The following is a 144179-nucleotide window of genomic DNA, read 5'->3' on the forward strand; positions in this document are numbered from 1 at the left end:
TCATCTCTGGCCCCAAGTTCGGGAAGATAACCCGTTCATAAACACCCAGCGGATTTACGGCCCATCCAGCCTGGCACAACCCTTGGTAGATTTTACTTTACATAAAACAAAAATACTACTCAGTAGGAGGTTACATCGACCTACAAGAATATAAAGGATTGTAAATGGAAGAGACCGGGCAAAAGCAAGTAGGGACATGATTTTGAGCGTTCCTATCGTTGGGAAGGTGGGGCATGGGACTGGTGGCCATCGAGAGGCAGTCAAGACTGATGTCTGTGTCAGAAAGAAGTCTGCAGGGGGTTGTACTGGGTGGCTGTCGGGTGTTCCTCCATCCAAGGGCACCCAGCATCAGGGCTGCGGTATCAGGGAGCTAGGCCACCCCACAGCCAGCATGCGCACCACCTAGCTGTCCTCCGCTTGTCAGGGCAGGGGTCACTGGGTGCGGGCCAGTCAGGGAGCATAGTTCCAATCACCCAATGTGCCCCCACCAATTATGGGATCCCAGGCATGAGCTCCAGTGGCTATACCTTAAATACACCATTGCCCCTTCACACTTTGGGGAATGCAAGCCTAGTTCATGGTCTGCTATTCGCCTTCTTTCTTTCTTCTTCCTTCTCTCCGCACTTTACTGTGTTCTCTTGTGGTTATCGGTCCACTTTACTGTGTTCTCTTGTGGTTATTGTCATTTGTGGCTGCAACAGACTTTGCCCCTAGTCACCCCTAGTTAACAATTTTTTTAAATACATTGAATATTTCTCACTGGAAGTCTTCAAGCAAAGGTTGGATACACACTTTTCTTGGATGCTTTAGGATGCTTAGGGCCGATCCTGCGTTGAGCAGGGGGTTGGACTAGATGGCCTGTATGGCCCCTTCCAACTCTATGATTCTATGATTCTATGATATTATTAACTCCCACCCATTTGAGAAACCCTTCCAGAGCCATTGAGAGACACCAGGATTGTCCCAGAGGGTCGGACCAGAACCAAGGGGTTGAAATTAATTCACAAGGATTTTCAGCTCAACATCTGGGAGAAGTTCCTGAGACTTAGCGCAGTTCCTCAGTGGAACAGGCTTCCTCGGGAGGTGGCGGGTTCTCCATCTTTGGAAGTTTTCAAGCAAAGGCTAGATAACCATCTGACAATTATTTGATTCTGTCAACTTCGGTAGATGGTGAGTAGGTGGGCAGGAAGGGATTGTGTCTGAGTCTGGCTCTTGTGGCCCTTTTTTTTTGCACGCCCAGGGAAATGCTGATTGTCCCTTTGGGGTTAGGAGGTGCATTTCCTCCAGACCAGACTGGCCAAGGATTCTGGCATTCTTGGGGGAGGGAGCAGATAGTTGTGAATTTCTTGCATTGCACAGGGGTTGGACTAGATGACTCTAGAGATCCCTTCCAACTGATTATTTATTGTATATTTAGATAGATATGACAGGGTACACCACCCTGAGCTGGTATACTGGAAGGGGCAGTATAAAAACAACAACAACAGATAAATAAATAAATAAATAAAGTCTGGCAAATTCAGCGGAGGATTTGTGTTTGCTTGGCTGAAGCTCACCTTTATGTCTAAAGTGGATTAATGGAGGTTAGCTTCAACTTAACCCCACAGAGTATTAGCCAAACATGGTATTAAATTCTCTGCTAAAGCAAATGTTTTTGTTTTTCGTCGGTCATGATGCATTCATAATAGACCTGGGAGCTAAACCGATTTTGTAAGGGATTAGGTGGCTGTTTTCCTAGCCAAAAAAAAAAAAAAATCGGCATGTTGAGAACATGCTCAAATGTTTTAAACCTAGGGCTGATTTAAATGTAAAATTTCAAGATGATGCTAGCTCATCCTGTGAAGTTCCTGAAGTTCCTGCAGAGGAAAGGACACGCAGTAATGGGTTTAAACTTCAAATACAACGATATAGGCTAGATATCAGGAAAAAAATTTTCACAGTCAGAGTAGTTCAGCAGTGGAATAGGCTGCCTAAGGAGGTGGTGAGCTCCCCCTCACTGGCAGTCTTCAAGCAAAGGTTGGATACACACTTTTCTTGGATGCTTTAGGATGCTTAGGGCTGATCCTGCATTGAGCAGGGGGTTGGACTAGATGGCCTGTATGGCCCCTTCCAACTCTATGATTCTGTTATTCTATGATTCTATGACTAGATGGGAAGAGCTTCCACTTGGCATGCACAAGGACCCAGGTTCAATTCCTGGCATCTTCAGTTATGTAGGCCAGGTAGCGGGTGATAGGAAAGACCTCTGCTAGGGACCCTGGGGAGCAGCTGCCAGTCTGAGTAGACAATCCTGATATTGAAGGTCCAATGGTCTGATTCAGTAGAAAGCAATTTGACATGTGCATGTGTGGTCTCATAATCTTAATTTCCCATGAAAGACATTTACATCCTGCTAATTCAGAATAACCCTCACCTGGGCTGAATCTGCACTTACTTTGTTTATTCCGCTGTGGATCATACTGAATTCAGATTTGAATTCGGGTCTTCCTCTATTTCCTCCCCCCCCCCCCACTGAAACAGAAAAGTGTTCTGCACGTGATTGGGGAAGCTCAGAAGGGTGTTGGAGCTAAGCACAGCAGGAGCCTCTTTCTTTTCTTGAATGGGAGAGGTGGGGGGGGGGAGGATTGGAGACAGCAGAGGAGGGGGAATAAATCCAAGAGGAAAATCTCTGCTGAGAGAAGTTAGGGCTTCTGGAACTTCTGCTGAGAGAAGTTAGGGCTTCCCATTTAAGGGAAGCCTTGCAACCTGGGAACAAGGAAGCCTTTGAACTGACGCCCTGGCCAATTAGGGCTTTTCTACAGCTTTTCAAGGCAGCAAGTTAGTTCAGGAAAAGCCGAGAGCTTCACCTTTACTCATGGCGATTTTTCAAATATCAAGGATTATATCCACTCCAGGATATCACAGGGGAAAAGTAGGGTCACTCCGGATCAATCCTGCTTGTTGCAGAGGGAAAATTTAAGTCGCCCAAAATCAAAATGGAAATTGCATTCAGTGTAGACGGCAGGGAATGAATCGTCCATGGATTGGAATGAAAACTCCGTGCAGATTCAGCCCTAGGGTCAGCCCTGGCTAGTATATGGATGGGAGGCCACCAAAGAAGTTCAGGGCCACTATGCAGAGGCAGACAATGGCAGACCACCTCGGAATGCTTCTTGCCTTGAAAACCTTTGAGGATTTTCATAACTCAGGTGCGACTTCACTCGGAACAAGAAATGACAGTTTCAGTGGATTGTGGCTGGGACGGGGATCTAATTGTCATCCAAGGAGCCTTTCTCCAGTTTAGGTGGCTCTTCCTCCAAAAGAACTTTGGTCAAGAGAATAACAGAAAAAGTGGTAGGATCATACCTTGGAAGTTTCGTTGCCCTAATGGCCAGAAGTAGACCAAACTATAAAGGGGACTCCAAGTTGCAGACTACCAAGAAATCCGCCCTGCTCATGTTACGTTATCCTTTTAGACATTCAAGCAAGCAATCGTGGACATGTTCTCATGCATTCGCTGGCAGGGGCTTGTGGGAATTGTAGTCCGTGGACATCTGGAGGGCCGCAGTTCGACTACCCCTGCCTTACAGAGATTTGGAAAAGCGAGACAACTCATTTTAAAAGCACCCGCCCCTCCATGTTGTTCCGTGACTTTTGTTCTTGAAGCTGATTCGATGTTCCCTTGACATCCTTGAGAGATTTGTCATTTGCTTATCAGGCACAAAAATATTTAGTTTATCCCCCCTTGCCGGAAGAGTATTAAGAGCAAGTAAAAAAATAATAAAAATAAAAAAGAGCTCTCCTTATCACAGAGTAGACAGGGTCCATAAAGGCTGTCGAGTCCTTATCCTTACCCCCCCCCCCCCTTCTCAAGGCAGTATTGTTCGGCGTTCTTTTAAAATACAAATGCAAACTATTTCTGGAAAACTGAAGCCTGCTCTTGGTATTATAATGTCGCTGGCAAAATCCCAAACCTTGGAATCTTTAAGGGAGATTTTTAGAGCCAACACTGTGGAGAGAGAAGGGAGAAAATGCTTGGAATGTACCAAGTCAGACTGCAACTGGGGAATCGTATTCTCGGATGCTCCAGTACAACCTCCCCCCCCTCAACTCCTTGCATAGTAAGCTAGCATACCAGTCATGTCAAATATCTCCCTGCGGATAGCTTTTTACATGCAGGGAAGTGTGTGAAATAATTTTTTTTTAAACCTCCCCAAATTTCTCATTTGTAGTGTGAAATGGTACATGCCCAGAATTCCACTTCAATTCATCCTTTCATTCTACATAAATTCTAGATCAACTCCAACCTCATAGTTTGCTTCCATTTCTGGTTGGGAGAGTGTTACCACATGGCTCTTTTCCATCCTACAAATATTACTCGAAAACCTGGAAGTCATGTTGGAGGAGAGGCCCCTGCGTCTCCTCCGCACCTCAGAGCTGACTCTCCCAGCGACTGAAGCAAAACTGATGTAAAGATGGATGCCCTAATGGCCAGAAGTAGACCAAACTATAAAGGGGACTCCGAGTTGCAGACTACCAAGAAATCCGCCCTGCTCATGTTACGTTATCCTTTTAGACATTCAAGCAAGCAATCGTGGACATGTTCTCCATGACAATCGTTCGGGGTCTCTTAGGCCTATTCAGGATATATCAAGTAGACCAGGGGTAGTCAAACTGCGGCCCTCCAGATGTCCATGGACTACAATTCCCATTCGCCCCTGCCAGCAAATGCTGGCAGGGGCTCATGGGAATTGTAGTCCATGGACATCTGGAGGGCCGTAGTTTGACTACCCCTGAAGTAGACCATCAAGCAGATATCTGATATCTCTTTTTGCTCCCTGGTTCTGCAAAAGGGATTTTCCAGGCTCTTCAAGTAGAGCTTCAGCATTAACGACGTTATCCTTGTCAGCAGCCTCTTGCTTGGTCAGGGACTTTTTGTCCCGCTTTTACCACATCCTGTTCTTGATATGTGCTTGTTGTTGTGTGTCATGGCCAGAAATAACTTGCTGCACTGATATTTGTTTGCTCTAAAAAGATATGATTATATAATGGCAAATCTTTTGTCCTTAGAACAATGGCGCTGACTTGGCTAGCTTGTTTATCAGCCTTTCCACCTGGGGGGGGGGGAATTAAAAGGAGTGAATACAGACAAAAAGTGGTCTCCTTAAAACAGAAGGTAATGTGGCAATGCCAGTGGGTTACTTCAGGTGCCAGCCAGGGCTTTCAGGTATGGTCTGGGGATTAGGTTGGATTATGTTTACGTTTCTTCATTTTACGGTCCCTCAACCAGTTGACCCAGTGCTGACTGTGCCTGTCAGTATTTGGGTGTAGCAAAAATTTGTACAATGCTGACTACCTTTCGGAAAGGCCAAGCTCTGAAACTACCTGCCCACCTACAGTGAATCCAAGATAGTGGGAACCAGCAGCAACAAATGGAGATCTACGGATGTGCAGGGGGGAAAATTTGACACAACTCCTCAGGAAGGAACTGCAGCCAAGATGCTGCTTGCCACCCACCCCATGCCATCCCAGCTCCCAACCTGGCCCATTTGGACATCTTAATGGTGTAGCTTCTGATATGCAAGTCTTGCCGTTTGGTGAGCTTTTTATCTTTCTTGGAAATGTAGCCCTTTAGGAAGAAGAAGAGTTGGTTCTTATACGCCGCTTTTCTCTACCTGAAGGAGTCTCAAAGCGGCTTACAGTCGCCTTCCCTTTCCTCTCCCCACAACATACCCCGTTTGAGGTGGGTGAGGCTGTGGGAGCCCTGATATTACTGAAGAAGAAGAAGAGTTGGTTCTTATATGCCACTTTTCTCTACCTGAAGGAGTCTCAAAGCGGCTTACAGTCGCTTTCCCCTTTCCTCTTCCCACAACAGACCCCTTTGAGGTGGGTGAGGCCGTGGGAGCCCTGATATTACTGAAGAAGAAGAAGGGTTGGTTCTTATATGCCACTTTTCTCTACCCAAAGGAGTCACAAACCAGCTTACAATCGCCTTCCCCTTTCTCTCCCCACAACAGGCACACCGCGAGGGAGTTGGGTCTGAGAGAGCTCTGACAGCTGTTATGAGAACAGCTCTAACAGGATTGTCACTAGTCCAAGTCACCCAGCTGGCTGCATGTTTATTTATTTATTTATTTATATTTATATACCGCGTGGAGGAAGAGTGAGGACTGCCATATTGGTTGAAGGAGAGTAGGGGCTGTTTCAATGGGGCTTTCTTTGTCTTTTCCTTGCCAGGGTAGTCGGGGACTACAGCTGACCACATTAGCTGATTTGCACAACGTGGCAATTTTGCCAGTGGCTGACTGCCAGTTCTACCTTCTGCTGGGCGGGCCTCTGTGCTATAAAAGGCTCTTCCTCATTAGAGGCAACAAGCCTTTAACCAGGGGTAGTCAACCTGTGGGCCTCCAGATGTCCATGGATTACAATTCCCATGAGCCCCTGCCAGCAAATGCTGTTCAGGGGCTCATGGGAATTGTAGTCCATGAACATCTGGAGGACCACAGGTTGACTACCCCTGCCTTTGACCACACTGAAGGGCGAGAGCTAAATGGCACTTGGATCAACTGAGGGGGACTCTTAAGTGCTCCAGACCTTGAAAGAGGGGCCTTGTTCTTCCTACAATGGATCAAAGTGGCGCGGCTTGCGATGAACCTGAGGCATGCAATGTCTGTGGTGTGTTGGTATTTTTACCTCAGCGTAACTTTAAACCCACAGGCACCACGTGCAAGTTAGTAGTGCTCCTGGAGGAGAAGGTACAGAAGCTAGAAGAACGCCTGTCCACACTTTACTCTATAAAGAAGGGTGAAGAACTCATGGAGCACTTTATGGGGGGCAATTGGGAGAGGTGGGAAAGGTCTCCCACCCATTAAGGGAGAACCCAAGACAAGGACCATGTAAAGCAGGGGTAGTCAACCTGAGGCCCTCCAGATGTCCATGGACTACAATTCCCATGAGCATTCGCTGGGAGGGGCTCATGGGAAATGTAGTCCATGGACATCTGGAGGGCCGCAGTTTGACTACCCCTGATGTAAACAGAGGCCCCTCATAACCTGAGTCTCTAAACTATCCTTGAGTTGGAGGTAGTGGAGAGGGGTCTCCGCAACAGATACAGGCAGCAACCCTGTTTTCATCATCAATCTTCTGTGCAGTTCACGCATGGGGATTTTAGCAAGCCAGGCACATGCCTTTTATTTGAACAAATTGTAATACTTCTTTCCCTACTTGCTATTTCTGTCTGGCATGAACATCCAATGCATAACAGCGAGCAAACGTCTCATCTGATGACCATGTTGCTGTCCTACAGATCTCCAACAGTGGCCCTCCATCCAGGAAAGCTGCAGATGACACCACTGCCCTTGTGAAGTATGCCTTGGTATCCAGTGGACAGTCCTTTCCGGCAGCTCTGTAGCACCTGCTGATAGTAGCCACGGTCTACCTGGAAATAGACTGGGAAGATGCTTGCCTTCCCTTAGAACAGGGGTAGTCAACCTGTGGTCCTCCAGATGTCCATGGACTACAATACCCATGAGCCCCTGCCAGCACAGGTTGACTACCCCTGCCTTAGAAGTCCCCGGAGAACACAAAAATAAGGAATTTTCCTTCCTAAATCCCGCAGTTCTCTGCAAATAAAACAGAAGGGTCCTTCTTCCATCTAATGAACGCAGGTGTCTTTCTGCATCAGAGCTTGCCCCTGGAAAGAATACCGGCAATATGATTTCTTGGGACATGTGAAATTTTGATGATACCTTGGGAATAAATGACAAGCTTGTTTGTGACACAACCCTCTCCGGAAAGATCTTTAGGAAGGGTGGATCTACACTCAGCGCTGCTAACTCACCGACTCTCCTGGCGGAAGAAACTAACCTTCATGGCTAGAACGTCCAAGGGACAAGTTGCCCATGGCTCAAATGGTTTCCTCATTAACTGAGCCAGTACCAAGGACAGCGACCACTGTGGCACAAAGGCTTTTCAGGTGGACACAGGTTACACAACCCCTTCAAGAATCTCTTAATGAGGTGACGGGTGAATAAAGACTTGTCATTCACCTCAACATGGAATGCTGATATAGCAGCCAAACGAACCCTTAACAAGGAAGAACTTAAACCTGCCTTCAAAGATTATTTGCAAGGAGACAGTGGTAGGATTCCGGCGCTTAGACAGACAGCATGCTGTGAACCTCTGCCACTTACATTCATATAACTTTGTCATACTAGGTCTTCATGTCACTAGAAAAATTCATATCCCTACCCCACACCTCCATGCTGTTAATGCTGAAAGGCTCCTGCCAATGTCAGGAGATCTGGCTCCAGGAGAAGGTTCTGCCATTGCCCTGGGGCATCTGCAGAAGGGTTGGAAGCCAAACCTGTCAAGGCCAGAATGGGGCTTTCAGGATCAACTCTGTCCCCTTCCTCCTGGCCTTCTCCAACACTCTGACCATCAGGGGTGCACTTTGTTTATTAAATAGTTGTAATGATTTTTTAAAAATATTGTTTTGCAGCTCAACTTCTGGGTTCCTGATCCTTGAATCTTGCACCAGGTAGACAACACACGTCTCGAGACACGAAGTCCAGTCAAAGCACTTAGGCTTCTACTCCTCAGTTTCTAGTACATGTCTTGTAGTCCTAATACCTCTGGGAGGAGAAGAGGTAGTCCTCACAACCACAGGGGACTGTAAAACATCTTCTGAGCTACAGGGGAGTTTGGGGAATAGCCCTTGTTCCTGTGGTCACTATCTACATGCAATCCAGAAAACAATTTCTGAGAATCAGAGGGGCAGAACATCTTCTTATTTTTTGACATTTCTGGGTAACATTCTTCCATCTGTTGTCTTGTCTTGGGTTCTCTACCGAACCCCACTCTATGCCAGCACCCTCCAAACCCAAGATCTCCAGTGCCAGGAGGGTCCCAGATAAGGACTGCCAGCTCCCCTCCCTTATCATGATGCTGGGATTGAAGCAAGTCCGAAAAACCAGGCAGAGACAGATGTTTCATGGTGGCTGTCTCGCCCTCGCATGCCCAGGTTTCGGTCAGACATGGCAGATCTGTCCCCTGCCCTGCAAAATATTCTCGCAGGGTGGAGGACTTGTTGATCAACCTGGTGTTGCACAAGATCAGTGTCAGCTCCTCCCTAGCCTCCCCCATTTCATGTCTTGGGATGGATTGGAGGCGGCGCAGTGAGGGTATCTAGGCACCTGGCCATGAAAACTCCATGATCAGGGCTTTAGTGGACCCTTGTAATCCCCTGTTCTGTCCCATCCCCGACCACCATACCTCCCTAGACCCATTATTGTGGATATCCCCTGCCCAGGTAGGGCCCCATTGCTTGAACTCCCCTCCCAATAGGCTCCCTGGAAAGGAACTGGACATTATATTCTAACTAGCTCCTCACCTAAGTTGTACTAAGATTTACCCACCCTCACTGTTTCCTTCCTAACTACAGCACAACTAAGAGCCAGTTTGGTGTAATGGTTAGGAGCGCAGACTTCTAATCTGGCATGCCGGGTTCGATTCTGCACTCCCCCCACATGCAGCCAGCTGGGTGACTTTGGGCTCGCCACGGCACTGATGAAACTGTTCTGATGGAGCACTGATATCAGGGCTCTCTCAGCCTCACCTCCCTCACAGGGTGTCTGTTGTGGGGAAAGGAAAGGGAAGGCGACTGTAAGCCGCTTAGAGACTCCTTCGGGAAGAGAAAAGCAGCATATAAGAACCAACTCTTCTTCTTAATAGTCTACGGCAGGGGTAGTCAAACTGTGGCCCTCCAGATATCCATGAACTACAATTCCCAGGAGCCCCTGCCAGCGAATGCTCCTGGGAATTGTAGTCCATGGACATCTGGAGGGCCGCAGTTTGACTACCCCTGGTCTACGGTGAGCCACTCCTTGGATCCCCCTTGCTCTCCGGGCAGCTCCCTGCAAAATCCAAAGACTGCACAAATAGTCTCAGGAAAACTGGGTGTGTGTCGCAGATCTAATTCAGGATTCTCCACTTGACTGCACTCACACAGGCTCCATAACCAGAATTGGGGTTTATTTTTGTTGTTTGGAGGCTAGGGGAATTAAAAACTAAGACTAGGAGAATTTATAGAAATGCATAGCATAGAGAATGTTTATGTTGTAACACCAGTACTCAGAAGCAACCTGATAAAATTAATTAGCAGTAGTTTCACAATGGACCAGTAGTCCATAATTAACAGTAGTTTCACATTTCAACACACTTAGAATTTTCTGACACAAACAGTGGCGAGGGGAAATGAATCTGCATGGCGTTACAAGGAGACTGGCCAATTTCACAGAGGAGACATCTATTCACAGCTACTAGTCCTTGGGCTGAATCCCATTTGCTTTCTCTGCACAATCCCCCTCATCATTGCAACTTCTGTTTTATGCGCTTCTCCCTTCCCTCTGTGCGGGACCCACAATCCTCCTCAGTGCGCTAAAGAAGTCTTTCTGAGAAGGGAAAAGTTAGCAGGTCCCATGATGTGGGATTCGAAGCAGCATGTCACCAAATGCTAGCTCAAAGAATGGAAGGAATACATTTGAATCCTGTATGTAGTTCTGGTCCCCATAACTCAAAAAAGGCATCACAGAGCTGGGAAAAGTACAGAAGTGGGCAACCAAGATGAGGAAACGCCAAAGAGCCTTAGGACTTAAGCCGCTTTGAGACTGCTTCGGGTAGAGAATAGCAGCATATAAGAACCAACTCTTCTTCTTCTTCAGTGATATCAGGGCTCTCTCAGCCTCACCCACCTCACAGGGTGTCTGTTGTGGGGAGAGGAAGGGAAGGCGACTGTAAGCCACTCTGAGCCTCCTTCGGGTAGAGAAAAGCGACGTATAAGAACCAACTCTTCTTCTTCTTCAGTAATCTCAGGGCTCTCTCAGCCTCACCTCCCTCACAGGGTGTCTGTTGTGGGGAGAGGAAAGGGAAGGTGACTGTAAGCCACTTTGAGACTCCTTCGGGTAGAGAAAAGCGGCATATAAGAACCAACTCTTCTTCTTCTTCAGTAATATCAGGGCTGTCTCAGCCTCACCTCCCTCATAGGGTGTCTGTTGTGGGGAGAGGAAAGGGAAGGTGACTGTAAGCCGCTTTGAGACTCCTTTGGGTAGAGAAAAGCGGCATATAAGAACCAACTCTTCTTCCTCTTCTATCAGAAGCTCCACTTGGCCCCACTCACTGTATAAAGAAACACAGGGTGGGTGACAGGAAAGGTGTCAGTGGGGACCATGTTGAAGACCCCTCACCTGAGTTGTTGTACAAGTGAAATTCCCCTGAATGTTTATCTTTCTGCTTGCATGTCGCCGGATCCGTGTTTTTACCTCAGATCTTGTCTTTCCAGAATCCAAAGCCTGAAGTTTGAGACTCGCAAGGTGCGTAAAAACAGAACGGTTTTGATATGATGTATTTGTATTTACATGGTACATTTTTAAAGCAAGAGCTATGACGGATCGTACATATTAGAAACAATAATAAAAAAGTTAAGAACTAAAAATGTACATCATACACTTGTATATATATTCTTTACACAGAGGTAAAAAGGCTTATAAAAATCAATACAACAGAGTTTTAAACTTTTTGTATACATAATGGAAGTTGACTTCAGGCACTTAAATCGGTTAACGGGAGCCACAGCTTGGGAACACATTTTTTATTCGACAACTTAAAAACAAAACACCCACCCAACCAAAGCAACTTTCGGTGAATGGATTGTTACCACAGATACAAAAATAAAATCTGAATAATTATCGTCGGGTAATTTCATGTCAGTATTGAAAAGACTGACCCGGGGGGGGGGGAACCCACGCTCTACGGCCGCAGTGTGGAAATCAATGAGAAATATTTACAAAAACCCCAAACCCTCCTAGTTCCTATCCTTGTGCCCATTTTAGTGCTCCCTTTGCGAGAATACCCCCCCCCCTCTCCCGCACATAAGAATAAAACCTGAAATACAACATGGATCAAAAGCGAAACTGAGGAGGGAAAAAAAAGGGAAGAGCCAGGTGTAGGGCAGGTACGCCAAGGCGTGGCACAGGAGCGAAATAGGGGCACTTGACAGAATCTGTCAGATCTGTCCTGTAGTGTTGTGCTTTGTTAGAGGGGTCCTAAGACCTTACAGCAGGGGTAGTCAAACTGCGGCCCTCCAGATGTCCACGGACTACAATTCCCAAGAGCCCCTGCCAGCGAATGCTGGCAGGGGCTCGTGGGAATTGTAGTCCGTGGACATCTGGAGGGCCGCAGTTTGACTACCCCTGCCTTACAGAGATTTGGAAAAGCGAGACAACTCATTTTAAAAGCACCCGCCCCTCCATGTTGTTCCGTGACTTTTGTTCTTGAAGCTGATTCGATGTTCCCTAGACATCCTTGAGAGATTTGTCATTTGCTTATCAGGCACAAAAATATTTAGTTTATCCCCCCTTGCCGGAAGAGTATTAAGAGCAAGTAAAAAAATAATAAAAATAAAAAAGAGCTCTCCTTATCACAGAGTAGACAGGGTCCATAAAGGCTGTCGAGTCTTTATCCTTATCCTTACCCCCCCCCCCTTCTCAAGGCAGTATTGTTCGGCGTTCTTTTAAAATACAAATGCAAACTATTTCTGGAAAACTGAATCCTGCTCTTGGTATTATAACGTCGCTGGCAAAATCCCAAACCTTGGAATCTTTAAGGGAGATTTTTAGAGCCAACACTGTGGAGAGAGAAGGGAGAAAATGCTTGGAATGTACCAAGTCAGACTGCAACTGGGGAATCGTATTCTCGGATGCTCCAGTACAACCTCCCCCCCCTCAACTCCTTGCATAGTAAGCTAGCATACCAGTCATGTCAAATATCTCCCTGCGGATAGCTTTTTACATGCAGGGAAGTGTGTGAAATAATTTTTTTTTTAAACCTCCCCAAATTTCTCATTTGTAGTGTGAAATGGTACATGCCCAGAATTCCACTTCAATGCATCCTTTCATTCTACGTAAATTGTAGATGAACGTAAATTGTAGAAGCAAACCTCATGGTTTGCTTCCGTTTCTGGGTGGGAGAGTGTTACCACATGGCTCTTTTCCATCCTACAAATATAACTCGAAAACCTGGAAGTCATGTTGGAGGAGAGGCCCCTGCGTCTCCTCCGCACCTCAGAGCTGACTCTCCCAGCAACTGAAGCAAAACTGATGTAAAGATGGATGCCAACCCTTGGCTGGTAACCCTCAGGAGCATGGAGACTTCTCGGAAGTTATTTCCTGTTCGAAGCAGGAAGTGGTTTTCCAGGCTGCTTTCCCCCTCCCACTTTCCTCCTGCTGTTCCACTGAATGAGGGTGGGAGACGGGACAACAGCTGGAGACCCCCCCCCCCACACCATTACCGGTTAATTGGTCACCCTAAAAGCTAGAAAAAACTGCAGGATCATTTCCTCTCACACGTTCTGGGGCGTCACAACAAGAGAAGGGCCTCTGTCAAGGCTCCCCTGCTGCAAAAGTCATGTTGGAAGAGACCTTTCCAAACATTTATTTATTTAGATTTTTATACCACCCATTCCATACGGCTCTGTTTGTTTCCTCACACTGGGTCGTCTCATTCCTTGTCAACACTATACCGGAGGCCTGCTCCTGAAGGTTCCCCAATTTTCAGGAATGGTTGACCAAGTGGTACTTGGGTAGGATGGAGAATCTTCCTTCTGGAAACAAAACACCATCCCAAACACTGTTCCCCATATGACCTTGGGAAGGGCCATACATTTTTCTCTTGTAGACTCAACCCCTACTGCTATGTGCACAACAGAGTTGACCTAATGGCTGGCCAGATCACCAAAGCGGTGTCATAGAGTGTCTGTCTTCTCACATGGTCAAGCTTCATGATCCTTTGAGAAGACCCACCATTGCATATGTTATCCACTGTGATTTTTTTTTAGAAAGGGGAGGGGACTGCAAGGCTCCTAGAAAGAGTGGCTGACCCGAGAAGGAGCAGACTGGTCACTATTTGGCAAAAAAAAAGAAAAAAGAAATCCTTTCCCTTTAAAACTCACATCTAATGTGCAATATGGAGGGTGAGGCGGGGGGGCAGCACATGGGGGGCACGGCATGCGCTCCCTGGCAATCAACTGCGGACAGGTGCTATGGCAGGAACAGCAGTGCCAGGTCACATGAGCTGATGCCGAATGTTCCGATTGTACTATGCTATATTATAGCTAAACGGCTCTGGCATTATTCCTTTGAATAAAAATTATCATTATCATTATTATTTTTTTTGCTATTCCACACCATATATTAGAAAAATATTATTTCCCCACAGCTAATTTACAAGCCTTGTACACAAAACATGGCTTTGAAGAAACACAACACCCCCCCAAAAGTATTTAGAAAGTAAAATAAAAAGCAATCCGGTTTGCACTTTTAAAAAAAAAACCCTAGTGTACGTATTTCGCCACACACACCAGAACCATATGGATAGAGGATCCTGCAAAGCATTTGTGCCCAATGGATAATTCGGTTACCTTGAAGGGAAATGACTTCTAGAGTTCTTGTCTGTCATCCAGGGCGGATTCCGAGCATCTGATTTCTTGGAGCTAGGGTGACTAGGCATCTCGGATTTACATGGGTCCAATCCCAAGCAGGTGACCATGGCCTGTTTTGGCCCTAGGCGGCCGGTAGTGCAATCCTATTTAGAATTACACCAGTCTTGGCTCACTGAAATTGATGAGCTAAGACCAGTGCGATTCTTCATAGCATTTCTGCTGTTGATGAATCCCTGAATCATAGAGTTGGATGGGACCCTCCAGGGTCATCTGGTCAGCCCCCAGCAGAATGCAGGAAAGTCAGAACTAAACATTTCAAAATTCAGAACCAAACATTTCCCCTGTCGTTCACACGGAGAGAGCAGCAGCAAGTCTGGCCCCATAACAACAAACATCTTCTGCTGCTACAGCAGTTTCCTTTGGCCCTGGATGAATTTTGACGCACTTGTATCTGTCCACTGCAACATTCCGTAGAAATGCAGGAAAGCTCATTTCTAGATGACTGGATCCAAATCCAGCAATGTCTTGTGACCAACAGTATTTTCAGACGATGCGCCTTCTGAGAGTCAAGGGCCTCCAAAGCTTACCCCCAGAAAACCTCGTTGGACTCTCAGGTGCTGCTAAACTCGAATTCAGCTCTTTGACTGCAGAGCAACACAGCTGCCCTCTGAAACCCACTTGTGGATGTGACTCCAGAGGGAATTTGGGTGCATTCATGGTGGAAGCACATCTGCTTTGCAGGCCCAAAGGCTTGGAGAACAGAAGGGGGAAACCGTATCCCAAGACCTTTGCAAAATAGGCACAGTATCGATTCCTTATCTAAACTAGCGGTCCCCAACCTTTCTCAGGTCAGGGACCGCCTCCGGAGTGAGGGAAGAGCCGACGGCCCGGGTGCTGCGAAAACGTGCACGCGCAATTGCCGCGCATGCATGTTTTCGCCACCAGGTGGCGCTAACGCGCGCGCGCGGCAACTGCGCATGCACGTTTTCGCCACTAGGGGTGGCTTTAGGATGCTTAGGGCTAATCCTGCGTTGAGCAGGGGGTTGGACTAGATGGCCCGTATGGCCCCTTCCAACTCTATGATTCTATGATTCTATGCGCGGCAACAGCGTGCATGCGCGTTTGCGTCACCGCCATGCCGGTGGCTGCGCCTGCCTCTTCCCTTCCTTCTTGCTGCCGGCGGGGGAAGGCAAGCGTGGCTGGCGGCGGCCCGGTACCGTGGTCTTTGCGGCCTGCCACCGGGCCACGGACCGGGGATGGATGACCCCTGATCTAAATCACCCCAAAATCTGCATCACCCACATTTGCTGAGTTCCTACCATGCTAAGGTGGTTTCCAAAGCTATTTTCATTGATCTCAACAATTCTGGTAAGTACTACGTTTGATCTTAACCAACAGGCCATGACGCAATTCTTCAGGGTAAGACAAACATTCCAGAGGATGCCCTCTCGGAACTCTGGATAAACAAGGCTATACCGTATATATAAAACAGTTATTTAAAATGCGTCTCAACAATGAATGGATAATTCTCATGCAGGTATACGTTCCCTGTATATAAAAATTAGATTTTTATTTTGTTATTCGCGTTTGCAAACAAGATTATCTACTTTAATGATTCTTTGCATACTTTTTTATTTTGGGGGGAGGGAAATCTAGATCTCTGGGGGCGTCTATGCACCCTGCAGTCCTCCGAAAGGTTTGGCTGGATCGTGGCCAATGGATGTACAGGAAGAACTGCAATCGTACAAGAGGATCGCCTGCCCCTTCAGGAGCATTCTGTCACGATCTGAGGTATCTCACGCTATGGGATACACCCCAAGTGTAGTGTGTGGGTGTTAATTTCCTAACCCGTAAAGCAGGGGCGGCCCTCCAGATGTCCATGGACTACAATTCCCATGAGCCCCTGCCAGCATTTGCTCCATGGAGGGCCGCAGTTTGACCACCCCTGCCGTAAAGTCACCCATTATTTCCATATTGACACACCTCAGGGTAAAGGGCATTTTTACTGTAGAGCAGGAGTAGTCAACCTGTGGTCCTCCAGATGTCCATGGCCTACAATTCCCATGAGCCCCTGCCAGAGGGGCTCATGGGAATTGTAGGCCATGGACATCTGGAGGACCACAGGTTGACTACCCCTGCTGTAGAGAATGTCAGCACTAAAGCTTTATTTAAGGCATGGGAGGGGGGGGGGAGAGAAGGAACGACACTTAACATTTCCCTTCCGTCTGAAAAATTGCTCTGAAATGAAGAGTTCCCACTCCCAAACATACTAAGGCTCATGTCACTTGAAATTCTGGGAAGCCACTGAAAAGTGACGGTCGAGAGAAACGACAACGGACCCTTCAAAGAAGGAAACCACCGCTGGTGCAAATTGTTTCGCTTAAGATTGTCAGCAATACTGTGTTCGAACAGGCTTCCTGCTCTCACCACGGCAAGCGCTTGGCTGCAAGTCGAACGAGCGCGGGAGAGGGCTTGATCTCTCCATTCGCGTGACACTTGCAACAAGCTCGCCATGGACAGAGACCAACCCTGAGACGCTTGGAAGGCCGTCACGTTCAACCGCTCGTGTTTCTGTAACCTTTCAGGGTGGGAGGAGGGGAGGAGAAGGTATAAAACACGTACAGGACAGTCCGCTCTGCGACAGATTAATCATACCTATGCTGCACATTAGTCCGTTAGACCTCGGTGAGCAAATCGATGCATAGCAGCCAAGTGGGAGAGGGGGGAGAAAGAGCGAGCCAAACTGGGCTTCTGGATTCCGTCGGGCTGCGTCCAGATGGGATGCTCCAGACCCAGGTGCTCCTCCGTTCAAAGGAAGGGAAACGAAGATGCAAAGTACTTCACAGGCTCGGAGCGCCGTCAGCCAGCTGCCTTGTGTTTCCCTCCACAGCACCTGCACAGGACCCCACAGTGGTAGCACGCCCGCAACGGTGGGTAACAGCACATACAGGGGGCGATCAAGGACAAGGCGATCAGGGCCAACCACCGGAGGCAAAACTTGTCATCATTGGTATCACAAGAACAAGGGTCCGTATAGTCTCCTTCGGGGTCGGACATACAGTGATATAGCATGCTGTCTGCGCACCACATACAGCTGACTCGGCGGATGCAGCTTCTCACTCGGTCCGGTGCGTCCTGGCACTGACCCCGCCGGTTCTCGTCATGATTGAACATGTCCCTGCAGTAGACGCACCGTGACCTCTCCCCGTCTTCCTTCCACCGCCCTTGTTTGCACCGGGTGGGCTGAGTCTTTATCACGGCACCCTTGAAATCGTCCCCCAGGTCAAAGTCCGAGTGGCCCACGTACGGGTAAGTGTAGTCGTGCTTGGGGGCCTCACTTTTGGCAAAGCGAACGTACGAGTCCCCATCATCCGGATCGATGTACTTCCCCCGCATAGGGGTGTGGCGGTAGTCCTCGTAACCCGTCACCCAGATCTTTTCCCGTGGGTTGATCCGCACGATCTCTTCATCATCGTCCGGGAAGCTGACTTGCCGATACGATCTTGGAAGTGACTGTCAAAGGAGAATTGTTTGTGTATTTATTCACCTGTTAAATTTATTTATTTATTTATTACATTTATATCCTGCCACTCCCAGTTTCTGGCTCATGGTGGGTAAAAAGGTAAAGGTAAAGGTATCCCCTGTGCAAGCACCGACTCATGTCTGATGCCCTCTAGCGCAGGGGTCTTCAACCCCCGGTCCGCGGCCCGGTACCAGGCCGCTAAGGCCATGGTACCAGGCTGCCGCAGCGAAGGGGAGGAAGAGGCAGGAGCGTCCGCTGGCACGCCAGCGACGCAAACGCGCACACGCGAAGCCACCGCGCATGCATGTTTGCACTCCCTGCTGGCGAAAATGCACACGTGCGGCTGTTCTGCGCATGCGCGTTAGCGCCACCTAGTGGCGAAAACCCGCATGTGCGGCAACTGCGCGTGCGCGTTTACGTGCAGCTGCTGTGGCCAGGCCACCGGCTCTCTCCCACCCTCGGAGGCGGTCCCCAACTACAAGAAGATTGGGGACTGTTACTCTAGCGTTTTCATGGCAGACTCAATACGGGGTGGTTTGCCATTCCCTTCTCCAGTCATTACCGTTGGGTACTCATTTTACCAACCTCGGAAGGCTGAGTCAACCTTGAGCCGGCTGCTGGGATCAAACTCCCAGCCTCATGGGCAGAGCTTTCAGACTGCATGTCTGCTGCCTTACCACTCTGCGCCACAAGAAGCTCTATGGTGGGTACCAATTGATAAAACACCATAACAATAACATCCCATTAAAATACCAATAAAACCTTCCTGAAAAAAAATTACTTAAGAACACATGGCGGTAAAAATCTCAGCCTCCCCATACCGGTACACCTGCTCCAGGGGTAGCTAGGGGCTATGTCAACGATGACACATTTTCCATTAATCAGCGCTAGGTTTTAATGTTGTTTAAAATGCAGCTAGTAGCCTTAGGCTAGCCTGATCTCATCAGATATCATAAGCTAAGTAGGGCTGGTGTTACTGAGATGAGAGACTGTGATGAAAGTCAAGTCTACAGTCACCATGCAGAGGCAGGCAGTGGAAAACCCCCTCTGAAGAAGTCTTGTTTTGAAAACCCTACAGGGCTGCCATTAGTCATCTGTGATGTGACAGCCCTTTCCACCACTATAGCGGCCTGAACACAGTCTTTAAAACAGGTTGCCAGATTTCTGACTTTAGGAGAGAGCAAGTTTTCGTATGGCTTTCCCACTGATCCAAAACTGGAGAAAACCACCAGAAAAACCACCCAGGAAAACAGCCAGGAAAACATAGGAAATGCTGCTTGGTTGCAAAAAACAGTGTTTCACCCCCCTACCCCTCCACCACACACATAATGGGAAAAAAAAACACTATATCATATTTTCTTCCTGAATAAGTGCAATTACCCGAGTAAGTAAAGACCACACACATCCTCCAATATACCAGTTAATACAATTCTATAGCCTGAATGAAGTGATTCCATTTGTGTCAAAGGACAGGCAAGTAAGTAATGTGCATTTGCTCCATTTCTCTCAGCCTTTCCATATTTTCTCCACAGCTTCAAAACTTCCAGAAAACTGACATCTGTATCCAAATATCACAAATATACATAAATCAGTGGTTCTCAACCTGGGGGTCGGGAGCCCTTTGGGGGTCGAACGACCCTTTCATAGTGGTCGTGGCAGGGTGAACAGCTTGGCCGGGAAGGGGGGGCGCCGCCACTGCTGACACTCCTCCTGCAGGCACCCGCCAATTTATATACAGTTTATAACCAATTCATATACAATCACGAACAATGGATCTTCACGCCATTGGTCAGTTTCGGTTTAAATTTCTGTGAAAGAACCTTTGCATCGTTTCACGGCTGGGGGTCACCACAACATGAAGAACTGTATCAAAGGGTCACGGCATTAGGAAGGTTGGGAACCACTGACATAATCGAAAGGATGGTTTATTCATTCAAATGGATTCCCCTGTTTTAAAAATACAATAAATATAATGAGGAGCCAAGATCGCTGTCCTACATGCAGCCGAACGTTCATGTAACACAGAAAAAGGGTCAAAACTACATGTGACAGCAAAGCCCTCTCGGGTACAACTGCTGGTGGCTGCAGCCATTTTAGAGGGGTTTAGAAACACTGAGAGGGCCTGATCCTAAACGGGCTGAGAGGCTGCTTTCCCCTTTTGTGCCTGCTCAAATGCCAAAATGACTGCAGCCATTTCAACACTTGAAAAGGACATGCTTTTGTGCATGGCAGGAACAGCCTCTCAGCTTTATAAAATCTCTTTTAAAATGGTGGTTTTGTCCTTGAGTCCAACCCATAAAAGCCATCATGTCTCATTTGGCCCTACAAGTGGATGAAAAGTGGGATCATACACACGATCCACATTCACGTGAATGGGTCACATGATCCTTTCACATGATCCTTTCCAGCTGTACCCAAGAATGTCACATGATCCTTTCCAGCTGTATCCAAGAAAACTGCAATGGAGCAAAGCCAGTGATGTGAGGTAGACTAGATGAAGATGCTTGTGATTGTAACAACTGGGGGTGGGATTATGGAAAACGGGCAGCAGGCACATGAGCACACGCAAAGCAGCCTTATACTGGGTCATCAGGGTCAGTATTGTCCATGCAGGCTAGCAGTTGGCCGGCCAAGGTCTCAAGTGGAGGTCTTTCACCTTGCCTCCTACTTGCCCCTTTCAATTGGAGATGCCGGGTCCTGAACCTTGGATCTTCTGCATGCTAAGCAGATGCTTCATTACACCCCCTGCCAAGTCTTCCCAAAGCTCCCTGAAGACCAGCCAGGCAATCTTACGGAAGATCACAACAGTGAAGAAATCTCAGAATTGGTTCCTACCATTTCCTATAGAACTGCATTTGTAGAGAGTCCTTTAAGGCAGTGGTCCCCAACCCCCGGTCCGTGGAGCAGTCGGTACCAGGCCGCGGCTCTTCCTCGTCCTCCTCCTCAGCTGCTGCCCTGGGGGCTGCCCTGCCACTCTGCTGCCGGCTCACCTTTGGTGCTCTCCAGCAGCCGTTATGGCTGGGGCTCCCCCTCAGCATGGCAGTGCACAGCTGCTGCTGGCAACACCCCCCCCCCCCAGTGGGTGACGGGAAATCAGGGGTGCCAGCGGGAAAGCAAGTGGAGCAGGGGCTCAGGCGGCGGCGGTGTCCTTCGGGCCTCAGTAAAACTGTCAAGCATTGACCGGTCCCCGGTGATAAAAAGGTTGGGGACCACTGCTTTAAGGGCCGTATAAACTGAAGGAAGTCCGAACTCCTTATTTGGAGCTTGTAAACGGAGAACAAAAGAGCCTCTTGTGGCGCAGAGTGGTAAGGCAGCGATATGCTGTCTGAAGCTGTCTGCCCATGAGGTTGGGAGTTCAATCCCAGCAGCCGGCTCAAGGTTGACTCAGCCTTCCATCCTTCCGAGGTCGGTAAAATGAGTACCCAGCTTGCTGGGGGGTAAACGGTAATGACTGGGGAAGGCACTGGCAAACCACCCCGTATTGAGTCTGCCATGAAAACGCTAGAGGGCGTCACCCCAAGGGTCAGACATGACTCGGTGCTTGCACAGGGGATACCTTTACCTTTAAACGGAGAACTGTTTTGGATCAACAGAGGAAAGGACTCACTTGTTCTAAATGATAGTGGTCAGAGCTAAGCTGGTCATGGAGATGTCCCAGGGTGCAAATTCGGTGATGCTCGCAGGACGGAAGAGATGCTAGTGTTCCCAAAGGCTCCCTCTTCTGAGAAGAATTAGAAGAGCTGTCTGTAGCGTTCTGTTGGTGACATGAATGGGGGGGGGGGAGGGAGAGAGAGAGAGAGAGAGAGAGAGAGAGAGAGAGAGAGAGAGAGAGAGAGAGAGAGAGAGAGAGAGAGAGAGAGAGAGAGGGGAATGGTGAGTAAAAGAGAGCTTGATTTTGGTGGACTCCAGACACAGTCACGCACACTGCCTGAGAAGCACCCAAGAGGGGTTGTGTGTAACCCACAGAACAACAACAAGATCAGAGTCCAATAGCAACTTTATGGCCAACAAGGATTTATTCAAGGCATGAGCTTTTGAGTGCAAGTTTGAGGAAGAGTGCTGGCACTCGAAAGCTCACGCCCTGAATAAATCTTTGTTGGTCTTAAAGGTGCTACTGGACCCTGATTTTATTGTGCTACTTCAGACCAACCCGGCTACCCATTCGAATCCACAGAACAACGCTACAACTCAGCCAATCCTGCAGCAGCTTTATGGCAAATGGCATTTGTAATTCTAGGTTTGTGAACAAAAGTGGGCTCAAATCTCAGCAACTAGTCATTGTCTAAAACAAGGAATAGTTGGGCATTTTTAGCCCCTCTACCATTTCTGTCTTAGCCTAATAACTGCCACCAAGTTAGGCCAGTCGTGAAGAAATACAGCCATTGCCTAGCTTTCGGTTTCCTGGTAGACTCACTGTTTTTTTTCAATTTCGGATTGAAGCCTGAAAAGTTTGCCTCATCCCCAAATGCGTTTGGCACAGAAGCCTTCCTATCCATTTGCCTTTCCCAGAACTGGAGGGAGAGTTCCTAGGTCACGCAACACGTGTGACCCACAGGAAATTGCATGAGGCGTGGGTCACACTTGGCTGCTCGGCTGAAAACTTGTCTCGGGGTCACCCGATCCATATACGACCCCTCCAAACAAAGGTCTGATACTGATGAAGGCGAATTTCTACCCCTGGCTGGTTTTGAAACTGGCAAAGAAGAAGCCCTGCTTCAATCGAGCACCTGCACACACATCTTAAAACATGGAAGCAGAAATACAGGGATGTGTATCCATACTGACATTATGAGAAGCCTGATCTGAACCAGTATTCATCCAGTGGTGTAGTTTAAGAGTAGGCAAATATTCCCCCTCCATCTCCCCCCCCCCAAAAAAAAAGCAGTTAGATATTGAATAGTAAGACATGATCCCAAGCAGCCCAATGGAGAAGCTATGCACTCCATCTTTCCACTCATCTACAGTGGCACAGAATTCAGCTTGAGTGGTTCAGATTATGATTCCTACTGACTGGGTATCAGAATTCCCAGGTTTTCTGCCGTGATTTTAATCTGTTTCAATGATTTGATCCTGTTGAGCTGTTGCTTTGACCTGTCTTGCCCGGATATAACACAGATGCTTTGGTTTGACACCCCAAGGTTGTTTCCTGCCACTATTTTTTATGCCTCCCTATCCTCCTTCCACATTCCTACCCCTCCCTTTTGTTATTATCCCATAATTCCCAGACCTGTTGTTCCAGATGGCCAAATGGCTATCTCTATGTTTTGACTCCTTTGAACTGTGCCTGGTTCGAATTACCAGGGGAAGGGGAGAGAACCCCTATATTGCTTGTTCCATGCTTTGTACCTCATTCCAGACTATGCCTTTGTTGTAGATGCTTTCATTTTTTAAAATAAACTTTCATTCTATGAGGTTACGTATTTATAAATTGAACTTTCTTACACGGGGAAAGGGATGCAAAACCAAGCAACTCTCTCTTTCACATATCAGACCAATGATTTTCCTTACATTGCAGTGGGCTCAACATGGTCCCTAAATATGCATTCAGAAGGTTTCTTAAGAGAAACTTATCTCTGACAAGGAAGGTTGTGGGTCACCATGTTACCCTCACTCTTCCATGTAAATCAACTGGATGCAGGTCCTACAGGCGGACATACCTTACAGACAACCAAGTTGCACTAGAATCAGTGGGTGTACAAATGGCAAGATTCCACCCTGCCTGTCATGCTGGGCAAACTTCTATCTCCCAGCAACTTGGTTCGATTAGTGAAAGGTCCCCAAAAGCATGGACTCTTCCCACGCCATCCTCTTCTGAGAAGTCATTCCTGACCCCGGGAAAACTTATTTTCAGGGCAGTGGGATCTTTTTAGACCTTGGAAGAGAAGCAGGGTTGACCCATGTTAATTCTCAGATGAAAGCCCACCAAGAAAGTCCACAGCTCCTACCCCAAAGCAGGGAATAGCAAAGCTCTTCTGAATGTCTCCTGTTTATAGAGTCACAATTGTGACTTGATGACATTTTCCATCTAACAGGTCAGGAAGCTGAAGTGTTAACACAGAAGGGGACAAAATCATCCCGCCTTCCCTTTTACGCTGGTAAAAACAAGAGAGAGCAATTTCATTCCTTTCCACTGACCCATATGACTATTGGTTCCATGTAGATCCCATAATCATGGAAAGCAGTTTTCCCAGGCTCAGAAGTGACTGGAAGTGGAAAGATTCATGGTCTTTGCACATGTGGATTGCTGGATCACAACCTGGGGTGACCCACTGTCTTGGTTCTTGTGGCTCTAACATAATGTAGTCTTTCCTGGGTGATTTCATAAATATCATGTATCAGCTTTATTGACTATGCTAGACACCAAATTGAGAGGAGGAGCAAACATCTCAGAAGACAGAGATAGAGTTCAACAAGATCTGAAAACATTGGACAAGCAGGCAAATGAGAACAAGATGCAACTCAATAAGGAGAAGTGCAGAGTTCCACATCTGGGTCACAAAAATGGGAAGCATGCTTACTAGATGGGAAATACACTTCTGGGTAGCAGCGTGCGTGAACGAGATCTTGGGGTACTTGTGGACTGTGAGCTAAATATGAGCAGACAGTGTGATGCAGTGGTAAAGAAGGCAAAATATTTTTCTGTAGGTTCTTTTTTTGAAGTGATGATGATGATGTGGGAGGGATGAATATGGGGGCGAGGACATCTTCTGGGACCTCCCCACGCTGTGTTCTCCTTGGGTGGGATCAACATCATTCATCTTGAAGAACGTTTTCCAGGACCCTCCACCCAAAGGCTGCTTGTGATGCGCTGTAGGCAGGTTGCTACTTGACATATTTCTTCCACAGTTTGACAAGACTGCATTGGTGGCAGCACTTCTCATTGAGTGAGCTGTAATTTATGTTGGAGCCTTCAGCTTCTGGCATTTATATGCCTCTACTATACAGCCTCTTGTGGCACAGAGTGTTAAGGCAGCCGTCTGAAAGCTTTGCCCATGAGGCTGGGAGTTCAATCCCAGCAGCCGGCTCAAGGTTGACTCAGCCTTCCATCCTTCCGAGGTCGATAAAATGAGTACCCAGCTTGCTGCTGGGGGGTAAACGGTCATGACTGGGGAAGGCACTGGCAAACCACCCCGTACTGAGTCTGCCATGAAAACGCTAGAGGGCATCACCCCAAGGGTCAGACATGACTCAATGCTTGCACAGGGGATACCTTTACCTTTACCTTTACTATACAGCCTTTCAGGCACTTACTAAATGCCGATGTCAACATCTTTGTCCCTTCGTTTGGCTGCGCAATTGCTATGAACACTGATTCCGTTTTCCTGAGAGACTCATGAATAACTTGATTCCTCTGTGGACATCCAGCGAGAGCCAGGATCGTTCTTTGTCATTCTTTGGGTTTTTGAAGAATGTCAGTAATACAGTCTCTAGTTCCCTATGAAATTGGATGAAACGTTGGATCTGACCACAGAACCACCTTCTCCTTGTGCACCACACATAGTTCTCCCCTTATTGACAATGCTGCTAGTTCTGATGCTCTTCGAGCCGAAGTGACTGCAGCTAAGAATAATACCTTCATCCTAAGCTACTTCAAAGTGACGTGAACAGTATTCAAATTCCAAGATGGGAACCTATGTTTAGTTGGAACTAAGGTGGACACTACTCCTTGTAAAAATCTTATTAGTGTCTCGTCAGTGGCTTTCCTTGAAATTATGGTAGTACCGATGACAGTGCTGCTACCTGTCTTCTTAACATAGTCTCAACTTCTGTCTCACCCAATCTTGCAGGAAGTCCAGTACTTCTTTGATTTTTGGTGATAGATAATCCACCATTTCCCTCCTGCACCAGTGTATGAACACCTTCCATTGTAAATTCTACTTGTCAATTTCTTTCTAGATGAGAGTATCATCTCTAAGACCTCCTCACTATACTCCTGCTCCTTTAAGCTTTGCTGCTTAACCTCCAGTCAGTCTTAGCCAATGTGGATCTTGATGCCACACGGGCCCTTGTGTGAGCAGATCTGGATACACCGGGAATGTCAGCGGCTGTTACGTGGATAATCTTACCAGGTTTGAGAACCATGGCCTTTGTGGCCAACACGGAGCAATGAGAATTACTTCCGCCTTCATCTGCATGTCCTTTTCAGCACCTTTGGAATTATTGGGAGTGGAAGGAAGGCATGTGTTAATACCTTTGGCCACTCCGCTAACAGTGCATCCACTGCTTCCACTTCTGGGTGGTAATACCTTTCTACTTATTTGTTTTCCTTGGATGCAAACAAATCTATTTCCGACATTCCCCATCTTTCTGTCACCCACAGGAAGACTTCTTTAACTGCCATTCTGCTTCTGAGAGTGTGGTGTGGCCTAACCAATCTGCCTTCTTGTTGTCTTTTCCTCTGATATGCTCTGCTCTTATCGAATGCAGATTCTTTTTGCCCGGCTTAGCGCCTGCATTGCTTTCTTGTGTAGTCTTGATGATCTGGAGCCATCTTGCTTGTTCAGATATGCCTTCATAGCTTTACTGTCTGTCCCAATTAGAACATGTTCCTTGGATAATCTGGATTTGAAGTTCACCAGGGCCAGATACACCACTTTCATTTCTAAAACATTTATCAGGAACTTTGTGTTCTCCAACGACGCTCCCCATCCTCAGAGATTTGCATCCAGGAAGCAACTGCCTCTTGTTCTGTTTTCCAAACAGTTTCCCTTGCATCAAATTGGACTCCATAGTCTACCATTGTATGCTAGTCTTCACCTGTGCTGGTACTAACATTTTTCTTACTCACTTATACAGAATCTGATACTGAAATGATTTTAAAAACTCTTGAAAACTTCTGGAATATAGTCTTTCCCTGATCACTGTGTCCAGTCTGGATATCATTAGCCCCATCATGCTGGCTAACTTCACAAGTTGTGAACTTCTGCTCTTTATTATTTTCTTGGCTGCCACTATTATTTTTGTACTCTTCTTGATTGTCATGATTAACTTAGACTGTGCAGTGTCTATGATTACTCCCAGGTGTTCTGCTCTGATTAGGCACCATTGAGCTCATGGGAAGGTTGATCACAAATCCAAATTCTTGAAATACTTCCATCGTTTTTAAACATGTGTTCTCTGGGTCTTTCTGGTGACTGTGCTCTGATCAGGAGATCATCTAACTATGGGTATACATGAATACCCATACTCCTTATAGTAGCCACTGGTGCTAATACAAATTTTGAGAATGTTCTTGGCACTGCAGCCAGGCCAAATGGAAGTGCTTTGTACTGGTAATGTGTGTTCTGTATGCAGAATCTTAAGGTATTTTATTTGTGTTGGGAGTATTGGCACATACAGGTAGACTTCTTTGAGGTCTAACAATGTGAGATAGTCCCTTGTCTGCAGTGCCTCCGTGCCTGAATACAGCATTTCCATTTGAAATGGAAATTTAGCTTTATAAAATGGTTTAAATATTTCAGATTCAACACTGCTCTCCAGTTGCCACTTGGTTTGGGAACTAGAAACAGAATTCAGTAAATGCCTTGTTCTATTTCTAGCTCTGGAACCTTCTCTATTGAATGAATTTGTATTAGATGTTCAATTGCCAACTTAGCTTTTCTCTTTTCTTTGGCCTTTGGTGACATTATAAATCTTCCTGGTGGGAGCTTGATTAATTCTATTGCATAACTTTGTTGCATTACTTCCTTGACCCACCGATCAACATGTGGTCCCTTCCATCTTTCTCTGAACAAGCTTAAATGGCATCCCACCAGTGCTGACTGCCAGTCATGTTTGTCTTTGTCCTATCTATCAGCTCTCTTGTTACTGGTGTTAAATTTTCGGCCTCTGTATATCCTCCTTGAAAGGATTGTCTCTGCTGTGACCTGGGCTGTCTTCTGCCATCTTAGCGAAACTGAGGTAATGTGTGCTATGTTCAAAAAGATGTGTTAATGCCATTTCTCTACCTGGCCTTTGAAGAGATCTGGCCATAACTTTTTTCTTATCTTTTGTCTCTACAAGAATTCTTTCTAGTGTTTCTCCAGACAATTTTTCTCTGAGGAATGGGTAAGCAGTTACTATTGACTTCGCTTTCATATCTGCTTGTCAGGGTCTAAGCCATAATGTCCCCCATGCTGCTGTAGCTGTTGCCATTGCCCTTGCATTTTCTTGCTTCCTCCCTTTTGCCTGCAGCTTTTGCTGCTTTTCTACATTCACCTATTCTTATAGCTTGATTTGAAAGCCATTTTGATCTTTTGTACGGCTTCTTGTGCTATATGTGTTTAACTGCTATTTCAACAACAGTTTATTGAATTTCCTGCTACTGTTCATCAGGCATCTTCTCTGTTGCCTACAGTAGTTGAAACTGATTTTTCACCACCACTGCATGAGTGGAATTCCTTAACCTTGATGTTCTCTTGATGTTGTGGAGTTTTGTTTTGATTTTATCCAGTAACAGTTCATGATCTGAACTGCAATCAGCATCTGGATATTTTGACTGCAAAGATTGAACCAGACCATCATTGTTTACATAATATATAGTCAATTTGGTTCCTGTGTAGTCCGTTTGGTGATGTCCAAGTATATTGGTGACATGCTGTTTGAACATGCTGTTGATGATGCAAAACTGTCATGACAAAATTGTTCCAGATGATCACCTGCATCATTCCTTTCTCCAAGTCCAAAGTTGCCAGTAATGTCTCTCTTTGCTTGCGTGCCAACTTTTGCATTAAAGTTACTCGTTATGTAAATGACATTCTTCTTTGTACTTGGTTGAAAGTGTCTTGAATGGCAGTATAGAAGTCTTCTACTTCCAGCTCTGTTGCATCACTTGTCGGAGTGTATACTTGTATAGCTGTGATATTTATTGGCTTGGCACAAATTCAAATTGTCATGATTTGATAATTGATCACTGCAAAACTTTCCACTGCTTGAGAAATTGTTTAGCTTGCAATGAAAGACATGTCGTTCCTTCTTATGGAGTTCTGTCCTGGAAGAGTAGACGGTAAAATCCTCTGATTGAAAGAAACCATAATCTGTCCAATGTAATCCACTGAAGGCAAGGAGGTCAAAGTTTCATTTCTTTTGACAATTTCCAATTTTCCTTGAGCCAGTCCTCTAACATTCCAAGTTGCTATTCGGTGCATCTTTGTAAAGCTCCTGTCAGAAACTATGGAAGGCCTAGAACAGCTGATTACAAAGGTCAATGAAGTAAGAAAGAAATGTAGCCTTTTCTTAAACACGAAAAAGACAAAAATAACAACTGCTGCAAAATACAGACGTCACTATAACAACTGATGGTGAAGAGATAGAATGAGAATGTGTTCAAGAATTCATTTTTCTTGGATCACAAATTGATGTGAATGGCAATTGCAGTGTGGAAATAGAACGTCAAATTGCTCTGGGTCAGGAATGATGAGCTTGAACCAAACATGGAAAATCAAGGACATAAGTCTGACTACCAAATGTAGCTTAGATCTGTCGTATTTCCAACAGCCACTTATGGTTGTGAAAGTTGGATGATGAAAAAATTGGACAACAGAAGAAATGGCTCACTTGAACTCTGGCGTTGGAAAAGGCTTCTGTGAGGTCCATGAACAGCAAAAGTCACAAACAATGAACTACTACAGCGCATAAAGTCTGATATAACATTGGTAGGCAAACTCATGAAACTCTGGTTCACTTACTTTGGCCATATCGTGTGATCCAATGCAATAGAGAAAGCAATTGTGCTAGGGTTGGTTAGTGGAAAAAGGAAGCCAAGTGGACAAAGGACATGGTGGTTGGATGTGATTGGGATGGACACTGTGGGTGGTCAGAACAATGCGTGGTTGAGGGAGGTGGTGCGGAATCAGGGATTGCAGTGGTGTCCAAGAGTCAGACTCAATGACTGACAGCAACAATTTCATTTCTATTTTCAATGAGCTTTTGTTAGCTTTAATCTTTTTCTTTTGTTTTTCAAAAATTCTTAATACAATTATATAAGAAAGAAAGGAATAGCTGGGCTACAGAGATGCCTCACTTAAAAAAAAAAAGAAAGAATATCAGGAATTTTGCTAGCTCCGTTATAATTTTTTTGCATTGCTAGTCTGGCTGTATAAACAAACAGCACTATTGATTTATTTTTTTGCATTTCTCTTCCAGTTTGGTGTAGTGGTTAGGAGTGCGGACTTCTAATCTGGCATGCCGGATTCGATTCTGCGCTCCCCCACATGCAACCAGCTGGGTGACCTTGGGTTCGCCACGGCACGGATAAAACTGTTCTGACCGAGCAGGAATATCAGGGCTCTCTCAGCCTCACCCACCCCACAGGGTGTCTGTTGTGGGGAGAGGAAAGGGAAGGCGACTGTAAGCTGCTTTGAGCCTCCTTCAGGTAGGGAAAAGCAGCTTATAAGAACAAACTCTTCTTCTTCTTCTTCCACCTTTCACCTTCGTGGGGACCTAAAGCAGCTTATGTTATTGACTGCTCCCCTGCTTTATCCTCACGACAATCTGGTGAGGTAGGCCACAGTCACCCAGTAAGCTTCCAAGGCAGGGTGAGATTTGGGTCTCCGAGATCCTAGTTCAACAGTTCAACCGCTACACCAAGCTAGGTCCACTGGCCGTGGATCCTAGAGCTTACCCTTCTGTCTAATAGCCAGAGCCTGCCCCTCCCAACAACGGAACAGAAAACATGGGAGAGGAATGCTCCAGCAGGCAAAGAGGAAAATCTATTTATCTGCTTACAGTTGACAAAATGGGGTTTTCATGGCAAGAGACATTGAGAGGAGGTTTGCCACAGCTTGCCTCTGCCTCGCTTGCAACCCTTGCCTTTCTTGGTGGTTTCCCCATCCAAATAGGACCCAAAGGCAACTTTGCTTCAGTGATCTGGGCTAACCAGATGAGGCTTGAACTTATGCCGGTCCCAAACCATTAGAGGGCTTCCACTTTCCCATAGATTCTCCCCAGGCCTGGAGGAGAGAAAACTAACTGCCTTTAGAATTGCCTGTTCTACTGCTCCTCACATCCATATATTATTATTATTATTATTATTATTATTATTATTATTATTATTATTATTATTATTATTATTATTATTAGGACTTATTGCCCGCCAACTAAAGAGCCTCTTGATGCAGGTGAAAGAGGAGAGTGCAAAAGTTGGCTTGAAACTCAACATCAAGAAAACATCATGGCATCCGGACCTCTCTATGCCTGGATAATAGATGGGGAAGAAATGGAGGCAGTGACAGATTTTACTTTCCTGGGCTCCAAGATCACTGCAGATGGGGACTGCAGCAAAGAAATTAAAAGATGCTTGCTCCTGGGGAGGAAAGCTATGGCAAATCGCAGAGACATCACCCTGCCAACTAAAGTGTGTCTAGTCAAGGCTATGGTATTCCCAGTTGCAATGTATGGCTGTGAAAGTTGGACCATAAGGAAGGTTGAGCATCAAAAAATTGAGGCTTTTGAACTCTGGTGCTGGAGAAGACTCTTGCAAATCCCTTGGACTGCAAGGCAAACAAACCGGTCAGTCCTAGAGATCAGCCCGGACTGCTCTTTAGAAGGCCAGATCCTGAAGATGAAACTCAAATACTTCGGCCACCTCATGAGAAGGAAGGACTCCCTGGAGAAGAGCCTAATGCTGGGAGCAATTGAGGGCAAAAGAAGAAGGGGACGACGGAGAATGAGGTGGCTGGATGGAGTCACTGAAGCAGTCAGTGCAAGCTTAAATGGACTCCGGGGAATGGTAGAGGACAGGAAGGTCTGGAGGATCATTGTCCATGGGGTTGCGATGGGCCAGACATGACTTCGCAACTAACAACAACAACAACATTGCCCGCCACTCCTGGCACACTGGCTCACAGTGGGTTACAAAAAAGGTTCCAATCCAAAAAAGCCCTCCCCCAAAAGCCCACTAAAACCTGATTAAAACACAATAACACAATGTAAGGAACATAGCAACATGGCGGTAGAAGTAACCCCATCCTATATTGGTGCACTCACCTAGGGGGGATGGTAATGTAAAAAGTGATCGCCACCAGGAGTGCCCAGAATTGGTAGTGGATGTCTTCCTTAGGGGTTATGGTTACGAAAGACTACATTTTCATGGAATCAAAGTAAAACTTGGGTAAATTACCAGCTTTATCCCCCTTTCTGCTTGGTCGGAGAGACGAAGAAACTGGAGATAGCTGAGCGTTATAACACTTTTTACACAAAGCTCGAAATATTTCTGCTGGGATAGTTTGGAAGTTTTAGCAGCATCAGCTGTCGAGTTCTATTTCAGTGGGATATGCCCGCTAAAATAAATGCCGAGGGGTCATAAATGTGAATAAGTGACCCCATCTGACTTCTTAAAATATCGTTTCTGTCTGCTGTCCATAACAACTTGCCTTTTCCACACTGAGCATTGGCTAAAAGATGCACAGCTGAAGCATGGTGGAATTTTTAAAAGCTGAAAATAGCAAAATGTGAATGCAGAGCAGGTGGATCTTGCGTGAAATGTTTTTGCAAAAAAAAGTGTGAATTCAAATGCTTCTATTTCAGACAAAAGCTTTGGGGGAAAACACATTCTTGAAAGTGGCCACATGCTTAAAAAACAAATATTTCTCTGCTCCTCCTATGAGACAGAACAGATCATGCATTCCTCTTTCTCCAAGGGTTGCTTCACTTGCTCCAAAACTATCCCCCCCCTAAACATTTTGGAATAAAGGAACAATATTTTTTTTAAATGCCATTGTTCTTTGATTATATTCATTTAAAAATAACCTCAATTGTAATTTGAAATATCAAAATAGTTGCGTGCTTTCCACGAGAGAATTTGGGTTTTTCAGCTATTTTCCTTTGTCTGCACTCTCTCGTTCTATAATATTCTCCAGAGCCTCTCACACGGACAGAATGCAACTCTCAGCCAGGCATTGATAAAAAAGCGAACCTACAGTCATGCAGAACATGAGTCCCCAACATGGTGCAGAGGATGCCCAGGGATACCTTCCTTCCTTCCTTCCTTCCTTCCTTCCTTCCTTCCTTCCTTCCTTCCTTCCTTCCTTCCTTCCTTCCTTCCTTCCTTCCTTCCTTCCTTCCTTCTTTCTTTCCGTCATTCATTCATTCATTCATTCATTCATTCATTCATTCATTCATTCACTCACTCACTCACTCACTCACTCACTCACTCACTCACTCACATTCATAGACTGCCCTCCCTTGTGGCTGAGGACAGTTTCCATACAAATGTAGGAATAATGCAGTGCAATTCATAACTTCAAGTAAATAACAATAACAGTAGTTTCCATAATTGAAAATAACAATGCTATAACATTTCCTGTGACAACATTAACTTGCTAACTGTGGTCCTATAGGTCAGTCGTTTTGGGATTCAGCTCATGGACAGGGGTTTTTCTGGGGGCCTACAAGATGTTGCTAGTTCGGTCCGCCTCAACCGGATGTCTGGAGGAAGAGTTCCATTTTGCAGGCTCTGTGGAAGTTCACGCAGGGCCCTAATCTCTTCAGGGAGCTCATTCCACCAGGTGTGGGCCAGGGCAGAGAAAGCTCTGGCCCTCGTTGAGGTCCTAATGGCTTCTTTGGGGTCGAGGAACACCAGTCAGTTGGAAGTGCTGGAACGCTGAGCTCTTTAAGGGGTATAGGCAAGGAGGCGATCCATTAGGTACACTGGGTCCTCTTTCTACTCAGAGAACATGGGGAGAGCTGGGGCAGCCTCTGCATGCCTTCAGGAGGTGGGGGGCTGCAGGAGGCCCAGCAACAACTCCCCTGCAGGCCCTCTGGGACCCAGGGTGCCCAGGAAATGCCTCTACATAAGTAGGTCATGTGAGGTTATCAATTTGCAATCTGAGAAGGGAGGAATGGTGTGTTTTTGTTGCTTTTAATCAGAATCACTACTGGGCACCAGTATCTCTTTGGAGGATTCTCTCAAGTCCTCAGGCAGGAATCTGGAGCAATTGGCACAACCTTATATGCGAGTACCAGCATTTTGTTTTTGTTTTAGAAATCTGAAGGGTTTTTAAGATGAGATTTTATCATATGTTGGGCTACTTGCCTGGGGTTGCCAGCTCCGGTGGGGAAATACCTGGACATTTTTTTTGGGGGGGTGAGCCTGGGGAGGGCGGGGCTTGGGAAGGGGCCTCACCAGGGTCTAATGCTCACCCTCCAACACAGGCATTTTCTCCAGGGGACTTGGCAGGAGTTCTCCAGGGAGCACCTGGAGGTTTGTACTGGCATCTGGATGGGCCCATCGCCCTCCCCTCCAAGGGTGGTAAACACTTGATCCCATCTGTCCCCAGACTTCAGCGATGCAGCATGTTTATCTTTGAACTGATGGTTTTAAATGTAAATGGTTTATATTGTATGCATTGAATTTCAACTGTTGTCAGCCCCCCAAGACCACTGCTAGAGCGGGGGGGGGGGGTGGAGAATCTAAAACATAACAAATCAATAAATAAGCCACTTTGCTGGCCCTTTTGAGAGCGAGAAGGCAGGGTATAAAATCTGAAATATAAAGTGAATATCATCATTTCTGTGCTATTCACTTGCCTTCAGTGTCTTCTGATCAGTTCTCCTGTCTCCAGCAAAGACAAAACGAGGACTGACTGGGAAGAAAACTCTCTCTCCCCAAGTTCAGCCACTCATTCCAGCCTTCTGTTACTTCCAAAGCATTGAGAATGGCCCTGGCGACTTCTGACAGCACAGCCCGAAAGAAAGCAAAAAGGATTAGGGAACAGCCCAACAGGAAGTTGTCAATCCGTTCCTTGTCGGGCTGCCAAGCGCTGTTCTTCTCCAGAAGGTTCTCATGCCAAGAACTGCTCTGGCTGGGATGTCACCTTCAGGAGCAAACCACAGCAAGAAACAAAATGTCACAGAGCTTTGTTGTATGTGGCTCTCTCCACAACCCTCTGGCCAAAGACTTTATCTGTAAAGTACTGTCAAATTGCAGCTGACTTACGGCAACCTCAGGCAAGTGAGAAGAAGAGATGGTTTCTCTTTCAACCACTGACCTTGCTTAGCTTCTGAGATCTGATGAGATCAGGTTATACCAGGCACAAACTGTGAATTTCCTACGTTCTGCAGGGTGTTGGACTAGATAAGCTGGTCTTGAAGGTTAATATCAAGACCTTGAACAGGATCTGGAATTCAACTGGGATCCAGTAAAGCTGTTGGAGAACCGGCCTTATATCGCTTTCCTAGGTGCTTTCATGAGAACCCAGGTAGCTGCATTCTGGGCCAGCTGTAGTTTCCAGAGCAGGGTCAAGGAAAGATCCACGCAGTGAGGTGACCACCAAATGGATTATTGTAGCTAGGTGCTCCAAGGATAGGTAGGGAGCTAGTAGCTTAGCTTGGCAAAGATGGAAGAACGCCTGCTGTCCTCCCTTTGTGACCTGAGACTCCATAGTGAAGGAGGCACCCAAGATCACTCCCAGATTCCTGGTTGACTGTGCAGTAGTGAGCTGCATTCTGTCCAGTCTGGGAAGGCATGCTTCCTGGTCTAGCCCGTTCTTCCCCAGCCACAGGACCTCCATCATTCTATTTCAGTAGCCCTCAACTGGTTTAGGTTAGGGAGGTCAGATCTTCTCTCAGTTTGCAGTAGGGAGGCAAGCCCTTCTTGATGGTACATCAAGACATTGACTGTAGGCCTAGTGGAACAAGGCCTGCAGAACTGGACAACATCCTGCAGCACCCTGATCTCTTTCAGCAGAGTATTCCACCAAGTCGGGGCCAAGATTGAAAAGGCCCTGGCCCAAGTCAAAGCCAACCTAACCTCCTTTGGGATGGGGATTCTGAGATTTTGGTCATATGATCTTAACAACCTCCAGGGGATGTAGCGGAAAAGGTCATCTCATAGATACAGCAGTCCCAAACCATTTAGGGCTTTGAATTCCAAGCAAGTGTCCTACACCGGTTCCCTGTGAAGACCTACACGGCTGCATTTTGAACCAGTTGGAGCTTCCGGAGCAGTCTCAAGGGAAGCCCTGCATAGAGTGAGTTGCAGAAATCCAATCTAGAGGTAGAAGTCCACTCTGGCGAGGTCTGGTGCAGAGAGGGAGGGCATAAACTGTTGACCCTGGCTCAGATGGAAAAATGCTAAGCAAGCGACCTTTGTAATCTGGGCCTCCACTGAAAGGGAGGCATCCAGAATCATGCCTATTCTTTTTGAGGCCACCAGTGTTTGTTAGGCCCCACCAAGAGCCAGGAGGTGGGCCAACTGTCTCTCTGCAACCAACCCAGCCAGAGGACCTCTGTCTTGGCTGGACTGAACTTCAGCCGACTCGGTTTGAGCCAGGCCATCACAACCTCCAGGCATCTGGCCAGATGGTCCTGGGGTATTGACGGATAGCTGTCCATAAGCAGGAATTGCTGGGTGTTGTCACATATTGCCCCGGAGGGACGGACCAGAACCAATGGGATGAAATTAATTCAAAGGAAATTCCGTCTCCACATCAGGAAGAAGTTCCTGACAGTGAGAGCGGTTTCTCAGTGGAACAGGCTTCCTCGGGAGGTGGTGGTTCTCCACCTTTGGAGATTTTTAAACAGAGGTTGGATAGCCATCTGATGGAGAGGCTGATTCCGTGAAGGCTCAAGGGGGTGGCAGGTTACAGTGGATGAGCGATAGGGATGTGAATGTCCTGCATAGTGCAGGGGGTTGGACTAGATAACCCAGGAAATCCTTTCAAACTCTATGCTTCTATGATCCTAAAGAAAGTACCTCTGATTTGCAGGTTTAGGTTTAGACTTTATTATGGTCATTGACCAGCATAAGCTTTGCTTTGTAGCATGACACGCACTGGACACTCTTCTATTGCGGCAAGCCAACACAGATTGAGGCACACACGGCAGGTACATCTGGAAATATGCTCAAAGAATGTGGCTGAAGGGGTTGTTGCACAACAACATTTTGCCTTCCTTCCTGAAATCAATAAATCTCTCCTGGCAAGTTAGCTGGGAAGCAGCTGGGAATGACAGCTTCGCTCCAGAGGAGAGGAAGTCACCTTTTAACCCCGTCTGCTGTTGTTTGTCTTATAGTTGTGACAAAAGAACAGATGAGAACAACCTGCCAACTGTCCACAGCGGACCTGGGCTACAGGAAACCAGCACTGGCTCCCAAGGTTTACGCATTTCAGATTCTGGGAAGCAACCATCTCAGACCACAGATTTTGCTCTTTCCCTCCAGGGCACAACCAGTTTCTTCTCATGCAGAAAGCGTGGCTCAGTGATAAATCAGAGAGCCAGTCTGGTGGAACAGTGGAGTGTCAGACAAGGATCAGGGACATCCAGGTTTGATAATCCCTCCCCCACCCCTCTGAGAAAGCTAGAATCCCTGGCTAGTCCGGCCTGGAAAAAAATCACCTTCTGATCCTGAAGTGGCGAGCAGCATTTCCCTGGATGTGCAAGAAAGGGCCACAAGAGCCAAGCACCGACACAACCCTTCCTGCCCACCCACTCACAATCTGCCCAAGTTCACAGAATCAGGAGAAACAAAGAACAAGCTGATGAACTTTTCTTTATCAGCAAGTATAGTAGAAGACCGAGTCAAAACATATACAGAGTCACTGACGAAGGATTCCCTGAAAGCGGGCATTGCACTGGATCTCATTTTGACTTGGACTTCAAACTGTACTTGCTGATAAAGAGAAGTTCTTTACCCAGTGGTCCCCAACCCCCTGGACGGAGACCGGGACCGTTCCGTAGATCAGTCAGTGCCGGACCGCGGCTCCTCCTCCCCGGCTGCTGCCTCGGGGGCTGCCCTGCCACTCTGCTGCTGGCTCACCTTTGGTGCTCTCCAGCGGCTGCCATGGCTGGGGCTCCCCCTCGGCATGGAACTGCGCAGCTGCTGCTGGCAGCACCCCCCAGCACGCAGCAGGAAGTCAGGGCGCCAGTGGGAAAGCAAGCAGAGCAGGGGCTCAGATGACGGCAACATCCCTTGGCAAAAGACTACCCCCCCCCCCCGGCCTCAGTAAATTGTCAAGCATTGACCAGTCCCCGGTGATAAAAAGGTTGGGGACCATTGCTTTACACCATCGTTGGCTATTTCTTCATTGCGCCTCCTCCTTTGGCTGACTGGTCATCGTTTCTCTCTCTAACTTCACAGAATCAATATTTCTACCTGATGGTTATCTAGTCTCTGCTTCCAAAGAAGGAGAACCCACCACCTCCCAAGGAAGCCTCTTCCATTCAGGAACCACTCTAACTGTTAGGGACTTCTTCCAGAAGTTTAGCAAAACATTATATTGAATCCATTTAATCCCATTGGTTCTGGTCCAGCCCTCTGGGACAACAGAAAATAACTCTGCTCCACCCTCTGTACTGTGAAACACAGACGGCGAACCGGTCTCAAACTAACTGTCAGTGAGATCGAAGGGGCAGGTGCAGGGGAAGAAGTAAAGATTCAGAGGCCAGACTGGTACCTGGGCTGTTCCCACTACTGACCAGCCCCCCTCCTCTACTACTATGCCGATCATCTGCAACTCAAAGGTAAGCACTGCCTTGTGGGGAGAATGGGGGTGGGCCTTCAAAAGCAATATAGGATTGGTGTGCATTGTTGCACCAATGCTACCTGATAACGAAGTCTAATTTTACAATCACGAGTCTTGTTGGTGTCTATGGGGGGGAGGGGCACACACAACAGGCTGCAGTAAACATGAGATGACTTGAAGCTGCCTTCTACTGAATCAAATCCTTGGGCCATCAAAGTCAGTATTGTCTAGTAAGGCTGGCACTTTCACATCACCTACTGCTAGATCCTTTTTAACTGGAGATACCTGTGAACCAGGTACCTCCTGCCTGCCAAGCAGGTGCTCTACCACTCAGCCACAGCCTTCCATCTGGATTCTGTCTGACCCTTTGCAACTTGATGGAAATAATCATATACCCCCAAAAGGTAGCCTGTCCAGAGAGTTTAATATTAGTCTACCAAAGGAAGATCCCTATTTCCATCCATCCATCCATCCATCCATCCATCCATCCATCCATCCATCCATCCATCCATCTTTTAACATATACTACCGCTCTCAAAGACTCGCAGCAGTTTACAATAAAAGAATAAAAACAGCCCAACCCTTAAAATCCCCCAACACGTTAAAAGAAGGCTATTCATTAGAGTTAACTCCCCATCTCCCCCCTCTTCCCAGCTGCAGTCAGGAGCTCTTTCATTAGGAGCGAGGCACCTGATCTCACTAGTTCTAGGGGATCTAGCTGGAGCTCTATTCACATTACCTAGGTTCAAACCAAGAGTCATATGAAAACCAGTCATGCAACTTGCCCAGTTCAGTGACTGCAACTGAGCTGTAAGGCCAGGATGCTAGAAGCCAAAACCATGTGAACAGGAAGACGCTTGTCCATCTCTGAAGCTGAGCATTCTTGCCCTACTAGTGGTGGTGATGAGAAATTCCCCATTGCTTGCTTGTACACACACATCCCCCAATTCCTCTCACGCTCCCAACTTGTAGCTTCTGACTTTAACATCCGTTCCAGCATGCCCAAACGATGCTTCCCACTGAGAACCAAACCGAACGGTACTTACTGTAAAGACATCATCATCACCAACTTCGGTCTCGTTGTGGATGGTGGAAGATGAAGTCGTGGATCCTAGGAAGAGACTCAATTACACAGGCTGTTTTTATATACAACCGCTGCAAGCTGCTGACCCAGCTGAAGACATTTGCTGTTTACATCCCCCTGCTTTTCAGCCTAGCAGCCCACCTTGCAATCGGCCCACATTTGAGAAGGAATCCTAACAGAGAGGCCAGCTGCAAGCTTGGATCTGACGTATACGTTCTTCTGGACCGTGGCCAAATATTTTTGTTTTTACAGAAGCCATTAATTTTATTGGGATATCCTTGGCAAGTTCTTAAACAGGTGTTTGAACATGGTTTAGAAAATGAAGTCATTCTAGGTAGGCTGGAAAGGCAACTAAAACCCATTTAAATGTATTTGAATTTCTTTCAACTGGACTAGGAGGGTGTTTTGGGGTCAATTTTTTAAAAAAAATAAAGCAATGTAAAACAAACTAGTTTTTAAAAAAGATATAACTGTTCTGTTTGGAAGTACAGAATCCCACCGACACCTGAAGCTGCCTTATTATGAGACCTTCAGTTCATCACAGTCAGAGCTGTCTCTTCAGACTGGCAGGGACTCTCTGGGGTCCCAGGACAAGGTTTTTCATGTTATACAGAGACACCAAGGACTGAAGCAGGGGCCTTCTGCATGCCAAGCAGGTGCTCTGCCACTGAGCCACAGTCCCCCCTTGAAGAATCCCAACCAATTTATCCCAACACAACGCAGCAGATGAAGTTGGAAGTCCCAACAGATATGAAAAGATCTTGGTTTGGAGCTCTTCATGGCATCAGGGGACATCTTCTCCCACCCGACAAAAATGGCACCAAATGGATGAGCACACGAAGCTGCCTGGTCCTTGAAGGTCAGAACTGTCGTCTACTCAGACTGGCAAATTTATCCCAACACAACACAGCAGATGAAGTTGGAAGTCCTAAGACAGGGGTAGTCAACCTGTAGTCCTCCAGATGTTCATGGACTACAATTCCCACGAGCCCCTGCCAGCAAACGCTGTTTACAATAAAAGAATAAAAACAGCATAACCCATAAGCATGACCCTTAGAGAGCCAGTTTGGTGTAGTGGTTAGGAGTGCGGACTTCTAATCTGGCATGCCGGGTTCGATTCTGCACTCCCCCACATGCAACCAGCTGGGTGACCTTGGGCTTGCCATGGCACTGATAAAACTGTTCTGACTGATATCAGGGCTCTCTCAGCCTCACCTCCCTCACAGGGTGTCTGTTGTGGGGAGAGGAAGGGGAAGGCGACTGTAAGCCACTTTGAGACTCCTTTGGGTAGGGAAAAGCGGCATATAAGAACCAACTCCTCTTCTTCTTCTTAAAATCCCCCAGCATGTTAAAAGATGGCTATTCATTAGGGTTAACTCCCCATCTCCTCCCTCTTTCCAGCTGCAGTCAGGAGCTCTTTCAAATGCTGGCAGGGGCTCGTGGGAATTGTAGTCCACGAACATCTGGAGGACCACAGGTTGACTACCCCTGTCCTAAGAGATGAAAAGTTCTTGGTATGGAGTGATGCAACTGCATTTGACAAGATAATTTACAAAGAACCATTACCAGTAGCTCTTCCTGGCACCAGGGGACATCTTTTTCCCACCCAGCCTGTACTTTTCAAGTGGAGATGCCAGGGATTGAACCTGGGACCTTCTGCATGCACAGCAGATGCTCTGCCACTGAGCCATAGCCCCACTACAATGCATGAAGTTATCTTAAGGTAAGTCAAACTACTGGGCCATCAAAGTCAGTGCTCAGACAGGCTCTCCGCCTACTGCCAGATCCTTTAACTTAGGGGTAGTCAACCTGTGGTCTTCCAGATGTTCATGGACTACAATTCCCATGGGAATTGTAGTCTATGAACACCTGGAGGACCACAGGTTGAAGACCCCTGCTTTAACTGAAGATACCAGTGGTTCAACCTGTATGCCAAGCAGAGGCTGCACCACTGAGTCATAACCTCTCTCCTTAACCATGACATTCAAACCCAAGGAGAGCTATAGTCACTTGCAAGCTTCTGACGTAGAAGTTCTCAGATTCTAAAGTGGACTGAAAGCCAAATTTCAATCACATTTCCTCTCCATATCCCCCCAACAAATGGCAATTGGATATTTTGATGTAAAGACCAGCAGACATGCGTCAAAATGCTTTCAGGCCTTCAAGTTGTGATCAAAGACTCCGATTGTGCTGCTGGAAAAAGGATGAAGACGCATGTTACGCTACCTTCGTTGAGATCTTCGATGGCTCTCCTAACACCCCTGTCAAACGCCCGCGCGTCAGCAGGGCTTAGGAATGTCAGTCCGAACTTGCGGTTGTCAACTCTCCAGTGATGGAACGTAGGGTTTGCTTTAGTGTAAATCAAGTCCTTTTTCACATAGCATTCCAGTACCACCTGGAGTTTTAAACACAAACAGAGATAAACCAGGATTTACCAGTTCAAGGGGGCTGGGTGTGTGGGTAAGGGGGAACTGGCCTGATACATGTAGAAAATCTCAACCTACATATAAAGCAACATTAACAGCACTAACCAGAACGTACGGTTTTGTTCATTCATGCGTAGAGATTCTCTTTGTATCTATTTGTTTCTCTCTTTATATCTATTTGTTTTTTCTCCCCGAAAACCCAGAGCTGTAGGCATCATTCTCCACTCCGTTTTGGCTTAATAACGAACCTTTGAGGTATATCAGCCCAAGAAACTAACTCAAGGTTATCCAATGTACTTTGCAACAAGTATCGGCAGTCCCATCTGGAAACTTTGAACCACAGCCCTGCCTCCTTAGCAGCCATTTTGGAGTCTGGCTCCACCTCCCATGGCAGCCATTTTGGAGTGGTGCTCTCCGTCATCCCCTCAAAATTCCTAAAGTGTCAGCAACCTCAAAAAGGTCAAGGACCACCGTATAGGCCAAACTGTGGCCTTTCAGATACCCAAAGCCTACCCAAAGTCCATGGACATCTGGAAAGCCCTAGTTTGTGCACAGTTGGTATGGACCAGGGGTAGTCAAACTGCGGCCCTCCAGATGTCCATGGACTACAATTCCCAGGAGCCCCTGCCAGCGAATGCAGTATGTAGTCCCAGGACTACAATCCTGGGAATTGTAGTCCATGGACATCTGGAGGGCCGCAGTTTGACTACCACTGGTATGGACCTTACACGTGACTTAGTATCTCATGATTAGAATTTGTTAGGACCGCCAAACGGCCAGACAAAATACTTCCACAGTTCACTCAATTGCCCATCCCTGGTTTACCTAGTTTTGGAGAGGTGGGCGTCGGCTGGCCGGTTTCTTTGAATTCTCGTGATCTAAAAGCCCACCCGCATCCCGCCCACTCCCTTTCCCGTTCCACTGGGTGCAAAGCCTCAGGATCTCTCGGTTCTATAAACAGTCGGGCCTCCCTCCACGAGACAAATGGCTCCCGCCTTCTCTCTCTGCCAGCCCCCTGCTCTGAGCAGAAGGCGGTATAAATTATTCACTGCCGCTGACAGAAAAAGCTTGAATTACTCAGTGCCGCCGTGACCGTCTTGGGAGATGCATCACACTTCCAAGCCGTGGTGCAGCGAACGAAAGGATTTCAGAGAAACAAGACGAAGCCTCAGAGGCACTTCCCGAAGCAAAGGAGATAGGCACTATTTTATTAATTTTTTAAAAAGGCTCAGCACATTCAATGCACCGCTGCTAGGTTTTGGAAGACGAAAGACCCTGTCTCTTTAAAATCGGGAGAAGGGTAGTTTTGCACAAAACGGCAAGCATGGTCTTGCAACCCCGGGGAGGGAAATGCCTGCCTGCTTGGTTCGTTTTCTCTCTTGAAAAGGAAAAAAAAAAACCAAAACAAAAGAGCAGAGACTGAACAAGATTAGATTACCAGCTTGTCTTTTTGCCTCTCCCCATGGATCAGGAATCCACTTCTTCCATTGCCCTCGGGGGACATAACCTTGCAGACACCCACACGACTGAGGCCACCTCCTTCCTGCGGAAGCCATCCCCCGCTGGAGTCATCTCGGGTCATAACCACAGCTTTCACTCGAACGATATAGCTGTCCCTGAAACACAACAAGGACAGGGAACGGTTAGCTCAAAGAGGGAACCAGGCAAATGTCAGCAGCCTTCTCAAGGCACGGGATGGAAACCTAGAGAAGATTGGCAAACTTCCATGGATAAAGACATTTTTAAATGGATTTCCCCCCACCCCCACCCCGCCCCTCCCCAAGTGCCAGAACTGAAACACAAAGTAGGGTCTGCCGCTATCCAAACCCATGCCCTGTGATATCAGAAAAACCCTTAACTCAGTGGTCCCCAACCTTTTTATCACCGGGGACCACTCAACGCTGGGGACCACTCACCGGGGACCACTCAATGCCTTTTACTGAGGTCCGGTGGGGGGGGGGGGTAGTTTACTCCTCTACTCTCAACCACTGCCCTAGCGCTCTCTGATCGCTATGGTAATGCTTAAACATCCCTTCAAAATAAGATACCGACATGCCACAACAATGAAGTGTGTTGTGAAGGGCTGGCGGGGATGAAGATGGGGGGGGGGGGGGAGAAGGCATCCTTCGGGGTCCACCTCCAATTAGTCGAAGGACCACATGTGGTCCGCGGCCCACAGGTTGGGGATCGCTACCTTAACTGACTTTGGTGATTCAAGTGCGTGTGAAGTAGCAAAACAAAAACTGAGTCCAATAGCGCCTTTAAGACCAGCAAAGATTTATTCAAGGCGTGAGCTTTCGAGTGCAGGCACTCTTCCTCAGACAAAATGGAACAAGGATCATAAGGGTAGAGATATAAGGCAAATGTAAATTAGTGGCAAATTAGTAAACTGTGTGTCATAATAGCCAAATTATGTTATCTTATGAGTTTTTGCTAAAACAGCTAATCTGTCCTTTTGACTTTGGTGAATTGTTCTTAATCTGCCTGGGGGAAACCTGAATGCTTCAACCTTTAAATTCCCCATAAAGCATTTCATAGAATAGAATCATACAATCATAGAGTTGGAAGGGGCCATACAGGCCATCTAGTCCAACCCCCTGCTCAACGCAGGATCAGCCCAAAGCATCCTAAAGCATCCAAGAAAAGTGTGTCTCCAACCTTTGCTTGAAGACTGCCAGTGAGGGGGAGCTCACCACCTCCTCAGGCAGCCTATTCCATTGCTGAACTACTCTGAATGTGAAAATTTTTTTCCTGATATCTAGCCTATATCGTTGTACTTGACGTTTAAACCCATTACTGCGTGTCCTCTCCTCTGCAGCCAACAGAAACAGCATCCTGCCCTCCTCCAAGTGACAACATTTCAAATACATTTAAGTCTCTTAGAGCAGAGGTCTCCAACCCCCGGTCTGCGGCCCGGTACCGGGCCGCCAGCGGCCGCGCCTGCCTTCCCCTCCCCCCGCAGCGAGAGGGGGGGAAGAGGCAGGCGCAGCCGCTGGCATGCCAGCGACGCAAACGTGCACGGGCGGAGCTGCCGTGCAGGCGTGTTTGCGCCCCCTGCTGGCGAAAACGCGCACGTGCGGCTGTTCTGCACATGCGCGTTAGCGCCACATAGTGGCGAAAACGCGCATGTGCGGCAACTGCGCGTGCACATTTACGTGCAGCTGCTGTGGCCGGGCCGCCGGCTCTCTCCCACCCTCAGAGGCAGTCCCCAACTTCAAGAAGGTTGGGGACTGCTGTCTTAGAGGTTTCTTTTTTAAAACTGGAAAATATTTGCAGTAGACATTGCATTTTCAGATAAAGAATAATAATAAATAATATATATTTTAAATTTACAGCCCGCCCTTCCAAACACTCAGGGCAGATAACATACAGTTTAAATTTGTAAAACTATCAACCTACACAGTCAACGCCTCTAAAATACCCAGACAGAGGAGGCCTCTAGAAGGAAGCACAATGACCTGCCACAGAAAGGTACTGGTCCCATCCAAGAGACTTCTCACCCCACTGAAACCCTTTTAACCAAGCTGATTTCCCATAAAAGGGCCACCTGATTTCTGTTTTTACTTAGCTGATAACACAGGGACATGGCTGTTCTGTGGAAAATATTATGCAAACTGGCCGAAGTTACTATTTTAGTTCAGTTGAAGATCCATGGTGCTAAAAGCGTGGAGAGGGGGGAAATTCTTAGCTCAAGAGTCTCCAGCTGCCGAGCAACCCGTCCCGTATTTAAAGGTTCTTATTCATTCCGTCCCAGAAGAGCCTCTTGTGGCGCAGAGTAGTAAGGCAGCAGACATGCAGTCTGAATCTCTGCCCATGAGGCTGGGAGTTCGATCCCAGCAGCCGGCTCAAGGTTGGCTCAGCCTTCCATCCTTCCGAGGTCGGTAAAATGAGTAACCAGCTTGCTGGGGGGTAAACGATAATGACTGGGGAAGGCACTGGCAAACCACCCCGTATTGAGTCTGCCATGAAATCACCCCAAGGGTCAGACATGACCCGGTGCTTGCACAGGGGATACCTACCATTTATTCCGCCTAGTACAAAGGCGGAAATGATTCTCATGGCCAAGGAGATACTGCAGAAGTCTACTTTGCAATCATTGCATTTGGCAAACAACAAGTGATCTCCACGCTACACAGATGAGTTCCCCTCGAAAAAAAATGGCTGCTTTGGAGAGTGGACCTTTATGGCGTTGTAGCTTGCTGAGGTCCTTCCCATCCCCAAAACCCAGCTTCCCTAGGCTCCGCCCTCTAAAAACCATCAGTTATTTCACAAACCAGAGCTAGCCACCCTAATCCCAATAGCCACCAAGTGGCATATCTGGAATGGAAACTCAAGTGGAAATTCTGGCTAAGCTCATTGTGTAATATCAACAGCCTAAAAGCAGCTCATAAAAGTCTAGGGCAGGGGTAGTCAAACTGCGGCCCTCCAGATGTCCATGGACTACAATTCCCAGAAGCCCCTGCCAGCGAATGCTGGCAGGGGCTTCTGGGAATTGTAGTCCATGGACATCTGGAGGGCCGCAGTTTGACTACCCCTGGTCTAGGGCCCCTAATCAGACTCACAAAAACTCCATGGGAATTCATGAGGGCCAGAGCTCTGGAACTATGAAACAGACTAGGAAACCAAGACAACCTTACTCCGCTTCGCTGTTTGACGTGCTAGAAATACCCCCAACTTCTTGACATTCCAGGTCACTGATCCAGGGCTTAATTTACGCTCAAGCTATCTATAGTTTAGGGGCTGAAATTATTAGAAGATTCCAAGTTATAAAAAAAAATAGTACAATTGCCGAACTACCATTTGGGGAGGAGGGTAATGATACCTGGACTTTTGTCATAGTTGAGAGCCTCAGCATGTTTCAATTTGGCCCCAAACTCTTCTTTAAAAAGTCCATTTCCAATTTAAAGGCCTATAAAGTGCTTCTTAAAAAGGTAAAGGTATCCCCTGTGCAAGCACCGAGTCATGTCTGACCTTTGGGGTGACGCCCTCTGGCGTTTTCATGGCAGACTCAATACGGGGTGGTTTGCCAGTGCCTTCCCCAGTCATGACCGTTTACCCCCCAGCAGCAAGTTGGGTACTCAGAATAGAATAAAGTGCTTCTTAGGTTCTCTTTTTAAATAACCACTAAGAAAATTTAAAGCATCATAGAATCATAGAGTTGGAAGAGGCCCCCCTGGGTCATCTAGGCCAGGGGTAGTCAACTTGTAGTCCTCCAGATGTCCATAGACTACAATTCCCATGAGCCCCTGCCAGAAAATGCTGGCAGGGGCTCATGGGAATTGTAGCCCATGGACAGCTGGAGGACCACAGCTTGACTACCCCTGATCTAGGCCAACCCCCTGTACTATGCAGGACACTCACAACCCTCTCGCTCATCCACTGTAACCTGCCACCCCCTTGAGCCTTCACAGAATCAGCCTCTCTGTCAGATGGCTATCCAGCCTCTGCTTAAAAATTTCCAAAGATGGGGAACCCACCACCTCCCAAGGAAGCCTGATCCACCGAGAAACCACTCTGTCAGGAACTTCTGAGACCACACATTTAAAGAATTCTGATAGATATGTGCATCCAACCTTTGCTTGAAGACTGCCAGTGAGGGGGAGCTCACCGCCTCCTTAGGCAGCCTATTCCACTGCTGAACTACTCTGACTGTGAAATTTTTTCCCCTGATATCTAGCCTATATCGTTGTACTTGTAGTTTAAACTCATTACTGCGTGTCCTCTCCTCTGCAGCCAACGGAAACAGCATCCTGCCCTCCTCCAAGTGACAATATTTCAAATACTTAAAGAGGGCTATCATGTCCCCTCTCAACCTCCTTTTCTCCAGGCTGAACATTCCCAAGTCCCTCAACCTATCTTCATAGGGCTTGGTCCCTTGGCCCCAGATCATCTTCGTCGCTCTCCTCTGTACCCTTTCAATTTTATCTACGTCCTTCTTGAAGTGAGGCCTATGTCTCTGATGGATGTTTTATAGCTATCTCATTCTCTCCCTGCATTCTTTCACGTCCCTCCCTTCCACCTTGCACCATCTCCTGTGTTTCCCGGCCCCTATGTCTTGGCGCCTGGATAACTGGAGCAAAGATTTCCAATTATATGGGATTCTCACGGGGGGGGGGGGGGGGGAGGGAGAGACCTGCGCCTCGAACCGCAGTTTCATCGATGCCTTGAATACGTGTACTTACTGGCTTAATAAATGAAACCTTTGCTTAAGTCAATGTTGGCCTGAAGGAGTGAGAAAAGGTTTGAGTGAGAGGACACCTTTAAAACCAGCAGTTTTATTCAAGGTATATGCTTGTGTGTTCATGCAAGAGAAAACAGCAAGAGTCAGGAGCACCTTGAAGACTAACAACATTTGTGATGGGGTATGAGCTATCGTGAGTCACCGCTCACTTCTTCAAATACAGCTAGACTGAGATTTCACCTGTCTTTATATCTTGGAGAGTGGAGTGATTTCAGATGCCAAATGACAACAGCAGGGGTAGCTGTGATATGTAGAGGGCTTGTAGGCAGGGAGAAATCGGCATTGGTGCTGAGACAGGAAACCTAGGTCTCGATTCAGTCCAAGAGGGTACACTGTCTTGAGCTTCATTATCAGTTGCTATTGAAGAGCTGGAACTCTTTACTACCTGAAAAAGTCACAGCTTACAATCACAGATTCTGGGCTCCTCTAACAACAGTGTATGTTCTCCCTGCTTCTGGGATATTCCCTTATCTTACAAATCCATGCCCATGTATCTCCAAATTTTGGAGACACACCAGTTAAGAACAGCATTTCTAGTAGCTCGCTTAAACATCTTTCCCTCAAATGTCACCCGAGGAAGATTTTTGAAGATCCCTCCTCAGGAGAGATACTGTTTACATCAGGGGTAGTCAAACTGTGGCCCTCCAGATGTCCATGGACTACAATTCCCAGGAGCCCCTGCCAGCATTCACTGAGAATCAGGGCTGAGTATTCACTGGCAGGGGGCTCCTGGGAATTGTAGTCCATGGACATCTGGAGGGCCGCAGTTTGACTACCCCTGGTTTACATGGATGTAGTGTCCCTGACACGTTGTACCATATACTTCTGGTGTGTCCTAAGTTTGAAGTATTTCGTCGCCCGTTAGCTCATTATCTGAAGAAATTGAAATTCAGCTGTGTTAATGAGAAACACTGGATTAAAATGATACTAAATGTGAGGGACACAGGAACTATTATGAAAGTAGCAAAGTTTCTACTGGCAATTTTAAATGAAAATCTTTTACGATAGATTTTACAATCTGAAACTGTTTGAAAATTTCATTTTATGCTTTGCAATTTTATGCCAATAAAGGTACTCTGAATCTGAATCAGTTGCAATTCTGCTACATGCAGACCAACATGGCTACCCATTTTGATCCGCCTGAAGATGTGTGCATGCGCATCAAAGTTTGTTGGTCTTAGTTCTATAAATAGTTTCGCATTGCCACCGCATCTAATGCCTCATTGCCAAAAATATTGCATTCTGTTTTACTGCTTCATTGCCAATATGATCCAGATCCTGCATGTGTGTAGAACATTAAAGTCTGATGATATTTTAGATATAGCAGAAAATCATGATAATGGAAAATAAGCATAGCTATGTGTAGACTTTTGGTTTACATTGCATCGTGCGACCCAGCTGTGAAGCTGACTGAATTTTGCATACTTCTATCCAAACTGGTGCATGAACCACAAAGCCATTGACGTACAGCGAGAAAAAATTCCCTTCCAGGTAACCCCCAAACAGCTTCACAGGGCTCGAGAAATATCCCAGTCCCCAAGCAATTGTCTGGCAAATGGATTCGGCTTTTAAGAACAGAGCACTCTTACAATTTACAATGGAATTTACAATGGAATAATCATACGACTCCGAAGCGCCCATTCAGCAAAAAAAGAACACTGCGAGTGTCAGGGGTCAAAGGTGGACGGCTGTTAAACAGGGGAACACAAAAGGAAAGGGCGGAATCCAATAAGGAAGCAAATTAAAGGCCGAGTCCTCATTCAGGATCTGTGCTAATTCCGTTCCATTCAGCTTTGCATTCGGGCTCTGCATTCATGTTAGGTAATGGTAAAAAAGGAGTGGGCAAGCTTGATGCAATTACTTTAAAAAGAGAACATTTTATTGGAGGACTGGTGGGCGGTTTCAGACTCCCGAAAGACTAAAATACTCCGAAGAACATAGCAAATTCTCATTGCGAACCTGCTGGAGACATCATTTAATGATACCCGAGCCTCTGATGCTTTCCCTGTGACAGCTCGCCCGTCGTAGTTTATCTTCTATCTGAAGGAATCTAATTTTTTTCCCCCCATTGTTGCTTTTCATGTGCAGCTGCCTTTGTGGCCGTTCGGTTCCAAAGAACAGATGCTCAACACTTTGTTGTCTGTAACGCTGCCCTTCACTCCACAACAACTCTCTGCCAAGCTGGAGATGTTGGATTTATTAGCACCCGGCTCTGCTATTTATGGGCCAACAACAGATTATGGTGACAGACTCCTGGATTTGTACGATTTTGTATTTTTCGGTGATCCCGAACAAGCTCTGTATGCTGCCCCAGTCTTAACCTTTTAGGCATGTGCTAATTTATTAGTCTGCCATGTTGTTTTATGTTCTCATGTTCTAATAGCAGTTCTAACCAAATACACTTTGAGTAAAAATCTCCAATGTAATTGGCACTTGTGTTGTGGTGGCGGCTATTGCCATGGCAATGTTTAAAAAGAATCTCCATAGCTGACCAAATCTCCGATGAGCAATAGTCCCACCTGGCTCCAGGGCGCCCACAGGCACCACATTGACCGTTTACGCACTGGAGGTTTCATGCCCGGCTGAAGGGTGGAGTTTTAGTTGTGGCAGATTGCCCCACCTCTCCCTGCACCCACATGGGGGAGCATTTGGCCTAGTGCGCCTCATCCACCCTTCAATTTGTGCTCCTGCATGGGAGCTGGGGCAGTGAAGTTCCCAGTGTGTAAATGGTCATTGGGGAGCCATGATGTTTTAGTGGGTGTCAGGCCTTTGTCGAACTCTCAATAAGTAGGCTCACTGTTGAAGGAAATCTCTTTATTGAAGAAGGTAGCTAACAGAGCACCTGGTGCTTCCTTGCTAGAACTAAAGGAAAAACGTACAAGCTTAACGGAAACACACACATCCCACAAGAAAGGTGTATGAATTAGAAGCGTTGATGATGGATGGAAACATCAAAGTAAGTATCTATGAAGTCAATAATGGAAGCCAAGTGGAACTTAGATACATGAAGAAAAACATTAAAACTTCCGAGGCCCAAAATCTTTCTGGGCCCCATCTTTCTTATTAACCAGGAACATCCTGGAGAAAAAACCCTCAGGTGCCCAAGACTCAGATATGCCCTCAATCTGAGCTAGCCTGTCTCCAAACTTCACAGGTGTGGAAACTATTCCAGGGCCCATTCCACACATGCTGGACAATGCACTTTCAAAGATTTTCCTGTTTTGGACAGAACAATCCAGCTGCAAAAGAATATTGAAAATGTGCGGAATGAGCCCTTAGTCACAGAAGAACGATTTTGGGGATGGGGTACCTCTTCAAAAGGGTGAAGTTGGTGTGTTGATCTAGACCAGTGGGAACTCTTACCTCTATGAGAACTCTGTTGTGAGGTCAACAGCTTAGAAGTAGGGTACTGGGGGCCCTGAAAGGTTAGCATAGTGGTAATCCTTCTCTTAAGGGTGCCAGGTCCAAAAGGCCTCTGCTAGAATTGGGACAACCCCAGTGACTTAGCTATCTGCATGTTTTTTCTTTATCAGGGACACCTTCTCATCAGCCCTGGTAGAGAAGAGTGTCAAATCCTCAAAAGGTTTGGTCTTGGTCTCTACTGTTGATCTTAACCAAGCAGGGCATATGAGTACAACAGAACTCACCATGGCGCACACTGCAGATTCCATAGTATACTGACCTGCATTAATCTGCTACTTCAAGAGTTTAATGGCCTCAGTATGGAAGTCATTAGCACAAGCTCCATGACGGCAAGAGCCACTCCAATGCAGGGCAAGAGTGGTGGACCCTCTTACGTGTGTTGATCCATCGCCTACTCCCCTCCTTTTTTAGAGCCTGCTATATTTTTTACCAAATGGGTTTTATTAGTAGTACTAGGGGCCAAGCCCATTGCATTCAGGAATACAACGGGCGCTAGATTGAGGGTGGTGGTGAAAGAACTCTGTGGATAGCCTCTTCCTCCCCCCAGGATCTGGAAAGGCTGCAGGCTGGAGGCCCCCGAGAAGGGAACTCACTGGCAGGGGCAGCTCTCATGCAGCAGGAATCTGCAGCCTCCAAGCCTCGGGGGGAGGTGGAAGGAGTTGGAGGATGGAAGGCGATTGGCTGGCTGCTGGACTGACGGGCAAGCCGGTTGGAGGAGGGGGCACTCAGGGGCGCCCTGAGTGGGTGTTAAGCGCTGAGTGGCACTTAAGCCATGAGACGCACTCCTCCTCCGAGGCATTACCTGAAATATATTATGTGGAATAGATAGGGGTATAAAGCACGAAATGGTTAATAAGCTCTACTGAACAGAAGTCACACAACCTGAGCCACCGATTTCTTATGGCAATGGTTCTTAAAACATTTTCAAGCAAGGCCCACTTTTAAACTAACTTTCCAGGAGCTCCATGACAAAAATGACCGCACCATCCCCCACATAACACATGAGTGTCTCGCATCAATTTACACGTGTCGATTTTTAAGGCTACATTTCTGAAGCCTATATAGTCATGGAAGCTTTCACAGAGTTCTTTCACCATGACAACCTCAAACGTGCCATCCCAAACCTTCCTTGCTGAGCTTATCCCATCCTTCTCTCCTCCTTGCCCTCATGACCCAATGAGGATCCGGAAAGCCCTACCCATTTGCTACAAACTTCCTCAGACAGGAGCACTGTTGTCTTAGTTACATAGATTTTATGCCATCATAAAAATCAAAACGACTTTGATGAGGAAAGTGGACCGTCAGCTCTTTACCCAGAGGTACCGTAGAGGAGATCAGCCCTGTCTGCTCCTTAGAAGGCCAGATCCTGAAGATGAAACTCAAATACTTTGGCCACCTCATGAGAAGGAAGGACTCCCTGGAGAAGAGCCTAAGGCTGGGAGCGATCGAGGACAAAAGAAGAAGGGGACGACAGAGAATGAGATGGCTGGATGGAGTCACTGAAGCAGTAGGTGCAATCTTAAATGGACTCCATGGAATGGTAGAGGACAGGAAGGCCTGGAGGATCATTGTCCATGGGGTTGGACACGACTTCGCACCTAACAACATCCTAGAAAGTTTCTGTTTGACAACACTGATCAACTGGTGCTGAGTTATAGCAAAACAAACCTGTTCAGAAAGACCACATCATTTACCAGAGATTAACTAGGCCAAAAAAGCACCCTTTCAATAACGTTCACCTTTCCCTCACACTTTCGACCACAAGCTGTTAGCCTGTTGCTTCGATAGAAATGAGATTCGAGGGACAGCCCTCAAATGGCTTGTCTCTTTTCTCCAGAACCGGACACAGAGGGTGGCAGTGGGGGAGAATATCTGGTGCCCTTACCAACTCTTTTGTGGAGTACCACAGTGTGCAATTCTCTCCCATATATTGTTTAACATCTTTATGCGCCCTCTGGCCCAGCTGGTCCAGAGTTATGGGCTGGGTTGTCACCAATATGTGGATAATACCCATCTCTATCTCCTGATGGATGGATGGCCGGCCTAACTCCCCTCTGGATACTTTCACTGTATGTTTGGAAGCAGTGACGGACTGGCTAAAGCAGAGTTGCCTGAAACTCAACCCTTCCAAGATGGAGGTCCTGTGGCAAGTAGAGAGCCCACAAGGACTTATTTATTTATTAAATTTATAGATCGCCCCTCTCTGCAGACAGACCTGTTTACAACTTGTGTGGGAAACATCCTGCTCTCCCTTCCCTGAAATCCCCTGCAGCATTTCCCCTTTTCCTGCTTTCCTTCTCTTCTTCTTAGCCACTAGCCAACGTCTCTTCCCCTGCCACATCTTCAGCTTTTCCTCTTTTGCGATCCCATTGGTCTGTGCCTGGGAAAACGATAGCCCAGTTGCATGGTGACATCTAAGTTGTGACAGGAAACTTGCAAGGATTTGCAGAGGGCATCTCACTGCTCCCTGTATCCCCCTGTGCGGAGGCCTAGAAATGGTGCTGTCAGGCGGCTATTGTTCTGGTCCAGGGAAGGTATTCAAACAATTGCCTTGGGTTGATTCAGGCTACTGCTTATGGCTCCAAGTGGGGCTATCGTTTGTTACTCTCTAAAGGGAAGGGAGCAAGAGTACAAGGGGTTACTTCTCTTTAGACTGGACCAGCATGACTCAGCAAGCTACGTTAGTATAAAAGGAAGTTCAGGGAATTTTCCCAGAGGTTGGCATGTGTGATTTGTTTTGGATAGTCTGAAAAGGACCTGGATCAATGTTGATTTGGACGTTTTTGGGACAAATCTGGTCCGAATCGCATTTCTCCTTTAAATTAAACTGCCTGAATCAGCCTTGACTGAATTGCCGAACCGCAATTCGGGTGCGATTTGGCCATGTAGAGATAAGGCAATTAAAAGGAAACAAAGTTTTCCTTTTCCATCTGTTCTCTGATGAGGTGGTACAGGCACTGAATTTGCAGAATAGCTGCTGGAAGCTCTCCTTAAAAGAACTGCTTCGCGTATACAAGTCTCCATGGCTGAGGAGCCATGGCCCGAGGCAAGCTGGTCCAGGGGACATGGTCCACTCTGGAGAAGCGTTTACCCATAAATCTCCTAGAAATGAGAGCAGTTTTTCTGGCCCTAACCAACCTCAAGAAGACCGTATTGCAGCGAGCAATACTAATCAGGACGGTCAACATTGCCACGTGAGCTTCTATACACCACCAAGGCAGGTCCTGATTGGCCAGAATGCATCTGGAAGCACTCAAGGTCGGAATCTCACCTGAGGTCTCTCTGCATGGATGGAGAACCGACAAGCAGATTCGTTGAACAGGTGAAAACTATCAGAAGGAGAATGGTCCATCAGAAAACCTGTGTTTCAGAAGATTGTCCGGAAGTTCAGGATCCCAGCAGCAGACCACCTTGCCTCCAGACATAACCATCAAGTCCCGAAGCTCTTCTCCAGGCTTTACCAACAGGAGGTGGCAGCAATGGACAATCTTCTGTCTCCAGAGCTACTATACACCTTTCCACCTGTGCCGGTTCTACCCAAGGTGCTAAGAAGAATAAAACATCTAAAGGCAGAACTAATTCTAGTGGTACCCCACTGGCTTCGAAGGCTGTGCTTTTCAACAGACATACGGATGGCAATGGGTGAGCCCCTGCATCTCCCACCTGTGCTGGACCTTTGTCACTTTTCTCTACCTGAAAAAGTCTCAAAGCGGCTTACATTCGCCTTCCCTTTCCTCTCCCCTGTGAGGGAGGTGAGGCTGAGAGAGCCCTGATGTTACTGAAGAAGAAGAAGAAGAAGAAGAAGAAGAAGAAGAAGAAGAAGAGTTGGTTCTTATATCCCACTTTTCTCTACCCGAAGGAGGATCAAAGCGGCTTGCAGTTGCCTTCCCTTCTTCTCCCCACAACAGACACCCTGTGAGGTGGGTGAGGTTGAGAGAGCCCTGATATCACTGCTCGGTCAGAACAGCTTTATCAGTGATGTGGTGAACCCAAGGTCACCCAGCTGGCTGCATGTGGGGGAGTGCAGAATCGAACCCAGCTCGCCAGATTGCAAATCCATGCTCCTAACCACTACAGAAAACTGATGATTGTGAGAATCCAGGAGATTGTAGAGATGACAGGCTTGCGATGTGGTGCTAGGTTTCTGTGCTCAACTGCTGTTATGTTTTATGGATGTGGTTGTTGTTTTATTAAGTGTACATATATATGTGTGTTCAGATCAAAGATTTTCTTCATTGCTTGCCAAACTAACACAGATTAAGCAAGATACTTCTGAATGCTATCCAAACCCTGCTATCCCTGCTTCCCCTTTTATTCTGCTGATAAGGAAATTGTGTTCTTTACTCGCCCGTTTCCATTCCAGGTAATAAAGCAGGATCACATGAGCACATGCTTCGAACAGTGTTAACATTTAGAAATATACTTAAAATATGCCTTCCATTCACGACACCTCACCTTGTAGGCAGAAACCTACAAACCTTTGGGAAGCTGGAGAGGAAGGGACCTGCCACACCTCATGAAAATTAAACTAAGTGACCATCTCCCCGCCACTTCCTCGACATTTTACAACCCGGCCTGCCCATTTTTGCTGCTATTGACACAAATCACATGATAGGCTCTGCATACCAACTGGTTAGCTGAAAATTGCCTCCCCTCCCACCCCCGCCCCGGTATATGATTCATTCCCCTTGACAAACATACTGCGTTGTACTAGATGAGTCATCTGTGGGCTAATTCTGCTTTTTATATGCCAGCCCGTGTCTGTGTTCCTTGTACTTCCGCACCCCAATCCTCGCCACGAAGGAACACAGAATTGCCCACAGAAGCCTCCTCTTCACATCTCATGCCTCAGGCTTTCCTTCAAAATCTCGGGCACCTGACACCCAATGGTCTAAAGCAGTGGTCCCCAACCTGCGGGGCCATGGCGCCGGGCCGCGGTTCCCTCTCCCCACCCCCCCTGCAGTAAAAAACCTCCCAGGCTGCAAGCTTGCGGCTCGGGAAGCTTCTTACTGTGGGAGGGGGGGAGAGGGAATCAGGGCCGCGGCCACGCATTGTGCATGCGCGGCCGAAATCACGCATGCGCTGCACTTCCGCGCATGCGCTGCACTTCCGCGCATGCGCTGCACTTCCGCGCATGCGGCTGCCGGTCCCCAGCCTAAAAAAGGTTGGGGACCACTGGTCTAAAGCAGCAACTCCCAACCTTTTCGGCATAGTGACCCATAAACCCAAATTCACTTGGGAGGGTGACATTATCTTATGTAGTTTGGCCCCCACGTCAAACGATGGGGAAGCTTCACGATCAGAGGCGTGAACGGTCTGAATTCCAGAGCCAGGAAGCAACAGGAGAGGAAGGCCTCAGCCCCTATGCCCTGTTGTTGGCTGTTTAAGCCTTCTTAGTATTCCTATACAAACAGCTCTTGACAGTGCAGGGAGAATGTGTAAATCTCCCCGCCTTGACAAGAGCCGCTGGCCGTTTGTATACCATTGCTAAGAAGGTTTAAAACAAGCTGATGGGGAGTGATCCATTGCAATAAGAAAACTGACTAGTAGGAGGACTTCCCGCTGAGAAAAGTTGTTTTCCATTGAAATCGGACATGACCGGGATGCCGTTCTGGTAGAAGTCCTGACAAAGAAAGAAGAAGCAACGAAAGCAAAGAAAGAATACACAAGAAGAGTCTGCTCAGATGTCCATGGGCTACAATTCCCATGAGCCCCTGCCAGCGTTTGCTGGCAGGGGCTCATGGGAATTGTAGCCCATGGACATCTGGAAGGCCGCAGTTTGACTACCCCTGGTTTATTGTTTGCCTTAGGATAGGTTTCTTATCCTGTTCCAGTATTCACTTTGAAACCGTCCCATTTTGCTCTTGTTAGGAACTTACCACCAGGCAAACTATGACCTTGGCACCTGTCTAGCCCAATTTTCCATTTTCTATACCTGACATCAAGTGATCTAAAGCAGTGGTCCCCAACCTTTTTATCACCGGGGACCACTCAACGCCTTTTACTGAGGCTCGGTGGGGGGGCTAGTTTGCTCCTCTACTCTCAACCACTGCCCTAGCGCTCTCTGATCGCTATGGTCATGTTTAAACATCCCTTCAAAATAAGATACAGACGTGCCACAACAATGAACATAAGGAACATTTTATTTTCATGGAAATTTTAACTCATGACTATGACAAATCAATGGGAACCCTGAGCTTGTTTCTCTGCAACGAGATAGTCCCTTCTGGGTGTGATGGGAGACAATGACACCCGAAGTGTGTTGTAAAGCGCCGGGGGGGATGAAGTAAAGGGCCGGGAGGGGGGGAGAAGGCGTCCTTCGCGGCCCACCTCCAATTAGTCTACGGACCACGTGTGGCCTGCAGCCCACAGGTTGGGGATTGCTAATCTAAAGCAGTGACCACAGTGGCCAACCAGATGTCTTGGAGAAATCAACAAACATCACACAAAACAGCGCAGCTGCCCCCTCTATGAACCCCAAGCCAGCGGTATTCCTTCCTCCATAACCTTTCATATTAATTAATCCTTAATTACTGTTTTCACAACCACCACCAGCAAATCCTGGGCCCCAAAAAGGAGAGCCTAAAAGTTCCTACAAAAAGTCGTCATGTAACTTAACAGCTGCCGGAAATTTTGCCACTCACAAAGTTAATTTGTTTGTCTCTGAGTAACCAAGATGATTTAGCTCCCGAAGAGACAAAATCCTGATTAATTAATGGAGAGATCAGTCGCCTCTTAAAGCTGAAAGTTTGGAGCTGTCTGCTCAGGGCACCAGCAAGGGACTCTACAAGGAGCTGGCGCTCCACTGCCTTTCGTAGTTCACTAGTTTGAGTCTGGTATCTGATGAAATAATGTCCAGAGACACCCACCGCCTAGTCTGAAATGCCCACTTGGGAACATGAACGAACTGGGCTGGAGAGAACAGTAGCAAAAGCAGCTGGTAAAAAGCAGCTGATGGAGAGGCTGATTCTGTGAAGGCTTAAGGGGTGGCAGGTTACAGGGGGTGAGCGATAGGGATGTGAGTGTCCTGCATAGTGCAAGGGGTTGGGCTAGATGACCCAGGAGGTCCCTTCCAATTCTATTATTCTATGAAAAGACAGTAAAAAAGTAAAGGTATCCCCTGTGCAAGCACCCTTGGGGTGATGCCCTCTGGTGTTTTCATGGCAGACTCAATATGGGGTGGTTTGCCAGTGCTTTCCCCAGTCATTACCGTTTACCCCCCAGCAAGCTGGGTACCCATTTTACTGACCTCAGAAGGATGGAAGGCTGGGTCAACCTTGAGCCGGCTGCTGGGATTGAACTCCCAGCCTCATGGGCAGAGCTTTCAGACAACATTTCTGCTGCCTTACCACTCTGCGCCACAAGACAGTAGATGCTGCTAAAACGTACCAGTGAGTCTGATTTTAAAAAGCATGGAACGCTTTGATGAAACTTCCCTTTATTCTTGATATTTATTTATTACCAGAAAGCTTCAGAAACAATCAAGTGAGCAAAAAAAAAATCATAACAGACAGCTGCGAAAAGCTCAGGCCGCAGCTTGAGAAAGAGCAGAGGATGTTAATAATTTTTTTTTTAAAGCATAAGACAAACGTACTATTTTTACATATCGCTTTGAAGTTTCTAACTGCTTCTTAATTCTGGAGGATTCACCAAGGAGAAGAGGAAGTGGCTTTGAAGTGGTTTCAAGAACGCAGATCAGCAAAAACAAGCAAAGCCTGGGAAAGACTTTGACTGCATCTCAAGGTACCGGAATGGAAAGGTGACTTGATGCTTATTTAAAAGCTCCTTTCCTAAGAAATAGAGCCTGCCAAAATATCCCTTTTTTATCATTTGGGGTAGAGTGGCAGGAAGTCAAAGCAAAGATGAGCTTTTGAGACTAACCGCTTCCCATCCCACTCCACGACAAGAAAAAGGGAACGTGGCAACATACGTCCCCCCCCAGGAAGGAAAATGCTGGGTGATCTCTGTACACAGTCCATGCAAAATCCACAAAGAAAGCCATACAATTTGATTAGAACGTTCCCGGCACCAAAGCAATTGCCTTGGGACAGTCGCACACTTTCAGACTAACCTTCCTTGCAGGGTTTTTGGGAGGGGAAAGGGACATTCCAAGCCACTTTGGATCTCCTTTGGGGAGAAAAACAAACCTGAAGGGAGGATTACTTTACCAATGTGGAATCCGGCAATAGATACAACCCTACTAATTCATAGAATCCTAGAGTTGGAAGGAGACATACAAGGCATCTAGTCCAACCTCCTGCTCAATGCAGGATCGGCCTAAAGCAGCCAGGATAAGTATCTGTCCAGCTGTTGCTTGAAGACGGCCAGTGAGAGGGAGCTCACCACCTCCTTAGGCAGCCCATTCCATGGCTGAACTGGACTCATAGAATCCTAGAGTGGGAGGGGGCCATCCAACCTATCTAGTCCCACCCCCTGTTCAATGCAGGATCAGCCTCAAGCAGCCAGGATAAGGATCTGTCCAGCCACTGCTTGTTTATGTATTCATTATAGTCTGATTTTATCCCTTGGACTCAAGTCAGATTACACAGCAAGAGTCAACACAACAATAACTTATTAATGGTTTAAGAAAACAGGGTCCAGTAGCACCTTTAAGACCAACAAAGATTTATTCAAGGCGTGAGCTTTCGAGTGCAAGCAGACTTAGTCTGAGGAAGAGTGCTCGCCCTCGAAAGCTCACGCCCTGAATAAATCTTTGTTGGTCTTAAAGGTGCTACTGGACTCCGATTTTATTGTGCTACTTCAGACCAACACAGCTACTCATTTGCATCTATCCTTAAGAAAACAGACTATCTTCAAAACATTTTATATTTCTACTTAAGTCATACCATTTCTTGCATTGTTTGACCTCTCATTTTTAATACTTATGCGTTGCTTCTGATTACTCCAGTCCCATTCCGGCAACATTGATTCTAGTTTTCCGCCTCATTTTACCAATTGTACTGATTTACATTATGCAATCCGCTCGGAGCCTTAGTTAGAATGGCAGACTATGAATACCGTTAATAAACAATTCCGGAGGGTGGCTGCGTTGGTTTGTAGAGCAACAACTACATGCTCATCCAGCAGCGCCTTACAGACTGGAAAGATCATCAGGAGGTTCAGAGCCCCTTTCTTCAGATATCTTCACCTTGACTCTCGAAAGCTCACACGATGAAAACCTTCTTGGGCTCTTTTGTTGAACCTTCCAATCGCAACCCTTGGTCTGGATTTATACATTAAATTGATAATTTTTTTAAAAGAATAGTATATATTATTGACTGCTGAGGAAGGCCCTATAGGCCATCTATTCCACAATGTTTCTGGTAAGGGCTTGGAGGTGGAGCTGGTCTCATGGGTTAAGTGCCACTCTGTGCTTAACACCCACTCAAGGTGGCTGTCCCACCCCCTAGTGCCCCCTCCACCAAGAAGAAGAAGAAGACGATGACGACGACAACAAGTTGGTTCTTATATGCTGCTTTTCCATACTCGAAGGAGGCTCAAAGCGGCTTACGGTCGCCTTCCCATTCCTCTCTGGCTTGCCTGTCTGTCCTGGCTTGCCTGTCTGTCCAGTGGCCAGCCAATTGCTTTTCATCCCCCACCCCTGACCACCCTCTCATCCTTCCACTTCCCTCTGAGGCTCAAATGTTGGCAGGGGCTCATGGGAATTGTGGTCCATGAACATCTGGAGGCCCACAGGTTGACTATCCCTGTCTTAATTCCAAGTCCTGGGGGAGGGAGAGGCCATCTGCAGAGTTCTTCCACCCTCACCCCCCAATCTAGCACCCCTTGTATTCCTGCATGCAGCGGGCTTTGCCCCTAGTTATATATATTCACCAATTGTATATGTGAAATAATCAATTTTGTATGTGAAATTACTAGACCTTGCGTAAAATTTGTTTTGATGTTATGCAGTCGGATACTCAGACAAATGTCACCATTATGTACACTATATAATAAATACATATTGTGATAACACTTTATTTGAGGTAGTTTGACCTTTGCAGTGTTATCTCTAAGGTATTACTGGACTAAAGTCTAGCTATAAATGAATCCATTACTTTAAAGCATTATAAAGCATTGTTCCACAATCAGCGTTTGTAGGCTGAAATTTACCTTTTTAGTTCCTAAAAAGGTAATGGTAAGTATCCCCTGTGCAAGCACCGGGTCATGTCTGACCCTTGGGGTGACGTCCTCTAGCGTTTTCATGGCAGACTCAATACGGGGTGGTTTGCCAGTGCCTTCCCCAGTCATTACCGTTTACCCCCCAGGAAGCTGGGTACTCATTTTACTGACCTCGGAAGGATGGAAGGCTGAGTCAACCTTGAGCCGGCTGCTGGGATTGAACTCCCAGCCTCATGGGCAGAGCTTTCGGACTGCATGTCTGCTGCCTTACCACTCTGCGCCACAAGAGGCTACTGAAGCCCAAACTAAGCCTACAGATCTCTCCAGTGGTCCCCCTTTTATAGCAGGTGTGTGACAATGTCAAGAGTCTATGTTTTGGGAATCCAAGCACTTTTAATTACACTGATTCCTCCCAAAACTAACTTGGTCTTGGACTAATTTATGCTCAGCAATTCTTGTGGGCACATCAGCTCAGAGCAGATGGTCATCATAAAGTCAAACTGGTCGCTTCACTTTCAGTCAATCGATCTTTCTTTCTTTTACGGCCATTTAGACCAAAATTTTAGACGCACTACTATACAATAGCAGTTAATAAAAAGGGAAGGTAATACATTAAAAAGGTTAAAAATGCATCAATAATAATAAAAAAACTTATCCACCATAAAAGTCAACATTTAAAAGCATTAAATACCGTCGACTATTTTACAAAGGCAAAATGAGCCAAGAAAGCAATAAAACTATTAAAACTGTTAAAACATAAAACAAAAAACAAGATTAAGAGGCGTACCATAAAAGCTACTAACCCAAAAATGCAATAAGCCGGTTATAACGGCTCACTTTCAGTCTAACCTTCTTCACAGAAGAAGTGTTGAAAATGAAATGGAGACAGGGAAAAATGCTGCAAGCTACTTTGGATTAAAAACATCTACAAAAACATCTACAAAAAGATTAAAAACATCTACAAAAAGCACCTTAAAAGGGGATGACTTTCCCTGTGTGGAATCTAGGAATCTTAGGGCTGATCCTGCGTTGAGCAGGGGGTTGGACTAGATGGCCTGTATGGCCCCTTCCAACTCTATGATCCTATGATTCTATGAAACCCCAACACTGGTCCAAGACCCAGTTGCTAAGATCCTTCTAAGACAGTGGTAGTCAACCTGTGGTCCTCCAGATGTCCATGGACTACAATTCCCATGAGCCCCTGCCAGCAAATGCTGGCAGGGGCTCATGGGAATTGTAGTCCATGGACATCTGGAGGACCACAGCTTGACTACCTACCCGTGTTCTAAGATGAACAAACACCCACCCCTGCTCACGCATAGTCCCCATGTGCGCAGAAGTCTGATGATGAACCAGGAATTTCCCAAAACTGGAGTTGGCAACGAACTCCAGCAGTGTGCACACACATTATCAACCGGCATCTCCTTCCTCGAGGCCTTCTTCAAACGGAACACCCATCTTCTCAATTACGGCTGCTTGTTCTTACAGCTGCTGGCTTGTGGATTCCCTGTGGCTTCTGCTAATAGTTCTCAGTGCCTTTTTTTCTCTCACCTGCTCACTCTGGCTTTCCCTCCCCCACCCCCCACACCTATGAGGAATTACATCGCCAGGCACCGACATGTCTCTGGAATTGATTTTCATCTGAACTGCTTCTCTTTCAAGCCTGTTGCCTGTCAGTCAACTCTCGAGGGACTGATTGACACCTACGAGCAACATCCAACCAAAAAGCTAATTCACTGGGGAACGCAGGACCAAGAAGGATACCGCGTTCCTTTTGCCCAAGGTGCAGTGGGTCCCTCCGCTCCCTCAACTGAGAAGAAAACAGGGTAACTCTAGGAATCACAGGTTAAACCATAGTTTCTGGTGATTCTTAGTGCTACCTGATGTCACTTCTGGGTTTTTAAGAAGATTCTTCTTCTTCTATTGGTTCTTATATGGCACTTTTCTCTACCCGAAAGAATCTCAAAGTGGCTTACAGTCTCCAACAGACACCTTGTGAGGTAGGTGAGGCTGAGAGAGCCTTGATATTACTGAAGAAGAAGAGTTGGTTCTTATATGCTGCTTTTCTCTATCCGAAGGAGTCCCAAAGGGGCTGACAACAGACACTCCATGAGGGAGGTGAGGCTGAGAAGTCCCTGAGATTACTGAAGAAGAAGAAGAAGAAGAAGAAGAAGAAGAAGAAGAAGAAGAAGAAGAAGAAGAAGAAGAAGAAGAAGAAGAAGAAGAAGAAGAAGAAGAAGAAGAAGAAGAAGAGTTGGAGGGCCACAGTTTGACCACCCCTGCTTTAGACGCTTCACTCTGGTGCCAAAGGGAGCTCTGAGGATTCAAATACACACAACACACAATTTACCAACTGCTGTATTTCCAAATCATTAACATCCATCAGTTTCCTGGCTCATGCCCCGGAGCACTACTGAAGGCATACAGCAGTCACTCAGAAATTCATTGCATGCCCCAACACCGTATAATTTAAAGTGACTATATATTCTGTGTAGCCAGAACTCTGGAAGCAGGAGATGTTCAAGCCCAGACAGTGTCTTCTGGCAAGCCCTCTCCTGTTCCAGCCCCGCTTGCATGGCAAGAACTCAACATGGGGATTGAATGCCCGCTCTCCCTGGCGCTTTGGAAAACCACATTCCTGTTGGGTTCTTCGTTTTGATAGGAAGGCTTGCCTGCTGCTCGTTGCGTCCGAAATACCTGACGTGAAGGTAGGCTGAAACATCCATTTAGAACTGCAGAAAATATTTTAACGTCTTTCAGAGTCTCTCCTACCACTTGGTCAGTGGCAATAACGTTGTGTTGGTCCAAGGAGATGCTCTGGTAAGACCTCACGTGGAGTACTGTATTCCGTTTTGGGCGCCCCAGTTGAAGAGGGACGTAGACAAACTGTAGCGTGTGCAGAGGAGGGCAACAAAGATGGTGAGGGGTTTGGAGACCAAGACTTATGAAGAAAGGTTTGGGGAGCTTGGTCTGTTTAGCCTGGAGAGGAAGTGACTAAGAGGTGATATGATAACCATCTTCAAGTACTTAAAAGGTTGTCATATAGATTAAGCAGAGTTGTTTTCTGTTGCCCCAGAGGATCGGACCCAAACCAATCGGTTGAAGTAAATTCAAAAGAATTTTCAGCTGAACATCCGGAAGAAATTCCTGACAGTTAGAGTGGTTCCTCAATGGAACAGGCTTCCTCAGGATGTGGTGGGTTCTCTTTCTTTGGAAGTTTTTAAGCAGAGGCTAGATAGTCACCTGACAGAAATGCTGATTTTATGAACTTATGCAGATTGTGAGTGGGTGGGCAGGAAGGGATGTGCCAGTGTTTGTCTCTTGTGGCCCTTCCTGGCATATCCTGGGAATTGTTAATCCCCACTGTGGGATGGTAGGTGAATTTCCTCCAGGCCAGGCTGGATTCTGGAGATTTTTTGTGGGGGGATCACTGGGGCATGAAATTGGGTTAACTGTGGGTGGGCAGGTAGTTGTGAGTTCCTGCATTGTGCAGGGGGTTAGACTAGATGACTCTGGAGGTCCCTCCCAATTCTATGATTCAATGCTTACCTCAGGAAAGCCCAAGGTTTGAGTATCAGGTAAAGACAACAAGAAGCAAGAACACAAAAGCTGGGGCAGGTCTCAACAGCTCCTGAAACAGCCCCTCTCTTGCATTTGCTCTTAGAAAACAACATGCCTGATATCGCACCACAGTTCACGTGTTGGCTGAAGTCCTGAAAAACTCTGATGTGAAAAGTTGTTCAGTTAAGAGGAACAACACTCATTTTGTATCAATGTAGATTTCAGGCCACTCTAATGGCAGAAATTGAAGATGAACTAAAGAGCCTGTTGATGCGGGTGAAGGAGGAGAGTGCAAAAGTTGGCTTGAAACTCAACATCAAGAAAACAAAGATCATGGCATCCGGCCCTCTCAATTCCTGGCAAATAGATGGGGAAGAAATTGAGATAGTGACAGATTTTATTTTCCTGGGCTCCAAGATCACTGCAGATGGGGACTGCAGCAAAGAAATTAAAAGACCCTTGCTCCTGGGGAGGAAAGCTATGGCAAATCTAGACAGCATCCTAAAAAGCAGAGACATTACCCTGCCAACAAAAGTGTGTTTAGTCAAGGCTATGGTCTTCCCAGTTGCAATGTATGGCTGCGAAAGTTGGACCATAAGGAAGGCTGAGCGTCAAAGAATTGAGGCTTTTGAACTCTGGTGCTGGAGAAGACTCTTGCGAGTCCCTTGGACTGCAAGGCGAACAAACCGGTCAGTTCTAGAGGAGATCAGCCCTGACTGCTCCTTAGAAGGCCAGATCCTGAAGATGAGACTCAAATACTTTGGCCACCTCATGAGAAGGAAGGACTCCCTGGAGAAGAGCCTAATGCTGGGAGCGATCGAGGGCAAAAGAAGAAGGGGACGACAGAGAATGAGGTGGCTGGATGGAGTCACTGAAGCATTAGGTGCAAACTTAAGTGGACTCCAGGGAATGGTAGAGGACAGGAAGGCCTGGAGGATCATTGTCCATGGTGTTGTGATGGGCTGGACACGACTTTGCACCTAACAACAACAACAAAGATTTCAGGCCTATGATCAGCAGAATAATGCCAATTTTTGCTTACAATGTAATGCCTGAAGTTTTTCCGAATGGACATCAGAACAAATAAGTCCAACTGTCAAAATAGGAAAGATTCCAGAGAAACTATTTATTTTATTTAACTCATAGGAACCCTGCGTTTCTCCCCAATGCGGACCCAAGGCAGCATTCACGGGTTCTCCTGTCTTACCCTCACAAACGAAGAGTAGGACTGGCCCAAGAGTACCCAGTGAATTTCCTTGTCACAAGTAAGGGATTCGAATCTGGGTCTCCCAGAATTGAGTCCCCAGCCTGGGTCTCCTAGAACTCTTAACCCCAGCCCCATACTAGCTTTGTTACACCAAAAAAGGAAGTATCCCAGAAGGAAACTATGAACTCCCATTGTTACTGCATTTCATTACAAAACTATGCAGAAATGTTATTCTGATTTATTAAAATCTTCATATTCTGCCTTGCTCAGAGGACTCAAGGTAGCCAAGAATAAAACACGTAAAAATATTGATAGTATACACAGCAAGCCAGCCTACAAATAACCATTCTAAAATACACAATTTCCTTTTCTACAAAATTTAACAAGGCTTTTCCAGCAGCCATCCAAATAAAAGTCTGAAGTTGACTTAGACTCTTGGTCCACCTAGATCAGTAATGTCTGTTCAGACTGGCTCTCCATCACCTTTCCTATCACCTACCATGTGGACCTTTTGACAGGAGGTGCCTGCAATTAAATCTAGGACACTGATTCTTGGTGCTTGGGGGCAGAGGCAATAGGGAATTCTGGCCCTGCTGGTGGATCTCCTGATGGCCCCTGGTTTTAGTCACTGTATGACACAAAGTATTGGCCTGGAGGGGCCACTGGTCTGATCCAACATGGTTTCTCTTGTGTCCTTAACCTGGGACCTCCTGCATGACAAACCTTCTGCACTCAGCCACAGGGTCTCTGAAATAGACAATTTGTAGACCCCGTTGTGAGAGTCCAGCCAGTCACTCCCAAAAAGCAGACTTTGTTGAAGAAAATCTCTTTATTGAAGGTACAACAATGTTAGCATTTCTAAACCTTTGCTAAGACTAAAGCAACTACCGACCATTGCCCCTTCTTAACCTCCAGTCCCCCAGCTCCCCTGCATGTCCATTTGGGCAAAAAACACTCCAGATGCTATCCCCCACAGCCAGGCCAGGAAGACACAACTGGCATCTCTGGCCCCAAAGTCAAAGAGAGAGAACACATTCCCACACATCAGCTTTACAACTGGAATCCGTGGTGCAAACTAGACTGCTCTAAACCAGCTACATTCCTACCTAAAGCAATCATTTATACAGAATGAATGGGAGATAAAAACATATGGCGAAAGCTTGGAGACACCCACCCTCTAACACCCACCCCTTAACACTAGGGAGAGTTTCTAATCTCTGTTGATATGAGATTCCACAAATTTATTCTCAGAACTGAAAGTGCCTGAGAAGAGGCTGAAGAGCAACAGGTCCTTCTGTGCTAGAGAACACCACAAAGGAAGTTACTAGAGGAATGAGCCACATTAGCAGATATAGTGCTCAATATATATGGGTCCCAGGCTACAAATAAGAACCAGCATTTTAAATTGGACCTAGAAGTAAGTAGCCAACCAAAGATGATTTGAGAGTGGGAGAAATATGTTCAAAGCAGCTAGCCCCTGACACAAGATAGGGAGCTGCTTTTTGCACGATGATGATGATGTTATCCATTCAGTCGTGTCTGACCCTCGGCGATTCTATAGGAAAGTCTTTGCCACATGCCCCTGTCTCTGACTGCTTCTTTTAGTTGGTTCATGGTATCCCTGTATTGGCTTTGATCGTGTCCAGCCAGTGGATCCTTTGGCGACCACGTTTCCTTTTGCCACTGACCATGCCGAGCATTAAGAAGAAGAGTTGGTTCTTATATGCTGCTTTTCTCCACACGAAGGACGCTCAAAGCAGCTTACAGTCGCCTTCCCTTTCCTCTCCCCACAACAGACACCCTGTGGGGTGGGTGAGGCTGAGAGAGCCCTGATATCACTGCTCGGTCAGAACAATTTTATCAGTGCCGTGGCGAGCCCAAGGTCACCCAGCTGGCTGCATGTGGGGGAGTGCAGAATCGAACCCAGCATGCCAGATTAGATGTCTGCACTCCTAACCACTACACCAAACTGGCTCCAGTGAGTTTGATCGCATGATGTGTCCAATGTAAGTGAGCTTTAGCCGTAATATCATCCCTTCTAATGACATGGTTGGTTTGCTCCTCTCTAAAACTATCTTGTTGGTAACTTTAGCTGTCCATGGTATTCGCAGCATTCGTCTCCAGCATCTATTCTCCTCCTCTCTTATTCTTCAGGGTCCAGCTCTTGCATCCATAGGGAAGACAACGGTGTTGACTAGCCGGCACTTTGTATAAAGGCTGATATCCTGACTCTTCCATATTCGGTTCATGCCTAACATGGCGTTCCAGCCCAGTGTTATTCGTCGTTTGATTTCACGGCTGCATCCACCACTTTGCACAATAGGGAGCAACCAAGTAGCTTTCAAGGGCAGCCCCACACGGAGCATGTAACAGTAGCGCAGCCTCGGCAGTTACAATAGAATGGATCAGCATCTTGCATTAGGTCTTGGAGCATCTGCAAGCTCCTTCCATGAGTTAGGCATATGGAAAATAACTTTGCCACAGTTGCTCTTTTCATAAAGCCCCACAGAGCATCTTCTATTCTTTCCAAAAAACATTTAACATTTCCTTTAGGTTCAATGTCTTTTGCAAGACATTTCTCCATTTGGCAGGCTTCCTTCATTTGTCAAAACACCAACTGGTGCCATCACCTGTAACCGGGAGCAGTTCCAGGGTTGCAAGGCATGCAGGTAGATAGTGATTTCATAACACCTGCTCCTCTAGGACTCTTCAAGTAGAGACATCTGGGATTGAACCTGCGACCTCTGGCATGCAAAGCTGCTACAGCATCCCCTACTTAGAACAGGTTTGATTAGCAAGGGACTTAACCTGAGCTTCCCAAGATTCTAAAGAAGACTAGCCATTTAAAGTTGCCCTGTAGCTAGTCTGACAAAGGCCTTCCTCGATATGAATAAGTATCATGTGTTTTGAGGATACATCCTCAGATTAGAAAGCAGATTCTCCTGACATGTAAAATGTTTAGCCAGACAAAGAACTGACAAGCAAGCAGTTAAGATCCTCCAATTGTTCCTGGTAAGAACATAAGAAGAGCCCAACTGGATCAAAACAATATCTGGTCCACAATCCTGTCTCTCACAGTGGCCAACCAGTTCCTCTAGAGGGCCAACAACAGTGCAGAGAGACCGAGGACTTCATGAGAACATAAGAAGAGCATGGCTGGATCCCACGAGTGGTCCATCCAGTCCAGCAACCTGTCTCCCACAGTGGCAAACCAGTTCCTCTGGAGGGCCAACAACAGGGCACAGAGGCAAGGCATTCATAAGAACATCAGAACAACTCTGCTGGATCAGACCAGGGATCCATCTGGTCCAGCATCCTGGTCCAGGGCCAACAACAGGGCAGAGAGACCAAGGTTGCCTCCTGGTTCTGGATTCAGAAACTTAGTGCCTCTGAACATGGATGTTCCCCTCAGTCACCATGGCTAGTAGCCACTGATAGACTTCTCCTCCATGGATCTCTCTCATCTACTTTTCAAGCTGTTTATACCTGTGGCCATTATTACACCCTCTGGCAACAAATCCCACATTTTAATCACTGTGTAAATAAGTATTTCCATTTGCCTGTGCTGAGCTTACTGCCCATCCGTTTTACTGGATGCCCTTGAGCCCTGGCATTTTGGGAGAGGCCCCAAGTGAGAAACCTGCTGAAGTGCTGCTGGAAGGAGAAAAATATGTTTATTTGCAAGCAGCTGTGGACTTCGGCAGATAAATCAACCCTCTCAATGCTAGCGGCTAAGTATAGACAGCAGTTGCTATGCTAGGCCTAGAAAACTTTAAAAAATAAATAGCTAAGTAGAGAACTTGGACTTGGAACAATTGACAAAGCAGAATGCAGATTTGAAAGTTGTACGACACTGTTCCTTGAGCAAAGATCGCATGGTGCACGCAAGTGAGAAAGCATATAAAGACCACTGGGAGAGCTCTGTTGCACCAGACCAGTGAGGTCCCATCTAGTCCAGCCTCCGGTCTCACACAGTGGCCAACCAGTTCATCTGGAGGCCCAACAATAGGGTAGAGAGGCGGAGACCTTAATAAGAACATCAGAAGAGCCCTGCTGGATCAGACCAGTGAGAGACCACCTAGTCCAGCATCCTGTCTCTCACACAGTGGCCAACCAGTTCCTCTGGGGAGCCAGCAATAGGGCACAGTGGCCAAGGCTTGCATGAGAACATCAAAAGAGCCCTGCTGGATCAGACCAGTAAGGCTCCCTCTTGTCCAGCATCCTGTCTCTCACAGCAGCCACTGTGGTCCTCTGGAGTCCAACAACAGGGCAGAAAGGTCAAGGATTTCCCCTGTTGTGCAGAAAATAAAACGAACCCGGCTGTATCCACCATCTGGTCTCACCCAATGGCCATCCAGGACACAGAGGCTGAGGACTCCCCCGATGTGGCCTCCTGCCACTAGTATTTAGTCAAACTGCGGCCCTCCAGATGTCCATGGACTACCATTCCCATGAGCCCCTCCCAGCATTCGCTGGCAGGGTCTGATGGGAATGGTAGTCCATGGACATCTGGAGGGCTGCAGTTTGACTACCCGATTTAGAGAATTACTGTGTCGGGACACAGAGGTTCACCATGGCTAGTAGCCACTGATTTCCCTCCATGATTCTATTTAACTTTCCCTCCATGATTCTATCTAATCCCCTTCAAAATCCTTTATTCCCATGACCACTACATCCTCTGGCGGGGGATTCTGCATTTTAATCACTCAGTGTGTAAAAAAGTATTTCATTTTTTCTGTCCTGCTTCATTGGATGTCCCCGAATTCGAATATTTTAGGCACGGGAGAGAAAGGTGGCTTGGTCAACTCTGCCCACCCCATTTTAGAAACCTCTATCCTGTCCCCTTTTAATTATCACTTTCCTAAACTGAAAAGACCTAGACTCTTCAGCTTTTTCTCATCGGGAAAGTTGGCTATAGAGACAAATATTTAGTTATTTGGGGGGGAGACTCAGGAGAGAGTCTCAAAGGACAGAAGCAGTCACTTTAAGTGGGTAAGCCATGGACTGGGGGTGAATGTGAGCTTTTCTGATGATGTATTTTGACAACTTTGGGGAGTCCCATCTGGATTCTTTTAACCGTGCTGATCAAGCGAACGTCACTTCCTAGACCACAAGTCAGATTCTTACACTAAAACTGCCGTCGGGTACAGCTATTCCGGTCTCTTGCTCGAGCTGCCTAGTCAACTCCACACCCTTCCCCCTGAGTTCATATTTCCCCTGCAGCACTGGGGGATCCACAAAGCAAGAAACCAAGTTCCCTGTTCCTTTCTCAGTCAGAGGGGGGAAAAACATGTTTCAGAATTCCCAGTAACCATCCCTTTACGGGCTTGAGCAAATGCTTTTGCTTTCCAGTTGAACTGCTGAACATGTGAAGCCATCTAACTCTGAATCAGACCACTGGTCCATCAAAATCAGGCGATGCCAGGCACCAAACATGGGAACTTCTAGATGCCAAGCAGGGGCTCTACCACTCAGCCAGGGTCCTTCCCAAAACTTGTCAAGTTCTAGCCATGAGTGTCTCTTCTGGCAAACACTGGATGTAGTCCTCAGCCCAGTTAAAGGCCAGCTCCCAGGTAGAACAAACAGATCCCTTCCTGTTCCTACCCACAGGAATCCATGGCGTTCAGAAGACCCACCCCCACCCCAGAACAGTCCTGGGAGGTAGGAGGGGCTGTTATGCAAGCTTCCTCCTGAAGACCGCTCTCCAGCTGGCAGAAAGTGAACTTTGGATCCAGCCCTAATATTTATTGGTAGCTCAGGTTTTCGGGGCCTAGAATCCATTTCATCAGAAATGACATTTGACTGCTGATACGGTGACATTGCCTGTGAACATCTCCATTTTAAACCAAGAATTTCAGGGGCCGGGGCTCTGTGAGGTAGCATGCAAAAGGCGACAGGCCAATCCCCGGTATTTCCAGTCCGGCATATTAGGCAACAGGCAAAAGACCTTGGAGCGTGACAGTGGAGAGCCACGACCAGCCGGAATCCTTAATCCTGACCATGACAGACCAAAAGTCTGACTCATCTTTGGCAGTTCCGTGTGTTCCTCTGAAAAAAATGGGAGTGAGAAGACCATGGTTTTCACACTCTGCGATGCTTCTGTGTGAAAATTCAGAAGAATACGAGGGCAAGCTCAATGGATCACACAATTCAGTGAGAACCACTAGAACCAAGTCCGATAGCAGCACCACAGAGACCAAGAACATTTTCATGGCATAAGCTCCGAAAGTCAAGGATCACTTAGTCAGAGATCGTGACAGCTCTCAAAAGCTTATAGTCCCCCAGACTGGCTGTGTCTCTAAGGCAGGCTGACTCAACCAGGGTTTCGTGATACCCTGGGTTTTATTGATGACTCTGGAAGGGTTTCCCAAATGAGTGAGGGTTAATTTACATACATACATACATACACACACACACACACACACACACACACGCACATTTTGTTTAACATTTATCAGGTGATATGACCATATATGGTCATGTTGACCCCCCTTCCCTCAAAATGGCCAATAATATGCCTGAAGTGGGTGGGAAGGAGAGGGGTCTTGGCTGGGTGTGTAGACCAGCAGTCCCCAAACTTCTTGTAGTCGGGGACCGCCTCCGAGGGTGGGAGAAAGCCGGCGGCCCGGCCGCCACAGCTGCATGTAAACGCGCACACGCAGTTGCTGCACATATGCATTTTCGCCACTAGGTGGCGCTAACGCGCACGCGCAGAGCTTCCGCGCATGCACGTTTTCACCAGCAGGGGGCACAAACACGCATGCGCAGCAGCTCCGCACGTGCGCGTTTGCGTTGCTGGCGTGCCAGCGGCCGTGCCTGCCTCTTCCCCCCCTCTCGCTGCGGGGGGGGGAGGCAGGTGCGGCCGCTGGCGGCCTGATATCGTGGCCTTTGCGGCCTGGTACCGGCCCGTGGACCAGGGGTTGAGGACCCCTGGTGTAGACCATAGCGGTATGGTTCTCAACCATATTCTGCATGATCACACCATTTCTGGGAACATGCGTTGACAGACATATTGAACATTCCAAAGTTTCCTCGCATGGGCGGGGCTATTCCTGGAGGCTTAGGAACATTCAACATGTCATTGGAAATACCCTCAGTCCTTTATGTGTTGTTATAGTTTATTGATGACCAATGACCAGACCTTCATGTGCATTTATTTTTGAAGTCACAGAACACACAACATGACTGGTAAGCTTTGTATGTCTACCAAGAATTGCCGAGACCTGCTGCACATAAAATCATTGTCAAAAGATGTCTTAAAATGAAATTTCTAGATACCATGTTGATCTGGTGGATGGGATTTGCTGAACCCAACTTAAAAGCATTATTAGTCTTCATTTTTACATCAGCCTTGGAAACAAGTCAAGCTAGACTTTGCAACTGAAACTCACATTAGTGCAGAGCTGTGGTTAGAGGGTATGGTTTGCTTCTGAATTACTCTCCCAAGTACTCAAAGCCTCAGGCCTAAGGGCTGCAAACTGCCCTCCTCTACTTCGGACTTGCTGCTGGAAGATTACAGCCATTCTGGCTGTTGGCAGTGACACAACCTGCCCTTCTCAGTTGCTTTTCATCTTCCCAAATTTTGGGGCAGAACAAAGACAGTGAGGCACATGAAATGCATGGTGCCATGGAAACAAGGTGCATTGCTAGGGCAACCGCCTGTCTCTGTAGTGCGTAGTCAGTGGTGTTGGGGAAGGTAAGTGAAGCGGGGTTGGGTGGGTTTATAACAATTCCCTTTCTAAATATGTACAAGGTTCAACTAAATCACCATAAGGGCTCGTGACCACTATTTAACAAAAAGGAATGAACAAACAGATTAGGGATCAACTCATAAATAATCCAGATTTGGGATCAAACAATCCAGGTTTGGGATAAACTCACAAACTAAAGACTAGGGCTGCTATGCAGAGGAAGGCAAGGGGAGACTTGGATGGGAGACAACCAAGGAAGATGGGTTGCTATGCAGAGGAAGGCAAGGGGGGACATAGATGGAAGACCACGAAGGAAGATTGAGGCTGCTATGTAGAGGAAGACAGGGGGAGACTTGGATGGGAGACAACCAAGGAAGACTGGGGCTGCTATGCAGAAGAAGGCAAGAAGAGATGGATAGGATACCACCACAGAAGACTGGGACTGCTATGCAGAGTAAGACAAGGAGAGACGTGGATGAGAGACAACCAAAGCAGACTGGGGCTGTTATGCAGAGAAATGCAATGGAAGACAGCCAAGGAAGACTATGGTTATTATGCTGAGGAAGGCAAGGGGAGACTTGGATGGGGAACCACCAAGCAAGGCAAGGGCTGCTATGAAGAGGAAGGCAATGGCAAACTCTCTCTGCTTCTCTCCTGCCTTGAATAATCCCATGAGGTAGACCTCTATGAATTAGAGGTAACTCAACGGCATGCTTTACATTTGAGCTGCTTTAAGACTCACAACAAGCACCTTGACTCAAAACCAAGCTGGCAGCATGTGTAGTTATTGTAAGACTGGCAAGATATATCCCACAAGTTCAGCCTGAACGGTGACTTGGCTGCTGCCTTCTCAATGAGCTTGCATCTTCCAAGTAACCTTCAAGGGCAGCCATATGCAGACGACACTGCAATAAAGTCCACGAGGTTACAAATTCACAGATGAGAGTGGTCAGAGGAGCAGAGCTGAAGAAAGCAGAGGGTTGGTGAACCAGATGTATCTGTAGATGATGCTCTTGCATTGACAGCAGTCTCTTACAGTGGCCAGAGTCCATGAGCCTTTCCCAAGCTATCTAGGAAGGTCATGGTGGAAGAGAAATTTGAGGCACACATTGCCAGGCTCTCTGGCTCTTGAGGGCAATCCTGAGAACACTTTGCTCTGAGTAAACCCCACTAATTGTAGGACTCTTGGTGTAAATAAGACCACCAAGTTTGGTAGTTGGTTTTGCTTTGGCCATTCTATTTCCCTATGGGTTCCTGTTGGCTCCATTCAAGTTATTTTGATTTCCTCGATTTATCTAGGGCTTCCCTCAAGCCCTGGTTCTATGTTTGGTGAGAAGATTGGTTTCTGATTTGTGTTTGGTGGGGTTGTCTGTGGAGGAATAGCCCCGATCGCTACTTATGGCATCTCAGGGCTGCCCATTCTGGTTGTATTGTATGTTGGATGTGATCTGTTGTGTGGTGTTTGGTTCTGGAGCGTGGCCCTGATCACCAGCTGTGGCATCTCAGAGTTAGTCCAGTCCGGTGTGTGTTGAGTTTGTTTGCTTAAGTGTTTGATCATTTTGTGTGTTGGGAGAGGGATCTCAGTTGGCTTGAATGGATGTAGTCAACTTCACTGATGTATTTGAAGGCTGTCTTGTTCACTGAGTGATTTTTGATTAATGCATTGAATTAATTGGGCATAAGTTTGGTAATTTGAGCTTCTAGGTTTCATCTAGAACCCAGTGACCTATCTTTCGGGCTGCATGTAAAACTGTCCTCCATCATGACATTTTCAAATGGAACAACTACCTTTTCAGCACTCCTCACTGTCCAACTTTCACACCCACCTATCCTATGATTTTGTTTGCCCAGCAGCAACATAAGAGACTTTAAAGTCTTTTCTTGCTCCATCATGGCTGCCCTTCTCAGCCTCAAGCACCTCAATTTTTGGGGTGCCGTCTCCCTTGGGGTTGATGCCGAAGCCAAGGAATAGAAAGTTCTTGAACGATCTCAGTATCTTCATCATTAACCTTTAAACAGTGTGATTTCTCAGTAGTTGTTCCTTATTTGTCTTCTGGGTGTTCAGCTATCGTCCCGCTTTGGCACTTTCAGGTTCAACAGTCACCAGCAGTCATTTCAGGTCTTCCCTGTTTTGTGCCAGTAATGTGGCGTCACCAGCATATCTCAGCTTGTTCATGTTCCTTCTACCAATTTTCACTCCGCCTTCATCTAAATCTAATCCTGCTCCCCTTACGCTATGTTCTTCATAAAAATTGAACAGAGATACAATACACCCATGTCTGAGACGTAATTTTAAAATACTGAAGCAGAAAAACTGAAGGGCAGTGAGTATTAATGGGGTAATCGAAAAGTCTGTTGCCCTAGAGGGGGAGACCAGAACCAATGGGTTGAAATTAGTTCAAAAGAATTTTTGGTTAAACATCCGGAAGAAGTTCCTGACAGTTAGAGCAGTTCCTCAGTGGAAGAGGCTTCCTTGGGAGGTGGTGGGTTCTCCTTCTTTGGAAGTTTTTAAGCAGAGGCTAAATAGTCATCTGACAGAAAGGTTGATTTTATGAACTTAGGCAGATTTTGAGTGGGTGGGGAGGAAGGGATGTGCCAGTGTTTGTCCCTTGTGGCCCTTCCTTGCATACCCGGGGGATTGCTGATTGCCACTGTGGGATGGTAGACGAATTTCCACCAGGCCAGGCTGTATTCTGGAGCTTTTTGGTGAGGGTGTTGGCCTATACCTAAATGAAGCTGTCTTGTCCTAAGTACTGGTTTTATGTACTAATCTTTTTTTTTTTATTCATGGCTCATGTGGGGATCATTCAGTGATAACGCTGCATGACTGGTGGGCGGGAGCGGATTAAGGGGCTCTGGACTACAGCCAGGACAACAAATTCCCTCCCACACATGAGGAACGTTTAGTTCCTCCGGACATTCAAGGTGGGGAGACATTTGGCTGCACGATGGCACCTTGGCCTCCATGACACCCTTTTCAAGGCAGTTGGTCTTGCTACAGCTATTGGATCACAGCAGGAGGCAAAGGGCCACCCACCCCTGAACACCTATGGCCTTGAAAACCCTAATGGGTCAACATAAGTCAGCTGCAGTGAACCATGCCATAAAGTCCAGTATCCAAAGGAGACATGTTCTGTATGGAGATCAGTTGTAAAAACAGGAGATCCACCATTTTAGGCCTCCCATCCTGCTGGCAAGGTGGTTTGTTTGCCACTACTCAGTGCAGTGGCGGCGGGGGGGAGGGGGGAATTGACATCAGCTGCATTATGATGTCACTTCCAGGTTTTACTCTTCAAAGCAGTTTTAACCGGGAAGGGATAATGTAGCTCTGGGAACTGATGCGCAATCTATGGTTTGATCTCAAGCTACGGCATGTCTCTTCCAGGTTGTATCCGGAAGTGATGTCCTCCCCTTGGAGAGAAGGTTGGGAGCATCTGGGTTTGAAAAAACTAGTTTTAACAATTAATTTAATGTTTTACCAAAAGCGTGCATTACATGTTGTAAGCTGCCCTGACCCTCAGGGATGGGCAGCATAGGAACTCGAACATAAATAAATAAATTCACCATTTTTTTGTTTCTATACACTGAACAATTCCAAGAAAACTTCTGCATATCAGTCAATTAGCACAACACGCAACATTCATATAGGCAATCTCTTCCAATGTTTCTACCCTTTGTCATAGGAGACCTCCACTGTAATTAAATATAAAATATATAATATTCTAAAATTTCAAATCTCAACCAAAAAGAAACAAAATAGAACAAAAATATGGCCTATAGCAGGGCTAGTCAACCTGTGGTCCTCCAGATGTCCATGGACTACAATTCCCATGAGCCCCTGCCAGCAAATGCTGGCATTGTAGTCCATGGACATCTGGAGGACCACAGGTTGAATACCCCTGGCCTAGAGGATCATTGTCCATGGGGTTGTGATGGGTTGGACACGACTTCCCACATAATAACAACAACAAAGTGACAAGACCCAGGGGGTTCTCCTGGCCCCCTCACAGAAGCATTTATAATGTCCATGCACAATTGCCATGGATATGCCAAAAATTCAAATATTAGTAAGACTTTTAGTTTCTCATTCCAATGGGGACCACTTTACCCTCCAGTGCAGTGACAAAAATCTTTTGGTCCATTTTGGTTGACTGTTAGTTTCCAGGAGATAGTTTAAAATACTTTAAAAGAAAAAGTACACAAGCATCTTCAAAAGTCATTATATATTCTAATAATACACTATTGATATGAATAATTATCAACTCCTCACAAAGTCAAATAACTGGACCAACTCAAAGTTCATGATTACAGAGGAACATCTTTTAATGCAGGGGTAGTCAACCTGTGGTCCTCCAGATGTTCATGGACTACAATTCCCATGATCCCTGCCAGCATTTGCTGGCAGGGACTCATGGGAATTGTAGTCCATGAACATCTGGAGGACCACAGGTTGACTACCCCTGTTTTAAGGTACCATGTCTGCCGTTAAGACGCTTTACTAAAAAGATTGGGTTTTTATAACCTGCTTTTTCACCATTCAAAGATCTCAAAGCAGCTTACAATCTCCTTCTCTTCCTCTTCCCACAAGAGACACCCCACAAGAGGCACCCCGAAAGAGCTGTGACAGATCTGCTCTGTGAGTACAGCTCTAACAGGACTGTGGCTGGCCTAAGGTCACCCAGCTGGCTGCATGTGGAGGAGTGGGGAATCAAACCTGGCTCTCCAGATTAGAAGCCGCTCCTCTTAACCACTGCACCAAGCTGGATCTGTACCGTGTCCAATACATCCTCTAGAATTAGAAGCGCTCTCTCGCTGAATAAGATACAATTTAAAATTTACATAAATAGGAGGTATGAAGTTTAGAGCTTATATCCAATTGTTTTGGCAAAATAGGGCCGCTTAACTCCTCACTCCATTCATTTTTGAGACTCTGCACGCTTCAGATATCCAGGAACGAAGGGTCGGGCGGTCCCCAATAGCCAAAACCAAATAAGATGATATAATAACCAAATAATATCCCGCTTTCAAATCCACAACTCTTCCTCAGTGACTTGTTCCCCAGCTATTTTCAACGTCATGTAAGCAACGCGATTTCCACTCCTATATTCCAATGTCTTTCAAACAGATGTTCTCTCAATGTACAAGGTCTCTTTTTAATAATAATAATTCCATGTTAATATGTTGATGGGCAGATCTGGTCAATTCCGAAAATTGAAATCCATGCAACGGTCACCTCTAGATTAGACTACTGCAACTTGCTCTATGCAGGGCTGCCCTTGAGGTTGCTCTGGAAACTTCAACTGGTCCAGAATGCACTTGTGCAAGTCCTCAAGGGGATCCAAGGGAGAGCACACATTTGACCTGCACTCTCCCAGCTGCACTCGCTCCGGATTGGGGACCGGATCAGATTCAAGGTATTGGTTCTTACCGTTAAAGCCCCCAACAGTCTAGGACAGGGGTAGTCAAACTGCGGCCCTCCAGATGTCCATGGGCTACAATTCCCATGAGCCCCTGCCAGCATTTGCAGGCAGGGACTCATGGGAATTGTAGTCCATGGACATCTGGACGGCCGCAGTTTGACTACCCCTGGTCTAGGACCTTCGTATCTGCAACACTACCTCCTCCACTACTTCTCTCCAAGAAGTTTAAGATCCAGTGAGCAAAATTTGCTCAGGATCCCCTGCCCCAAAGAGGTTAAACTGGCCTCAACCAGGATCAGAGCCTTTTCAGTCCTGGCCCCAGCCTCATGGAACACTATGTCCAATGAAATCATGGCCCTGCAGGACATCGGACAGTTCCACACAGCCTGCAAGACAGAGCCGTTCCGCCAGGCCTACGGTTAAGGCTCAGAAATGCCATCAAAAATTCTGGCCTTCCTACCTAAATGACCTAAATCATCGGCTAACGCCCACTTACTGCTTGCTCAGAATGCACTTTGTGTGGTCCTCCCTTGCTTGAGAGAAGGTGGCAGCTCTTCTGGAATTGTTCGACTTTTAAATGAATAATATTTTAGCATTTTAGGTGTTGATTTTATCGTCATTGTTATGAGTTCCCCTGAGCTCCCCGGTGTTGTGAGTTCCCCTGAGCTCCCCGGGGAAGGGTAAAAATAACTAAATAAATTTCAGATGCCGAATGACATTAGCAGGCAATTGACAATAGCAGGTGTGATTGGTTTAGGTATGATATGCAGTGTGGTAGCAGGCATGGAGAAATCAGCATTGGTTAGCAGAAACATCTTTTATTTTATTACCAGGGGCCAAGCCCGTTGCATTCAGTAATACAATGGGCACTAGATTGAGGGGTGTGTGTAGTGGAAGAACTCCGCGGATGGCCTCTGCCTACCACCAGGACCTGGAAAGGCTGCAGGCAGCTCTTAGGGAACTCACCGGAAGGAGCAGCTCTTACACGGCAGGGATTTGCCGCCTCCAAGCCTCAGAGGGAAGTGGAAGGAGGAGGGAGTGGTCAGGGGTGGGGGACAGAAGGCAATTGGCTGGCCACAGGACAGACAGGCAAGCTGGTTGGAGGAGGAGGCAGTCAGGGGTGGGACGGCCCCCTGAGTGGCTGTTAAGTGCTGAGTGGCACTTAAGCCATGAAACATACTCCTCCTCTAAGGCCTTACCAGAAATATATTATGTGAAACAGATGAGATGAGATTATGAGATACATAAGAGATTTCCATTTGTACTTTGATATATAAAAAGTTATACTGAGTATATAGCAATGGCAAAATACATAATACTGAATATGTAGAAATTCTGAAACTAATAATGTAGTTGCCAAACAGATCGATTATGAAATCTGAAATTTAAAATGTTGAATATAAAAGTAAGGACCATTGTATTTTATAAATAATATATCTCTAAAATTATAATGAAGAAGATTTGGGAGTTAAATATGTTCTGTTTTATATGATCTGTAAGATAGAATTATCCTTGGTAATTATGTAATTATGTTACATAATCCCTCTTTTTCCTTTTTGTACCCTTCTATACTATTATTTGCAAACTTAAATGGACTCCGGAGAATGGTAGAGGACAGGAAGGCCTGGAGGATCATTGTCCATGGGGTCGCGATGGGTCGGACATGACTTCGCACCTAACAACAACATACTATTAATTTGTTTTCTAAAATAAAATAAAGGGAAAAAAAGCCAGCCAGCAAACATGGTTAATGAAACCCAGGTCTTGATTCAGTCCAGGAGGATGCATTGTGTTGAGCTTTGTTATCCGTTGCAATTCAAACAGTCTCTCTAATCACTCTTTGAAACGCCTTCGTAAAAGAACTGCTATTCTTAGGTCAGCAACTTAATGTCCTTGAAGGTTAAAATGTCTTGATCTATATTTATGAATCAACATCAAATATTTATAAAGAAATACCGTAGGTTTCCTTTTCTGTGCTGATTCCACTAAGAGTTTCTAAGACCAAAGGAGTGCCCGAAACAAGAGCTACAAGGGCCGCATTCCTCCCCACTCTATTGGTCTGGGTGATCTTGGGCCAGTCACACCCTGGCAGCCTACTCCACAGGGTTGTTGGACGATAATGGAAGAAGGGAGAATTTTCTAAGTCATTTCCAGCCCCCCTTTGTGAGAATTTCTTTTCTGCCAAAGGGTTTTCAAGGCAAGAGATGAACAGAAGTGGTTGCCCATTGCCTGCCTCTGCATTGTAACCCTGGACTTTCCGGGGGTCTCCCATTCAAGGACTCACCAGAGCTGACCCTGTTTAGCTTCCGAAATCTGACGAGATGGGGTAGCTTGGGCGAATCAGGCCAAGGAACACCCACACTGGCATCTTAGTTCGTTCTTTGCAATGCATGGTTTGCAACATTTTCCTACAAAGCATTACCTCAGAGGTCCCCAAGTTGGTGCTGGTGCCACTGTGGTGCCAACAAAACATTTCCTGGCATTCACCACTTACCTAGTTTCCAGTGTTGTGTTTTTTTTGGGGGGGGGGATTCAGAAATGCTAATTTCCCATCTTGACAATTTCATAACCCCCTCCTCCTCCTCCCCTTGTGAAAATCCCTCGTTACTTTGAAGATAAAGTGGGCCACAATTTATAGAGACTTCCTCAACAGGAAAGGGAATGCGGCTCATTGGGCGATCCCCTGGTCAGCACGCAGAAGGTCCCCGGTTCAATCCCCGGTATCTCCTTTGAAAAAGGACCGGGGGGCAGCCTGAGAGGTTGGAGATCTGCTGCCAATCAGAGTAGACAGTACTGGCCTTGACAGACCGATGGGTTGACTCAGCACATGTTCAACAAGGGGACTGGAAAAATAAAGTAAGCTCCATAAGAACTGAACCCCCGTGAGATCAAACAGAATCATAGAGTTGGAAGGGACCTCATGGGTCATCTAGTCCAACCCCCTGCACTATGCAGAACACCCACATCCCAATCGCTCATCTACTGTAACCTGCCACCCCTTTGAGCCTTCACAGAATCAGCCTGTCCGTCAGATGGCTATCCAGCCTCTGTTTAAAAATTTCCAAAGAAATTCCAAAGCCTGTTCCACTGAGAAACCACTCTGACTGTCAGAAACTTCTTCCGGATGTTTAGACGGAATTTCTTTTGAATTAATTTCATCCCATTCATTCTGGTCTGTCTCTCTGGGGCAAGAGAGAACAATTCTGTTCCATCCTCCGTATGGCAGCCTTTTAAATACTTGAAGATGGTTATCAGATCCCCTCTGTCGTCTCCTTTCATACCAGAACATACCAGAAAGACATTGAGCACTTCTCCAAGGTTCAGAAGAGCTGCTCCCCCAACTCTCAACGCCTTTGCTAAGCTCCAGCAAGACACTGTCGTGAGCTTGTTATAACCCACCCCCTCAGGTTTAGTGAAACTTATGATTACAAGCTTTCAAGGCCTGATCTGGGCTTCCCAGCGTGATGCCCATGGTTGCAGTGGTGCCTCCCAGGACTTACCATGATCCCCACCAAGCTTTTAAAAAAAGTTTCGTTACTGGCTTTCCCCATACAGCTGAAAGAGCTTTCCCCTGGAAGATGAGGAGGGATGGTAAACGACTAGGATTCCCTAAATGAGTATGTGGATCCATTCCCCCTTCAGGATCTCCTTCCCCAGATGAGGGAAGAGGGAGGTCTTCCATCTGGCTCCACCTCTAGAGGCAGCAAAATTGGGTTTTGACTAGGGTTGTGTGCTTCGGCGAGCACCAACACAGCCAATCAGGTCCTCAGCGGGTCGTCGGAAGCCCCACTGGTCAGACAAGGTCAATCATCTGATCTCAGAAGTAGGGTTGGCCCTGGCGAGTACTTGGATGGAAGACCTCCAAGGAGGTCCAGGGTTGCAAGCCACAGGGTTGCTCTTGCCTGGACCTGGATGGCCCAGGCTAGCCTGATCTCAAATCTGAGAAGCTAAGCAAAGACAGCCATGATCAGCATTTGAATGGGAGACCACCAAGATAGTCTAGAGTTGCTAAGCAGAGCCAGTCCATGGCAAACCACCTCTGTTTATTGCTCACCTCGAAAAGCTCATTCACTTGACAGGACCCAATTATTATTAGAGCTTGCACATATTACTTTCATGCCTTATAGCATGAACACAAGGGAGAGACAGCAATTAACGATATCCACTATAGAGCGATACAATGCTCCAAGAAAAAGCAACAACAGCCCTTTGTTCTATCAGCAGAAGGACCCTCGTAACTGAAGAGTTCCTACAATCACTGATTCTTCCATGGAGGAAAACAGAGGGTGGGCACATGGTCATTTCAACCCCCTTCAGTGGGCCCTCCAAAACGAATCTCCTCGCTCAGCCTTTGGAAAGAGGGGGACCATGGCAAATGGTGACATGGGGTACAATGGCTTCTGGACACCCCCCTCTCCAGATGTCCTCCCCTCAGGGTGCCACAGAAGTAATCTCAAACAATCCTGGCTGGAAAGGAGGGGGGGTGATAATAAGCTGTTTTCTCCATGTTAGTGCTGTTCTGTCCTGTGTTTCCTGTTTTCTAAAACACTGAACAATTTACTTGGGGAGCAATCTTAAACAGGGCTGATTCGGCACTTACTTTGTTTTTTCTGTTGTGGATCCTGCTGAATTCAGATTGATTTGAACTTCCTATATCCCCCCCTCCCATTTGAAACAGAAAATTGGGGAAGCTCAGAAAGGGGGGAGAGGATTGGAGACGGCAGAGGAGGGGGAATAAATCCAAGACAAAAATCTCTGCCCTGGAGCTTCTGCCGAGAGAAGTTAGGGCTTCCTCTTTAAGGGAAGCCTTGCAACCTGGGAATGAGGAAGCCTTTGAACTGACATCCTGGCCAATCAAGGCTTTTCTACAGTGTTGGAGACTCAAGGCAGCAAGTTATTTCGGGAAAATCAGAAAGCTGCACCTTTAATCATGCTGATTTTTCAAATATCGACGGTTATATCCACTCCAGGATATCATGGGGGAAAGGTAGGGTCACTCTGGATCAATCCTGTTTGTTTCAGATGAAGAATTTAAATCACCCAAAATCAAAACGGAAATTGCATTCAGTGTAGATGGCAGGGATTGAATCGATTTGGGATTAGAATAAAAGCTCCATGCAGATTCAGCCCAGGTCTACTCAGAACAAAGGCGGAGTCCAGCAGCACCTTTAAAACAAAATTTTTTTTATTCAATGTGTAGGCACATTTCAGATGCCAAATGTGCCTGCACATACATACATACATCTTTAACCACTCCTAGCGGAGCGCACTAAATAAAGCAGTAAGGGCCCCGAGGAAGGGCTCTGTCTGGGATGAGGAAGGGTGCCAATAGGCCCCTTCCCCCGGCCTGACTAATCGGGAGACACTTTGCGCCTCCCGATCCGCCCCCCTTCCAGCTCGCCTGCATGTGGCCAGCTGCCGCCATTACCTCCCTCGCCATCCAAGTGGCCGGTCACAGCCTCGCCGCACGCCCAGGAAGGGCCAGCCGCCGTGGCCCTGGTGCCATCACCAGCCGCCCCCACCTCCAGAACACCTCACCCTCGGCCCGCATGCCCAGGAGCGGGCCGCACTGCCACCCGGCACAGCAGGACACGGTGGTGCTGGTGCCGCCGCCGCCAGCCCCCGCCTCGCCCGTGGCCTGCCCGGCGGAGGAGCCTCGGCAAACAGTTGACGCCAGCTCCGCCTGCCGCCAAACACCTGGCCCATCGACTGCGGCCTCGCCCCCTGCTCCACCGCTGACTTCTACTCCGTCGCCCGCACACACCGAGGTAGGCCGGGGTGGGGGCCAGGACAAGCCGTCACCGGCTCACACGTTGCCCCATGCCTGCTATCGGGTCCGGCCCCTGCCCCAGCACATCTGGAGAGCCGACCCGCCAAACTCCCGAGCCCTGCTAGTGCTCACTGTATTTCGAGTACAGCAGGCTTATTTTCTAGTTTATTATATTTATCTACCGCCCTCCCCGGAGGCTCACATGAAGACGTATCCCCAGAATTAAACTTCATTGAGGACCAACAAAGTCTTAAAGGCGCCCCTGGAGCCCAACTTGGTTCTGCTGCTTCAGACAAGCACAGTTACCCATCTAGGTCTACTCAGAACAGGTTGGTGGCATTTACTCCCAGGAAAGTGTTCTTAGGATTGTGCAACTAGTGTTTTAGACATTACCAAATGGAGGAAAAGTGGGTGACGCTACCTGGGAGACAAGAAACCTGTTGTCCCGCTTCCTTGATTGACAGATGGGAATCCCCCATGTCAAGCTTCTCTTTCCTTCCTCAGAGGAAAAGGAACCTTCACGGGAAGCACTGCTGCCCCATTCTCCAGGCAAACTGATCTCAGCCAACTGGAAATCAAAAGTGGGAGACCCCTGGGTGCCACCTGGAGGTTGGCAACCCCAGATGTAAATGCGAGGCAGCAGAGCAGCTGGTTTTATACCCCGCTTTTCACTACCCAGCCAAAGGTGTCCCAAAGCGGCCGACAACCCCCCATTCCCTTCCTCTTCCCACAAACATTTATTTTTGAAATTGTGAACTTTCAGAATTTCCAATCTTTGTCAGGGACCGCCTAGTGCCCTATGCCCCCCGCAGGGCTCTGCACTCTGCGAGTGAGAATCTTCTGGTCGTTCCCGGCCCTAGGGAAGCACGCCTAGCCTCGACCAGGGCCAGGGCCTTCTCGGTCCTGGCCCCCACCTGGTGGAATGAGCTCCCGGGTGAGCTGCGGGCCCTGCGGGACCCTTTAACGTTCCGCAGGGCCTGCAAGACGGAGCTCTTCCGCCAGGTCTATGGTTGAGGCTGGGGCTGCCGGGGTACATCGACTGCTCTCCCCCGGGCTTCTTGAACATCGTTGACCTCCTTCTCCTCCACCCCCCCTTTTTTAGGAATGGGGGTAGGAAGGGGATCTTATTATTGTGCTGCCATGTTGTGACATTTTAAAGTCTTTTAATGGGAGTTTTAATGGGTTTTTTAAGACATTGTAACCCGCCGCGAGCCATTTGGGAGTGGCGGGAAATAAATCGAAATAATAATAATAATAATAATAATTTTTGATGTTCCCTGCCCGGAGCAATATGGCAAGGCGGGATAAAAACGGAAAATTATATTATTGTCGCTGGTGGATCATTTTTAAAAGATTTTAATGGGTAGCTTGCAAGGGAAAATGGAGGCAAGCAAAGGAAGCCAGCAATTCGTTAGTCCTCGTTATCAAGTTCTCACTGGGCTGGTTTTTGGTGCGGTTCTGGACTGATGTTATCGGAGTGAACACGAGGGACACGCAGTGCACCTGAGACGGCACACTTTCTTGTCCCTTAGAGCAGTGCATTTGCAAACGCAATAACAACCGCATGAAAACACTTAGCTACCAGCAATTTGGTAGCTGTGTTGTAACATGCTTAAAAGCCCTTTGTAGCGTTCTTTGTAATACATGATGATTCACGTTTCCTTCTCACGTGAAGGCCTGAAGTTACAGGAGGCTGTTGACTCCTGTTTCATCAATGGGCCGGGTTGCTTTGCGTGCGTCAAAGGAGTACCATGCTAAGATGCATTGCTAGCTTCAGTGTGGCTAATACAGAAAGTACTACTGGTTTCAACTAAACGCTGCCGTGATCTGTGGCAACATGCTAACATTTTATGCTGGAATGCAAACGCGAAGGGAGCCTTATGGAGGTGTGTTCCCAACCTCTTCCTCAGGAATGTGCCCCCAACATTGCATGGGGTTTTCTCCAACCAGGGTTTCATGAAATCCTGCAGTATCGCGAAAGCCGCAGAAAAGCCGATTAGGTTAGGCTGAGTGACTGGCCCACGGTCACCCAGAAAGCATCTAGATCTGCCTGGCATGCAGAAGGTCCCAGGTTCAATCCCCAGCAGCATCTCCAGTTAAAAAGGATCAAGCAGGAGGTGATGGGAAAGATCTATTCCCGAGACCTTGGAAAGGCCTTGGCATAATGAGTAGACAACGCTGCTTTCAGTATAAGGTAGCTTCAGATATGTGTTCATTTTTTGCTGTAGGCTCAATAGTAAGGCCCCTGCTTGGCATGCAGAAGGTTCCTAATTCAATCCCTGGACATGTCTCCAGTTAAAAGGACTAGGCGGGAGGTGATGGGAGAGACCGTGGGGAGCCGCTGCCAGCCCCAGTTAACAAAAGCTGACTTTGATGGACTGACAGTTGGATAACGCTGAAGGCAGCTTCATGCGTTCACGATAAAACTCATCTAAAAACAGGGCTAAAATAATATATACAAACAGATGGCTGCAAATTGCAAGCACAAGGCGGGAAGTGGAGGCACCGCCGAAGGAAACAAAAAATTCTACACTCTGCTGATGGAACAGAGTGACAGAAGGGTGCATAGCCTCGTACACAAGTGTTGCCGTTTCTTTCACCCATGTCTTGGGTGAACTCCGAGGAAATTCCAGATGAGTCCCAAGTAATCTGCCCTACTCCCCCGTTTCAGGGTCAAACCAATGTAGCTTGAGTAACCTACCATGACTCAATGACTTCAGACTCATTTCTGGACATTCGCCTGGATTATGTCCATGCTTCACTTCCGTTCCACTAGGAACGCCTCCATGTACCCCCCACATAGAACCCTTACACCAGGTTGTAGACAGCCCATGGAAATGGAGCCAACTGCAGGTTAGAATCTCATGGAAGACCTGACTAGCAATTCATAGCCATTCTGTTTCAAACACATTAGCCTAGTTTTCTGAGTGTAAAAATTTACAAAATCTACTATGAATTTACGCATTGGCACTAAGGTCATCTAGTCCAACTCCCTGCACAATGCAGGAACACAAAGTGACCCCAGTTTCATGCCCAAGTGATCCAATCCACCAAAAAGCTCCAGAATCCAGCCTGACCTGGAGGAAATCCACCTACCACCCCACAGTGGTGATCAGCAATCCCCTGCGTATGCAAGGAAGGTTCACAAGAGACAAACACTGGCATATCCCTTCCTGCCCACCCACTCACAATCTGCCTCATATAATCAGCATCTCTTGTCAGGTGATTATCTAGCTTAAAATCTGCTTAAAATCTTCCAAAGGAGAGCTCACCACATCCAGAGGAAGCCTGTTCTACTGAGGAACTGCTCTAATTGTCAGAAACTTCTTCCGGATGTTTAGCCAAAACTTATTTTGAACTAATTTCAACTCACTGGTTCTGGTCCAACCCTCTGGGGCAACAGAAAACAACTCTGCTCCATCTTGTATATGGCAGCCCTTCAAGTATTTGAAGATGGTTATCATATCACCTCTTAGTTTTCTTTTCTCCTGGCTAAACAGACCACACTCCCTCAACCTTTCCTCATACGACTTGGTCTCCAAACCCCTCACCATCTTCGTAGTCCTCCCCTGGAAACACTAGTTTCTCTACATCTTTCTTCAGTTGTGGTGCCCAAAACTGAACACAGTACTCCAAGTGAGGTCTAACCAGAGTGGTATAAAGTGGTAACATCACCTTGCGTGATCTGGACACTCTACTTCTTTTAATACAGTTCAAAATCTTGTTTGCTTTTTTAGCCACCAATTCACACTGCTGACTCCTGTTCATTGTCTGGTCTACTAAGACCCCCAGATCCTTTTCACACATATGACTGCCAAGTACAACAGGGTTTGCCTCTCGTTTTGAAATAAACTCCTGAAGCCAAGAATCGGGTTCCTCAAAGGAAGAGAACTCCAAACTGACAATGTTATCATGGAATTTGGAGACCACCTTGATGCCCTATGAGATTCCCAAAGTGGGAACTGGCAAGTTTAAAAAGTAACACAATTTATAGTGCCAAAGCAGGATAGTAGTTAAACATCAAGAAGACAAAAGTAAAGACTACTGGAAAACCGAAACTCAAATACTCTGGCCACCTCATGAGAAGGAAGGACTCCCTGGAGAAGAGCCTAATGCTGGGAGCGATTGAGGGCAAAAGAAGAAGGGGACAACAGAGAATGAGGCGGCTGGATGGAAAACCCTGAGGCACACTCCTAGGTAACTAACCACAGGTACAGTGCTTTGATCTTTGAAGAATTACACAAACCATGAGCCAGCACAGGCTAGTCTGTGGCTTGGCTCAGACACTCAGGTAACAACCCTGTAGCTCTAGGATCTGGCTCCTGTTCCAATCTGAGCCATTAACCAAACAAGATGGCTTCTGTTTTGACATGTATTCGTGGCTTATAGATAACTCGGAACATGAACGCTGCGATCTGCTGATGTTGCCAAGGTCTCAAAAGTTATTTTGGGAATGCAAATTTCTTTTATATATGGCCTACTGGAAGCATGGTCATGAAACTGGGAATTTACTGCTATGTAGACAAATGGGAAGGACTCCCTGGACTCCCTGGAGGAGAGCCTAATGCTGGGAGCGATCGAGGGCAAAAGAAGAAGGGGACGACAGAGAATGAGGTGGCTGGATGGAGCCCCCGAAGCAGTCGGTGCAAACTTAAATGGACTCTGTGGAATGGTAGAGGACAGGAAGGCCTGGAGGATCATTGCCCACGGGGTTGCAATGGGTCGGACATGACTTCGCACCTAACAACAACAACTGGAAAACCAGACATCTTTGAGGTCCCAGATTTGAAACTGAAATTTCAGGCTTTCTCTCCTCTCTCCTTTACAGAATTAACGTCCGACCTCTCTCTGAACAAGCGGGGAAAGTGGGAAAAGTTATAGAATAGAACGCCATCTTTTTATTGTAATAATGGAGTATTTATGGGATTTTATGTGATTTTACTTTGATTTTATATGTTAATTGTGAACCACCGTGAGACCTTTTGGCGAACGGCGGTATATAAATCCAATTATAAATAAATAAACAAACAAACAAACAAACAAATAGTCCCAGATTTTCTATTCTTTGGCTTAACACAAACTCGTGCACACACAAGGTTTTGCACAATGTTGAGCACCGAAATAATAACAACTATAATTATTTAATTTACATGCCCCCTCCCCGTTGTCTTGGGGAGCTTAACGACATGCCTGCTGCATCAGTTCTCAAAGCTTAACATGAAGGACCTTACCAAGCCCCTCTTGGCCAAAGGGTGACAGAATGACATTAAAAGATGAAGCCACAAGGGGAAAGATGTTCTTCACAGAAATACTTTTCTTGTTCTGCAGCCTGCTCGGTTTTGTTTTGGGGGAATGCTCTGGGCTAGGATTCATTAGAAATTTAGGCATGACTTTATCCCGCAGCAGGAACTCAAAGCTACACTTCGAAATAACCAACGTTTCCCTTTTGGAAAAGCCAGCCTCTCCTTTATACTTGCCAATTTTATCTCTCAAAGCAGGGGTAGTCAACCTGCGGTCCTCCAAATGTTCATGGACTACAATTCCCATGAGCCCCTGCCAGCGTTTGCTGGCAGGGGCTCATGGGAATTGTAGTCCATGAACATCTGGAGGACCACAGGTTGACTACCCCTGTCTCAAAGGACAGAACTCCTGCTACCTTCTCTTTCATAAACACGATGAAAAAAATATATTAAACCTTTGAACAGTTCCAAATGGGGCGAGAAACACACAGAATCAAACAGGAGAGGACCGTTCACCTTGGGAACGGGGCTCCGTGAATCAGCCGCATTGTACGGATTTGGGGAACCACAATGTGATGCCCCTGGAAACATCTCCTTGTGGCACCCGGTCGTTGTGCCTGCCTGAGCAGCTGTAGCATCCCAGGTTCACACACCTTGCACTGGCACAATAAGGAGCCTCTCTTATCCGCGGGTGTTTATGTGCCGGCACTGGAGAGCTGCCTATCTGATGACCCACGAGATTATCAGCCTCACCTCTCTGGGTAATCTTTACAGTATCACATACCTCTTTAAAAGGTTACCAGTAATTGGTTCCAAAGGCAACCCGAGCGATGCATTCACGGAACGTTTACCAGAAAATACATTTCAAATCACTGGAGAAACCTCCATTGCCCCCCTCCTCCCCCCTTTCTATCGTTATTTAAACGGTGCCTCATTAGCAGAAAGCTGCAGGTAAGGAACTAACGGTCTAGCTTCCGTTCCGCCTTAGAAAAATATCCTGCACGCTTAATTGTCAATTAAGGCGCAGGGATGCAGGAAGTTGTCCAGGTGAGTATTCAAAGCACAACGGATGCTGTAGGAGATATTACAGTCCAAAGCAAGCAACTGGCCAAAGGTTAAATTCATCAAACATAGGAATGGCTAAATGAGAAATGCATGCACTATGTGGAAAAATACCATCAAGTTGCAACCAACTTCTGATTATTATTACTATTATTATTAATTCTTAGGTGGCCCTTCCTTGTGGCTCAGGGTGGTTTACATACAATATAGGGGAAAGTACACTGCAATTCAAGAACTTCTAGAAGAAGACGGTGGGACCAGTGGTTTAGGTCAGGGGTAGTCAACCTGAGGTCTTCCAGATGTACATGGAGTACAATCCCAATGATTGTAGTCCATGGAATTGTAGTCTATGAACTACATGGAACTGTAGTCCATGAAGATCTGGAGGACCACAGGTTGACTACCCCTGGTTTAGGTAACTAGCGACAGCAATTCCCATAACATTTCCGATATTAATGATCACAACGGTAACCAGTTAACTATGATCCCATACTTTGGTCGGTTTAGGATTCAGTTCATGGGGAGTGGCTTTTCTGGGGGCCCAGGAGATGTTGGTTCGGTTGACCTCATCCAAATGACGACCTCAAAGGGCAGGGGTGGCAAAACTGTGGGCTCTCCAGATGTCCATGGACTGCAATTACCTGCAAGGGCTCGTGGGAATTGTAGTCCCTGGAGGTCTGGAGAGTCACAGTGTGGCCACCCCTGCCATTGGGTAACCAAGGCAAGAGATGAACTGAGCTTGCTCAGTGGCACTTGACAGATCTCAGCTGATGAGCAGGGTGGGCCCTGGATAGTACTCGGATGGGAGACCCATCAAAAACATCCAGGGTTGCTGAGCAGACAGGCCATGTCTAACCACCTCTGCCCCGACCTGGATGGCCCAGGGTAGCCTGATATCAACAGGCTCTGGCTAAATTCTCTGTGAATCTTGGCCTCCCGGACCCAAGCTCGATGCATGAATCCCTACACCACACCGGTCCCCTGAAAAGATCTGGTCCAAGATGTGCACCCATCACGCCTTTGTGCCCTATGAGATGTCTCGGCTACTTTATCCAGAGACCGGTCTTCCAAGTCCACCATTCATGATTCCCTTTGTTAATTCCCAGCTCTTCTGTCCGCAGCCGCCTCGCCCAACCTTTCGGTGGTGGAAAGTGCCACCAAGCAGCAACTTAGAATCATAGAGTTGGAAGGGGCCATACAGGCCATCTAGTCCAACCCCCTGCTCAACGCAGGAGCAGCCCTAAGCATCCTAAAGCAGTGGTCCCCAACCTGCGGGCCGCGGCCCGGCGCCGGGCCGCAAAGGCCATGGCGCCGGGCCGCGGCTCCCTCTCCCCGCCCCCCCCCCACCCCCGCAGTAAAAAACTTCCCAGGCCGCAAGCCTGCGGCCCGGGAAGCTACTTACTGCGGGAGGGCGGGGAGAAGGAATCAGGGCCGGGCCGCGCCCGTGCAGGCCGCGCCCTCTCGGCCCGATCCACGGGCGCGGCCCGCGGGTGTGGCCCGATCCGCGGGCGCGGCCGGGCGCGGCTCGCGGGTGCGGCCGGCGGGCGCGGCTCGCGGGTGCGGCCGCCGGGCGCGGCCGGGCGCGGCCCGATCCGCGGGCGTGGCCGCGGGCGCGGCCCGAAGCGTGGGCGTGGCCCGCGCGGGCGCGGTCCCTGCGGGCGAGGCCCAATGCCCTGCCGGTCCCCAGCCTAAAAAAGGTTGGGGACCACTGTCCTAAAGCATCCAAGAAAAGTGTGTATCCAGCCTTTGCTTGAAGACTGCCAGTGAGGGGGAGCTCACCACCTTCTTAGGCAGCCTATTCCACTGGTGAACTACTCTGACTGTGAAATTTTTTTTCCTGATATCTAGCCTATATCGTTGTACTTGAAGTTTAAACCCACTACTGCGTGTCCTCTCCTCTGCAGCCAACAGAAACAGCATCCTGCCCTCCTCCAAGTGACAACCTTTCAAATACTTAAAGAGGGCTATCATGTCCCCAACCTCCTTTTCTCCAGGCTGAACATTCCCAAGTCCCTCAACCTATCTTCATAGGGCTTGGTCCCTTGACCTCAGATCATCTTCGTCGCTCTCCTCTGTACCCTTTCAATTTTATCTACGTCCTTCTTGAAGTGAGGCCTCCAGAACTGCACACAGTACTCCAGGTGTAGTCTGACCAGTGCCGTATACAATGGGACTATGACATCTTGTGATTTTGATGTGATGCCCCTGTTGATACAGCCCAAAATGGCATTTGCCTTTTTTACCGCTGCATCACACTGCCTGCTCATGTTTAGTTTACAATCCACAAGTACCCCGAGGTCTCATTCACACACAATGTTACCTAGAAGCGTATCCCCCATCCAGTAGGCATGCTTTTCATTTTTCTGACCCAGATGCAGAACTTTACACTTATCTTTATTAGAACTTTACACTTATCTTTATTAGAACTTTACACTTATCTTTATTAGAACTTTACACTTATCTTTATTATAGGTTTGTTGCAAGGACAAAACGGAAGAGCAGAGAACTACTTAAGCCCTTGGGGATCCTCAGTGAGGATGAAATCCAGGATATAAACCGGTGGTTCTCAACCTGGGGGTCATGGCAGGACAAGCAGCTTGGATTGGGGGGGGGGGTGGAGACACTATCCACACAACAGCCTTGTAAGGTAGATCGAAATGGAGCATTTATCTATCTGGAGCAGCGGAAAAGAGCAAGATAGGCAAGGTGGGACAAGAGGCAGAACTGGACTGGGAAACCCCGGAAAAAAACCGAATTTATTTACAATTATGAACAATGGATCTTAACGCCATGGGTCAGTTCCGGTTTAATTTCTGTGAAAGAACCCTTACCTAATTTTATGGTTGGGGGTCACCACCACATGAGGAACTGTATTAAAGGGTCATGGCATTAGGAAGGTTCAAATACTTGTGGGGGGGAATTCAACGTTAATAAAGGCTTGTACTGGGGGGGGGGAACAAATCAAAGCGAGAATCCAATATTCATTTACGGTCCTTTCGACCAATGCACTCCTATACAATAGCAGTTTGTAAAAGGGAAGGTAATACATTAAAAGGTTAAAAAAATGCATCAACAATAACACTTCAAACTTCTCCACCATAAAAGTCAACATTCATCGAACATCAAAGCGAGAACAAGCTGCTTCCCAAGGGCCGGAGACCCCACCCCAAAACCCCCCAAGCCAGCTCTAGATGCCACATTCGGCCGCAGCCCACCCAGGGACGCCCCCTCCCCCTCCGGAGGCCGCCTGCAGAGGAGACCCCCGAGGGCCACCCCGCGACCAGAGCGGCAGACCCCGGAGCCCGGCTGAAGGTGACCGGACTTGTGAATGGCGGGTCACGTGACGGCCACGGGGGCCAAGAAGGAGACCCCCCCCAATCTTCGGCCTGCGCTCACGCCGCGCCCAAGAGCCCCAGCCGGCCGCCCACCGACGGAGGGGGACAATGGGCCGCGGCTGCAAAAAGCCCCGCTCCCCACTCCCGCCCGCGCTTCCCTTGCCTGGCCCGCAAGTTGGCTCCCGCGCCCCCCGCCTGCCAGAAACTCCCGGCGGCCCCGGGGGGAGCGGGGGACAGAGGGGGCGGGAGACTTGTGGACCCTTCTCACGAGCGCCCCTTCCCTTCTTCTCTCCCTCCCGCCGTCCCTCGGCCCGCCCTCCTCCTCCCCTTCTCCCCCTTGGCGCCCAGCGCCGCTTCCGAGCCCGCTCGGGCCTTCTCCCCCCCGGATCTGGCTCCCGGCAGCGACTCGGCCCGCCGCGCTCCTTCCTGCGGCCGGATCTTGCCGAGCAAGCCAAACAACGCCCCCCCCCCCCTTTCCCTCCCTCCTCCCCCCCGGCCGGGCGGCCTCCAAGTCGCGCTCTCCGCCGCCCGCCCGCCGCGCAGCCCGCGTCCCCGTATTTTTTTTATGAATGGCCACGGGGTATGCAAATGAGAGCGATTCATGAAAAAAAAAAAAAAACACAGAGAGAGAGAAAGAAAGGAGAGGAGAGGCATGGCGGACGGGCAAAGCTGCCAACGCGCACGGGAGCGGCGAGGGAAGGGGGAGAGGCGAGTGGGCGTGTGGGGCCAGGCGAGAGCAGGCGAATAGGGGGGACCCCTCGCCCAGGCCACGGTGCGGGGGTCGGATCGGCTCTGCAAAGGGGCATCCCTCCGCCGCCTCCACGATCTCCTTCAATCCCTCCCTCCAATCCCCTCGGCAGGCAGGCAGGCACTCACTCGTCCGGGCGGCTGTCGTCGCTCATCTTCGCCCCTCTCCCGGCGGGCGGCTCAGCCCCCGCGGCCGGCGGCCGCCCTGCGCCTCTCCATTGCGCCCTCACATCCCCGCAGGGCGGCAGGCAGCGAGCGAGCCACGGAGGGGAGCAGCGAGGCCGCCGCCGTCGCCGCTGCTGCTGCTGGGCGAGGACGGGCAGGCGGGCCCGGGCGGGCGGGCGGACGGCGGGGCTCAGCGCGCTGGGAGGCAGCGGGGCGCCGCTTGGGCCGGGGCGGCCGGGCGCGGGCGGAGGCGGAGCGGCGGAGGCGGCCCCAGCAGCAGCGGCAGCAGCAGCAGCAGCGGCCCCCGGCGGCGCCGTCCGAGCCCCATGGCCGCCTTCGCTCACTCCATGGTGGAGCCGCCGGGAGGAGGAAGCTGGGCGGAAGCGATGACGTGATGCCAGCCGCCCAGCTGCTGCTGCTGCTGCCGCCGCCGGGAGGAGAGGGAGGGGGAGCCAGCCCGAGACGGGGAGGAGGAGGCCGAGGGGCGCAGCCCACCAGGCAGGGAAACAGCCGCCCTCCGCCGCCAGCGCCCCCCCAGGCAAGGAGGGCTGGCCTCCGCCGGTGGGGGGGGGGGGGGAGGCTGGGGAGCCCCTGGCACGACTGCTTTCCTGGAGGGAGCAACGACCACTACAGAGATCAGCACACACATCCTGCTGCGGCTTGGTGGCCACCCTCAGCCTGCAGCCACCCCCCCCCCCAATACTCTGCTTGGGGGCCTGGCACCCAGGGTGTCTCCAGCCCACAGAGCGGTGGGCAGTCTAGCCTCCAGGATCTGCTGGGGACGTGCTCAGGCTGTCCTGTCAGACGGAGCCTGGGGATCCCTTGGAATGTCAGGTGGAGCTTGTGGATCTCCTGGAATGAAATCTCCTATAGAATCAGAGAGCTGGAAGGGCCCTCCTGGGTCATCTAGTCCAACCCCCTGCACTATGCAAGGCACTCGCATCCCTATCGCTCGTATAGAATCCTAGAATAATAGAATGATCATAGAATAACCTCATGGCCGCTTCGGAGGGGGGCGCTGGATCCCTCCACCGCGTCCTTGTCCTCCCCAGGCCCCACATCCCAATCTCAAGCCACTTCCTGGCCCACCGTTGGCAACCCCATCAATGCCAGGCGACCCCAGGCTGCACCGTCGAAATCTCTAGCTGCTTCCCACACGGGGAAGGCCACCCTACACACGGCTCTTCCTCTTGAGGCTCCCCTTGAGTCACATCCTGCACTTGGTTTCCAGGAATTTGGGACAATCTTAGTTGCTAATTCTGTGCTGGGAAATTCCTGGAAAGTTGGGTGGGGGTGGGTGGAGCCTGGGGAGAGCAAGGTTTGGCCAAGTTCATCTGCAGCTACTAAAACAGGGTGGAAAGGAAGGGGCCATGCCCTGATAGTGCACCCTAGCACTGGGATTCAGAGGTTGACTGCCTCTGAACATGGAGATTTAGAATTGATCATGTTTCCCCAGCTGTAATTAGGCCTAATTAGCACATAAAGTCTATCACTGGTAGGCAAAACCACAAAACCCCAGCGCACTTTTTTGGCCATATCCTGCGATCCAACTCAATGGAGAAAGCAATTGCGGAGACAGCTGTGCCATGGGATCGCCAAGAGTTGAACACAACTGAAGGGTGGACAACAACAACAATTAGGGTATGTGGCCGTCCTGATGTTGCTTGTTCTGTAAGTAAGTCCAGAGGAGAGGCCCATGTCAGAAGATATAAATAGGAGTTCTGTGACACCTTATTCCAGTGACATTATTCCAACTGGCCCATTTCTTTTTGAGAGGCCTTGCACAAAAACATGCCATTATTGTAAGAGCATGGCCACTGTGTGCCCCATCCAAACAGACAACATTTGGGGTCATGCGAGAGTCTGTGGTGCGATAAAATCAGAGTCCAGTAGCACCTTTAAGACCAACGAAGATTTATTCAAGGCGTGAGCTTTCTGAGGAAGAGTGCTTGCCCTCGGAAGCTCACGCCTTGAATAAATCTTTGTTGGTCTTAAAGGTGCTACTGGACTCTGATTTTAGTGTGGGGCAGTGTTTCAATTAGGTAGTTGTGCTGGTCTGCAGTCAAAGCAAGGTTTGAGTCCAGTTGCATTTTAAAGACCAACACCCCTCTCACTTTCCGACTGAGGTATAAGAGATCGGGCATCTCCATTCCTGCTTGTATCTGATGAAGGGAGTGTTGATTCTCCAAAAGCTTATATGCTGGAAATCTTAATAGTCTTTAATGTGCACTAGACTTAAGTCTTGGTCCATGGCAGGGATCTCCAGACTTGTTGAGCTTGCCGGCAACTTTGAAATTCTGACACTGCAGTGAGTGCAGCCACAAAATGGCTGCCCGAAAATGGCTGCCACACCTCCCCTTCTGTCCCATGGTAAAGATCCTTGTGCTGTGCAGGTAGCTGCTTCTGAAGCAACATCATAAAGAATCTTCACAGCCAATCAAGCCTCCAATGGCCAGCCAGAAACCTTGCTGGAGAAAAGCCCTACCTGGCTCTGCTCATCTTCCAAAACCATTGGTGGGCACCATAAAGGGTGTAGATCGGTGGTGGACTAGAGCTTGGGAAACCAAAATTCGAATCTCCACTCATTCAGGAAGATGGCTAGCTGACCATGATTGGTCACACTCACTCAGGGTCAGCTGAAGAAGGGAAAACAACCTACAAGAAGCAGGGAGGATGTACAAAAGCGTCCTAGGTAGATGGAGCGTTTCCTCTGGAAGTGGGTATGAAGGGATGACCCCAGGCTCCTGAAGTCGTTCTAGATCTCCACAATCTCTTCAGCCTTCAGACTTGCTGAGGAGAGACCCAATCTATGCCCTTATGGAGAACCCTTCAGCTCGGTGTCATGGTTAAGAGCGGGGCCTCTAATCTGGAGAACCGGTTTTATTCCCCACTCCTCCTCCACATGCAGCCAGCTGGGTGACCTCGGGCCAGTCACAGTTCTCTCAGAGCTCTCTTGCTTGTCTGTTGTGGGTAGAGGAAGGGAAGGCGATCGCAAGCAGGTTTGAGAGTGAAAAGCGGGATAGAAAAACACAGTTCTTCTTCTTTCAACTCTCACCCCCAACCAGAAATTTCCATTCCACCTCTGGCCAGTCTCTCGTATAAATTGGCCTGCTGGCTAACTCTAGACATGTCATGAGGAATTCTTGTAATCCAAGAAGATGTAGCCATTTTCTAACCATCACTGTGTAGAAAAACTGTTGGCGATTGACTTCTGCAAAAACAGAACAGCCAAAAAGGCCCTGCTCGTGCAAGCGCTTTTCTTGTAAACACGAGCCCTTCTTTGTACGAGCTGTTAACTCACAACAAGATTGGAGTTCCTCTTCTGTGAACGGGAGTGTTACAACTTGTGGAGAAGGGGCTGCATTGCACAAGTCGCTCCAATATCTTGCTGGTCATGCATTTGGTCTTGCGCAAGCTGGCTTCTTATGTAGCACTGGGATTGATTTGGTGACGTTTGGGTTAACTAAAGGTAGGTTCTAAATATAATTTCAGCTGGACCCTGAAGAAGGAAGACAGGAGAAGAATAGATGCTTTCGAATTATGGTGTTGGAGACGAATGCTACGAATACCATGGACAGCCAAAGTTACCAACAAGATACTTTTAGAGAGGAGCAAACCAACTATGTCATTAGAAGGCAAGATATTACATAGAATCATAGAGTTGGAAGGGGCCATACAGGCCATCTAGTCCAACCCCCTGCTCTACGCAGGATCAGCCCAAAGCATCCTAAAGCATCCAAGAAAAGTGTGTATCCAACCTTTGCTTGAAGACTGCCAGTGAGGGGGAGCTCACCACCTCCTTAGGCAGCCTATTCCACTGCTGAACTACTCTGACTGTGAAAAACTTTTTCCTGATATCTAGGCTATATCGTTGTACTTGTAGTTTAAACCCATTACTGCGTGTCCTCTCCTCTGCAGCCAACGGAAACAGCATCCTGCCCTCCTCCAAATGACAACCTTTCAAATACTTAAACCTTTCAAATTACGATTAAAGCTCACTCACTTTGGACACATCATGCGATCGAACTCACTAGAAAAATCATTCATGCTCGGTATGGTCAGCGGCAAAAGGAAACGTGGTCGCCAAAAGATCCGCCGTCTCGACACGATCAAAACCGATACAGGGAGCACCATGAACCAACTGAAAGAAGCGGCCATTGGCAGAGATGACTTTCCTATAGAATAGCTGAGGGTCGGACACGACTGAACGGATAACATCATCAAATATAACCTGCTTCAAAATTGAAATACGCAAAGCTACACATTTGTGACATGCGGATCGCTCAGGGATGGGGCGGTGGCAGGAGCGGTGCGCTCATGGCCCTGTGTGTTTCACCAGCATGCCAGAAGAACTGGCTGGCCACTGTGTGAGACGGGGTGCTGGACTAGAGGGACCCTTGATTTGGTTCAGCAGGACTCTTCTTATGTTCTTATGCACAGGTTCTCAAGTAGAGGTCTCTGACATCACCTAGCATTTGATCCTTGTGCAACTTGTTGCCTAAGCATATACCACAGGAATGCAAAAGGCTTCCCTCTGTACAAAGGAGATATTCCTGTAAAAAAAGGAAGTGACTCGGGAACTCGGGAAGCTGCAAAACAGTTTCAGTGGACTGTAAAAAAGAAAGAAGAAAAAAGGAAGTGTATTTTCTTAAGGAAACAATTGTTATGCATTTTATTAAGGAGGGGAAAGCCCTCTTGGTCTTTCTCACATTGTCCTGAGTGACCTTGGGCCAGCCTCTCTGTCTCATCCTAAACTACCGCACAGGGTTATTGGTGGGGAAAAATGGGAAAGAACTGTGTACTTTGCCCTCAATTCCTTGGATGGGGAAGAGAACAGAGACAGGCAGGCTGTGAGGCCCGGTTATAGAAGGTCTTGAGGCTTCATCCACTTCCTCTCAGGAAATGATGCTATCAGAAGGAGGAAGCCTGCACCTCTTTAATGAAGAATGCCCTCTTGTGAAAAAAACAAAACAAAACAAAACAGCTCCCCAGAAAATGCGAGCTGTAGACTTCACCACTTCCTTGTGTCTTTATCTGTCAAATCTTTCTGGTTTGGAAATGCAGAGGCCTAATGTCCACATATCCAGAAAGCAGGGTTGCCTGGCAACTGGTTTCAAAATGGTGGGGACACTTGGGGCTGGAGTTGTGCGAGTAATGATGTCCCTTCCAGCAAAAACCCGGAAGTAGCCCCTCTAGGAATTGCTGGAAATGCCAGCATCATATAGAACAGGGGTAGTCAAACTGCGGCCCTCCAGATGTCCATGGACTACAATTCCCAGAAGCCCCTGCCAGCATTCGCTGGCTGGGGCTCCTGGGAATTGTAGTCCATGGACATCTGGAGGGCCGCAGTTTGACTACCCCTGACTTAGAATTTTAAGAGCTAGGCTCACAGGTAGCGGTTAGTGATGACAAGTATGCTCACGATGCAGAGTGCCATGGCAGGAAATAGCCAGTGAGAGCCTGTTGTGCATGTGGGGGGAAAAGACAAAGCAAATGCATGACCTTGTAGGGGCATGTTTTAATGTATGTGATCAATGTATAGTACATATAAAAGCCTTATCTGAGAAGGGTGAGCTGCTGCACTCTGAGGATCACTTCTCCAGGTTGTAGCCCAGCTTCGTTTAGCTAAATAAACCTGCTGCTTTCTCTGCCTCACCTGTCTCATTGGGACTCTGGCAGAAATAGAGCACAACAGAAACTCTATGTTAGAACAAGGTGCTAACCTCCAGGTAGGCTGGGGAGCTCCTGGGATAACCATCTCCAAACTACGGAGATTACTTCTCCTGGCTGCTTTGGAATGTAAACGGAAAGACATCGTACCCTGCTGAAGTGTCTCCCCTCTCAAATGCCACCCGCCCCAAGATCTGCCTCCAAATCTCTAGGAATTTCCCAACTTAGAACTGGCAACCCTACGTCACAACCACAGAGTTTCCAGTGACTCCTAGAGCAACCACAGTTACTTCCAGGTTTGCCCCTTATAAGTGATATAATTGCATTTGCATCACCAGTAACTTTTGTAACATTGAGAGCATAACATGGGTGATTGACAAAATCAGAGTCCAGTAGCATCTTTAAGATCGACAAAGATTTATTCAAGGTGTGAGCTTTCGAGTGCAAGCACTCTTCCCCAGACTGCTTGCACTCGAAAGCTCACACCTTGAACAAATCTTTGTTGGTCTTAAAGGCGCTACTGGACTCTTGTTGTGCTACTTCAGACCAACACGGCTGCCCATTTGAATCTATCCTTATGGGTGACCGAGTCAGTGATTGGTTTAAATTAAATGACAGGCCTTTTTCAGCCATTGGACTGTGGAGGTACCCTTGAAATATTTTTCAGGCTTATGTGGTACCCCGGAATTGATGTCAGCCCTCTTGGGTCTGAACAGTCCCTAAGTTTGTGAATATCTCCATCGTCAGTGCTTCAGTTTGCCTCCTCTGCCGCTGAGTCCAAAAACAACCCCCAGTATGCGGCCTGTTATGCAAATGACTCCAATATCCTCCCGCTCCTTTTTGGCAGAGTGCTGGATTTGTGAGTAGTGTTTAACTTTGAGATTACTGGCCACAGAGCACGAGGACCGATGACTCCAGTGATATCAGTGGCTGCCTGAACTTCCAGGACAGGTTGTGGCTATGAGACTCTGCGTTCACTCCAAGAAAAGCAAACCATTCTAGAAAAGTTTCTTTATTAGAGCAAAGCAAGCTGCTACAAGTAAGGCATAGTTAGAACTGACATACAGAGGACCAGCAGAAACATAGAGGGTTCAGGGGTGGTGCCCCCCATGAAAAAGGAACATAAAACAGATACCCTGGCAAGGAAGTCACAACATCTTGATAACTACTAGGGGTGAGAAAATGACAGGAAGGAGGAAGACCAAAGGGACGTGGGAGGGAGGGGGAAGGGAGGTGAGGAATGTTAGGGCATTTGGCATGCTTGGGAAACTACAAAGGGAATTTATCCTTGGGTGTTGCTAGGCCTAGGTATGGCAAGGTGATAAATCTGAACGGGACAACATACTACTAAATAATGGCAGAAATACATGTGAAATTCTGATAGCCGCACCCCTGGGAGTGCTCCCATCACCCCCGGGTGACATGTCACCCTGGTTGAGAATTCCTGAAGGAGAGACTGCCCTCCATGGCAAACTATGGATGTGAAGCTATTGTGGCCCTGATGACTTATTGTTCATAGTACTATGAACCAGGAGTGCTAAAGGAGCCTTTCTCAACCAGGGTTTTGGGAAATCCTGAGGTTTCTTGACGGCCCGGGAAGGGTTTCCCGAATGGATGGGAGTTAATTAGTTTTTTAATAGATTTTTAAAATTTCTCAAACATTTGTGGGGTGATACGACTATGTTCACGTCAACCTGCCCTCCCCTAAAATGGCCGATGATGTGCCTGGAGGGGGTGGGAAGGGGAGGGGCCCCGGGTGGGGATGTACACAGCGATGCTTCCCAGTCATGTTCTGCATGATTGTACCAATTTGGGGGTTTCGCGAAGCCTGAAGAATGTTTCAGGGGACTCTCAATGGTCAAAAAGTTGAGATAGGCTGATATACAGGGACACAATGGAAATCACGGGTGCTCTATGAGAACAGTTGATTCACATCGTTTGTTAAGAGAAGCACTTATAAGTCAAACAGGTCCTCTGAGCTTCTGGGAGCCCTCAGGTACAATGTGCCAAAGTATAACATTTTTGCTTTAACTTTTGTGTAGGTTTAAAAGAAAAAAACTGCTGGGAAAAGCTGTTCCAGATGTTCTGAATGACTGTGTCCTCAGACAATTAATTCAGCTGTGTTTATTGTGCTTTAACGGAGAAGCACTTCACATGAAGAGGCGTCTTGAGGGGAATGTCTCTCACAAGGGGGTAAGAGTCAGATGGGAGCAATTACATGTTGAGTGGGATTCTCATTTCAGACTGGCATGGAAGAGAGTTCTCACAAGCCAGACTTTCTCAACGGAGGTCTTGTGAAACCCAGAGGTTTCTTAATGGCCCAAGAAGGGTTTCTCTGTATGGGTGGGGGTTGAATTAATTATTTTTTAATTTTAAAGTATTATTAGGTAACTAGCTTCAACGCCCGTTCCTAAGAACAGGCCTTAAAAGGGCCCCCTCCCCGGGCCCCTAGTCAGGCAGCTTAAGGTGGCTTTGGGCTGCAGCTCGCAGCCTGATCAAGTAGGGTGGGCAGGAGCTGGCCAGCTCATTAGCAGGCCTGGGACAGAGCTCCTTAACAGGCAGTCAGCAGGCTGGGAGGCCGCTGTTAAAAGACCCTGCCTAGCAGGCCAGGAGGCCCTTGTTAGCAGGCCCAGCCTAGCAGGCCAAGAGGCCCTCATTAGCAGGCCCTCCATCACAACCTTTTGCCCAGGGCCCTCTCCACTGACCTGCTGCTGGCTCCAGGCACTGAGGCGCATCTGGGAGAAAAGAGGCTAGAGTCCAGGGACGGAGGGCGGGAGCTGCTGGGGCAGCGCCAATCAGAGTGCAGCCAGCTTTGCTGGCTGTACCCTGATTGGCCCTATTCCAACTTGGACAGCTGGACATGTTCCACCCCCCAGGCTGTTTCACAAATATATAGAGGAACCATGAATAAGGATATGACCATATATGGTTATGTCAAACCCCCCCCCCACACACACACACACAAATGGCCAGTGATAGACCTGGAGAGTGCAGAAAGGCCAGGATCCTTGGACAGAAAAGTCTTGTTGGCTCAGGCTTGTCAGGCATGGTAGTGACTGGAGTCCAGAGCGGTAAGGACTCTCGTTTTAACTTAATTGTGTGTGTGGGGGGGGGGGGAGAGGCAGGGTGCCACAGCACAGCAGATGCCTTCCCCAGCCCTGCAGAGTAAGCCACTGAGCTGTTTCTGGCATTGGGGGTGGGTGGGAGACATGGGAATTGTAGTCCATGGACATCTGGAGGACCACAGGTTGACTACCCCTGCTCTAGGGTGCAGGACCAAAGCGGCTTGTTTCTGCCGGGTAGCTTCGTGAAGCCTGGCCTGCCTTTTTTTATTCATTGAGGAGGAGGAGGAAAGGGAAGTGCAGGGGCAGCACAAATGTGGGTGGATGGGGGGCATCACTGGGGCTTTTGCTCCCCAAAAGGGGAACACCCCTCAATGTGTGAGAAAGTGGGCCCAAATCCCTGCCCCAGCATCCCAATTTCTGCCACCCCCAGACAAGCTGAGGGAAGTGGAGTGCTGGCTCATGGCTGGCCCTCATGAACCAGCCCACTGAGCCATGCAACCACAACAGCCAGCCAAGTGGCGTGTGAGAGTTGCCTTTCTCACCGCCTGGAGCTTAGCAAAGGGGACAGGCAAATGCCAAGGCCAGGAAGGCTTCCCCAGCGGTGTGGTGGCCGGGCCATGGAGTGGCGGAGGCTAGCCTCGGTCCTGTTCCGGCCCAGCAGAGTAGGCCACTGGGCCGTTTCTGGCATGGGGGTGCTGGACCGATGTCACTTCTGATGATATGTGACTTCTGGGGGAATGGCAGGAAGGTGTGGCCTGCTGACGTTACTTCTGGGGGCTTCTGGAAGCCTGAAGGATGTTCCAGGGGTTTCTCAAAGGTCAAAAAAAGAATGAGGAAGGCTGCCATAAGGAAAAGCTTCTTCCGGCAAAAGAGCTGAGAAGAGCTGCTGACCACAGGAGGGAATAAATGAAGACCTGGCACGCAACGCTATGTTCTCAGAAGGTAGCCCAACATTAACACCTATTCAGATGGAGATTTGACACCACCATACTCCGGCTCATCAGGGACCGGCTGGCTCACTCCAGCATTTTAAAAGGGCTCGTAGAAGGGGGGGGGGGAAATCCAATTAACTCCTAAAAAGCTCTCAAAATTTTCATTTTCAATGATTGGTGAAACCACGGAAACAGTGTTCTGTTCCTAAGCCCAGGCTAGCTCGATTGCATCAGACCTTGGAAATGAAGCCGTGTTGGCTCTTGTTAGAACTTGGATAGAAGACCACCAAGGAAGTTCAGGTGTTGCTATGCAGAGGCGGACTGCGGACAATGCTTGCCATCAAACCTTATGCAAATGAGTGCTTGAGAACTGCACAATCACAGCCAATTGGAACATATCTTTGAATTCTCTAAATGGACCAATAAACTGCCTCCGCTTAGGACCAATCAGGTTCTTCAGCAGGTAACCAAAGTGTATATAAGCTGTGCTGTGTCTGTATTTCTTGTTCGGTGCTTGGAGGTGTTTGGTGTCAGATTGAACCTGCAGATACTTCATGGACTATGACAAGCCACCTCTGAACAACTGACTCGACCTAGATAGGCCAGGCTAGTCCGAGGCTGTCAGATCCTGGAAGCTGAGCAAGGTCAGTCCTGGTTAGTGCTCAGATGGGAAACCACTGGAGAAGTCCACAGAGGCAGGCCATTGCTAGCCACCTCCTGGGGTAGAATGCCAGCTTGGTGAAGAGCTGTAGCTTCTAACCTGGCAAGCTGGGTTTGATTCCCTGCTCCTCCACATGCAGCCAGCTGGGTGACCTTGGGTAACAGACTTGAATTTCTTTAAGCAACACCTCTCTTCTAAATAGATTAGCTTTGATGCCCTATCTTTCTAATATTGACAACTCTGAATTTAGAAGGACATTTAACATTATTGCACTGCAATACTCTCCCTTCAGCATGGGTAGAGGGGAAACGTAATAAGCTTCCACCCCAGGAAGCATACTTGCATGTGCCAGGATGGTCACATCGAGAACACTGAACAAGTGATTTTTTGATTGCTGTATTTACAACCAAATGAATGTAGAAGTTCCAGGCTGAATATGTACAAGGGTTAGGATAGATCTATTGAACATATGAAGTATTTTGGAACTTTTAACAAATCTTATATTGTCTCTTACTCTTTTTGTATTTTGTACTGGTTGCTGACTGAAATAAATCTATCTGATCTGGGTAACAGTCCTCTTAGAGGTGTTCTTACAGAGCTGTTCTCTCAGAGCTCTCTCAGCCTCGCCTACCTTACAGGGTGTCTGTTATGGGGAGAGGAAAGGGAAGCGATTGGAGCCACTTTGAGACTCCTTCGGGTAATGAAACTTGGGGTATAAAAACCAGCTCTTCTTCTTGATTGCCTTTGGCCTTGCGATCCCTACAGGGTCACCAGAATTCATCTATGACTTGATGGTGTTTCCCCTCACAAAGGAAAGGTATTGTATTCAGAAGTAGGTATTTAAGTATTTGAAAGGTCCAAAAGGAAATCACAGCAATATTAGTGGTGTCTTGAAGCAAGTTGGCTTCGCTCTGAATTCAGAGATATAATCTCATAATGTCAGTTGCCTCTCTGACCTATAGCAGGGCAAAAACCGCTGGAGGTCCAAAACTTCCTGAGATTTTGGGTCGTTTTGGAATTTTGAGAATAGATAGTGAAAGCCATGACAAAATGGTTGCCATGGGGGAGTGGGAGCAGTCACAAAATGGCTGCCACAGTCAGGTTTTAGATCATTTTGAGTGCCCATGAAAGCTTAGGAAGTTGCAAGCCAAGCTTTCTCCCATGTTGGAGGCAGCTGCATTGGAATGGGATGAGGCCTCTTATGTTCCTTCAAAGGACCTCCGACTCTAGGGTAGTACCGAAAAGCCAAGATTGGTTATAGACTATTGGGGAAGAAGCAAATTAATTCTAGGAAAACAACTGAGGGGGGGGGGTCACCATGGCACCCAGCACAGTCCGGAAATGGAGCCACTGTTTTAGGGTCATGAAGAACATGGCTGAATAGTGTGGCCTAGAGCTTCAGATTTATTGTGCATTGATTAGAACTAACCATTATATGAGGGGAAATGTTGAATACAGCAAAAAGGCCACGAGGGAAACCCGAGATTAATGGCAGTGGTAAATCTTAGTTTATCACAATGACTCTGCTAGATGGGATGATTATACCTTTTTGTGCCACACCTGGCACTTCTTTGTGCACCAGTATTTCAAATATATTTCCACCCTAACTATCAAAGAGTTCATTTTATTTGCTGGTGAGTTCCTGTTTCTTTAGGGCTCCCCCATCCCTTTCCACATACATTTTTGCTTCCTCTAGTGGTCGATTCAATATCACACCGATTTATTTCTGGCATAAAAAATTGTAGTGTAAATCTGCAGGGAGATGTGTTGGAAACAAACTTGGCTGATACGCTATCTACCACTAGAGGGGGCAAAACATGGATGGAACAGGAACTCCATCCTCCACCCCCACCCCCAAAGAAACAGGAACCTATCTGCAAGAGAAATCAGAATGAGCAAAAGCCCAATTGCAGGTCTTGAGGTGGCTCACAGTCAATTGCAGAAGGAAAAAATAATGATAATATTAACTTACAATCAAGTTGGCTGGTACCAATCTGCTGGTTATTCCTGGCCCAGGGATGCTCACCTGGCCTTGACCAGGGCCAGGGCCTTTTCGGTCCTGGCCCCTAACTGGTGGAATGAGCTCCCAGAGTTGCTGTGGGCCCTCGGAGAGCTTTCTGCTTTCTGTAGGGCTTGCAAAACGGAGCTTTTCCGCCAGGTCTATGGTCAGGGCCAGTGCTAGAGCAGGTGGTACGGGTTCCCCCTTGATATAAGCATCGGACATCTTGGATGCAAGTTGGTCTCTCCCTATGCCGTCCTCGTGGGGTCTTTCCCCATATGAAGTTTTGCCATCTGTTTCGGGTTGTAATATTGTCGATTGGGGTTTTTATGGGGTTTTATGGGGTTTTATTCTTGGATTGTTGTTACCTGCCGCGAGCTGCTTTTGAGAGTGGTGGGTTATAAATCCAATAAACAAACAAACAAGTACAAGCATAATAATAGTAGCAGGAGCAATAAAAGGAAAACAAGAGCAATAAACCAGTTTTTAGAAACTGCCAAAGGTCATAAAAATATTTTACCTGCACTTAAAACTCCAAAGCATAGATTCCAGTTGTGTTAATCCTGGGAGAGAGGTCTACCAACCTAACACCACAACAGTCTGGCACACACCCTCTTCACACCTGAAGGTGGATGGGTACCAAGATAAGCCTCTAAGGATGATTTAACTGGAGATAAAAAATCTTAGATTGAAATCCTGGAACGTGTCCCAGAAAACCCCGAGGCACACTCCTAGGTAACTAACCACAGGTACAGTGCTTTGATCTTTGAAGAAGAGTTACACAAACCATGAGCCAGCACAGGCTAGTCTGCCTGCACTTAATTTCTAGAAAGCTTGCTTCAGAAGTGGCTTGGATCAGGTAACAACTCAGGTAACAACCCTGTAGCTCTAGGATCTGGCTCCTGTTCCAATCTGAGCCATTAACCAAACAAGATGGCTTCTGTTTTGACATGTATTCGTGGCTTATAGATAACTCGGAACATGAACGCTGCGATCTGCTGATGTTGCCAAGGTCTCAAAAGTTATTTTGGGAATGCAAATTTCTTTTATATATGGCCTACTGGAAGCATGGCCATGAAACTGGGAATTTACTGGTATGCAGACGAATGGGAGCAGGTTCACAGCAGGGCAAGAAGCATAGATGTGGATCTGGAAAACAAGTCCTATGTGGAAGAGGTGAGGAAATTAGGTAGGTTTAGCATAGAAAAGACTCAGAGGATGCGTTATCAGGGATGCTTTAGGCTGACCCTACATTGAGCAGGGGGTGGACTAGATCGCCTGGATGGCCCCTTCCAACTCTAGGGTCCTGTGATCTTGTTCTTTAAATATCTGAAGGGCTGTCACAGGGGAAAAGCTTGTTCTCTGCTCCTCCAGAGGGCAAGACTGTTCTGCATTCTAAATTTTCCCATCTGATTTTTTTGGGTTTTGTTTTACCTGTTCCTTGCATCTTTTGCTCCCTTGAGTGATTGTTTCAATAGTCCACGGGTTTATGTCTGACATAAAAACCTACAGCTTAAATCTGCAGGAGATACGTTGGGCATAAACCACTGTAATATCGAATCAACAGCTAGAGGGAGAAAAACACGTGCCAAATAAACTCCCCTTCCCCCAAGAAACAGAAACTTACAAGTGAGGAGAAGAAGAATGTGGAAAAGCCCCAGCTTAAATGGGCTTCAGTTACAGCAGGGCAGATTGCACTTGAATTTTAGGAGAAACTGTCTTATCATCAAAGCAGATCAAGAATGGAATTATGACCTTGGGAATGAGGGACACACCTCCATTTCTAGAGGTCTTCAAGTGGAAGTAGGATAGCCATCTGGTTCAAATGATTTAACTTCATGGGAATTGTAGTCCATGGACATCTGGAGCACCACAGGTTGACTACCCCTGTTTTGCAAGACCAAAGCTAGGTCAGTATTGTCTACTCTGAGCACCACCAGATCTCCAGGGTCTCAGGGAAAGGAGTTTTTCCTGATCCTTACTACCTGGTCCTCTTAACCAGAGATCCTGGGACTGAATGTTCTGTATGTACAGTATATGTTGGACCAGTGAGGTTCATCCCCCAAGCCATGGCACCATCTTTGAGGTACAAGCCAAGAACTCTCTGTGCCAAACCGTGTTGCTATAGGCCTATAAGCATGTACTGTACCTTATGATAATGTTTCATGCGGTGGTGAGAAGTGCAGGGCTGTGTTCACAGCACCGGTGTCTTCTGGGAGACAGGTTACTAGGGAAATGCGAGAAAAATTCAGTGGGACTTACCTCTGAGTAAGTGTGCATTGGATTGAAGCCCTTTCTGTTTGAAGTGATCCATTTATTTACAGACGTATAGAAGGAGGGTCTCCAACCTGTTTGAGCCTGTGGACACCCCAACAGAATGGCCGTCACAGGGGGTAGGGCCAGGCACAAAATGGCTGCCACGGCTTGACTTCTCTCACACAGTGCAGATCCTTGTGCTGTGGTGGCAGCTGCTGCCAAAGCAATATTAAAAAAAAAATCTGCATAGCCAATTAAACCTCCAGTGCCCAATCAGAAGCCTTGCTGGATGAAAGGCCTAACTGACCCCAACGGCTCCCTAAAACAACTGGTGGGTGTTGTATATGTGGGTATGTATGTTGAGGACTGAGCTTGAGGTCGGAGGCATGATCCAGGCAGACATAAAACCAGCCAATACGCTGGAAGGATCCCCACTGTGGAATCCAATGGGTTCAAAGCAATCATGTTTGATCTAGCTGATCGCACACGACTGTGGGTGTTTCTTTTGTCTGTCACATGTATATAAGTTGGGGTTTTCTTGGGGGGTTTCCACTCTTGCTGCGGCCTGCTACAACATTTACCCACTGCTGAGATCCACAATAAAGAGCTGATTGTTTGCCCAGTCGCCTGGCGTTCTTCCTATGAACCCACATATTTATCACTGATGACAAGGATGGGATCATGATGCTAGATACGGAACCCTGGTAAGCGATCACCTACAGCTGCTGAATCACTGCTGCCAAGGAGGGACAAACCGCTGTATGAATCACTCCAAGTGACCATGTTCATTCGGTGCCTGACCTCCAGGGAAGGGACTGTCCGATTGCTGAACTCGCTGCCCACTGAGCAAAATGAATGCAATGGCTACCTTGGGCCAGATTATGATTCTGTGTTCAATCTAGCCAATCGCACACGGCTGTGGGTGTTTCATTTGTCTGTCATGTGTATATAACAGGGTTTTTTTTGACAGCCCTGGAAGTGTTTCCTGAATCAGTGGAAGTTCATTAATTTAATTTTTTTAATTTAATTTTTTTTAAAAATTTGTTAAACATTTATCGATGATGTAGCCATGCTGGTGGGCCGCGTCAAGAAAACCCCAGTAGCTGAAAGACTCTGCCCCTGTAATTCTGGGGAGATGGAGTCAATTGAGCATGTCCTCTTAAGGTGCCCTACAACTTTGTGAAAAATAAATTCATCCTCCCATTATTCAGGGATTCCTCCAATAGTTCAAACAAAGGAAAAGTTAAATCTCTCCTGTGGAATAGTAAGGTCCATATTATTAAGCAGGTTGCCAAATTTTGTGCTCATGTGCTTATCACTCAGGAAAGACAACTAAAGCTTAATTAAAGATGTTTTAGAGGAATTTTACCGTGCAATTTTTTATAATGTACCTGTTAATCAGGCAACTGATTAAATTTTGATTTTTAAAATTTGCATCTGTTTGCAGATGATGTAATTTCTGCGGTGCAGCGTTCTTTGCTCTCTGTTTTATCTGGCCGCAGTGCTGAATGAAATACATTTGATTTGACAGCGATGATGTAACCATCTAGCGTTATGTTGACCCACCCACCCCTCCAGAAATGGCCAATGAAAGGCCAGAACGGGGTTGGAAGGGGAGAGGCCTTGGGTGGGCGTGTCCACAGCTATGCTTCCCAACCGTCTTCTGCACGATTGTGCCACTTCTGGGGTTTCGTAAAGCCTGAAGAATGCTTCAGGGCTTTCTCAATGGTCAAAAAGTTGAGAAAGGTCCGTATATAAGTTGGGGCTTTCTTGGTGGTGGGGGCTGTTTCCAGTCTTCTTGTCGCCTTCTACAACATGTACTCACTACTGAGATCTCAATTAAACGCTGTTTGTTTTCTCAGTAGTCTGGCATTCTTCCTATGAACCTGAATATTTAACAGTGGGCAACAGAAAAGGTGTCGGCAGGCACTGCAGAGAGGGACCACTGTTTTAAATATCTGTGCCCCTAACAGATCTCCATGGACTCTCACTGAGCAGCTCAGCATCTGACGCCCTAGCATGTCACCTCTTAACTCTTCACTGCCTTGCACCACACAATCTGCCTGAGCTACCCGGTTCCATATGTCTTAAAGGTAAAGGTATCTCCTGTGCAAGCACCGGGTCATGTCTGACCCTTGGGGTGACGCCCTCCAGCGTTTTCATGGCAGACTCAATACAGGGTGGTTTGCCAGTGCCTTCCCCAGTCATTACCGTCTTGGGGCACTCCAACTTCTGTTTGGCATCAAACTCGTTTCTGGACGTCTGCCTCCAAGGGAGTTAAAGGGTCAGGAGGAGAAGTTCATCTCCCATGAACAGATATGCCTCAAGTGGCAGCAATCTGAATAACAAATTTATGGCGACCTAAACTTTCGTGGGCCAGAGCCCTTTTTGAAAGATGGATGAAGTGTTTGGATACATGGACACACGCACAAACACACACACACACACGTACAGATTCAAGTGGGTAGCCATGTTGGTTTGAAGTAGCACAACAAAAATACAGTTCTGTAGCACTTTCAAGACCAACCAAGATTTATTCAGGGCGTGAGCTTTCGAGTGCATGCAGTCTGTACACATTCTGCATGCACTCGAAATCTCAGGCCTTGAATAATCTTGGTTGGTCTTAAAGATGCTACAGGACTCTATTTTTGTAACACACACAAACACACACAGTGAGGGGGGGGGGGAAGGAACCTCCCAGGACTTGTAGGACAGCGGAAATTCTATCCTCCTGTTTCCTCTCCTTTGCTGGTCCATACACCTCCTGCCACTGACTCTCCTTTGCTGGTCCATACACCTCCTGCCGCCTCATGCTACCTCATTCTCCCCAAGTGAGGTACTCCAAAAGCTGCCTTCACTCCCCCACCACCTCTGCAACTGTCCCAGTGCAGCTACTTTTGCTGTCCTGCCATAATCTCTTCCTCTGCCTCCCTACATGGCTGCCCCATCTCTTCTGACACACCTTTCTACCCTCAGCCACATGCTATTTTATGCGAGGGGGAAGGCCATAATGGCAATGGCAGTTCCATGATTCCTTAAGGATAAACCATATGGAAAAGAGATCTACCAGGGGCAATTAGCCTCAAAGTGTAGATCAGGGGTGGTCAAACTGCGGCCCTCCAGATGTCCATGGACTGTGAGCCCATGGGAATTGTAATCCATGGACATCTGGAGGGCCGCAGTTTGACCACCCCTGGAGATGGAACATTCTGTCTAGGGTAGTGAGGCTCTGTCTTCTTGGTGCTTAGGGGAGTGCTCCTGGAGTTCTGGTCCTGATGGTGGACTTCCTGATGGCAGATGGGTTTTGGTCACTGTGTGACACAGAATGTTGGGCTGAATTGGCTTATCTTATGTTCTTATCTATTCAATCATAATTTCTTGGGAAGGTGCAATCTCTATGAAGACACATACATTGCTTCTCTGTTTTTGCTCCCTCCATTTTTAAATGACGGAGATTTTCTTCCCTGCGAACCTGGTTTCCCCTTGATGTGTAGAAATACCTCCTTTTCTGTACCTGGCACTACTGTGTGACCACTCTGAGACCAAGCTTAGCATTTTTATATTTAATGTCTAGAGCTCTCCACACACAAAAAAGGATGGGGAGGAGGGGAACTTATTACAAAACGAGGGCAGAAGTTCAGGTCTGCACAATTACCTTTCTGTACTGCTGAAACATACCTTTTGGGAATGCAAGCGGAATTGAAATAACTATGAATAATCTGTAGAGTAACTGGAGTGTGTCCTGAAGAGGGCTATGAAAATGGTGAGGGGTTTGGAGACCAAGTCATATGAGGAAAGGCTGAAGGAGCCTGGCCTGTTTAGCCTGGAGAGAAGGTGACTAAGAGGTGATATGATAACCATCTTCAAATACTTATGGCTGTCATATAGAAGGTGGAGCAGAGTTGATTTGTGTTGCCACAAAGGATTGGATCAGAACCAATGGGTTGAAATTAATTCAAAAGAATTTTCGGTTAAACATCTGGAAGAAGTTCCTGACAGAGTGGTTCCTCAGTGGAACAGGCTTCCTCGGGAGGTGGTGGGTTCTCCCTGAAGTACTCCTGGACTCAAATGTATCCATTGTGCTGCAGATCCATATTGCTTGCCTTTGTGACTATCCAGCCGAACTGTAATACTGGGAGAATTCCAGGTCTCCCATGGGAGCTGTACTTGCATATGATTGTCAGAAAAGTAGGCTACAACTAAACAACTAAATGTATGTTTAGACGCGGAAAGGAAAAGAGATAGAAGCAGTCCCATGACCAGGAGCAAGCAGGAGAAGGCTTTCCCAACTTCCCAAAGATGGAGACTTTCGGGGAAGAATTCCTTGAGATCTAAGATGGAGCCTGGGAAGGACAGAGTGTGAGTAGGGGAAGGAGCTCAGCAGGAGTATGATTCCTTTCCAACCCGCTTTCTGAGGCTGTTGTTTTCTTCAGGAAGCTAAGCAGGGTTGGTTCCGGTCAGCACTGGGATGGGAAAACACCAAGGAAGTCCAGGGTTGCTACTATCCAGAGGTAAGCAATGGCAAACCACCCTGGAAGGTCTCTCACAAGGAAAACCCAACCACAGCAGGAAGAGTCATACTGCTGCTCTCTACTACCCCAAAATTCCTCACCACCCTCTACTGTCCCAAAATTCCTCACTGTCCCCCCAGGTCCAGGGTGGCGTACTGCCCACCTCCGGAACCCCCTATTCTATGGTATCCTATAGCTTCTACATGAAATCCCTCCCCAAACTCCAGAGGATCTATGGAGAAATCTCCAGGAATTTCCCAGACTGTTTCTTAACTCTGTGTCTGACGTCACTGCAAAGCCAGGAGCTGCTCACAGATTTATAATCTGAAAAAGGAAGACTCATAAGAGGGGACGTGATAGCCCTCTTTAAGTATTTGAAAGGTTGTCATTTGGAGGAGGGCAGGATGCTGTTTCTGTTGGCTGCAGAGGAAAGGACACTCAGTAATGGGCTTAAACTACAAGTACCACGATATAGGCTAGATATCAGTCAGAACAGCTTTATCAGTGCCGTGGCGAGCCCAAGGTCACCTAGCTGGTTGCATGTGGGGGAGCGCAGAATCAAAGCCAGCTTGCCAGATTAGAAGTCCGCACTCCTAACCACCACACCAAACTGGCTCTCTTTAAAAGAAACTACACCAAACTGGCTCTCTTTTAAAATGTTTGATACTTGCAGGTCATGACTCACCTTCCAACTCTCCTCTTAAACCGAAAACATTGCAACAGGAACCACCCAGGACTCACTTAGTAAATGAGCGAAACTTAGTAATATCCTTCCCCGAGGACTGGATCCTGGTATTATGTTTCCCCGCTTCTTCCTGCAAGGACTCCTTTCAACTTGCTTAACAGTCATTTTTCTTGCGTAGTGCGGATTAATTAATTACATCCTGTTCATTTGCGGGGGTCCCACAAGTAGGGGCTTGGGAGTGGGAGAACGGGGAAAGGCTTTAATGAATGCTTCTCTCCCCCCCCCTTTGGAGCAATTTTTCCCCCATCCATTTTTAATGGACTCGTAATTGTGAAAGCACAATTATGAAAAAAAAAATAAAACAATTAGCACATTCTTGCAGTCCAGGGAGATGCAATGATGAAAGCCCACCCCCATCCGGAACGTATTAGGAATGCAGGCGGGCATGGGGCACAACCGGAAGCAACTAATGAAACAACACAGAGAAACATCAGAGGAAGGAGGATTCGAAGGCCTTCTTCCACTTCCTGGATCTCTCTTTGCTTACAACTTGTGTCTGCTCAGTTTTTCAAGATGGGCAATTGTGTCCGACTGTCAGCGGCTGGAGAACAGAGCAAGAGTCCAGGAACACCTTGAAGACTAACAAAGCTTTGGGCAGGGGAAGTGGTAGTTAGACCCTGCACCCCCCTCAAATCATTTGTGCCTCCTCTCAAGTTCTTAAATGCAGAGGTATCTTCTCTTGCAATGCATCTCACCAATGGCAAGTAGAGAGGTCTTCATTTCTGTTGGAGCCTGGGGGCATCCTTCCTGTTGGAGCCAGCTTGGTGTAGTGGTTAGGAGTGTGGACTTCTAATCTGGTGAGCTAGGTTTGAATCCGTGCTCTTCCCACACATGCAACCAGCTGGGTGACCTTGGGCTCGCCACAGCACTGACCAGGCAGAAATATCAGGGCTCTCTCAGCCTCATCTACCACACAGGGTGTCTGTTGTGGGGAGAGGAAAGGGAAGACGACTGTAAGCCCCTCTGAGACTCCACCAGGTAGAGAAAAGCAGCACATAAGAACCAACTTCTCCTTCTCCTTCTCCTTCTCCTTCTCCTTCTCCTTCTCCTTCTCCTTCTCCTTCTCCTTCTCCTCCTCCTCCTCCTCCTCCTCCTCCTCCTCCTCCTCCTCCTCCTCCTCCTCGTCCTCCTTGTCCTCCTTCCCGTCCTCGTCCTCGTCCTCGTCCTCGTCCTCGTCCTCGTCCTCCTCCTCCTCCTTCTATCTTTGGTATTCTGACCCAGGAGGGTAGGCACAAGCAGAAAATGGCTGCTACAGGAGGCAAAGAACAGCACAACATGGCAGCGAGCGAGGTTCTGCATAACAGGTCACCTTTTAAGCTGCACTTAGAGAGGCCAGCCTCCAGGGTCCATTCTGCACATATCGGAAAATGCACTTTCAATGTGCTGTGGCAGCTGGATTTTCCCACGTGGAACAGGAAAATCTACTTTAAATGGCATTGAAAGTGCATTATCTAATGTGTGCAGAATGGGGCCAGGTTGGACTTATTTATTTATTTTATTTCTATACCACCCTCCCCAAAAGGCTCAGGGTGGTTTATATGAAACGGAAACAATACAGTTGACTCAGTTTATAGCGATGGGGTAACAACAGTAACAGTAACAACAAGATAATGTGCGCCACTTCTGGGGCTTCTTGAAGCCTGATGAATATTTCAGGTGCTTCTCAGTGGTTAAAAAGTTGAGAAAGGCTGGCCTAAACATTCAGGGCCAGCATCTTTCCGAATTCCAAGTGGTGCCTCTTCTATTAAAGAGTGGTTGAGGGAAGTTTTGGTAGGGGGTTGACTGAGATGAACATTCGTTGAAAAGCACCCTCGGGTTTGCTGCTTGATTCACATGCTATCAAAGCATGCAGAAATTATTATTATTATTATTATTATTATTATTATTATTATTATTTAATTTTTAGACCGCCCTTCTCCAAATATGTCTCAGGGCGGTTTACAACATAAAACACAATAAAATCCCCATAAAAACCCCAATTAACATCAACAAAAGTTACACATAACATATAAGCGGCGGTGGTCACAATTCTGATGTTAGTTACCTGACTTCCCTCCAAGTTCAGCCTGGTGGGGAGAATAATATTCAGAAGAGGATGGCACCAATACAATAGATCTAACAATGATCTCGATGTTAGAGATCTCAATATAACATTTCTGCCTTTGGGGAAGCATGCAGGATCCGGCTCCTGAGCCACTAGGTGTAAAAACCTCAAACAACATAAGGTGTAAAAACCTCAAACAACATAATCTGTAACATACTCCCCTGTTTCACCACCCGAAGGAGTCTCAAAGCGGCTTACGATCGCCTTGCCTTCCTCTCTCCACAACAGGCACCCTGGGAGGAAGGTGGGGCTGAGAGAGCTCTGAGTGAATTCTGTGAGCAGAGATCTATCAGGACTGTGACAGGCCCAAGCTGGCTGCATGGGGAGGAGGAGAAGTGGGGAATCAAAGCCAACTTGTTAGTTTAGAAGCTGCTGATCTTCACCAGGGTGTAAACTGCACGGGGCTTTTATTCCAACCCCAGATCGATTCAGTCCCTGCCCTCTACACAGAATGTGATTTCTGTTTGGATTTGGGGCGATTTAAAATTTCCTTCTGCAGCAAGAAGGATTGATCCGGAGTGACCCTACCTTTATTGTGCAATATCTTAGAGTGCCTTTAAGCCTCAATATTTAAAGCCTCCGGGGAGGGCGGTATATAAGTATGATAAATAAATAAATAAATAAATAAATAAATAAATAAATAAATAAATAAATAAATAAATAAATAAATAAATAAATAAATAAATAAATAAAGGCTATTTTGAATCTGGGCTCTCCTCCTGGTAGAGAACCCATGATTGGCCACAGGTGGTCATGTGACAAACTTGCCTTAAAGGAGAAGTCCCTAATTTCTCTCAACTTCTGTTGGTCCTGGATTTTTTCTCCCTTCTCTGCCTTTTTCGCTCATCTCTCTCCCCCCCCCCCAGCTCCAAGAAAAGAAAGCGGCTCCCTGCTTGTCTCCTATCCCCCCACCCTTCAAGAAAAGAAAGAAAGATGCTTGCCCCCCCCTTCTGAACTACCCTAACCACGTGCAGAACACTTTCCTGTTTCAATGGGGGGGGGGGGAAGAGGAAGATCCGAGTTCAAAGTGATCTGAATTCAACAGGATTGACAATGGAATAAACAAAGTAAGTGCAGACTCTGCCCAGGACAGCACGCTGACTCCCTCAAACCATGTTGCCACCCCCCTAAGACACTGGCTGCCATGGATTTAACAGATGTAGCTCAATTTAGGATTGCAACACAACTCTCTGCATTTTTCCTATCTCTGCCTAATAATTAGGTAGCAATACTGTCATTCCTAAGGGTGGAGAAAGAAACCCCGTGACTGTTCAAGGCTGGGATGATAGTGACATCTTGTGGTCATTTGGTGAACTTCGCTCCAAAACACCTTGCATAATAAAATTGGTTACTCAATGTCTGGTGTATAAAACAGGGAACAAAAATATGGGATCCCCTTTTGGTCTCTCTGACTGGGGATGGCCTAATGGGAGGTGCATCCAAATAAAAATCTGAAAGGACAGAAGCATAAACTTAGGCACTCTTCACCAAAGGAACTTGGCTGAGAAATACTTCTATCTATCAGATTATATTTACCAAGTAGGGGCCAAGCCCGTTGTATTCAGGAATAGAACAGGTGCTAGATTAGGGGGGTGGAGTGGGAGAACTCTGAGGACAGCCTCCCCCTCCCACCAGGACCTGGAAAGGCTGCAGGCAGCTGTTAGGGAACTCACCGGAAGGAGCAGCTCTCACACAGCAGGGATCTGCAGCCTCCGAGCCTCAGAGGAAAGTGGAAGGAGGAGGGGGTGGGCAGGGATGGGGGATGGAAGGCGATTGGTTGGCCGCTGGACAGACAGGCAAGCCGGTTGGAGGAGGAGGCACTCGAGGGCGGGACAGCCACCCTGAGTGGGTGTTAAGCACTGAGTGGCACTTAAGCCATGAGACCAGCTTCTCCTCCCTGGCCTTACCAGAAATATTAAGTGGAACAGATTGTATAAATGGCCTTTTAATTAAGAACAGCTCAAAGTGTGTTCGTTTTCCTGGACCACGTTTCATCCATTGTTTTATGAGGCACCCTGCTCTAAATTGACCAGGATGTCATTTAGCGTTTTGTTGGGGGAGGGTCTGTGGCTGAGGGATGGAGCCTCTGCTGGGCATCCGGAGGGCCCTTGGTTCAATTCCCAGAATTAACAGTAAAAGGTAATAGGCAGGAGGTGAAAACAAGCACCTTTGCCTGAGGCCTTAGATCAGGGGTAGTCAAACTGCGGCCCTCCAGATGTCCATGGACCACAATTCCCAGAAGCCCCTGCCAGCATTCACTGGCAGGGGCTTCTGGGAATTGTGGTCCATGGACATCTGGCGGGCCGCAGTTTGACTACCCCTGCCTTAGATAGCAGCTCCCAGTCTAGGCAGACAAGACTGACCTTGAGGGGCTGAAGGCTAGCTTGGAAGCTCAGCAGGGTCAGTCCTGGTTAGGACTTGATGGGAGGCCACTGAGGAAATCCAGGGTCTCTATGCAGAGGCAGACAATGGCAAACTACCTCTGAATGCCTCTTGCTTTGAAAACCCCTTGAGAAGTTGCCAGGCTGTGACTTGTCCACACTTTCTGATGCCACCAGGGGGCGACCTAAGCCCTGTCTCTGCATGGTTTAGGATACAAACTAGCACAAAGACAGAATATATGCTGGTGTCTTGCCAGGCTTGGGTCAGACTAATCCTGGTTGTAACTGGGCTGCATCCGAGGGTTGCCTGGGAGGAATCAGGGTTAATCAGTGTTCTAAAGGCTCTTCAACGAGGGCACACGGATCTGAGAGGAAGTCATAGAATCATAGAATCATAGAGTTGGAAGGGACTTCCTGGGTCATCTAGTCCAACCCCCTGCAATATGCTGGTCGCTCAAAACCCTATTGCTCATCCACTCCCTTGAATCTTCACAGAATCAGCCACTCCGTCAGATGTCTATCCTGCCTCTGTTTAAATATTTCCAAAGATGGAGAACCCACCACCTCCTGAGGAAACTGCTCTAACTGTCAGGAACTTCTTCTGGATGTTGAGACGCAATTTCTTTTGAATTAATTTCATCCCATTGGTTCTGGTCTGTTCCCCTGGGGCAAAAGAGAACAACTCTGCTCCATCCTCCCTTTGGCAGCCTTTTAAATACTTGAAGATGGTTATCAGATCCCCTCTCAGTCGTCTCCTCTCCAGGCTAAACAGACCAAGCTCCCCCAACCTTTCTTCATACGTCTTGGTCTCCAAACCCCTCACCATCTTTGTTGCCCTCCTCTGGACACACTCCAGTTTGTCTACATCCCTCTTCAACTGGGGTGCCCAAAATTGAACACAGTACTCCAAATGAGGCCAAACTAGAGCAGAGTAATCCTGTTGAACACAATGGGATTTCATTCTGAACAGACCTGCTCTTGGTGGGGGTGGGGGGTGACGTTGATGGTGCTCTTCATTTCCCCAGTGGGAACCAAGGCAGCTTGCGTTGTTATCCAGCCTTCCATTTTATCCTCACAACAACCCTGCGAGGTGGGTTAGACTGACAGTGTGACTAATCTTATCTCTTTTTTTGCTAGATCAGGGGAATGCTGTGGACACTGTTTGCCTTGATTTCACTTTTGATAAGGTTCCCCGTGATATTCTTATTGGCAAGCTGCTAAGATGTGGGATGGATCCTATTACTGTTTGGTGGGTTGAGAACTGGTTGACAGATCGCACCCAAAGGGGGTTGGTAAATGGTTCATCATCTTCTTGGAGCGGAGTGATGAGTGGAGTGCCTCAGGGATCTGTCCTGGGCCGTGTTGTTCAGCATATTTATCAATGATTTGGATGGGGTGCTTATTGTGGATGACACTAAACTGGGAGGGGTAGCTGTCCAGGCGTCCCTGGAAGCCCCGCCCTCCCAGCTTACCCGGGCAGCACCCAGGACATTGACCAGGACTCTCCCATCGGAGAACCAGGCGAGACCTGCCAAGCCTGCTCAGAGGTGGAGGGGAGGCGTGCTGAGACCCAAGCCCCGAGCGGAGAAAGGCGGTCCACCACAGCTGCATATCCAGTCCTGAATGGGGCAGTGGCAGTGGCCAAGGGGGCATTGGCGAGGCACCCAGCAACGACTGCCTCATCCCCAGCCCCAAAGTTGGTGGCGGTCACGATTCTGGGTATCGCTGAAGAAAGATGTAGAGACACTGGAGTGTGTCCAGAGGAGGGCTATGCCAGGCTGGATTCTGGAGATTTTTGGTGGTGGTGGGGATCACTGGGGCATGACATTGGGGTCACTTTGGGTGGGCAGGTAGTTGTGAGTTTCCTGCATTGTGCAGGGGGTTGGACTAGATGACCCTGGAGGTAACTTCCAACTCTATGGTTCTATGATTCTTTGAGTGTCTGGCCCCAAGATCATCCCTGGGTCTCCCATATTCCAGTCCATCATGGCAACTGCTACACCATGCTGGAAGTGCCTCGTAGCACTACATCTGTCCCCAGTCCACTGAGGTCCTTGGACACATCTTGGGAGTGTGATCTGAGCTGGTTTGCGAGCTGTGGAATTTGGAGGTCAAAGGTGATGGGGTAGTGGCAGCCTTAGGCAGTAACTCTTGTTAAGTGTCTTCTTCTGGGATCTTTGAGTTCATTTCCTTATCAGCTCCTCCTTGCATACACAAAGGGCCATTCCTTGAAGTGTTCTTGGTTTTGACCATTTTTTATGGAGCATCCACCCTGTGGAAATGTTATGGAGAACTTTTAATGCTTGCTCTCCCACTGTTGTAGAAGAAGAAGAAGAAGAAGAAGAAGAAGAAGAAGAAGAAGAAGAAGAAGAAGAAGAAGAAGAAGAGGAAGAAGAAGAAGAAGAAGAAGAAGAAGAAGAAGAAGAAGAAGAAGAGGAGGAGGAAGAAGAAGAAGAAGAAGAAGAAGAAGAGTTAGTTCTTATATGCCACTTTTCTCTACCCGAAGGAGTCTCAAAGCAGCTTGCATTCACCTTCTCTTTCCTCTCCCTACCACGGACACCCTGTAAGGGAGGTGAGGCTGAGAGGGCCCTGATATTACTGAAGAAGAGTTGGGTCTTATATGCTGCTTTTCTCTACCGGAAAGAGACTCAAAGCGGCTTCTCTCGAAACCCTCCACCTGAACCACTGTATCCCGCAAAATTCTGTCCCTCCTAATAGCTATGCATGTCTCCTTCTCTCTCTCGACCACCCCCACCAAGAGCAAGTGTACCCAAAGATTTGTGAACATGGGGAGGTCTGTGCAGTTTCGAGGTTCGTGACACCTCCCTTACCCACAACCCCCCACAAACCTCCATTTTCCAGGTTCGTGCTCACCTCTAGTCTGGATTTGTCATACGTATTCTGTTGCCAAGGCTCCCCCCCAACAGCAGTAAAAATTAGACAAACACTTTCAAAAAGCGGCCATTCCTTGAATGTATAACATTTTTAGGCCAGAATGCCAATTTTCCACATGGGTCGCCATGTTGGTCTGAAGCAACTGGACACAACTGGAGTCCTTTAAAACCAAAGTTGAATTCTGGGGTTAAGTTTTCATGTGTATGCAAAATTAAACTTTGTTGGTCTTAAAGGTGCTCCCAGACTAAAAAGTTTTTCTGTTTTCATCTTTTGAGTTAGTCCTTCTGGTGTTATGCACCAATATGTCCTCTAGGGGGCAAGACAAGCTCAGGCCAGAGACAGGAAGATAGCAGTTCAGTTCCTTAATAGAAACCTGAATCGTTGTATCTGGGTTAGTGTTCCGATTTCATTCTGCACATGGAGGTTTCACAGGATTGAATGATCCCTCATGGCCCAGATCTATCTACAGAGGAAAACAGCGAGGGCTCTAGACTAACCTCTTTGCACTCACCTGGGCTGAATCTGCACTTACTTTGTTTATTCTGTTGTGGATCCTGCTGAATCCACATCGATTTGAACTCGGGTCTTCCTCTATCCCCCCCTCCCCATTGTAACAGAAAAGTATTCTGCACATGGTTAGGGAAGCTCAGAAGGGGAGGGGGTGAGCCAAGTGCAACAGGAGCATCTTTCATTCGTTTCTTGACGGAGGGGGGGATGTTTGGAGACAGCAGAGGGGAGAATTAAAAAAAAAACAAGAGGCAAATCTCTGCCGAGAGAAGTTAGTGCTGCTGGAGCTATTGCCAAGAGAAGTTTAAAGCTTACCCTTTAAAGCAAGTTTGCAGTTTGGGAACAAGGAACTGAAGCCTTGGCCAATCAGGGCTTCTCTACCATGGAGCTCAGCAGCAAGTTTGGAATAGTCAGGGATCTGCCCGCTTTCTCATGCGGATTTTTCAAATATCGAAGGTTATATCCACTCTAGGATATTGCGGGAAAAAGGTAGGGTCACTCCGGATCAATCCTGCTTGTTGCCGAGGGAAAATTTAAATTGGACAAAATCAAAATGGAAATCGCATTCAGTGGAGATGGCAGGGACTGAATCGACCTGGGATTGGAATAAAAGCTCCGTGCAGATTTAGCCCTGGAGGGCCCAGGCTAGCACAATCTCTTAGAAGCTAAGGAAGATTTGCCCTGGTTGGAACTTGGATGGGAAACTATCAAGGACGTCTGGGGTTGTTTTGTAGAGGTGGGTGACAGCAAAGCACCTCTGGACCTCTCTTGCCTTGAAAACTCTATGCAGTTACTGTAAATCGGTGGCGACTGGATGCCAAAAAACCCAGGATTGCTGAGTCTTGCTATCCTGTGGGCCTGATCAGGTTTGGGCCCTTCTGGCATTTTTAAATGACCAAAGACTTCTGCAAAATGGCTTCTGTAGCCACAGGTCAAACCTGGGACCACAGTAGTGCCTCATTTGGCCCTGAGGCCTCTGTGACTGACAGGCAGTCTGCTCCTCCCCTGGTCTTCCATCACACCTCAACCCCCATACTCCCTTTTCTGGGTTCTCCACTCAACCGTTCTTGATTCAGAGCCCGGGTTAGCCTGCCTTTTTTCAAAAACTAAACCCGAGGCCAATTCCAATGATAATATATTATATTATCATTTATAGAGGATTATAGAACATTATAGAGGATGTCCACTGCTGCCTCTTATATTGTTTTTTTACTGTTATTTGGGTAAATTATGGGGGTTTTATTGTATTTTTAATATTTTATTATGTAAACCGCTGCGAGACCTGCTGGGGAGCGGCGGTATATAAATCTAAAAATTAAATAAATAAAATAAACGAATAATGCAATCCCATATTTACTAAGAAACATATGTCACTTAGAACAGGGGTAGTCAACCTGTGGTCCTCCAGATGTTCACGGACTACAATTCCCATGAGCCCCTGCCAGCAAACGCTGGCAGGGGTTCATGGGAATTGTAGTCCATGGACATCTGGAGGACCACAGGTTGACTACCCCTGACTTAGAAGGTCCCCAGAAGAATTCTGCCGTGGGTGACACTTGGGAAGCAGGCTCAGAGGGCATCACCGGTATCATAGGAGCTGGAATAGTCCCAGTGGTCCCTGCCCTGACGACTTCATTGGTGGAAAGTGGCAACGAGGCACAGCTGAGTGACAGTGCCCTCCTCAAGTGGTGTTCAAGGTGAGAGATGAACAGAGCAGGTTTGCCATGGCCTGCCTCCGCACAGCAACTCTAGACTTCCTTGGCAGTTCACATCCAAGTACAAACCAGGGCACGACAACCCACTTGGTTTAAGAACATAAGAGAAGTTGGACCAGGCCAACGGCCCATTCAGCTCAACACTCTGTGTCACACAGTGGCCCAAAGTCATCCCACTGTTGCGCCCAAGCACCAAGAAGACAGAGTATCACTGCCCCAGAGATAAGAACATAAGAGAAGCCATGCAGGATCAGGCCAATCCAGCCATTTGCGCCTGGGAAACAGATCTCTGAGATCTGGAGACGAATTGTAATTCTACATGGTGAGCTGATCACTTTTGTTGTGCAGACTTCTAATCTAGCATGCCGGGTTCGATTCTGCACTCCCCCACATGCAGCCAGCTGGGTGACCTTGGGCTCGCCACGGCACTGATAAAACTGTTCTGACTGTGCAGTGATATCAGGGCTCTCTCAGCTTCACCTCCCTCACAGGGCTTCTGTTGTGGGGAGAGGAAAGGGAAGGCGATTGTAATCCACTTTGGGACTCCTTCGGGGAGAGAAAAGCAGCATATAAGAACCAACTCTTCTTCTTCAGTAATATCAGGACTCCCTCAGCCTCACCTCCCTCACAGGGTGTCTGTTGTGGGGAGAGGAAAGGGAAGGTGAATGTAAGCCACTTTGAGACTCATTTGGGTAGAGAAAAGTGGCATATAAGAATAAGGTGACCAGATTTTAACATTGGTAAAGTGGGACACCATTGACCGAGGGGGGGGGGGTTCTTTATTAAAAATGTGGTCTATATGAAGCAACAAAAAGTTTCATAGAATGCATAGAACGCAAAAATAGTATTGTAATATATTTTTTTAATTTTCAGCATAAGTACAATTTGCCAGGTGCCCCCAGATTTCCCTCCAAAAGTGGGACAATCTGGTCATCTTATATAAGAACCAATTCTTCTTCTTCTTGTAGTCCCAGGGGATCTCCAGGTCCCATCTGGAAGTTAGCAACCCTAGTACCTGGTTGAAAGACACACTGTTTTGGGACTTGAGCAGACTTGTCAGCTATCATTTAGGATATGGATTTATGTATCATTTAGCATATGGACATGACAAATGGACCCTTGGCTGTTCACAAGGGGGCCACACAAAGTCCAGAGACATCAGCCAAAGGGCCAATCACTCCAGCCTTGGCCATAGCAAAGCAGAGGGAAAAGGTCATATATAAATGCTCTTAATCACAGCTGGAGGTTATCATAACAACCAAGGACAGTGGCAAGGACATTTTCTGGCATCGTGTGCTTTTATTTTCTGCACAGAATTGTCCAAGAGGTGCTCCCCAACATCCTTCCTACCCCAATGTTGTCATAGTTCTGAAATTTCCTGCTATTTTTTGTCCTTTACTGTTATTGATGATAGCAGCATGCTCATCAGCTTGTAGCTAAAACAAAGAACTTATGCTGGTCTTTGACAATAATCAATATATGAGGGACCGCCTTTTGCCCTATATCCCCCGCAGGGTTTTACGCTCTGCGGGGGCTAACCTACTGGTCGTTCCCGGCCCCAAGGAAGCCCGCCTGGCCTCGACTAGGGCCAGGGCCTTTTCGGTCCTGGCCCCAACCTGGTAGAATGAGCTCCCGGAAGAGCTGAGGGCCCTGCGGGAATTACCAGCATTCCGCAGGGCCTGTAAGACGGAGCTCTTCCGCCAGGCTTATAACTGAGGCCGGGCGGGAAGAAGATCAGCCCCCCCCTCACAAACTGGCGGTAGAGAGCGTCACCCCCCACCGTAGATGAGGATGCGGAGAGCAAATGAGTAGGCTACGCCATCGCTGTTACAATTATTGTAAATCATTGGTTTTTATTGTCATTTTATGGTTTTAGGGGACGGGTTTATGTAAGCCGCCTCGAGCCTTCGGGGGGAGGCGGGGTATAAATATAAATATAATAATATAATATAATAATAATAATAATAATCTATCTGTCCATCCGTCTGTTCGTCCCATTTAGAATCATAGAATCATAGAGTTGGAAGGGGACCTACAAGCCATCTAGTCCAACCCCCTGCTCAACGCAGGATCAGCCCTAAGCATCCTAAAGCATCCAAGAAAAGTGTGCATCCAACCTTTGCTTGAAGCCTGCCAGTGAGGGGGAGCTCACCACCTCCTTAGGCAGCCTATTCCACGGCTGAACTACTCTGACTGTGAATTTTTTTCCCTGATATCTAGCCTATATCGTTGTACTTGTAGTTTAAACCCATTACTGCGTGTCCTCTCCTCTGCAGCCAATGGGAACAGCATCCTGCCCTCCTCCAAGTGACAACCTTTCAAATACTTAAAGAGGGCTATCATGTCCCCTCTCAACCTCCTTTTCTCCAGGCTGAACATTCCCAAGTCCCTCAACCTATCTTCATAGGGCTTGGTCCCTTGGCCCCAGATCATTCTCGTCGCTCTCCTCTGTACCCTTTCAATTTTAGCTACGTCCTTCTTGAAGTGAGGCCTCCAGAACTGCTTGTTCATTCATTCAGATGATCAGTAAAGATCACTTCCGTTCACCCATAAAATCAAGCAGTCCAGAATCAAATGAGCTCTATTGGTGAGACTCTCAACGAAGTAAGTTATTGGGACATGGGCGGGGGGTGGAATTAATGTTTTTTTCCTTGAGTTACAGTTTCTCTTCATATTGTCAACTGCTATGAAGACATTAAATATGAATCCATGTATTATGAATTATGTACATCTCAAATGTTTCTATTGGCCCTTAAATTCTTCAGGATAAAATACACTTTTTAAAATAAGAATTGATTTTGATCTCTCCAAAAAAGATTTAGGTTAAAAGCTTATCCGGAGTTTTGATAATATTGATGGCTGCTATTAAAAATGATCGATAATGGTGTTTCTTGATAGGAAACATCATGGTTTGACATGATACGGAGGGAAGTGAGATAAATGCATTAAATTTCAGCGGGGAAAAAAATCATTTATTTTATACCGAGTTCTAATAGATTTATCTTGCTTTCTTCTGTATCGCATTGACTGACATCTGAGAAGAATGTTCAGTCTTGCCATGTGGTGATAAACTGGAAGTCTGCATTAGTGATAGCAGAATATTTTATTTAAAAGGAGGTTCAGAATGAGGTATGGATTAGCTGCCAAGCAACAATCCCGATTTTCATGTACTTCCATAAGTATAGCAATCTTAAAAAATGCTGAGGTAATGTGGAAGAATACCTTCAGGCACGATGAAGTTCTTCCGTGCCCTTCAAGATCAAATAATCTTGTCCTTTGTAGGTTTCTTATACAGGTGAATGTATAGATCAGTGGTTCTCAACCTGGGGGTCGGGACCCCTTTGGGGGTTGAATGACCCTTTCACAGGGGTCACGGCAGGGTGAGCGGCTTGGCAGGGGTAGATTGAGATAGAGCAGGGATAGTCAACCTGTGGTCATCCAGATGTTCATGGACTATAATTCCCATGAGCCCCGGCCAGCAAACGCTGGCAGGGGCTCATGGAAATTGGAGCCCATGAACATCTGGAAGACCACAGGTTGGCTACCCCTGAGATAGAGCATTCATCAATCTGGAGCAGTGGAAAAGAGCGAGATCGGCATGGTGGGGCAAGAGGCAGAACTGAACTGAGACCAATTTATATACAATCGTGAACGATGGATCTTCACGCCATTGGTCAGTTTCGGTTTAATCTCTGTGAAAGAACCCTTGCATCATTTTATGGTTGGGAATCACCACAACATGAGGAACTGCATTAGGAAGGTTGAGAACCACTGGCATAGATGATCATAGCAAGAGACACTTATTCAGATACATCATAGAACCTTGGTCTTCTACAGAGACCTTGGTCAACACCCATAACAGGAATGTAGAAACGTGCAAGACTCCATTAGCACCTTAAAGACTTCCAAAATTTGTGGCAGGGGAGCTGCTTTGTGAACCAGCTTGGTGTCATGGTTAAAAGCAGCAATCTCTGATCTGAAGAACCGGGTTTGAGTCCCCATTCCTCCTCCACCTGCTGACAGCTAGGTGACCTCAGGCCAGTCACACCTTCCAATCCAATTTTAAATTTCCTTCCTTCCTTCCTTCCTTCCTTCCTTCCTTCCTTCCTTCCTTCCTTCCTTCCTTCCTTCCTTCCTTCCTTCCTTCCTTCCTTCTTTCCTTCCTTCCTTCCTTCCTTCCTTCCTTCCTTCAATGAGTGCAGCAGGTATGTGTTCGGAGGTATCTGTAGAATGGCCAACAGAGGCTCAAAGCGGCTTCCAGTCGCCTTCCCCTTCCTCTCCCCACAACAGACACCCTGTGAGGTGGGTGAGGCTGAGAGAGCCCTGATATCACTGCACAGTTAGAACAGTGTTTTATCAGTGCCGTGGTGAGCCCAAGGTCACCCAGCTGGCTGTATGTGGGGGAGTCCAGAATCAAACCCGGCATGCCAGATTAGAAGTCTGCATTCCAAACTGGCTCTCAGGAGAGTGAGAGAGAATCTTCTTTGAAGAAAGAGAATATCTATCTATCTATCTATCTATCTATCTATCTATCTATCTATCTATCTATCTATCTATCTATCTATCTATCTATCTATCTATCTATCTATCTATCTATCTATCTATCTATCTATCTATCTATCTATCTATCTATCTATCTATCTATCTATCTATCTATCTATCATCGCCCTCCTGGAGAGCTCAGGGCGGTTAACAGAAAACACGGAAGGATGCAATTAACACATGGTAACAGGCAAATTACCCTGAGAGTAGCAATCTAGGGACAGACAAAAAGCACACTTAAAAGGGTAGAAAGGAGGTCCTAAACTCTCTGACCTTTCTAGCAGTCTTCTTGCTGCCCCCTTCAGGGTCCCCTTGCTGCCCCCTTATTAACTTTGCACATGTTCTCTTCTTAACTTTGTACACCTGACATTGCCTATTCCAACAATCACTGTGTCACATGATGTTCTAAGAATTACCATAAATCCCCATGTTAAAAACCCATAAAGATTTGGGAATTCCCGAGTGCCCCTGATGCAATTGGAAGTGATGTCACAGTATCTGCACAATATTGGTTTCCAGAATCTCCGCCCCCTTCAGGGGTCTCTTCTGTACTCTTTGCCGCAGTTTGCTGGGACACGCAGAGAGGAATAACTTATTCCCACCCTCTCCCCACAGATGAGTTGTCAAGGAAAAGCCTTTCTAACGAATTTCTGAGCAACACGGGAGGAAGTTCTCCATGCAGCCCGTTCATCGAGCTGGTTTAATTATTTTCCCCTAGATTGTTTTTTTTTTAAAATGAACAGGATCGAGCTTCGTGAATCCCTGAAGCAGCTTCTAGCTCTATCCATAATCCCTTGTTTAGGGTCCCGGAGCCAATTTACCTACCACATTATACACATTATATCCAAGCTGAATTAAGTTAATTCTTTTATTGAGATTTCAGGCATAAAACGCTCTTCTGCAAGCAGCATCTGTCCCAGGCATGGCTGTCCTAACTAAGAGGAGAGGATAATACGGATTTGTTCTGCTCTTAAGGAGAAAAGTATTCATTTGACACACTACTTGACTTTCAAACGTGCAGCGTTCCCAGGGCTCCCATCAAGCTCTAGGGGGGGAACAGTAAGTACACAACACTTTAACGAAACCCAACAGCAGCACAGCGGAATAATCAGGGGGCAAGTTGGCTGTGGCAATCCAGCGAGGGAAACGGGACTGCAATCCAGTTTGACTCAGATATTTCCCTGGCTATCTCTTAGAATCATTTGTTGTTGTGTAAAGTCATGTCTGCCCCATCGCGACCCCATGGACAATGATCCTCCAGGCCTTCCTGTCCTCTACCATTCCCCGGAGTCCATTTAAGTTTGCACCTACTGCTTCAGGGACTCCATCCAGCCACCTCATTCTCTGTTGTCCACTTCTTCTTTTGCCCTCAGTCGCTCCCAGCATTAGGCTCTTCTCCAGGGAGTCCTTCCTTCTCATGAGGTGGCCAAAGTATTTGAGTCTCATCTTCAGGATCTGGCCTTCTAAGGAGCAGTCAGGGCTGATCTCCTCTAAGACTGACTGGTTTGTTCGCCTTGCAGTCCAAGGGACTCGCAAGAGTCTTCTCCAGCACCAGAGTTCAAAAGCCTCAATTCTTTGACGCTCGGCCTTCCTTATGGTCCAACTTTCGCAGCCATACATTGCAACTGGGAATACCATAGCCTTGACTAAACACACTTTTGTTGGCAGGGTGATGTCTCTGCTTTTTAGGATGCTGTCTAGATTTGCCATAGCTTTCCTCCCCAGGAGCAAGCATCTTTTAAAATCATAGAATCATAGAGTTGGAAGGGTCCTCCTGGGTCATCTAGTTCAACCCCCTGCACTATGCAGGACACTCACAACCCTCTCGCTCATCCACTGTAACCTGCCACCCCCTTGAACCTTCACAGAATCAGCCTCTCCGTCAGATGGCTATCCAGCCTCTTCTGACTGCTAATTCTCTGTCCATTTCTTCTGACTGCTAACTCATGTGGTTTGAGTCCAAACAGATCCCATTGCTGTTTTTTTTTTGGGGGGGGGCAATCCTCCTTCTCAACTTTCAAGGAAGTCTTTCAAAGCATGTTCCTGAGGGATGTGGAGGAACAACCTTTGAGGAGTTCAGCAGTGGAATAGGCTGCCTAAGGAGGTGGTGAGCTCCCCCTCACTGGCAGTCTTCAAGCAAAGGTTGGATGCGCAGTTTTCTTGGGTGCTTTAGGATGCTTAGGGCTGATCCTGCGTTGAGCAGGGGGTTAGACTAGATGGCCTGTATGGCCCCTTCCAACTCTATGATTCTATGTGTGTCTACGTGTTATTTCCAGGCCTCATATAATGAGTCACAGAGCCCGTAGTACCACAGCCAGTTTAAGAATTCCTGGGACTTCTTATACTGGTTTTCTCTTAATAAGATGGTATGTAACACCTAAAGTAATAGCCAAAATGTCTAAGGGGTACAATAACATGTGCTGGAAATGCTGTGCAAAAGCAGGCTCCTTTTTCCACATGTGGTGGAGATGTGGGGAAGTGTATGGATTCTGGGCAAAGGTACACGCTGTCCTAGAATAAATGTTTAATATTAATAGATTAAAATGGGTAGCCGTGTTGGTCTGAAGCAGCACAATAAAACCAGAGTCCAGTAGCACCTTTAAGACCAACAAAGATTTATTCAGGGTGTGAGCTTTCAAGTGCAAGCACCGAGTGCTTGCACTCGAAGGCTTATGCCCTGAATAAATCTTTGTTGGTCTTAAAGGTGCTACTGGACTCTGGTTTTATTGTTTAATATTAAGTTTCCTAGGTAAGCTGAATATATGTTGTTAAGTGCGTGTCCAGAACTACTTCCATCTCTGGCCAGGAATCTCTTCTTCCATGCTATGACAGCGGCAAGACTAGTCTTGGCCAAGAACTGGAAATCCCTCAAGACACCAACCATTGATTCATGGCTGGATAAGCTTGTTAACTAGAGAAAATGGCAAAACCCACATCCATCCATAGTTAATAAAAAACCAATGGAAGACTTCCAGGAGCAGTGGAGCTTATATCTGGTAAAGGTAAAGGTATCCCCTGTGCAAGCACCGGGTCATGTCTGACCCTTGGGGTGATGCCCTCTAGCGTTTTCATGGCAGACTCAATACGGGCTGGTTTGCCAGTGCCTTCCCCAGTCATTACCGTTTACCCCCCAGCAAGCTGGCTACTCATTTCACCGACCTCGGAAGGATGGAAGGCTGAGTCAACCTTGAGCCGGCTGCTGGGATCAAACTCCCAACCTCATGGACAGACAGCTTCAGAGAGCATGTCGGCTGCCTTACCACTTTGGGCCACAAGAGGCGCTTTTATCTGGACTACCTTGTTAAATGAAGCTCGAACAAGAACAAAAGGACCATGGGAGGTAGAGGGATGGGGGATGTATTGTATTGAATGTATAGCTATTTCTTTTCTTTTTGTATGCTCTTATAAAAAGAAAAACATGGGGAAAAAGAATTTGTGGGGCTTTAGCAGGGCACAACAGGCACTATTAGTTGTGCTGTACAAGTAACTGTAGGGCCACCGTCCTACGGGTAATTGGAACTCTGGAAGCAACTGACAGCTTTACTTTGCAGAAAACATATCTCAGATCTTGGATGCACAAGTGCAATGCCCCAATATCTAAGGAGATAACAGTTGCCATGATGGACTGGAATATGGGAGACCCAGGGATGAACTTGGGGCCAGACACTCAAAGAATCATAGAACCATAGAGTTGGAAGGGACCTCCAGGGTCATCTAGTCCAACCCCCTACACAATGAATGAACTCACAACTCCCTGCCCACCCATGGTGACCCCAATTTCATGCCCTAGTGATCCCTCCACCAAAGATCTCCAGAATCCAGCCTGGCCTGGAGGAAATTCACCACAGTGGCGATCAGCAATTCCCTGGGTATGCAAGGAAGGGCCACAAGAGACAAACCCTGGCACATCCCTTCCTGCCCACCCACCCACAATCTGCCTACGTTCATAAAATCAGCCTTTTTGTCAGATGACTATCTAGCCTCTGCTTACAAACTTCCAAGGAAGTAGAACCTCTATCTCAGGGGTAGTCAAACTGCGGCCCTCCAGATGTCCATGGACCACAATTCCCATGAGCCCCTGCCAGTGAATGCTGGCTGGGGCTTCTGGGAATTGTAGTTCATGGACATCTGGAGGGCCACAGTTTGACTACCTCTGCTCTATCTCTATCTACTTTTTGGCTACAACCTGAATGTGAACGGGATCTACCTGAATAAATGCAAATTTACCTTTTATGCAATCTACTCCTTGGGAGTTTTATTTACGGTACCATCAACATTTCTAGGATTGGGCAAGCTCTGCCGTGTTCACTAAATATCCTGATGGCAGGATATAGCATATTTTTTCAGTGGCCTCATCCTCGACATGGAACTGGATTTGAGTCCATCAGCCCCTTAGAAGCCAGCAAGCTTTTTTGGGGCCTGAGCTTTCGAGAGTCAAAGTTTCCTTCGATGGGCATCTGATGGGATCTCCTGGAATAGAACAGGAATAGAAAGTCTTCTGAGCACTGGAGACCAACTGGGCTACCTGCTGAAGCTCAACTGTGCTGCCAAACTGTGTGGACTGGCAGAGCCACGGAGAGAGACGTGCTTTTCGGAATGTTTCCCCAGGTAGCACCCTACTGGAACCCAGCCACATCACATGGAGTGGAGGGACTCCGTCGAACTCCTTCAACAAGCAGGAACATGACGCAAAATATCCCCCAGGAAGGGCCTTATGTAGGGCAGAGGAAGTTCCGTCAGGATGGGCGGGTATCTTAAATAACCAGATGGGATGACTGAGCCTGATTGTTCTTTGCCAATGAACTCTGTGTGCAGATGGCTATCATGGCGTATCAGCAGTGTGTATAATTGCCGTGATTAAGTACTTAAGCGGCTCTCAAAGCCACTTCATTGGGAAGCCCCTGAGAACTAGTCTGATGCAGAGTGCCCTGGGGAGATTGCCAGGCACCGTTAATCTCCCTCGTTCCTTGTTTCTCCTGCCTTTTCCCCACCCTCTGATTCATCCTGCCCTGGTGAGTGTGGACAAGGTACAGTTGCTAGGCAACTCCAGTCAGCCCAGAGGCATTTGGAGGTTCTGCTGTCGCCTAGCAACAGGAACAAGCTCATCCCTGCCTCTCCATGACCTAACAACTTGGGTCCATTGGTGCCGAGGGGACAGCAGCAGTGTGGGCCGTGATCCGGTCCTCATGGCTCAGGGGCCGAAAGCATAACTGATCTTTGAGTGTGTGCAAAGGGCCTTGTTTGCTCAAGAACACCAGATGGCCATCCAGCAAAGAATTCTATTCAATAAAAATAGAAAGCAGTGGCCTCTGGAACATGTGTGTGTAAAGTGCTGTCAAGTTGCAGCTGACTTACAATGGCCCTGTGGGGCTTCCATGGGAAGAGATGTTCAGAGATGGTTTCCCATGGCTTGCCTCTGTGTAGCAACCCTGGATGATCTTGGTGGTCTCTAATACAAGTACTTCCCAGGGCTGACCCTACTTAGCTTCCAGGGACAAATGAGATTGGACTAGAAGAAGAAGAAGAAGAGTTGGTTCTTATATGCCGCTTTTCCCTACCCGAAGGAGGCTCAAAGCGGCTTACAGTCACCTTCCCATTCCTCTCCCCACAACAGACACCCTGTGGGGTGGGTGAGGCTGAGAAAGCCCCGATATCACTGCTTGGTCAGAATAGTTTTATCAGTGCCATGGCGAGCCCAAGGTCACCCAGCTGGTTGCATGTGGGGGAGCGCAGAATCGAACCTGGCATGCCAGATTAGAAGTCCGCACTCCTAACCACTACACCAAACTAACCACTACACCAAACTGGTCCATGCAGATCAAGGCAAGAGATGAACTGAGGTGGTTGGCCATCGCCTGCTCCTGCACTGTGACCTGGGACGTCCTTGGTGGTCTCCCATCCAATTACTAATCCGAACTGACCCTTATAGTTTCAGAGATCTGCCAACTCAAGGCTGGAAATTAACTGGAGACTTTGGAGGTGAAGCCTAAGGAGGGTGGGGTTTGGGAAGGAAAGGAACCCCAGAATGCCACAGAATCCCCCCTCCATAGCAGCCCTTTTCTCCAGAGGAACTGATCTGAGTCATCTGAAGATCAATTGTAATCATGGGAGATCTCCAGGGGCCACCCTTGGGTAGACAGATAACAATGGTGGAGAAAGTTCTACTGCCTTCCCATGTGGTGTGAACTGGATTCTACCATTTTAGAACCTGTGGCAGAGAAAGTTCTCACAGGGCTTGAAGGACCACCCAACAAAGCACAGGAAGATGCCAAGTGAGGAAGATTAAGAAATACAATGAAGGGACTCATGGCACATTCATAGAATCATAGAATCATAGAATCATAGAGTTGGAAGGGGCCATACAGGCCATCTAGTCCAACCCCCTGCTCAACGCAGGATTAGCCCTAAGCATCCTAAAGCATCCAAGAAAAGTGTGTATCCAACCTTTGCTTGAAGACTTCCAGTGAGGGGGCACTCACCACCTCCTTAGGCAGCCTATTCCACTGCTGAACGACTCTGACTGAGAAAAACTTTTTCCTGATATCTAGCCTATATCGTTGTACTTGAAGTTTAAACCCATTACTGCGTGTCCTTTCCTCTGCAGCCAGCAGAAACAGCATCCTGCCCTCCTCCAAGTGACAACCTTTCAAATACTTAAAGAGGGCTATCATGTCCCCTCTCAACCTCCTTTTCTCCAGGCTGAACATTCCCAAGTCCCTCAACCTATCTTCATAGGGCTTGGTCCCTTGGCCCCAGATCATTTTCGTCGCTCTCCTCTGTACCCTTTCAATTTTATCGATGTCCTTCTTGAAGTGAGGCCTCCAGAACTGCACACAGTACTCCAGGTGTGGTCTGACCAGTGCCGTATACAATGGGACTATGACATCTTGTGATTTTGATGTGATGCCTCTGTTGATACAGCCCAAAATGGCATTTGCCTTTTTTACCGCTGCATCACACTGCCTGCTCATGTTTAGTTTACAATCCACAAGTACCCCAAGGTCTCGTTCACACACAGTGCTACCTAGAAGCGTATCCCCCATCCAGTAGGCATGCTTTTCATTTTTCTGACCCAGATGCAGAACTTTACACTTATCTTTATTAAATTGCATCTTGTTCTCATTTGCCCATTTTTCCATTGTGTTCAGATCTCGTTGAACTCTGTCTCTATCTTCCGGAGTATTTGCCAGTCCTCCCAATTTGGTGTCAACTGCAAACTTGATGAGTAGTCCCTCCACCCCCTCATCTAGATCATTAATAAATATGTTAAAAAGTACCGGGCCGAGCACCGAACCCTGAGGTACCCCGCTACTCACCTCTCTCCAGTCTGATGAAACACCATTGACAACAACTCTTTGAGTGCGGTTCTCTAACCAATTCCCTATCCACCTAACGATCTGAAAATCCAGATTGCAGTCCTTCAACTTATCCATCAGAACATCATGGGGAACCTTGTCAAAAGCTTTACTAAAATCCAAGTAAATGACATCAACCAAATTTCCCCGATCCAGCAAACCTGTTACTTGGTCAAAAAAGGAAACTAGGTTGGTCTGGCAGGACCTGTTGGAGACAAATCCATGCTGACTTCCTTGGATCACCAAATTGTCCTCCAGATGTTTGCAGATCACTCCCTTTAATATCTGCTCCATTATCTTCCCCACAACAGAGGTCAGACTCACTGGTCTGTAGTTTCCCGGGTCATCCTTCCTCCCTTTTTTGAAGATCGGAATAACGTTTGCTCTTTTCCAGTCCTCCGGGACATCTCCAGTCCTTAAAGAGGTTCCGAAGATGATGGACAAGGGCTGTGCAAGTTCTCTGGAAAGTTCTTTGAGTACTCTCGGGTGCATTTCATCTGGACCAGGGGATTTGAACTCATCCAGTGCAGCTAAATGCCTCTCGACAACCTCTCTATCCATGTTAACCTGCCACCCAGACACTATCCTTTGGCTACAGCCATCTCTAGATGTGCCTAAACACTTAGACCTGTGGGAAAAAACAGATGTAAAATAGGCACTAAGCCTTTCTGCTTTCTCTGCATCTTTCGTTAGAGTTTGTCCATCCGCACCCAACAGCGGGCCTATTGCCTCCTTTACTTTACGTTTGCTCCTCACGTAACTGAAAAATCTTTTCTTGTTACAATGGGCTTCCCTGGCCAATCTTAGCTCACTCTCAGCTTTGGCCTTTCTGATGATTGATCTACAGTGCCTAGTAACCTGTAGGTACTCTTCTTTAGAGCTCTGTCCTTCCCTCCATTTCCTGAACATTTTCCTTTTCTTTCTTAGTTCCTCTTGAAGTTCTCTGTTCATCCAAATAGGCTTCTTAGAGCTCCTGCAGTGTTTTCGTCTTTCTGGAATAGTCATTGATTGAGCATGCAATAGCTCTTGTTTGAGTAGCGCCCACCCTTCACATGCTCCCTTCCCTTCCAGCATTCTCGTCCATGGTATGACACTCATCATGTCTCTGAGTTTATTAAAGTTTGCCCTACGAAAATCCAACATCCGCGTCTGGCTACAAGCTTCCTTGGCTCCCCATCTCAAAAGGGGAGGCCTGTTCATGAGGCCTGTTCAGTTGTAGCATTGTCTGGTGCAATGGTTATTCTGCCAGGAAGGCCTCCACTTTGTTGACATTACGTGAACTTTCCAAGGCTGAGTTGCTCAGGAAGGCCTACTTGGGAGGAGTTTGTTAAACTGATTGTTAAAATGATACAGATATAACTAGTGTGCTATGGTGGTTAGATTGTAGGAGACCCATTTTCAAATCCCCGCTCTGCCATGGACTCTTGCTAGGTGACCTTAAGCCAGGCCTGCTCTCTAAACCTTATTAGAAATAACTCTCTGTGCGTAGCCTCCTGGCTCCTCTGACAGGAACTCTCTTTACCATAGAGTTAGAGATAGATAGGAACATTGACCACTCATTTTTCTTATCTCACTGACTTGACCCTAGAAGGTTAAGTTCCTGTTTGCTCCATCTTCTCTCTCTTCTCTTCCATTCTTCAAGTTGGCAACATAGTGAGTACACAGAGATGCCTCCTGCATCTCTCCCCATCCAGCTATTTAGATTAGAGTAGGAATATTGTGGTCCATTCCACACAAGTTAAATGTAGCAGGAGTGTGGCAAATTGTAAACGCTATTAATTTGCAGTTATGCACGACGTCGCATACAATCTGCCACACTCCTGAAACCGATCCACAAAAAGCGATTCGTTGTAGCGCTTAAAGGGAAATCCAGAAAAGTGGATTCACCCTCCGAAAAGCGCTAGACTCTTGCAAACAATCTGTAACACTAGCGAAAAAGACCTGTGCGTTCCCATTGTTGCGGTTCCAGCCAAATCCCTCCCCCTGGCTCTCTCCTCTGAACATCCGGCGAAGCGATCTCCATTTTTTTTCTCGGAGCGAACGGAGAGCAACGAGCCGGCGAGCCTTCATTCACCCAGCAAGGCTTCTCCGGCTGCAATCCCTCCACAGAGCTGCTTTAAAGCTCCCCTAAGTCACCAAGCACAACGCAGCCCCGTTTGCAAGTTCCCTTTATTTCCAGCCGAAAATCGCGCCCGTGCACGGGGGGGGGGGAGGATTTTTTTTTCACTCAGGGGAGCATGGCAATGATGAATCGGCAGCTCACACGCTAGCTGCCAGCTAGATGGGTGTCTACGTTAGGAGGAAGCAAGGAATCAATGAATCAAGGCATATTTCTTGCAATGTATGTTTTTCTTTTTTAAAAAAAACCTGTTCTTAAAGGGAAAGGGGCTTTTCCGGAGCATGATAACAACCACCCATTGGCTGTTCGTTTGATTGACGGCCAGGGGTGGGACAAAGCATGGAAAAAATTGCTTCCGGAAACCTGTGGGAAATGAAGGAAACGCTATTGGATTCCATTACAAAGGCAGGTATGCCTTTGTACAGGTACGCCAAATTCCACTATTTTAAATTCCATTATTTCTTTCTGCAAACAATTTGCCACATTGATCCTTGTGCGGAATGGGCCTGTGTTTACGTTTTTATGCGTATACCAATAAATAGTTCTTATATTAGTTAAGTAGACCCATTGTCGTGCCTCTGCAATTGGCCAATTCACCCCTTCACCACGTCAAGGAATATTAGTTAAGTACAACCATGAAGAATGTGTTTTTCTTTGCTGCTTTCTGACCACGCGTACAAAGCTGCGTACTGTGCTTATCAGCCAAAGGAGGCACTCTGCTAAGTTTCAACATATTAAGACTTTACCAAAAAGTCTTCCTATTCATATCCTTCAGGTTATGGGCTCAGCCCATATAATATTTTTTGATGAATTTATCATTTTTGCAGGAAGTGTGCACGTTTGCTGCAGGTAAAGGTGATCTTTTAGCCCAGAAAACAGGAAGCATGCTTGGTAGAAGTCGCTACACAGAGAAATCAATGTGTGTTCTCCCCTTTTGAAGATAGAATCCTAGAATCCTATAATCCTAGAATCATAGAGTTGGAAGGGGCCATACAGGCCATCTAGTCCAACCCCCTGCTCAATGCAGGATCAGCCCTAAGCATCCTAAAGCATCAAAGAAAAGTGTGTATCCAATCTTTGCTTGAAGACTCAGTGAGGGGGAGCTCACCACCTCCTTAGGCAGCCTATTCCACTGCTGAACTACTCTGACTGTGAATTTTTTCCCCCTGATTGGCGCAGAGTGGTAAGGCAGCAGTCATGCTGTCTGAAGCTATCTGCCCATGAGGCTGGGAGTTCAATCCCAGCAGCTGGCTCAAGGTTGACTCAGCCTTCCATCCTTCTGAGGTCGGTAAAATGAGTACCCAGCTTGCTGGTAATGGTAATGACTGGGGAAGGCACTGGCAAACCACCCCGTATTGAGTCTGCCATGAAAACGCTGGAGGGCGTAATCCCAAGGGTCAGACATGACTCGGTGCTTGCACAGGGGATACCTTTACCTTTAGCCTATATCGTTGTAGATCTCTAATGTTCAGGCATGAGTGCAATCTGAAAGTTAGACCGGAAGGCTGATCTTATTTGTTTGAAACAGGATAACTTTTGTGACTGGATTAGCAATCTGAAGATTGTCCTACAGGCGGAGGATTTGCATGAGACTGCAGAGCAACCTACATCCATGGCTCCAGGTGAAAATGCCGTACAAGAGGAAAAGGAATACCGCAAGCAATGGATGAGAGAGAATGCAACAGCATCAACAATCATCATCACATGCGTGAGTACAACAGAGTACCCTGGCCTGCTAGAACAAAAATCTGCCCATGATATGCTAAAGCATTCGCTGGCAGGGGCTTCTGGGAATTGTAGTCCATGGACATCTGGAGGACCGCAGTTTGACTACCCCTGTGCTAAAGCTTCTGGAGTCAGTTCTTTTTAAAAAGAGATGGACTTATTCTTCCATGTCGGAATCCAGTGTCTTCTGCATTATGTTTGTTCACTTTGGCCTGACCTGCATCAGTCATCCATTTTCCCTGCATAGCCAGCTTCTTGCTTTTAGGTACTGGTCAAAGCTTCAAGGCCATGTCTCAAGTTAGCGTCTCTGCTTCTCAAAACATTGCACTCTGGCATCATTCCCAGAAGCCAAACCTGACGCCCGAGTTGCCCAAGGGAAAGAGGGTCAAGATCTCAGACTGATTGCTGCCTGAATGGGGGTGGGGGGGAGCCTCAGTCTTCTTCGCTACCCTGGCCTCAATCGTAGACCTGGCAGGAGAGCTCAGTTTTTGCAGATGTTTCCTTTGAGATGTCACCACATTGTGCATAGCTCTAGGACTTCCAATCTCTGTGGTTTTTATAGAGATTTGGGGCAATTCGTATAGATTGGGGCAATTCAAGAGTGTCACACAACATAGTGACGTCGCTGGCACCTCTAATTCCAGGCTCTTAGCCTGTGGCTCTGTGTGAGAAAGGCCTGGGTTGTTTTATCCTATTCCATATTTCCTTAGTTTTGCAGAAAGCCAGCTTGGTACAGTGGCTGAGCAGTGATTTCTAATCTGGAGAACCGGATTTGACCCCTCCCTCCTCCTCCACAGCTGGGTGAACGTGGCATAGTCAAAGTCCTGTTAGATCTGTTTGCACAGAGCGGTTCTGTCAGAGCTCTCTCAACTCTAACTCCCCCTCCCCCCAGGGTGTCTGTTGTGGGGAGAGGAAGAGAAGGCAATTGGAAGCAGCTTTGAGGCTCCTTCAGGCCTTGAAAAGCAGGATATAAAAACTAGCTCTTCTAGTTTTTGTTTATTTGAGAGCCACTTTGGATCCTTTGGAACAAGAGTAGGATAAATTTCTTAGAAGAAGAAGAAGAGTTGGTTCTTATATGCCGCTTTTCCCTACCCGAAGGAGGCTCAAAGCGGTTTACAGTCGTCTTCCCTTTCCTCTCTCCACAACAGACACCCTGTGGGGTGGGTGAGGCTGAGAGAGCGCTGATATCACTGCCTGGTCAGAACAGTTTTATCAGTGCCGTGGCGAGCCCAAGGTCACCCAGCTGGTTGCATGTGGGGGAGTGCAGAATCCAACCCGGGTCGCCAGATTAAAAGTCCACACTCCTAACCACTACACCAAGCTGGCTCTCTCTTAGAATCATAGAATCATAGAATCATAGAGTTGGAAGGGGCCATACAGGCCATCTAGTCCAACCCCCTGCTCAACGCAGGATTAGCCCTAAGCATCCTAAAGCATCCAAGAAAAGTGTGTATCCAACCTTTGCTTGAAGACTTCCAGTGAGGGGGCGCTCACCACCTCCTTAGGCAGCCTATTCCACTGCTGAACGACTCTGACTGAGAAAAACTTTTTCCTGATATCTAGCCTATATCGTTGTACTTGAAGTTTAAACCCATTACTGCGTGTCCTTTCCTCTGCAGCCAGCAGAAACAGCATCCTGCCCTCCTCCAAGTGACAACCTTTCAAATACTTAAAGAGGGCTATCATGTCCCCTCTCAACCTCCTTTTCTCCAGGCTGAACATTCCCAAGTCCTTCAACCTATCTTCATAGGGCTTGGTCCCTTGGCCCCAGATCATCTTCGTCGCTCTCCTCTGTACCCTTTCAATTTTATCGATGTCCTTCTTGAAGTGAGGCCTCCAGAACTGCACACAGTACTCCAGGTGTGGTCTGACCAGTGCCGTATACAATGGGACTATGACATCTTGTGATTTTGATGTGATGCCTCTGTTGATACAGCCCAAAATGGCATTTGCCTTTTTTACCGCTGCATCACACTGCCTGCTCATGTTTAGTTTACAATCCACAAGTACCCCAAGGTCTCGTTCACACACAGTGCTACCTAGAAGCATATCCCCCATCCAGTAGGCATGCTTTTCATTTTTCTGACCCAGATGCAGAACTTTACACTTATCTTTATTAAATTGCATCTTGTTCTCTTGTTCTTAAATAAACAAATACCAGAAATCATTCACCTTTGGCCACAGCTGCTAGGCAATCTTGTGTGTTTGTAATATACTCAGAGGTCTACAAAATACGAGGAATGATAGGATCACTCATGATGTCATCTGCCAAAACATAAGTAGCCGTGTTAACCTGCATTAAGTGTTTGTTTGTATTCTTGGCTATGAGAAGGGCTAGCATTTGTTGCCAGGAAAATGTAAATACAGAGGGAGGAAAAACAATGACCATTATGACTGCAAAATTACACATTTGGATCAATGTATTCTAGAATTCCTTACTGTTCTCCCCCCTCAGTGATATCTCCAGAGTCAAACTGGGTGCATCAGTTAATTACCTCGGATTGCCTTCATGTTCAAACAGCTGCCTCCAAAAGCCATCTTGAGCAGCAATGGCCAACGCCATGACCTCCCTTACGTAACTAGGTGACCTCTTCCACTTGAAAGACCACCACGTTGCACAGACGCATCTTTGGACTAGGAAGTGTGACCACAGCAATTAGCAGGAAGTTGCTGGGCAGGTTCTTGTCAGCATTTGACCTTGGAGCAGTCAGGAGTGAAGGTCATGGAATGGGAGTCTCGAAGATGGAAAGAGTGAGTGAGTGAGAGAGAGAGAGAGAGTGTAATTCTACAACATCAGGCTCCATGGCAGGTTGGAAATTACAGCTCCCGATGTTCAGGGGCAACTTCAATGATAGGGACTGTCAACAACTGGAGCCAGAGATGAGCTGAAGGAGACCAAATTTCCTGCTTCAATGAAAGTCAATATTCCTAATGTTAAGAAGAAAACGAGTGTTACAACACTTGTTCCCCAGGTTGCGGTGATACAATTACCGTACTAGCAGTGGTCCAATTTCTGGAGGAGAAACATGTAGTGCCACGATGGGTGGAAGGTGAATGGGGTGGGGT

At 47.4% G+C, this 144179-nt stretch overlaps 1 protein-coding gene and 1 non-coding gene across 3 annotated transcripts; both read right to left on the reverse strand.

The window, feature by feature from the left end:
* Positions 1-14162: 14162 nt before the first annotated feature.
* On the reverse strand, positions 14163-96580 carry SPRED2 (sprouty related EVH1 domain containing 2). Of its 2 annotated transcripts, none has more exons than XM_077314806.1 (7): positions 95896-96580; positions 43386-43563; positions 41748-41916; positions 39484-39548; positions 21604-21750; positions 16629-17986; positions 14163-16500 (listed from the first exon to the last, which is right to left on the reverse strand). In XM_077314806.1, exons 1-6 carry the CDS (start codon positions 95919-95921, stop codon positions 17333-17335), a joined length of 1239 nt encoding a protein of 412 aa, XP_077170921.1. In that variant the 5' UTR covers positions 95922-96580; the 3' UTR covers positions 14163-16500; positions 16629-17332. The 2 variants fall into 2 exon arrangements, with proteins under 2 accessions (XP_077170921.1, XP_077170929.1); XM_077314814.1 differs by having other exon boundaries at positions 16607-17986; positions 95896-96331.
* TRNAA-UGC (transfer RNA alanine (anticodon UGC)) lies at positions 41147-41218 on the reverse strand. Its single transcript has one exon. It is a non-coding gene; the product is annotated as a tRNA-Ala (tRNA).
* Positions 96581-144179: the final 47599 nt, after the last annotated feature.

The sequence above is a fragment of the Paroedura picta genome, chromosome 1 (assembly GCF_049243985.1).
Source record: "Paroedura picta isolate Pp20150507F chromosome 1, Ppicta_v3.0, whole genome shotgun sequence".
NCBI lineage: Eukaryota > Metazoa > Chordata > Lepidosauria > Squamata > Gekkonidae > Paroedura > Paroedura picta.

What these genes read in the sequence shown, in the direction of transcription:
- SPRED2 (XM_077314806.1), bottom strand. Translation starts at nt 95,921, where the DNA reads ATGAGCGACGACAGCCGCCCGGACGA. An exon ending in AGAGGCAAAAAGACAAGCTG is followed by an intron (nt 41,917 to 43,385) that starts GTAATCTAATCT and finishes TTAAAACTCCAG; the next exon opens with GTGGTACTGGAATGCTATGT. An exon ending in CATCGAAGATCTCAACGAAG is followed by an intron (nt 39,549 to 41,747) that starts GTAGCGTAACAT and finishes GTCTCTTCCTAG; the next exon opens with GATCCACGACTTCATCTTCC.